At 42.3% G+C, this 144,179-nt stretch overlaps 2 protein-coding genes across 2 annotated transcripts; both read right to left on the bottom strand.

Moving 5' to 3' along the window:
* Nucleotides 1-41,435: 41,435 nt before the first annotated feature.
* Nucleotides 41,436-70,225, bottom strand: EDEM1 (ER degradation enhancing alpha-mannosidase like protein 1). The gene is given in 12 exon segments (NM_001265750.1): nt 41,436-41,994; nt 44,288-44,491; nt 46,619-46,715; nt 47,579-47,652; nt 49,500-49,670; nt 50,493-50,613; nt 52,542-52,716; nt 54,631-54,814; nt 55,854-56,025; nt 58,117-58,220; nt 62,704-62,776; nt 69,686-70,225. Coding segments are annotated over 12 exon segments (1,974 nt in total). The 5' UTR covers nt 70,195-70,225; the 3' UTR covers nt 41,436-41,904.
* Nucleotides 70,226-77,124: 6,899 nt separating this feature from the next.
* Nucleotides 77,125-131,742, bottom strand: ARL8B (ADP ribosylation factor like GTPase 8B). The gene is given in 8 exon segments (XM_002808319.4): nt 77,125-79,390; nt 83,536-83,606; nt 84,163-84,230; nt 85,493-85,586; nt 86,012-86,085; nt 87,645-87,725; nt 131,446-131,622; nt 131,624-131,742. Coding segments are annotated over 8 exon segments (732 nt in total). The 5' UTR covers nt 131,741-131,742; the 3' UTR covers nt 77,125-79,340.
* Between the last annotated feature and the right edge of the window lie 12,437 nt (nt 131,743-144,179).

Raw genomic sequence — 144,179 nt, 5'->3', positions numbered from 1 at the left:
CCACATACAGATAGTTATGCCATGTTTGAAAATTCCAGGGGTGGAAAATTCATTTTTGTCTGACTGTAGCCTTCTCTATCAGAGTGAAGACAATAACGATTCATTCAGTAAATACATATTGCAGGTGTGCTATGTGCTAGGCCCTATGTATACTGCAGAAAGCAGCACCACGTCACTGCAATCATGCATCTTAAGAGTCTGATGGGAAAGACAGAATAAACATGTACATAGCACAAATAAGTAATTACAGTCAAAATGGTCATAAGAGTAACAGGAAGTAACAGATGGAGGGGTCAAAGAAGTCCTCCTTAAGAAGGCAACATTTGAACTGAGATCCGAGGAACGAGAATAAACAAAGAAAGCAAAGAATGGGAGGGACCTAGATGGGAAGGTGATAGTCTTTCTGGCCATGTATTGAGCTGCTCCATGCCAGCTCCTTTACAGGCTATGTCCTTTAATCCCACTACTCTGCAAGGAAGGCATGATTTTCCCAGAAGGCAGCCAGGGAACAGAGAACTGAAGGAAATCACCCAAGCAAGTGGCAATGCTAACTAACACTGAGCCACATCAGCACTTGCCTTGTTTTGATAACTCAAGGTCAGAGCAAGGGAATAAACCAGAACCATGAAGAATCAAAAAGACAAGCCCTCCAGGCCAGGGAATAGGCCAGCAGCCTCGAGGATTGACTTCCAATGACACTTTTAAAGGGAATTCTAATACCAGTCACCATGCTCTGAATGATGGTCTTGTGCCAGGCACTGGGCCAAGGCCTTTACAAGCATTGTTCATGTCTTCCTCACGATACCCCAGAAGGTAGATACTACACTCCCTGCTTTGTAGATGAAGGAAAGGCTGTAGACCCATACTTTCCCACACCCCCATAACCCCTCCTCCGCGTCACACACAGACCCAAGCAGAAGCCAACATTTCAATCTGGTGTATGGATTCCAAAGGAAAGTTATGAGGGTGATGGTAAGACTTTAAACCATGACAGGGGAGCTCTGGTAAAACCAAATTTGAGGTTGAGTGCAGTGGCTCAAGCCTGTAATCCCAGCACTTTGGGAGGCCGAGGTGGGCAGGTTACTTGAGGCTGGGAGTTGGAGACCAGCCTGGCCGACACGGAAAAACCTTGTCTCTATTAAAAATATAAAAATTAGCTGGGCATGGTGGTAGGCACCTGTAGTCCCAGCTACTGGGGAGGCTGAGGCATGAGAATTGCTTGAACTCAGGAGGTAGAGGTTGCAGTGAGCTGAGATCACACCACTTCACTCCAGCCTGGGCAACAGAGCGAGATTCTGTCTCAAAAAAAAAAAATTTTTTTTTTTTTTTTTAACCTAAAGAAGAGATGAATGCAGCCAAGAACGGAGATAAGACACTGTCTTCAAGCATTTGGAAGCTGGGCTAGCTTTGTTTTGTGTGAACTGAGAAAACAGAACTTGAGTCAGTGGGTATCAGAGGGAGTCAGGGGCAGTCAGTGCCTCACCCAGATCTCGCCTTACCAGGTCTTTTCAATCCCAAGTTGCTGTAAGGACTGCTGCCAACTTCTCACAGCTGCACCCTTTTCTGGAGAATCTACAACTAGGGATGTACTACTAGGAAAGCAATGAAATGTTTGCCGTCTCCCAGCCACTTTATTCAGCCTGAATCTTGGCACGTACAATGACTGTCCGAAAATACCAGCCCCTCCATATACAGCTTTCTTCAATAATAACCAAAGGACCAAAGAATACAGCTTGAAGACAAAATGAATTCCATGGTATTCTGCTTGTCCCCAGGCAGGCAGGCACAAAACAAACTGAAACAGGACACACCTCCTCCAGCACCAGAAAACAGTTGTGGAGCTTCTCACTGCTGATATTCATACATTTGCTGGGGCTTTCTCTTTACTTGGATAAAGTCCAGGTCACTTATTTCTATTCTCTTTGCACACCTCATATTTGCCTCCTCTATTTAATCAAGGAAAGTTGGAGGCAAAGTACAGCTGTAGCAAAAAGCAGTCGTCAAAAACGTTACTCCAAGATCAAATATGCCGCAGCAAGCAAGCTAACTGATTGTGATATCAAAGGATAATAAATCATTTGAAAAAAGAAAGAAAAAGCGATCAATGTGAATAGTATAATTAGCCTTTCATCAGGTGCTGTTGAGATCTTGATTTTTTTTTTGTTCATCTAACAATGATCGTTTCTGATTTTCTTTTCTTTCATTTAAAAATACATTTTTTCCCTCCCCAAGCCACTCAGATGTGCAGTGCTATTTGATGAGTTTTTGTGGAGGAGGCTCACATTCCATATTCTGCACCCTGTGAAAAAGAACATGTGTAGTTTTCTGTAGCCCGTGTCTGGTTTTCAACGACTCATGCTGTTACTACACGATTAAGAAATTGATTGAGTCGGGGGGTGGGTTAAAGAAAAAAAAGAACGAAATTGATTGAACTCAGAGAGACTGGAACATTTCAAAGAACAGCCATGTTCAAATTACAGATTTCGATAAATGAGACTTATGAAAAATTAACCGCAGCCAACTGGCCGATATTTTTCATCCCCAGACACCCCTACCTCTTCTCCCAAGCTCAAATGGGCAGCAAGTAATACATTAAATGTAGATAACAAAAGAAAAATGATAATGAACAATGTGACATCGCTTTACCATTCATGTTCACTGAAAGGTAGATTTTAAAAACATGAATGGTAAAGCGATGTCACATTGTTCATTGTCATTTTTAAACAGTACTGTCCATCTTGTCGTGTTTTTAAATTTTTTATTATGTGCTTCTATTATGAGATCTTCCTGATTTTTACAGAAAGCTCAGCACATATGGAATTCGGTATTCTCATTTTTAAAATGTACTTAATGCAGTTATTGGAATATAATTCACATTCCATACAATGCACCTATTTATTTTTCTGCTTTTTTTTTTTTTTTTTTCTTTTTTGAGACAGAGTCTTGCTCTGTTGCCCAGACTGGAGTACAGGGGTGTGATCTCAGCTCCCTACAACCTCTACCTCCCAAGTTTAAGCAATTTCTCGTGCCACGGCCTCCCGAGTAGCTGGAATTACAGGCATGCATCACCACACCTAGCTAATTTTTGTGTTTTTAGTAGAAACGGGGTATCACCATGTTGACCAGATTGGTCTTGAACAAGTGCTGGGATTACAGGAGTGAGCCACTGTTCCTGGCCTTTTGTTCTTGTTGTTAATAATTGCAACTTTTATTTTGGATTCAGTGGGTATATGTGCAGTTCTGTCACATGGGAACACTGCATGATGCTGAGGTTTAGGGTACAGATGATTCTGTCACCCAGGCAGTGGGCACAGCACCCAATAGGCAATCCCTCAGCCCCTTCCCTCACTCTTGCCTCCAGCACTCCCCACTGGCTATTGCTCCCATGTTTATGTCTATTTGTAGTCAATGTTTAGCTCCCACCTATAAGCGAGAACATGTGATATTTGGTGTTCTGTTCCTGTGTTAATTTGCTTAATATGATGGCCTCCAGGTGCATCCATGTTGCTGCAAAGGACAAGGTTTCTTTTTATGGCTACAAAGTATTCCATGAATCCACCCATTTAAACTGTATAAATCAATGGTTTTTAGCATATTCAGAATTGATTCTTTTGTAACCAGTTCTATTACTTTGAACTGGTCTTCTGTGGAGGAAAGTCTTAGAGAAAAATAAAAAAGAACTTTTAACTTCATGAACATTGAACTCAAGAAATCAACTCTACTTTTTTTCCACCCCATGGCTTCTTTCTTTGTAAAATTTTATCTTTGCTTTTAGAAGAATCCATTCCACCAACTGAAGTGTTCTATGCCTAAAGTCAGCGCAGAAGTAATTGCATTAGGTTAAAGCTACGCTCTCACTCCAGGAAGCATAGTTGGAGCTTTGCTGCTAGAATATAAAAGCTTTATTTCCCTTGTTTTTTCCTTACAGACATTTTTGGGCCACAGCTCATTGAAGACTGATCTTTATGACTTCACATTTGCTCAAGGCAAGTGATTTATTAGGAGCAGCACCGACATAAATTCATAGAGGAAAAATCTTTATAAAATATCAGTGAACCAAGGTTCACTTTTCACACCTCATGCTGCCTGTGTGTGTTTGCGTATGTTCACATGCAATGTGATGCATGCACAACACACACACACACACACACACACACACACACACGTTCAGTCATTCATAGCATGGCTTACAGGTCTGATTCTGTTAAATTTTCTACTTTTAGGAGGGGAGATCATTAAAAATGAGCACTTTTGTCTATTCAATTCCTCTACATCATTCCCTTTCACCCAAGGAGTTCTGAACCTCTTGGAGGGTTGAGGCCCAGGAACCTGCATTTTAAACCAAATCTCCAGGTGTCTCTGATGCCCTGACGTTGAAGAACTCAGACTACTCTGTCGCATCCTGAAGTCTGAGTATTCAGTGAAGCAGGGGATGGCTTCTCTGCTGAGAGTCAGGGAGTCAGACGCACTGGAATGAAATCTCTGCCACTCCAGATGTGTGGCGGCACCCAAATCCTCATGTGAGATGCAAATCTGCTGCGTGCCACATGCGGGGAATACAACACAGGCAAGACTCAGCTCTTCACTTTCTCTGTCTAGTGGGAATCTGGAAATGTAAACCAATAAATGACAATAAAGTGTTATAAGTACAAAAACAAGAAACCTGTATGTTAAAACACCAATTTGAAGAAAGTGTTTTAAACAATTCAAGTTTCCTATATCTCCTTTTTCCTTCTTCTGACAAACCCTCTTATCTACCCACCCAAACATATACCTCACACAAGTACACACAGCCCACACACCATACACACACACACAATGTCCATCACACATATACCCCATACGCACACGATACCCGGGGCCCACACATCACCCTACATGTTCCCCACGTACAGATCGCAAAAAGTTGCCAGATTAACAAATAAAATACAGGACACTAAGTGAAATTAGAATTTCAAATGAACATATTTTGGACAGACACTAAAAATAAATGCATTATTTATGTAAAATTACAACTTAACTAGTGGGGCTACATTGTACTTGACAAACGTAAAATATCTCACACATATCTTTCTCTATCACACACACACATACACACACCCATTTCTCTACTTGACTTTCACCATTGCTGAAAATCTGACAAAGAGAGTTGTAAGTTACTATCTTTTTACCTTTCTATGTTGTTTTGTTTAAATTTTATAACACACATGGATTACATCTAAAATTAGAAAATCATTCAGAATTTTTTTTTTTTTTTTTTTTTTTGAGACAGAGTCTCACTCTGCTGCCCAGGCTGGAGTACAATGGCTCAATCTTGGCTCACTGCAACCTCTGCCTCCTGAGTTCAAGCAATTCTCTTGCCTCAGCCTCCTGAGTAGCTAGGATTACAGGCGCACGTCCCCATGCTCAGCTAATTTTTGTGTTATTAGTAGAGACAAGGTTTTACCATGTTGCCCACCTCAGCCTCCAAAAATGCTGGGATTAAAGGCGTGAGCCACTGCACCACTGGGAAATATTTTACATGAAGACTTAGTCCCATTAAACCACTAGCATTCCTGGGAGTGTGCCCCCTCCTTGCCAGTTTGTGAACTGCCATGGAGAGTGCCATGTATCTGGTGAAATGTGGTAGATGGAAGGAAAACAGGCAAGGACCAAGGCCCAGTGAAAAGAACAGCTGGAAATGGACACAGGAGAAGGCCACCAGGAGGTCCCTGGGCTTGGGGACTGCTAAATGCCTTAACTGTTTATTTTTAATGGTGAAACCAATTACAACAATAATAGTTGTCAGGACTGCCATGTTTGGTTGTGCTGTGTGTGCACTGCATAAGGGTCTCATGAAAGAGTGGCTGGTGTACTCTGCTTCCCCCTTCTCCAATGTCCACAGAGCAATTTTTCTAATTTCTGTAGACTCCCAACAGAGGCTAACAACTGCCTCAATTAGTTAGCATTTAGGAATAGTTGTACATGCCTGCGAGTATGCTAAGTGACTTACGATCCAACACTCCCTATGGGGGTCTCCCTGTTACAGAACACCACCACTTCAGCAAATTAGGAGCACCATCAGGTAGCTTGTCTATCACACACAATGGAAGCTCTCCCAACTTGTTCAACCTGGACTCCCTCACGAGAGAGAGGTGGAGGATATAACTGCAATCTACTCTTCTACCACGTGACACCTCATTAATAGGAAGAGTCTAACTTCTCAACCTTGAATCCAGGCAGGGTTGCAACTGCCTCAACCAGTGGGGTAGAACAGAGTTGCTGCAGATGGCTTTGGAGGCTGGGTCATAACAGGTGGAACAGCTTCCGCCTTGTTTACTGGACCTCAAAGTTATTGCACCGAGCCATCACACAGGAAGTCCAGCCACCCTGAAATCACCATGCTGTGAGGAAGTCAAGCCACATGGAGAGGCCAGGTGTCAACACTCTTGAGCCACCCAGGTCCAGGCACACAATATGTGCAGGAATTAACCCTGAGGGGATTCCAGCCCCCTGAGGTTGTGTTACCAACTTTTGAGTCTTCCCAAAGGAGGACCTCCAACCACCCAGAGCACAAACAAGCCATCCCCAAATGCGTATACCCTATCTGATCTCCTGACCCACAGAATCCATAGGCACAAGTCACCAAGTGTTGGAGTAACTTAGTACCCAGCCATTATGCCTGGAACAAGAGGACAGAAAACCACCTGACCTAGGAACACAGTGAAGGCCAACAAATTCTATCGAATTCTATCAAATTCTATCAAAGTCCAGAGAACTAAGTGATATAAGCAAGACCCACTGTCTTGTCCTAAAATCTACCAGATTTGGGCTGTCTCTCTCTCTCTGGCCTGTACAGTACTTTGAGCGCATTTGATCCTATCCAAACAGAAATTTCAGAACAGAAAGAATCAGCAACCAGCAAAGATGGCCTTTCTCTTATTATTGCCTATCAGAGGTGATGCTAAGCTATATCAGACACTACTACTACCCTCTAGAAAAGTTGGGATTCCTCAATGGTCTGAACATTCCTGGGCCTCAGGGCTTGCATAGTGTACTTAGCAGTGGGGACAGGAGAGAACTTCCTGCAGTACATCCCCCAAAGAGAGGGGTAATCTGATAACTCTTAATGCTTTTCCCTGGGCAGAAATCCTGAGGCCATGGTGCTAGCCCAGCACAGCTTTCTTTCTTTTTTTTTTAATTATACTTTAAGTTCTGAGATACATGTGCAGAATGTACAGGTTTGTTACATGGGTACACATGTGTCATGGTGGTTTGCTGCACCCATCAACTTGTCATCTACATTAGGTATTTCTCCTAATACTATCCTTCCCCTATCCCCTAACCTCCCAACAGACCCCGGTGTGTGATATTTCCCTCCCTGTGTCCAAGTGTTCTCATTGTTCAACTCCCACTCATGAGTGAGAACATGCAGTGTTTTGTTTTCTGTTCCTGTGTAAGTTTGCTGAGAATGATGGTTTGCAGTTGCATCCATGTCCCTGCAAAGGACATGAACTCATCCTTTTTATGGCTGCATAGTATTCCATGGTGTATATGTGCCACATTTTCTTTATCCAGTCTACCACTGATGGGCATTTGGGATGGTTCCAAGTCTTTGCTATTGTGAACAGTGCTGCAATAAACATATGTGTGCATGTGTCTTTATAGTAGAACGATTTATAACTCTTTGGGTATATACCCAGTAATGTGATTGCTGGGTCAAATGGTATTTCTGGTTCTAGATCCTTGAGGAACCGCCACACTGTCTTCCACAATGGTTGACCTAATTTATACTCCCACCAACAGTGTAAAAGCATTCCTATTTCCCCACGTCCTCTCCGGCATCTGTTATTTCCTGACTTTTTAATGATTGCCATTCTAACTGGCATGAGATGGTATCTCATTGTGGTTTTGATTTGCATTTCTCTAATGACCAGTGATGATGAGTTTTTTTTCATGTTTCTTGGCCACATAAATGTCTTCTTTTGAGAAGTGTCTGTTCATATCCTTCACCTACTTTTTAATGGGGTTGTTTTTTTCTTGTGAATTTAAGTTCCTTGCAGATTCTGGATATTAGCCCTTTGTCAGATGGGTAGATTTCAAAAATTTTCTCCCATTCTGTAGGTTGTCTGTTCACTCTAATGATAGTTTCTTTTGCTGTGCAGAAGTTCTTTAGTTTAATTAGATTCAATTTGTCAATTTTGGCTTTTGTTGCCATTGCTTTTGGTGTTTTAGTCATAAAGTCTTTGCCCATGCCTACTTCCTGAATGGTATTGCCTAGGTTTTCTTCTAGGGTTTTTATGGTTTTTAGGTGTTATGTTTAAGTCTTTAATCCATTTTGAGTTAATTTTTGTATAAGGTGTAAGGAAGTGGTCCAGTTTCAGTTTTCTACACACGGCTAACCAGTTTTCCCAACACCATTGATTAAATTGGGAATCCTTTCCCCATTTCTTATTTTTGTCAGGTTTGTCAAAGATCAGATGGTTGTAGATGTATGGCATTATTTCTTAGGTTCCTGTTCTGTCCCATGCATCCATATATCTGTTTTGGTACCAGTACCTTGCTGTTTTGGTTACTGTAACCTTGTAGTATAGTTTGAAGGCAGGTAACATGATGCTTTCAGCTTTGTTCTTTTTGCTTGGGATTGTCTTGGCTATACATTGGCCAGTACAACTTTCTTAAGCCTTATTTGGGATAACAAAAGATAAGCTCTCGCTACTATGTAGGAGAACATGTATAAGGAGCAAATTTGATTTTTAAATCAAGAAGTGTTCAGTAGAGGGTTTGCAAACATTATGTATACTCTTCCTTTGTACAGATAGATATGCAGCCCATCTCTGGGAAAGGACACAGAAACCTCTGGGAGACCCCATGAAAAGACAGTTGGAAAATGACCATAGTCCATTAATTCCATCAATTGCCCATGAAATGAAAAAGTAATTACAGTCAGCCAGGTATGGTGGCTCATACCTGTAGTCCTAATTACTTGGAGGCTGAGAGGATAGTATTGCTTGAGTCCAGCAGTTCAAATTCAGCGTGGGCAACATAGCAAGACCCCATCTCTAAAAGTAATTTTTTTACTCTTATATAATTCCATAATGTTGTCAGGGTTTCCAGGTCTAGGTAAGGGGTTTTTCTGAGGGGAATCCCATGAAATTTGCAGATAGTTTATATAAGCCCTTGATAGGATCCAAGAGGATGCCCGAAATCACCCCTATATCTTCATGGGACTCACAATTCAAGTCACCCATTGTACTCAAAACTAGAATAGCCAGGATCAGTGAAAACATTCTGGATCAATGGAAGAGGTTGTGCACTACTATTCAGAAACAATGATAATGGCACCACTCTCATAGTGACATCAGTAAGGACAACAAAGACTTTTTACTTAGAGCCTTTGCTGGCAACAAAACATGAACTGGAAGGATCTGCTACAATAGTCATGAGACTTCACATCAGCCAGTCCTACTTATATTATCTGCCTGGAAGGGATGGTATTAATCCAGGATCTCTTGTAAAAAGGAATGACATTCAAGGTACTTCCAAGTCTCCAATCAATAATAAATGATACAATCTGCTGGCTCAAGCACTTGCCTCAGACAGCTTTGAATCCCAGCATAACACCATCCTACAAGACCCTAAGAAAGTCATGTTGACCTTTTTGAAACTCATTTTAATAATCTGTAAAATGAGGATTTTGGACAAGCATAAAATGTATTTCTTAGAATACTAGAATTCCCTGAGAGTTAATTCTAGCACATACCTAGTTTCTTATAAGATGCTTCATAGATCAGATCAGAAAAAGGGAAAAATCCTGTGATCAAATAAATTTGGAACATGCTACATATTGAATCACCCTTTAGAAGAATCACAAGATGTACTGACATATACAGGTTCTGATAAGTCCTGCATTAAAGAAGTTTGTTTCAGTTTGTTTAACTCAGCATTTCCAAAACACGATTGATCACAAAATTCATTAGTACTCCAGGAATGGTTCCATAAAACCCATTTGGGGAAATGCTGAGTTTCGTTCATTTATTCATTCACTAACACTTATTCTCTTAGTCTTCCCAAATTCCAGAATTCTTTCATTCAACCTTAGATAGTTTGCTTGTTTGTATGGAACATCTGCCAAAGGATTTGCAAGGGAAAAAACTGAGTCAGAACCAGATCAGAGACACAATGTGCTTTCTGCTAAATTTGACTGCGAGGCAGCCCCAGGTCTTAACGATAGGACTGTGGTTGCAAAAATATTAGCAAATGAGTTCTCCAGGGGAAAAAAAAAAAAAAAAAGCCTGGGCCAGGTACGGTGGTTCATGCTTGTAATCCCAGCACTTTGGGAGACTGAGGTGGGCAAATCACCTGAGGTCAGGAGTTTGAGACCAGCCTAGCCAACATGGTGAAACCCTGTCTCTACTGAAAATACAAAAATTAGCCAGGCACGGTTGTGCCCACCTGTAATCCCAGCCACTCGGGAGGCTGAGGCAGGAGAATCACTTGAACCTGGGAGGTGGAGGTTGCAGTGAGTCAAGATCGCACCATTGCACTCCAGCCTGGGCAGCAGAGCAAGACTCTGTCTCAAAAAAAAAAGAAAAAAAGAAAGAAAAGAAAAAGAAAGGCTAACGGAAGCACTGAGAAATAGTTTTATCATCATGCTGATGTTCCTATTTTTCCTGTTATAATGTACTACCATGATTCAGTCACTGCCTGGTTCACCAGGGTAAACCATTCTTCCTTAATAGCCCCCCCAAAATAGCCAGAATGTTCTTCTCTTTCCCAAAAGTAGACAACTCTAAACAATTTTCTATTGCTTTCCTGTGAACTGAATATTTACCTTGCTGCACTCCCAATAAAATGACTAATCCAAAGACAGCAAGTAGGTTCCAGACCTATTCTCTCAGTTTCTTGGACTTCAGGGGAGAGAAGGATGCTGAGGCTACATCCAGAGTCATCAGCCAAGAGCACTGTGATTGATTAATGATGTCTGCCAAGGATCAGGGGGCAAAGACAAAAGCCTCTGATTTGTGGCCCTGGCTCTGAATTAAGGTAAGGTGAAAGCCACCATCTGGAAACAGAAACAACAGGATGATTACAAAAATCACCACAAAACTCAGTCATATATTAGCAGGGGAAGTCTAAACAGATGCTGTGTGTGTGTGTGTGTGTGTGTGTGTGTGTGTGTGTGTGTGTTTACTATTGCTCTCTTTACACCACTAGCACTCAAGAAAAAAAATTGTGAAAAACGAGTTCGTTTTATTACACTCCCAAATTCTGCTACTGATTCTAGTGGGACTGGAGTTAATAAATCTCTGAGATGGAAGATTGAGTTGTAGTTGCTGCAATCCCCATTTTATTTCGTTACAGAAAATATGTACTCGCCAAAAGTAACTTTATTATTCTTCTGACATCTTTTATCTAATTCAGAAATGGACAATTTCAGCCATGAAATGAGCATGCCACACGCCAACATTTTCAGAAGTTGGGCAAAGCCCTGAGTGCTGGTGTATGTGGAGGAGCCATACTTGGCCCCGCTGGATGGAAATATACTACTGGTGGCTGTGGGCTCAAGTTCACAGGAGCGTGTTAGTGACAGCTGCTTCCAGTGTTCAATGACTACCTCATGGTGAAGGGGGCAGGAATAACCGAGCTGCTCTGGTCCCTGCTTGATTTTGTAGGGTTTGGGGAGCATCTTGAGATCAAGCAGTGTAGAGTTACTGACTTCTGTCCCTCGATGCTCAGAATCTCCAAACTGAGTCTTAGAATCAGGGAATATGTCCATATATAAGGCAAGGAATTTCAGGAGACCTAGGTTCTAGACCAGCGCTGTCCAAGAGCAGTTTCTGCCACAGTGGAAATTATTCCCTAAACTGCAGTGTCCAGTATGGTAATCACATGTGTCTACTAAACACTCCTAATGTGGCTGATGCCACTGAGAAGAGGGAATTTCTAACTTTACGTAATCTTATTTAATTTAAATAGCCACTATGTCACTTTGGTCAATTTACTTAATTTCTCCAGCCTTCAGTTTTACTTTCTACAGACCTCCCAAATCCATCTACTTCTTTCCATGCGTCTGCTGGCACCCTCGTTCTCTAATCTCAGCAACGCAGGCTTTCTGTACCCTGGACAGCCAAAGCGATCTCCTAATTCTTTTTCCTGATTGTGAAGGGTGAGCAATTGATAAAATTAAAATTGGATTTTAAAAGTCTGTCATCGGCTTCCCAGTGCTCTCCAGAAAAAGGCCACAATTGTTTACATGGCCCATTGATGAGGCTCCATGTGAGTGGTCTCGTCCCTCCTCTCTCCCCAGCCTGAACTCTCACTGTGATGCCCTCACTCTCCAGCCACTCTGGCCTTTCCCTGTTCCATGAAGCCCACGTTCCTTTCTACCCCAGGATCTTTGTACATTCTTCCTTTCCCATTGTTTCTCCTCCCTTATCCTCCTCTCTCCCTTTGCCATATTAACTCTTTTACAACCTTTAGAACTCAACTTGGCCAGGTGTGGTGGCTCATGCCTGTAATCCCAGCACTTTGGGAGACCGAGGCAGGTAGATCACCTGAGTTCAGGAGTTCAAGACCAGCCTGGCCAACATGGTGAAACCCTGTCTCTACTAAAAATACAAAAATCAGCCAGGTGTGGTGGCACGCGCCTGTAATCCCAGCTACTCGGGAGGCTGAGGCAGGAGAATTTCTTGAACCTGGGAGGCAGAGGTTGCAGTGAGCCGAGATCATGCCACTGTTCTCCAGCCTGGGTGACGGAGAGAGACTCCATCTCTACATACATACAACATACATACATACATACATACATACATACATACATACATACATAGAACTCAGCTCAGGCATTCTTCTTCTCCAGGGAAACTTCCAGTTTTGGCCTCTACTCTCTGTTATACGATTTCCTAGAATTGTAGTCCACTCCTTCACAGTACCGTCATCTGCCAACTTTAAGTTCATTGCTCCAGTGATAAGAAGAAGCACAACCTTGTCGGAATCTTAGTAGCATCTCAGAGTGGAAGGGCAAAGTTGGAATATTTAGGAGATTCAGGGGCACTGGTTTAAGGCATTTCTTTCAACGCATGGTCGATTGGGTTTGGGCAAAGTTCGTGACATAATTATTTCAAATTTGTGGACACAGCAAGGCAAGGCTCTTGAAGCTGTCTCAAAAAGTCATTTGATAAGCCTAGTTAAGGGACCTGTTGCTTTGAGAAAGGGTTATTTATCCTAATGAGAGCTAGTTGAGAAGTCTCCAATATGGATACATGGATTTCCTATATATCTATTTGCAACTTCAGCTTCCAGGACAAGAGTTTCTTGGAATGGCAAGTCATGTTAGTATGGACAGTCAACAGGAAAGTTTTGTTAAAGAAGAGACGAGCTGGGTGCTTGTAGATGGCACTAGTTCTCAGTACCTATGAGAATTTGTAATTTTACAGTTTGGTGGTTATTTGATTTCTCTCTCTCTCTCTCTCTCTCTCTCTCTCTCTCTCAGCTACAAACTCATGAGAGCAGGGACTCTATCTGCTTTCGAGTCACCATTGTATCCCAACACTTAATCCCAGCATGATATCTGGCAATAAATATTTGTTTAACAACTAAATAAATAAACAAACATAAGGAAGGAGGGGACCAGTGAGATTTTCCATAGGGTAAGAAAGTTAATTATGAAAAAAAAAGCTGGGAGGAGGAAGAGGTGATTATTTAAGGGGTAGAGGGAGGTGGCACAAAACAGAGACCATCCTGCTTGACTATCAAGTGTGTTTCTGGTTACAGAGACTCTCAAAACCCAGAGTTGCTTGGCCTTCTGTCTTCAGCATCCACAGCTGCCCGTCTCCATCCCTCGCTCTCTCTTCCTGGGTATCTACGCCCCCACAGTATCCCCCTCCCACCTCACCGCTTCCTCTATCCAAACTTTAGATTGATCACATCCCATCCATCCCCAGAAACCAATGTCACGATAGCCTTTCTCCCAGAGGCTTCTTCATCTGCAGCTTCATTTCCTTTTGGAGAAGCAGAGGCTTTTCCCCTAATAAAGGGACCTCAGGCTGCCTCTTTCCCCAGCCTCAGGTAAGCAGAGGATCATTCCATAGACCTGCACTAAACCTCTTCTGTGTGTGCAAGTACTCCTTGAGCAAGCCTGAGGCAGAGAACTGGGCTGATGACACTTCTGGCCGTCTGCAGAGATCTCTGCTGACAGGCATCCAAGTGGTGAAAGGCCTTACAAGCAATATTGCGGTCCTTCCTGTGCTAGAGGGTTCGCTTGTTGGTCCCAGCACCTGCGCCAGCAGATTATAGTTCGAATCCCCACGAGTTTAAAGAGAGACATCTATGTGCGCATTGTTGCTAATGTCCACATTCGCATCCTCCAGGTCACAGGAATCCTGATCAGGCCTCTTCCTTTTGTAAAAGACAGAAACCCAACTCAAACAAGCTTAAGCAAAAGACGAGAGTCTTGGTGCCCATTTCTAGGAAGTCCATGAATGACTAGATCTGGGGCTGAAACTCGTCCGGAGGACACTGTTTCTCCATTTCCCTGGCTTTGTTAACTTCGTTCTCAGCCAGTCTCCGGGTTTATTGATCGGGTCTATTCTCAAGCTCCAAAGGGAAATTTTCTTTATCATTCTGTATCTACCTTAATCCCTCCAAATACACTCTGAATGTCCCTACCCAAGTTATATGCTGACCTGTGCACCACTCTCCGGTTATCTGACCAACCTGAGATCCATTTCCACACCTGTGCAGCAGTGTTTGGGCGCCCTTGGTGGGCAGCCCCACCCAGACCACAGAGGGCGAGGAGGAGGCGGTGCTCCAAGAGAATAAAGAAGAAAAGACCAAAGAGTGGCAGATGTCCACTGCTCTGGTACTTCTGCAAGTGTGGTCTAAAGACCAGCAGCAATGGCACCCTTAGGGTGCTCGTTAGAAATGCAGACTTCCAGGCCCCACCCCAGACCCGCTGATTCTGAATGCCTGGGAATGCAGTCCAGAATCTGCATTTGAACAAGGCTCCCTCCCAGGTGATTCCGACGCATGCTGAAGTCTGAGTGCACATTTCTACTCACTGTTCAGATGTCACAAGCTGAAGAGGAGTAGTTGTCCAATGGGCAGTTGCTCCTGGAAGAAAACATAAGAAGTCTTGAAACAAGGCTTATCCAGCATTTCCACAGACTTTTCCATCATCTAGTAATCACTAAATGGGCCCTACTATGTGTCAGACCCTGAGCTAGAGTCTGCAGATCCAGAGACAGATATGAACCCATCTTAGTGATCTAGAACCAAAGGTTTTCAGTCTAGAATGAGCTTTTTTTTTGAGATGGAGTCTCCCTCTGTCACCCGGGCTGGAGTGCAGTAGTGCAATCTCAGCTCACTGCAACATCTGCCTCCTAGACTCAAGTGAGTCTCCTGCCTCAGCCTCCTGAGTAGCTGGGATTACAGGCATGTACCACCATGCCTGGCTAATTTTTGTATTTTTAGTAGAGACATGGTTTCACCATGTCTCTACATGATCTCTTTGAGATCAGCCAGGCTGATCTCAAACACCTGACCTCAAGTGATTCACCTGCTTCGGTCACCCAAAGTGCTGGGATTACAGGCATGAGCCACCGTGCCTGGCCTAGAATGAACTTCCTTTATTAATTAATTAATTTTTTTTTTTTTTTTTTTGAGACGGAGTCTAGCTCTGTCACCCAGGCTGATGTGCAGTGGCACGATCTCAGCTCACTGCAAGCTCCACCTCCTGGGTTCATGCCATTCTCCTGCTTCAGCCTCCCAAGTAGCTGGGACTACAGGCGCCTGCCACCACGCCCGGCTAATTTTTTTGTATTTTTAGTAGAGATGGGGTTTCACTGTGTTAGCCAGGATGGTCTCGATCTCCTGACCTTGTGATCCGCCAGCCTTGGCCTCCCAAAGTGCTGGGATTACAGGCGTGAGCCACCTTGCCTGGCCAATTAATTTTTTTTTTTTTTTTTGAGACAGAGTCTCCCTCTGTCACCCAGGCTGGAGTGCAGTGGCATGATCACTGCTCACTGCAGGCTCCGCCTCCCGGGTTCACGGCATTCTCCTGCCTCAGCTTCCTGAGTAGCTGGAACTACAGGTGCTCATCACCATGCCTGGCTGATTTTTTATATTTTTAGTACAGGCGGGATTTCACCATGTTAGCCAGGATAGTCTCAATCTCCTGACCTCGTGATCTGCCCGCCTCGGCCTCTCAAAGTGCTAGGATTATAGGTGTGAGCCACCGTGCCTGGCCTGGATCAGTTTATATACAAATCTTGGTAGCATTATTCATCACAGAAAATAATGATGGCAATCAGGATAGCCAATCATAGGAGAATGGCTAAATAAATTATGATTCATTCATGAAAAATCATATTTATGACTAGTTTTTAATGGCCTGGGAAAATGATTTCCATATAATAGTAAGTTTTACAGAAGCACAATACAGGGTTTATCTGTTTCCACTCCCAAAACTCTTTGTGCTAGTTATCCACTGCAGTGCAGCAAATTTCCCACGAACTTCGCAGCTTAGAACAGCACCACAGATTATGTCACAGTTACTGTGTGTTAGGAATTCAGGAGCAACTTGTTTGGATCCCCTGGCTGCAGTTCTCTGACAAGGTTGCAATCATCTTAAGAATCAACTAGGCTGAGGTGGGTGGATTATTTCAGGTCAGGAGTTTGAGAACAGCCTGGCCAACCTGGTGAAATCCCATCTTTACTAAAAATACAAAAATTAGGCAGGCATAGTGATGCGCGCCTGTAGTCCCAGCTATTCAGGAGGCTGAGGCAGGAGAATCACTTGAGCCCAGAAGGCAGAGGTTGCAGTGAGCCAAGATCACACCACTGCACCCCAGCTCCTTCTCAAAAGAATAAAAAATAAAAAGAATGAACTACGGCAGTATCCGCTTCCAGGCTCACGCTGGTGGCTGTTGGCAGGATACAACTACTCACCAGAAGCCTCCTTCCATTCCTGTTCACACCATGACAGCTTGCATCATCACAGCAAGCAAGCAAGAGGGCAAGAAAGAGGGTCAGCAAGACAGAAGTCACAGTCTTGGATCCTAAACTTGGAAGGGACATGCCATCACTCCTGCCAAATTCTGTTCATTAGAAGCATCTGCTCACAAGGGTTCACCCTGTGAAAGTCCTTGCAGGCAACGTCGTGGTTCCTTCCTGTGCTTCTGGGTTAGCCCACTGACCTCAGGAGTCATGCTAGCAGTTTTATACTTAGGGTCCACATGAGCTTACAGAAAGCCCCTCTGAGATCCAGCCCACACACAAGAAGAGGGGATCCTACAAGGCCGTGAATACTAGTAAAAGGAATCGCTGGAGCCATTGCAAAAACAGCCTGCTTCACCTTCAACCATCAGCCAGAGGCCGCCACCAGCAGGAAGCTCTCCTAGTCTTTCCCATGACCTTCAGTAACGCTTAGAGAACAAAGCAAGTTTTAAGCACCTGATGGTCTTCACCGAGCCAGAGGCCTCAGCACATGGAAGCAGCAGATGCAAACAGTGAGAAAAGAATTAAACATTTAGAAAGCTTGCCTCATGTAAACACAGGCTGAAGCTCACCAATATTAGAGAAGCACAGGTTAAGCAGCCAGAGGAAATTCTGGTCCCTAACTTGAGATTAAACATCCCCAGAACCAGGGGCTCAGCCGGGACCGAAAGTGACTTTTTCACAGATCGCCAAAAAGAAACAAAACAGATACTCAGAAAGGTGACGCTGGGAGGTTCTGAGCCCCACCCAGATCTCCTTTCCTGGGAGGGCACCCACGCTTCCCCATCCCCACACTGCCCACCAGGAGTGTTGGCCACTAATGGTGTACAGTGGCCCCTTGTCCTCAAATGTCAGGAGCTCACTCTCCTAGAAAGTTGCATGCACACCCCCACCGGGGTGACACCCTGCGTGGCAAGGGGATGGTGCTGTATGTAGTTCAAGCTGAGATCACCCACATCCCCATCATTGCATAGCTCCTTGCCCTTAACTATCCTGCTCCCTCACTCTTTCACAGGCTTTTTTCTGCTCCAGAAATCACATACATCCAAGTCCCTGTCTCCAGCTCTGTTTCTAGGAAACTGAACTAAGGTAGTGATAAAAGATAGAAGATGCCAGGCAGTATTGAAAGAGCTGGTCCTCCAGGATGTATGCCAAGAGCTAGAATATTTGATTAGTCATAGTTGCTAAAGGCCAACTGTAACAGAGGTCAGCGTAGGGAAGTGCAAAGAGCGGTTCTGTAAGGAGTATTTGTCATTGTTAAGTGAACTGGCATTACAAACTCAAGGAGAGAAACAATGGAAGAGCTGCTCAAGAATGGTGCTGCTATTCTTCTTATGAGTCTCAAGGTGGTAGACTGATCCCAGGCCATCCCTGAATGGTTACAGCTAGTGGCTGCCAAGAGGATCGTGTCAACAAGGATTCTGACCCTCATCTTCAGATCAGTTAAAAAAGAAAAAGAAAAAGCAGGATCAGGCCAGGCATGGTGGCTCACGCCTGTAATCCCAGCACTTTGGGAGGCTGAGGCAGGTGGATCACCTGAGGTCAGGAGTTTAAGACCAGACTGGCCAATATGGTGAAACCCCATCTCTACTAAAAATACAAAAATTAGCCAGGCATGGTAGTGGGTGCCTGTAATCTCTGCTACTTGGGAGGCTGAGGCAGGAGAATCGCTTGAACCTGGGAGGCAGAGGTTGCGGTGAGGCAAGATTGTACCGTTGCACTCCAGACTGGGCAACAAAGTGAAATTCCGTCTCAAGGAAAAAAAAAAAAAAAAAAAGCAGGATCAATTAGCAATAGTTAACCTCAATGCAGGAGTGAAGTGCCAAGCCTGGAGGCTTTGAACAAGCCATTTCTGGACTGGAGATGGGAGAACTAGCCTTTGAAGTCTGGGAGGTCTATGTTAAAATTCTAGAACAACTACTCCCTAGCCCTAGGGACGCAGGCAAATATTCAACTTCTCTGTGTCTCCTGTATTCATTTCCTATGGCAGCTGTAATAAATTACTAGAATTTTATTTTTGAGACAGGGTCTTGCTCTGTTGCCCAGGCTGGAGCGCAGTGGCACAATCTTGGCTCACTGCAACCTCCACTTCCTGGGCTCAAGTGATCCTCCCACCTCAGCCTCTTGACTAGCTGGGACTCTAGGTGTGCATCACCGCACCAAACTAATTTTTGTATTTTTTATAGAGACGGAGTCTTGCCATGTTGCCCAGGCTGTTCTCAAATTCCTGGACTCAAGCAATCCACCTGCCTCAGCCTCCCAAAGTGCTGTATCAAATTACCATAAATTTGGTAGCTTAAAACAACACACATGTATTCTCTTACAGTTCTGAAGGCCAGAAGTCCAGAAACAGGTAGATCAGGTTAAAATCAAGGTGTCAGCAGGACTGGTTCCTTCAGAAGACTTGGAGTGAAGAATTATTTGTTTCAGGTGAGGTGCAGCCACACCAGATCTTAGGGTGGGAGTGGCTATACCTGATATTCATGGAGTGGGGACTGGCCACACCAGAAAGGACCAACCCTGTGATTAGGGTGGGGTCTTTGGCCAAGCTGTGTCAGTTGACCTGAAGTCTGAGTTCAGTCACGTAGGCCAGGAGTCCCCAACCCCTGCACCACAGACCAGTACCAGTTTGTGGCCTGTGAGAGCTGGGCCGCACAGCAGGAGGTGAGCCTTGGGTGAGCGAGCATTACCACCTGAGCTCCACCTGCTGTCAGATCAGCAGTGGCATTTGATTCTCACAGGAGAGCAAACCCTATGGTAAACTGCATGTGAGGGATCTAGGTTGCGTGCTCCTTATGAAAACCTAATGCCTGATGATCTGAGGTCAAACAGTTTCATCCTGAAACCATCCCCCCAACCCTGTCTGTGAAAAAATTGTCTTCCATGAAACTGATTCCTGGTGCCAGAAAGGTTGGGGACTGTTAATGTAGGCAATCAATCAATCAATCAATTGTGCTTACATAATCATGCCCTGTTAAAAACTCTAGACAGCAAAGCTTAGGTGAGGATTCCTTGGTTGGCAATCACACATCAGTGGCAGGAAGGCAAAATAGAAGAAAATATGATTTTTGCATTTGCAACTCTTCCAGACTCTGTTCCATGCTTCTCTTCCCTTGCCTAATTAATTTTTATCCGTTTCTCGGTATAAGCTGTAATCATGAGCACACTAGCTTTCAATGAGTTCCATGAGTCCCTCTAGCAAGTTATCAAACCTGAGGGTGATTTGGGGAGAGGATTTCTCCCTCTAACTTTGTAGTTGGCTGAAATTCCTTGTATTTTGTGTCAGAAGTGAGGGAGGTCTCATGTAGAAACTGTTCCCTCTATCTTTGCATTTTGGTTAACTCCAGGCAACTACTTACTAGTTCTGTCTGTGACTTTGGACAAGTCATTTCTCTGTGTGTCAATGCCCCAACTTTGGAATGGGGAAATCTGATGGGGTCATGGTGAGTATTAAATGAGTTGTTATAAGTAAGGACTCAGAGGACTGCCTGTTGCATGCGGAGTAAGCACTGAATCATGTATCCTTAATGGGGTGATATCACCAAAGGGACAAAAATGGTTCTTGGAGACAAACAAAAAAGAAATAATTATTTTTCTGTATTAAACACAGATATACACACAGTACATAAACAAGTATATAGTATATCTGTTATATTAACATTTGCCCGGTGCAGTGGTGCACATGAGTAGTCCCAGCTACTTGAGAGGCTGATACAAGAGGATCACTTGAGCCTGGGAGTCCAAGGCCAACCTGAGCAGTATAGTGAGACTCAGTCTCTCAGAAAATTATTTTTTAATTCGGTGAGAGATCAGAAGGGATTAGGGAAAAAAACTATAAAAAAGGCTCCCAGAGGGTGGTCGATAATTAAAAATAAAAGATTAAAAAGCATGGTGCAAGACGGATGTTAACAGTAAAGATGGTGGTGAGACAGATAGAGAGCAACTGCTCCAAGTGGCTAAAGTGCAGAAATGGGCTATTGCTGTTACTTGGGCAGATTCCCAATCTAAGGACTGGTCAGTCCCGATTGCTTCTCCAGAGCCCTCACCCCGTGGCACCCCCATCCCAGGCTGCTGAGGTTGCAATCTGGTTGGGCTGTTCTCAGCTGGAGGAAATGCTGCCTGCCTTCCTCCTCCATCTGAAGCTCATTTATGCACAGCCAAGCCTGGCAACTCTGCTCCCTCATCTCCACCCCTGTTTGGCATATTATTAAAAGCAAATCATTTGGATGTCTGCACTGAGAGAATTTTACTTCTGTCATCAGATAAATCTGTTCTGAAATTGATGGATGTGAAAACAAAAAAGCAACAAGCAATGTAAATTGGCCTCAGAATGACTGACTTTGCTATAATTCTGAGACGAGAGAAAGTGCTGCCCTAAGAAGGTATCATCTATCTGCATATAATTTAGGTTAGAAAGAGAAAATCCTTATCAGTACCTTATTATACATCTCTCAAGCCAGCCGTAGAAAACACAGTGATTTGAGACAATGAATATCATCAATGCTGTGAATTCGATGTAATTGTATTTCATTGAGAAAAAGAAAAATGTCTCTACTCGGCACACTTGTGCACTGTACCATCTGGAGTATCAGAATAGACAGAAAAAATAGACCAGCCACTCATTCTGTCATTGGGAACTCAGTCACGTGTTTCCTAAACACAAAACATGAACACCATGAGGCTAAGGTAACAGAAATCAGCTTGGCAGCTTATTATTTTCTGGAATCCAGCCACTGCTTACTGAACACCCACTGCTGGTCACGGGCTGAGAGCCTCACAGGTTCTCTCGCTTTCCTGCATCCTCTCAATCAGCCCTTCTTGCAGAGGAGGCAACTGACTCCCTGAAAGTGGAAGACACAGGTGTTGAATGCAAGTTCCCTGGGTTTAGTATTATGACCCTTTGAGTTTCAAAAGACTGAAACATGTTCTGCTGAAAATGTAATGTATGGGCTCACGAAACTATAAAGTCTAGGAGTAAGTGCTTCAGGCATGCCTGGATCTAGTGCAGCAGTCCCCAGCCTTTTTGGCACCAGGGCCAGTTCCGTGGAAGACAATGTTTCCACGGACACAGAGGTTGGGGGCAGGTGGGTGTGGTTTTGAGATGATTCGAGCACATTATATCTATGTGCACTTTATTTCTATTATTATTACATTGTAATAGATAATGAAATAACTATACAACTTGCCATAATGTAGAATCAGTGGGAGCCGGGAGCTTGTTTTCCTGCAACTAGACAGTCCCGGCTAGGGGTGATGGGAGACAGTGACAGATCATCAGTCATTAGATTCTCATAAGGAGCACACAATGTAGATCCCTTACGTGCACAGTTCACAATAGGGTTCGTGCTCCTATGAGAATCGAATGCCACCACTGTTCTGACAGGAGGCGGAGCTCGGGTGGTAATGTGAACAAAGGGGAGTGGCTGTAAATACAGACGAAGTTTCACTTGCTCACCTGCTGCTCATCTCCTGCTGTGCAGTCCAGTTCCTAACAGGCCAGGGACCATGACTTACCAGTCTGTGGCCCAGGAGTTGGGGACCCCTGATCTCATGGGGTCTGTAATGAGGACTCTCTCTTCCTCTCAGTCTCACTTTCTCTAGGTAGGCTTTGTTTCTCAGGAAGCCTCTTCCCTCTCAGTAGGCCCCAGAAACCCCAAGCCCCAAGCCTCGCAGCCCAGTGACATCAGCAGTTGTTAAGAAAGGTTTTTCATTTCTCTCTTTCCAGTAGTGTCTAGGAAAAGTCCCGGGATTGAATCTCCTTTAGGCAACTTGTGCCCAATGCAGAAGCATTCACTCCTAGAGGCAGAGAGATGAATACTTTGATTGGCCAGAAATGGGCGATGTGCCTATCCCTAAAACTGTAGGGATAAGGAGGGTGGAAACTTTTGAATTGACGGGGTGGGAAGAAAATCAAGGTGCTTTTCTCAGAGCAAGGATGAAAGGGCAAATAGAGATTCTCCTTTATATCATCCAAGATAAAGCAAGTGGCCCCCTCTTCTCTTTCCACATTCCCCTCTCCCACACTCAACATTCTATCCTCTGATTCTGCTTTGCCCTCAAAGCTATTGCCACTCTGGCATTGTAGCAGGTATTTATTTTTTCATTCATTTCTTCATGTATTTGTTCATTCATTTCTGCATGTATTCATTTATTTATTTCTGCATGTATTTATTTATTTCTGTGAAGGCATAATCTCATCACTATATGCCCAGTACCCAGAATACCTGGCACATAATACTGTTTAATATTAGTTGAATAAAAGAATGAATGAATCAGAAACCCTGAATTAGGTCATTCTGGGACTGCTATAAATAAATAGCTGAGGCTGAGTAATTTGTAAATAAATGAATTGCCTCACGGTCCCACAGGCTGTACAGGAAGCACGGTGGCCTCTGCTCAGCTTCTGGGGAGGCCTCAGGAAACTTACAGTCATGGCGGAAGGCGAAGGGGAAGCCAGCACGTCACATGACCTGAGCAGGAAGAAGGGAGAGAGGGGGTAGGTGCCACACACTTTTAAACAACCAGATCTCACTAGAACTCACTCATTATCGCAATGACAGCACCAACAAGGATGGTGTTAAACCATGAGAAACCACCCATTATCCTTTCACCTCCCACCAGGCCCTTCCTCCAACACGAGGGATTACGATTCTACATGAGATGTGGGCAGGAACACAGATCCAAACCATATCAAATACCAGTCTACCTCTCAACTATAAATATATGGCTTAGTTGACAGGGCAAGATAGAGGGGAAAATGAGTGATCAGCGGTCAGCACATCTAGTAGGTGCTTAATAAACGTTCACCACCTGCACACTCAGAAGAGTGGAGCACAACGCCCCCCAACCCTTACCCCTACCAGCCTAAGGTTGGAAGAGACTAGATTCCCATGTCTGTCAGGGTTAGGAGGGCATCTGCCGCTGGCCTGCGGAGTCACCTGGAGTGCTTCTTACAGCACAGGTTGCTGGGTCCCATCTCGGAGTTTCCCATTCAGTGTTGGGTGGGGCCCAAGGGTTGCCACCACTGCTGCTGTAGCTCCAGGAACCATAGTTTGAGAACTAAGCCTTCCTGCTGTTAAAGACAGCATTTCCTAATAGTTATTCCCAAGGTGATAAAGCAGCTACTGAATGGCAGAGAGTCCTTAGGAAGGTGCAGCAGAGGAGCCAGATTTGCAAATTAAATTAAATTAAATTAAATTGTGATTAAATCTGTCCCTGAAGGTAAGCTTTCGGTGCAGTTTCCCCAGCAAACTCCCAAGGCTGTGGTTCTCAAACTGTGATCCTTTGACCACTCGCTTCAGAACCTCCACCCCTCACCCCCAGGAGAGAGTTCAATGTAGATTCTGTCCAAGCCATCCACCAACTGTTTAGCAATCATGCCAACCACTGCCCCCAAGGACCATAGGGTTGTGCCAGAACCCTATAGGTCAGAAACAAGTATTCTGTGAAGTGCTGTCAGAACCAGGAACAATGACCACAGAGGCAGCTGATCAGACGGCGAAGGAGGAGGAAAGGGAAAAAGGATTTGCTCAGCAGATCTGTCCACCACACGCCAGGCCCTTGATATACATAGTTGCTTGAATCTCCCACAAAACCCTGTGAAACAGCTAGAATTAGCTCCATTTACAGAGGAGGAAACTGAGACTCAGAGAGGTTTACTAATTCACCCAGCTAATGAGCACAGTTCAGATTCAAATCTAAAACATTGACTCCAAATTCTGCCTTCTGTCTGCCAAATGGGTTAATGGAAACTGTAGGAAGGGCAGGAACTAGTAGGAGGCTCTAGGAGATGAGGCTCCATGGGACCGGAAGCTGCCAACATCCAGAGTAGAAGCTAGTGATGAGAGGCTGCAGGGAGGAGAGGCTGCAGGAGCTTTCGTCTCGGGGAACTCCCAACTGTGCAACGTTCCGTGAGTGCTGAGAGACGCTGGGCATCTTCCCAAGCTTTATCTTCAACCTGATTTCGTATCAAGCTGAAAGCAACTTCATGGGATGAAAATGAAACCACTCAATGCTGAGGAAGGTGCTCTTCCCAAATAATAGGTCTCCGTTTCTCCCTCTTCTTGCTTATCCTTGGTGCTGAAATATCACCACCCAACTATGCAATTTGTGGCATTTCCCTGAAGCTCAGTTTTATTCTCTAGAAAATGAGAACACTGAGACATCACAGTATTGTGAGTCTTTTTTGTTTGCTTGTATTGTTTTGTTTTGTTTTAGAGACAGGGGCTCACTCTGTCTCCCAGGCTGGAGTGCAGTGGCATGATCACAGCTCACTGCAGCCTCAAACTCCTGGGCTCTAATAATCCTCCTGCCTCAGCCTCCCAAAATGCTGGGATTACAGGTGTGAGCCACCATGACTGGCCAATTGTGTTAACTGTGTAATACATACGAAAGAGCTATGATCTTGGGACTAAGACCCTATAGAGATACACAATGTCATCATTGTGATCATCACTATTACTCATGTTTCAATTAGCAGCACAAGCCAAGATTTAGAAACAAGATCCTGAGAACCACAAAATTATGTTTGTGCACACTGTCTTTAAAACATACAACATGGCCGGGCACGGTGGCTCATGCCTATAATCCCAGCACTTTGGGAGGTCGAGGTAGGCGGACTGCCTGAAGTCAGGAGTTCGAGACCATCCTGGCCAACATGGTGAAACCCCATCTCTACTAAAAATACAAAAATTAGCTGGGCATGGTGGTGGGCGCCTGTTATCCCAGCTACTCGGGAAGCTGAGGCAGGAGAATCACTTGAACCCAGGAGGCAGAAGTTGCAAGTGAGCCGAGCTCGCCGTTGCACTCCAGCCTGGGCGACAAGAGTGAAACTCCATCTCAAAACCAAACAAAACATACAACGCTATTTTCTTTTTCTGTACCACTGGGTTTTTCAAACTGTTTTTTTTTTTTTTAAAGGCACCTTTGGAAATAGTGAAGCAATAGTGGTCTCTTGTGGAAGTGAACAGTATTTGCAACCAGTTTTTGTAAGCTAAGTGGCATAGGACTTTTAAAATTGACAATAATTGTACATATTCATGGGGTATATGGGGATGTTTTGATGCATATAATGTATAGTAATCAGATCAGGGTAATCGGCATATCCATCTTCTCAAACATTTACCATTGCTTCGTGTTGGGAAAGCTCAATAGCTTCCATCCAGCTATGTGATGCTATGTATTATTGTTAACTGCAGTCATCCCATGGGATATTTTTGATGCCCACTGGTGGAAAACGGCCCATTTTCAGAGTGGATGGCTTATGAAAATGCATGCATAAAATCTTAGCCTATATTTAGCAGCCTTTCCTTGGGAGCAGGAAAAGTTTTATTTTTCCTGTTGGCCAGCTGTGCTCTCCAAGCCACCCAGGTGAGCCTGAGCAGGTGTTCAGGACATAGCCTTTGAGATTCAGGGGTCCAGCAAGTGTCGCTGGCATTATGTGGTGCACATCATTGTATTTTCATTAAACACTACTGTTGGGGCTCCAAAAACAATACCCCAAAAATGAAGGTCTCAGAAGCAAAAGTTTTTCTCTGACCTTCTCTTGCCCTCCCTTCTCTCAGTTCCACTGCCCTTGCCAAGACTAGCCATAGAAACCAGAACCCCTCTTCTCCAAGGCAGGTCATAGAAACCAGAACCCCCTTGCCCCAAAGCCAACCATAAAACTTAAAAATATTACTCTAACTTTCCCTCCACCTTTCTGTGTAAAAATTGGCCATAAAGAAATTATCTGGGCCAGGCACGGTGGCTCATGCCTGTAATCCCAGCACTTTGGGAGGCTGAGGCAGGAGGATTGGGTTCTCTGAAGGTTCACTGAAAAATAAACCCACAAAAGGCAGATTAATTGGAGAAAAGGCATACAGATTTATTTATTTATTTATTTATTTATAGTTTTTTGAGACGCAGTCTCAATCTATCAACCAGGTTGGAGTGTAGTAGTGCAATCTCTACTCACTGCAGCCTCTGCCTCCCAGGTTCAAGCGATTCTCCTGCCTCAGCCTCCCAAGTAGCTAGGATTACAGGTGTGCACCACCACACCCAGCTAATTTTTGTAATTTTAGTAGAGACAGGGTTTCATCATGTTGGCTAGGAAGGTCTCGAATGTCCTGACCTCAAGTGGTCCACCCACCTTGGCCTCCCAAAGTGCTGGGATTACAGGTGTGAGTCACTGCACCCAGCCACACACAGATTTATTTAATGTGTATACACCAGAACCTTCAGAAGGGAGACCCAAAGATACAGAGAAAATTGTCCACTTTTATGCTTAGGTTCTACAATGTATGGACAGCCATGCAGAAATATGATTGGACGTAAAAGGTCTGATCTAATCCTAATAGACTGAGTGGAGGAGCCCAGCAAGACCTGTCTGTCTAGATTCTTCTTGGCTTCTCCATACATCATTGCTTTCCTACTGGGTATGGGACAGGACCCTCTCCGGAATGGGGGGTCTTAAGACCTACAGTCAAAGAATGTAGGTCAGGTAACTTTTAAAAATATATTTATCATTATTATTTTTGTAGAGACAGGGTCTCACTATGTTATCCAGACTAATCTCAAACTCCTGGCCTCAAGCAATCCTCCCATGTTGTCCTCCCAAAACTCTGGGATTATAGGGTTAGCCACTTCCCACACTACTTTCAAAATAGGGCCATGATATTTAAAGACTTTGCATTGGAACTCCCATTCAAAAATAGACTACTAACCCATTGGCAACCCCTCATCTAAGTTTGCATCCCTATAAGGCAAAGAAAGAATAAGGCCAGCCTAGGTCTAACAGGACTAAATGGGTTGGAGGGGCCCAAGATACTTGGTGGACTCTTCCACTGGATGATGCCCATTGTTGTATTTTTCCCTGTTTTGATGGATATTTTGCCATTTTTTTTTACAGTGAACCAAAACAAACTGAACTCTGACCTCTATTTCATAATTTGGAAAGCTAATGTCACATGCAATGTTAAAATTCATTTATTATAAAATTCAACATACACACTGTCTTAGTTTGGTCAGCTACCACAAATTACCATAGATTGAGTGGTTTAAACAACAGCAATTTCTTTCTCATGGTTCTGGAGGCTGGAAGTTTGGGATCAAGGTGCTAGAATGGCTGGGTTCTGATGAGGGCCCTCTTGTGGATTTCAGACTGATAACTTTCCCTTTATTATCAAGGATAGGCAGAAACACAGTGAGATAGCTCTCCTCTGGCCTCTTCTTAGAAGGGCACTAATCCCATTCAGGAGGGCTCCACTGTCATGATCTCATCACACCCCAAAGGCCCCACCTCCTATGGCCATCATATTGGGGGTTACATTTTAACATCTGGATTTTTGGGTGGGGGAAAACATTTGGTCCACAACACATACTGACAAGCATCTAAAACACGTGCACCATGTAAAGAATAAAAATAGGCCAAGTGCAGTGGCTCACACCTGTAATCGCAACACTTTGGAAGTCCAGGGTAGATACATCACTTAAGCCTAGGAGTTCAAGACCAGCCTGGGTAACATGGCCAGACCCTGTCTCCACAGAAAATAAAAATAGAAAATTAGCTGGACGTGGTGACGCACACCTGTCATCCCAGCTACTTGGGAGGCTGAGACAGGAGGATCACTTCTGCTCAGGAGGCCGAGGCTGCAGTGAGCCATAATCGTACTACTGCACTCCAGTCTGGGCAACAGAGTGAAATGCTATCTCAAAAATAAATAAATAAATAGTAAGTACCCATGCAACTACCACGCAGGCTAAGAGAAAACACTGTCCGTGCCTTCCTTAAAAGACCCCTGTGTGACTCTCCACAATCACATCTGACCCAGGGATAACCCCTATGCCAACTTTTATGATCATCGTTTCCTTGGTTTTTCTTTATAGATTCCCACCCATGTTTATACCTCTAAGCAATAAATTTAATTTGGGTCGCTTTTAATTTTTATATAAATGAACTTATTGTGACTCATTTCTCTGCTCTAAAATATTCTGTCATATGAATTAATAGCTTTTGATAAACATTACGGTAGTTTTAGTTTTCCAACTTTTTTTTTTTTTTTCCAGAAAAAATGCTGTAGTGAGCACCCTTAAATGTGTCACCTGGTTCCCACATGCAAGGGATCCTCTAGACCAAAGGTAAGCAAATTTTTTCTACAAGGAGCCAGATAGTAACTATTTTGGGATCTATGCACCAGTCATTCTCCCAACTGTTCAACTCTACCATTGGAGCCCAAAAGCAACCATAGACTATAGTAAACAAATGAGCAGGACTACGTTTCGCTGAAACTTTACTTAACAAAACAAAACAAAAACAATTGGTGGGCTACATCTGGGCTGCAGTCCACAGTGTGCCAACTCCTGCTCCAGATGACTTGCTTAGGAGTGGAACTTCCAGGGCCACCCCACTGCACAAGCCCATGGCAGGCCCAAGTGGGGTCGTGCACGTGAACGTTCAACTTCGCTGGGCAATGCCAAGCTCTTCCCTGGAACGGTTTCAAAAGTTTGCATTCCCGCCAGCAGTGTAGATGTGTCCCCATCACTCACCTCCTTAGCAGTACTTGGTGTCATGCATTTTTGCCAAACACAAAGATGTGCAAAAGTTTTGCTTTGCGTGCATAGTTGTCTTGAGTTCCTATGTTTCTGACAGCTGTACTACTGCTCTGTAAATTGAAGATGAGTCATTTCCCTTCGGGAACTTAAGTAGTGACAGAACCACGTGTTTCTGTATCCCCTCTTACCCCTTTTCCCAAAAATCATGCTAAACATCATTGAGGCAGTTATTCTGGTAAGTCAAACCATGCCTTAAGTTTTCAAAATACCCTCCAATGAATGAAAGATGGGTAACCAAGACTGGTGGTTAAGGCTGAGGCCATTTTTTTAAAAATAGAGACCACTGACCATATAAAAATTCTGAAAAAAATGAAAGTCACCCTAGTAGTGATGAAAGCAAAGTGAGTGGTTATCTCACTGGTTTCTAGGGAATCCCTGGGTCTCTGTAAAACAGGCCTGGTGATGAGGAGGCAGGAAGTTAGGGGCAGGATGTGCCAAATACAGAGGAATCCTGGTTTCCACTCCTACCTCAACCACAGCTACTGGTGTGTGTGTAGAGGGGGCAATCTGTTTATAAATGTGGCCACTATTTCATATTTTATTTGAAGACCTTTACAAACTCTTCTAAATTCTAAACTGCACTGTTTAATATTAATCCATTTACTGAGGGCCAATACAAGAAAAGAAACTGGCTGGGCGTGGTGACTCACGCCTGCAATCCCAGCCATTCTGGAGGCTGAAGTGAGAGGATTGCTTGAGCCCAGGGGTTGAGGCTGCAGCAAGCTATGACAGTGCCACTGCATGCCAGCCTGGGTGACAGAGCGAGACCATGTGTCCTTAACAAAAAAAAAAAGAAAAAAGGAAGAAAGAAAGAAAACAAAATGTCCTCCACGGAGGATATGCAAGTACAGCTAGTGGGTAAGAGCTGGGTGCCGGAGTCAGACAGCCTGGGTTCGAATCCTGGCTCTATCATCTGCTAGCTGGGGGAACTTGAGCTAATGCTGAACTTTGAACCTCAGCTACGTTGTGTGCAAAATGAGAGTAATGATTGAACCTCCTTCACTAGCTTAGTCTAAATGTTAACTGAGATAAACCATGGAAAAAGCTTGCTACATTTCAGGCATATAAGTATCCAATAAATGCTGGCTATTGCTATCTTAGCAGCTTTTAAAAAATGCACTGAGGAATAAAGTGGAGTGTCTCTAATAAAAATCTACAATAAACTCTTGTGGCTCAGAAATACTTAAAGTGGTAGACTTGGCTCAGCCAAGAACTTTCTCTCTTTGCTCTAGCTGTCAGGAGGCTGGAGTTCTGTAGCCAGAGGGTTGAGTGTACGTATCAGGGAAGGGGAATACAAATGCAAGCCAGAAAATCTGCACATATTACATACAATCATCAAAACAGATGCAGCCAAAAACTATAGGAACAGAAGAGGTACATCAGGTAATTTTAATAAGGACATTGTTATTTTTATCGATTTTGTGTTATTGTGGTATTTATCAGCTTTTTAATATTTGTGTTTGCTGTGGTTTCTTTCTCATTCCAAATATGTTTTCACTTTTGCATTTCTAATTTTGCACCCGTAATTCCATATTATTTTCCCTTTTCATTTTTTTGAGACAGAGTCTCACCCTGTTACCCAGGCTATAGTGCAGTGGCACCATTTCGGCTCACTGCAACCCCCGCCTCCTGGGTTCAAGCAATTCTCCTGCCTCAGCCTCCCGAGTAGTTGGGATTACAGGCATGCACCACCACGCCTGGCTAATGTTTTGTGTTTTAGTAGAGATAGGGTTTCACCATGTTCCCCGGGCTGGTCTCAAACTGCTGAGCTCAGGCAATCCACCTGCCTCGGCCTTGCAAAGTGCTGGGATTACAGGTGTGTGTCACTGCGCCCAGCCCATATTATTTTTCTTAAAGAGGCCCCTCTTGGGTCTACCCCTGCAAGAGATGGAAAAGTGAGGATGGTGGCCTTAGTACTCCAAAACTTGCCCAGGGATCCATCAGCAGGGAAAGGTTTAAGCAGAGTCACAGAGGGTGGTGCCCAGATCAGCAGCATCAGTCCCACCTGGGAACTTGTTAGAAATGCAGATTGTCAGGCCCTACCCCAGGAACTCAGAGCTCGCAAGTCAAAAACTCTGGGCTGGAGCCCAGCAATCTGTGCTTTTACAAACATTCCAAGTGAACTGAGGCACTCTAAAGTCAGGGAACCACAGGATTTAAGGGAACCAATTTCTAGATCCTCGATACCCTTAAAATAGACTGACGTGAGTCCTGACCTGGGACCAAACTGCCCTGTCAATTCTCACTCCCAATCCCCTCTTCCGCTTTAACAAAGAGGGCATCCCTCTCACAAACCCAGGACCTCACCACTCTGGGCGCACACCCCTAAGTGTGTAAAAATCTCTGGGGCACCAAAGGGTTGACATGAAATATTTTCCATGTGACAATCTTTCCTCTTCCCTTCTCTATCTTTGGCAAACAGGGCATGGCTCTGAAGGGTGAGTTCCCACGGGGACACAGGAGACCAAGGCTGTAGTACCTCGTCCCATTCACGTGGAAAACTATGAAAGCTTCCTGCTGCTTCTCCCCATCTTGGAGTTCAGAAATGAGACGGATAGCACAGGACACATAGTTACAACACACGTATTAAGAGTGAGAAATGAAGCTAGACTTTTCTCTTCAACAAATAGTGCTGATAGGGTTGATTGGAAAATAAGGACTGGCTTAGCCAAGTAAGTTGGACGATGGATACATTCTCTAAATTGAATGAGCTAGAGCTACAGCTCTAAGGTTTTGATGCCAATATAGTTAAAGGAGTGACAAGATAAAGGCACTTTAAAAAACTGTATTTTCAGAGATGTGCTGAAGTTAATACTACAGTAGACCCTTGTGCGGCATGGGTTTCAACTGTGTGGGCCCACTTAATACACAGATTTTTTCAATAACTACATTGGAAAATTTGGCAGAGATTTTTGACAATTTGAAAAAGACAAATCACTTTGGCTAGAAATATTGAAAACATTTAAGAAGAAGATATGTCATAAATGCAGAAAATACATGTAGCTACTAGTCTATTTTATCATTTATTACCATAAAACACATGTGAATTTATTATAAAAAGTTATAATGTATTAAAACTTACATGAACATGCTGTAATTAAATGTAAAGATGCAGTATTAGACCATAACTGCATAAATTAACTGTAGTACACGCTGAACTACTGTAATAATTTTATAGCCACCTCCTGTTGCTAATATGGTGAGTTCAAGTGTTGCATATATCTGCTTAAAATACTGGTAGGCCAGGCCTGGTGGCTCACACCTGTAATTCCAGCAATTTTGGAAGCCAAGGCAGGAGGATCACTTAAGCCCAGGAGGCAGAGGTTACCATGAATCAAGATGGCACCACTGTACTCTAGCCTTGGGGACAGTGGGAGACCATGGCTAAACACACACATGCACACACACACACACACACACACACGCACACACTGTGTGATCCCTTCCACCTCTGCCACCTCTGAGACAGCAAGACCAACCCCTCCTCTTCCTCCCCGTTCCTCCCCATCCTCCACGTGAAGATGAGGATGAAGACCTTTATGATGATCCATTTCCACTTATGAATAGTACATATTCTTTCTCTTCCTTATGATTTTTAAAGTAACACTTTCTTTTCCCTAGCTTACTTTATCATATAAATACAATATATAATATATATGGCATACAAAATATGTACTAGCTGACTGTTTTATTATTGGTAAGGCTTCCGGTCAACAATAGGCTATTAGTGATTAAGTTGAGTCAAAAGTTAACACGAATTTTCCACTGAGCAGGGGTTGGCATCCCTAACTGTTGCTCAAGGGTCAACTGTATTTTTAAACTTCCCAGCACTTTCTGAGTGTTTCAGGTTACGTGAGTCCCTCTAAATAAAACAATAGGTACAATGAATAATCATTTGATATGTTTTGGAGGGCCTTTCTGGAGTATGTTCCAGAAACTGCAAAAATGAATGACTCTAATAGCTGAATAACTACCTTTTTGCAAGTCAGTGTTTTCCAAGTCTGCTTACAACAAAATTGAAAGACAGCCTAATTTATCAGCAAATAATTCTTAAAAATAAGTTCTTATGATAAAGTATTATGTAAATTTTGACATTATTCAGACATACAATTAAGATATTTATGTCTATAGATAGATATCCATATGTAATATGTATAATAAAAACTCTATTTCTGTGCACTTACTTGTGTGAATACATTACATCCATAAAATAAAAAATAAGGGCCAGGCGCAGTGGCTTATGCCGGTAATCCCAGTAGTTTGGAGGGCTGAGGCAGGAGGATCACTTGAGCCCAGGAGTTTGAGACCAGCCTGGGCAACATGGCAAGCCCCTACAAAAAAAATACAAATACAAAAAATAGCCCCTATCCCTACAAAAAAATACAAAAATTAGCCGGGCATGGTGGTGCGCACCTGTAGTCCCAGCTACTTGGGAGGCTAACGCAGAAGGATTGCTTGAGCCCAGGAGTTCAAGGCTGCGGTGAGCTATGATTGCTCCACTGCACTCTAGCCTGGGCAACAAAGGAAGACCCTGTCTCAAAAAAAAAAAAAAAATCATGCTGAAACCTATCTCATTCCGACAGTAAGCAGTATTCATTACAGCCATACAATTCAATTAAAGAGGTGGAACAAAAAAAAAAACCTGTCATTTAACAAAAGGAAACTTTTCTAATAAATTTTCATTTTGTTAATAACTATCAAAATATATGTGTTGTTTATATAACTAATTGTAATGTTAGCTCAATTCTAAAGACTTTTTTAATACTTAGAAACAACACAGAAAATTGTTAAGGATTTTATAGAATTGAAGTATATTAAATCAGTACAAAATTCTGTGGGGAGAAAGAAATGTAAATACTAATTCAAGCAGAAAAAGAAACAATGTAAAATTCCCAATAAATAAATTGGAATATATTCTTTAATAGATGATGGTGGGTAACAAATTACAATGGTTTACAGATTTCAATGGATATATTTAAAAGGTTTAAAGTTTTATTTTAAAATGTCAGTATTAACCCCCCAAAATCAGTTTAGGGTGGTCCAGATGGGTTTTCTAACAATGGCAACTGGCTCTCTTTCCTTTCTGGTGCCTTATTAAGCAGGTGTTAAGTTTTTCAAATGATCAGGTCATTTTCTTCGAGAATTTGACCAGCCCATCATTGAAGGGCACCCAGCCGTGGAGCAGAGCGTCTTCAAAGCACCCCACGATGAGAGACTCTACCTTGGAAAGGTGGATGTTTGAGAACCAAGCTCTTTAAAGAGGAACTCTCTGGGGTATGGGGCAGTGTAGGTCCCCAAAAGTAGCCTTCTTTCCACTCCCCGACACAGGCAGAGAGAATATCCTGAATTGTGGAGAAAGGGCATTCACAGTGTGCCTTCTGAGGTCTTCATTGCTTGCAGCTGCGGAGAGCCCGGTGCTGGGCTCTTGGGAAGCCAGAAGCAGGTGGGCAGCCCAGTCCCAGCCTCTTCCCTCCAGCCCTGGGGAGGGGCTACTTGGGTCTCTGACCAAAGGTTGAGCTACTCCCTCTGGGGACAGACAGCGATATCCCTTCTCTTCATATGAAGGCTAGAACCAAACCATTCACAATGGCACCATGAAAATAAGTAATTCAAAATTCAAGCTGTTGGAACTTTTAAATATTTCAAGCCTTAAGGAAATATGATTATGGGACCCGAGTTCAGGCAGCCGTAACCTTTATTTTTCTGACTATAGATTAGCCTTCTTCCTTACCTCCATTGTTTTGTGAAAAGTGACTAAAGGGCACCAGGGAAGACCCCTTCCCTCTTCACTATTGATCTTCACTATAGATTAACTTCCCTCTTACCTTTCTCAAACAAAGCCTTCATGACTATCACACTGCCTTAATGTTAGGAATGGAAGGAATGTTAAATGGACTCTTAAATTGGAAAGGAAATGAAAACAAGCTGTACAGAAAAGAAACCAAACTGTAACAAATTAAACTGTTGTAACTCATAAACCATCCTTGTGTGGAATATGTTTTAATCCTACCAGATAACTTTGTCTTCTACCTATGTAAGCAAGACCTTAACTTCTAACTTGGGAGCACTGACCCCATTTTTCTAGAGTCTGTGTTCCCTGGATGGTTATTCCCAGCTTTGGGCTCTAATAGACTCTTAATCATATATCTAATATACTTAATCATATTTTCTGAATTTTGTTATTTAAGGTAGCCAGCACCTAAAAGAGAGCCTGAGGCTGTTGCTTCCAGTTGGTTCAGCTGTGACGGGAAGCAAGATTGTTTACTTTCCAGTGTCCTCAGCTGGAGAAATGGAATAACAGAATTTACTGCTCAGGACTTGGGTGAGGTTTGAATGTAACAGGCTTTTAAACCATACACACATGCACATGAGTGCACATAAACACACACACACACACACACACACACAGAGCCAGAGTGGGGAGGGACTATTCATTCTATAGGCCAGTGACTAGCAGACTGTGCCAGCCACTTAAGCACAAAGACCGGGTGTACTGGGGCACAGGTACCACCACACCCAACCACTCTGCACCACCTGGTCTGGGTTTCTGAGTTAGGGAGACATTAGCATACTTCCTTGATTAAACTTTAAGAAGGAAAAAAAAAAACGTTAAGGGACAAAGAGATATAACCTGTAAACATTTTAGCAGCTGCCACCTCACACGCTGACAAATGTAGCTTCCAATTCCCTTTACCATCACGGGAACCCTAGGAGTTTATGTGCTATCATCTCTGATTTTAAAAGCGAGGAAACCGTGTGAAGGTGAGTGCCTTGACCCAAGCCACACATCCAGGACAAAGCCAGACCAGCCCAGCCTCCCCATAGCCAGTCCATGTTCTTACTCTTCCTCCGTCATTCCTGTTTAAGTCCTAGGTCTGATCCTGGATGTCAAATCCAACTGGACCATAATTATAGGAAACACGTTAAATGCCTTACACATATTAATCCACCCAGTCCTCACAACTATCCTATGAGTATGGGCTATTATTATCAAACCATTTACTAGATAGGAAAACTGAGGCCAGCAAGTCTGTAATTTGCCCAAGGCACACAACTAAGTTAGGGGTAGAGGTGGGATTGTACCCAGCACAGTGTGGCCCAGAGTCCCCATACTCCACCTGACACTGACTGCACCGTTCACACAGGACTTCTTGCTCCACAGATGGCAAGGGCCTGGTGCTTGCACTACTGAGGCAGCCTGGAGCGGGAAGGCAGGAAGGCAAGAGCCCTGTGGCTCTTGATCTGGTCCTTTGGCCCACTGGGCTTGCTTGGTCTTGTCAAGATCACAAACCCACGAGACTTCACAAACACAACCCCACCACCCCTCACAATAGTAGAGCTCAATATAAGCAAGGTGCTTCCAGCCTTGAGAGTCTCTCCTTTGCCCTGACATGCTTCGTGGCCTTTAAAAAGGCCCATCAGGCCTGGTGGCTCACGCCTATAACCCCAGCACTTTGGGAGGCCAAGACAGGAGGATCACCTGAGGTGAGGAGTTTGAGACCAGCCTGGCCAACATGGTGAAACCCCGTCTCTACTAAAAATACAAAAATAAGCCTGGCGTCATGACATGTGCCTGTAGTCCCAGCTACTCAGGGAGGCTGAGGCAGGAGAATCAGTTGAACCCCAGGAGGCAGAGGTTGCCGTGAGCCAAGATCGCGCCACTGCACTCCAGCCTGGGTGACAGAGTGAAACTCCATCTCAAAAAAAAAAGCCCATCAGAATTGACTGTGACCAAAGCTGGAAGACAGATGTCACAGAGCAGGAGCAGGTCTCTTCCTCAAGATCCCACCATGGTCTCTGGTGGCAACACAGGGAGGGAGGCCAGCCCTCCAGAACCCTCAACCCACATGCTTCCTACACAGGCCGTGAAGTGCCACTCTACCCACACAGGCCATGACGTGCCACTGCTCTCAGAGGTGAGGAGAAATGAAGCACCTTGCTTACGATAACACAGAGAACTGGTTTTAGATCCCAGATATACTCAGCTAATTGGCAGTAAGAATAGACAATGACTCAGTGGCTAAGAGAAAGGAGGCTAATGCAGAGGGGAAGGCCAGGGCTGGGACAAAGGTCATGAAAAGCAGTTGTGACCCGCATGGGAAGGGCATTTAATGGAAGAGTGTGACATACAAAAATGTAGTGGAATTCCATCGGGGGAGGTATTACTTAGGGCTTAGCTATAAAAAGCAAGGTTTTATTCATCTAGATGGGCAGTTCCTTTAGAGATTTTTCTCCCCTGTTTGTCTTGCATGTAATGTGTCTACATGAGAATGTAAAAGAGAAACAAGATGACAGCTCAAAAAAAGAAATCTTTTAATAAAAATTACTCATAAAAATCCTAATAAATTTTAAAGAGCAAGATATTCCTTATTACATTTATAAAAGAACATTTGGTCCTTTTACAAAAAGATCCCTTTTAATTTAAATACATTTCTTATTTACAGATTAAACATAAAATATCATCTAAGTTGCAAAGCATATTGCACATTACAGAGAGAGAAGCATTTGTGTATTTCAGTAAGTTTTCCCCGAGCTTCCAACTCTATACTTTTTTTGTAAGAAGATTTACCTTTCTTATGCAAAATAAATAAAAATGCAGCTTGTGTTCTGCTATTTAAAACTAAAACAAAATAACCTTTAAAAATACTATTCCTCTGCCTTGAAGAAAGAAGGAAGAGGGTATAGAATCAGGGATTTCCACAGGTACTTGACATTTTTACCAGATTCACGTCCGGATTCAAGCGGGAGCATAACTCCGACCCCTGCGAAACCTGGGACACACGGCCCAACCCGCCCCACCTCCTCGCTTTCCCAAGGTGTCCCTGCCCTGCAGGGAAGAGGCACTAGAATAGGAGCTGGATGCTGGGAATGGACAGGAAAGCTCAGAAGTTTCTTCTAAAGTTCCTGCTCAGCCACCCTGTGGCTAAGGTAATCACTCAGCCCTACCTTTACACCAGCACTAAATGTGAAAAAAGATTTTTGTTTTTGTCAACAGACAAAAAAGAAATTTTTCAAAGAGAAAGGCCTCTGGTGCCCTCCAAAAGCAGAAAGGAATGTCTCATGTTGAGTCTACACAATCCAAAGAGGAATTACAGGTGGCAATCATTCAGTAAACTGAACTAAGAAATCATTAAGAGGGATATCTTCCTTTGGTGGGGAGAAGAGGGAAGAGGAGGAGGAACAAGGCCCTCAGATTGCACAACTGCGCTGACCAAACCAGATACTTCCTACAGACGCTGCTCTAATAGTCATGTGCACAGATATCATCCTGGTGCATTTTTCTTTAAATACGTAGAAAATTATTTAAGTGTCACGTACACAGTCCATGATCTAAAACAAGAAAAGCCCTGAGGATTCAGTTACAATGAATAAGTTCTGGCACAAGCGCTGCAGAAAAAAAATTTTTAAAAATGAACGGAAGATTTGAATACAGAAGCTGGTTTTTCACAATGGCCAGGGCAAATGGAGAGCTAGCAAACCCTTCCTTGCCACCTATTCTTCCAGAAGGGATTCCTCGGTCACATCAACTAAAGTAGCTAAGCCTCCCCTATAATGATTTGAAAGTTTGTTGTGAGAGAATTACGCTTCATCAAGCCAACTATAAGGCAGCTTTCTACAACAGTTCTGCAAAATGCTTCCACCACACTGAGCAAAGCTGACACGAGACACTAGCTACACGTGGGAACAGGAAGATGGGCCAGGCTCAGAGCTGCCACAAAGGATGAAGTCCACTCAGATTTGAGGCATTCCTGGGGCAAAGCACTAAGCAAAGCAACTTCTCTGGTAATCTCCTCCTCATCCATTCTCTACCCAGTATTTCAGAACATAGAACAGAAGAAACTGCAAAAGCCCAGCAGGATATATCACAGTTGTTAACATTCTGACTTTCAAAAAGAAAACAAGTAACCTTTGAAACTGGCTCAAAGAACCTTCTGGCATCCAGCCGCACAAACCACTGACTACATAGCATCAAACTTCGGACTGGGTAGTCTGGAAGCTCAACAACCAGGATGAATATGTACTAACTCACTCACCCTCAGTCTCACCTACTGGTATTAATTCCAGTACCCAGAAGTCAAGAGGGTTTGGGACTTAACATAAAACACGTTTCCTGACAGCCTGTGGCCCCTGAGAAGCACCTGCAGCACTCTGTACTCTGAAAGCATGAGATCCCCATTCCCTATTCCAGGAGCATGAGGAGGAAGGAACACCCGGGCTTGCTCGAGTGACAGGTAAAATGCCTCATTAAGAGAACACTGGAGTGCTTACCCACCACTGCCACCACAGAAGCCAGAGCGGGAGAGGAGGGGAGCGCCAAGAGAAATCACAGGCACGAAAAACTCACCTCCTTCTCTGAGATGCTCTATATTCCCAAATGGGTCACTAACAGTCCTACCTCTGTTTGCCCAGAGACACAGGTACAAGTATGCTCGTGTATGTGCATGCATGCGTGCGTGTGTTTATTTAACATTTTTAATGAGTCAGTGAAAACATTTAAAATATATATACTATTCTCAAAGTTTTCCATTCAGTAGATGGGACATTGTTGATAAACAGAATAATGCTTCTGAAATGAAAAAAGGTAAAATAGAAGCATTTTATTTTTTCTATTTTAAAACAATTGATGTAATAAATGTTTAAAAGATAGAGATGGCACGTTTATTACTGAAAATCCTCTTTTCAAAAATCTCAAAGAACTGAACTATATATTTTTAAAACCGTAACACTTAAAAATTTTAAGAAGGAATAAGATTTCTCCCTTTTGACTAAAAATGCAACATAGACAGTGTTTATTTCTAGCTTTGAAAAGATGCACACGAAATCCTTAGAGGTGGGCAAACAGTGACAGGTGAGAATCGTGGTATGTGAGGCTGGAAGTTTTAGGGATTTCCTACCCTTTTTAATAGAATGTGTTTCCACCCATGATGCTTCATGGAAGCCAGACTAAGAGTCAACCCTGCCGCACTGTGTAAGAGTAGCAGGTGTGTATCAGTGTGGGATCAAAGAGAGATGTTCTGGCTAAGAAAATAAAACAAAAAAAGAAGGCATTTTAGCACAACTTCCTCCGTCTACATGCTTACTTTTACAGGTTGAAAGGCAAAGACTGGCCAAGCAATTTCCATCCCCCTTTCACCATGGTCTCACATTTGGCTAAACAGGCCTCCAGAAACCGTATCAGTAGCTGTGACATCCAGTGGCCCAAACCAAAACCAATATAAGGCACTAATCTAAAGCCTGTATTACACAGAGAAATGGCTCAAGGATGCTAAAAAGTCATGTGATCATTTCTTTCTCCCTGATTTAGCTAATTGGCACTAGACATAGGAAACAAAAAAAAAAAACAGAACTTTAACCCAAATATGGTCAGAACTGAGAATCCTTGCTTAGGAAATATGAGAAAGATGGAAGCTCAGACAACCTTAGGTATTGTTCTCTTCCTAAAAAGCACCTGATTCTGGAACTATGGGATTTCCTCAGGTAAGTTCATATTCAAAATGCAAAATACCATCCAAAAGATCTGTCAGTTAACCTCTTAGACCATAACATAATAACTTAAGAGACTCTGTTAAGAATTCTGGTTAAGACCATTATTCTTAAGCAAATAATTTGTAACACTGTAAAGATTACTTGAGGCATACATGAAAAACTGGATGATTTTTTCTCCCATGTGATCCAAAATCATGGTTGGATATCAGGGGAAGAGCCCAATTATCTAATAACAGAAAGGATGACATTTTCAATGCAATTAAGTAGGGATACCAAATGAACCACAGACCCTTTTGCAGAAATTTCATTCTCAATCCTCTAATAAAGAAGTAGCTAGCCAGGTACAGTGGTGCTCACCTGTAATCCCAGCTACTCGGGAGGTTGAGGCAGAAGGATCACTTGAGCCCAGGTAACCCTGTCTCAAAAAAATATCAAGACCCTGTCTCAAAAAAATAAAAGTAATAAAAAAAATTTTTTTAAGACATAGCAATACTCCAGTATAGCAGGTGCCAGCAAAGTAAAGAGACTGAGGTTCTAAAGTATAAAGCTATGAACATCAATCCAAAGAATGCCCAATCTATTGTGCTCATAACATCAACATGTCATAAGAGGCCAATTTCCATGTACCTTCTCACTTCAAATTATATCCTTAATAGGGCATTTTATTGAACAAGAGAGAAACACTGAAGTGTGCAAGGATTAACCAGATGTGGTGAGGTGCTGCACAGAAATTCCTACACTATCACGGACAGCGAGACTTCTGTCCCCTTCCATTTCAGACTGGACTTTGGCATGGTCTGGGTTCGGTTGTTAAGGTCTGGTTCAAGATGAGGCCTCACAGAGAGCAGATCAAATCAAGCCAACCATCTGGTCAATCTGTCGCATGTAGATGCTCTTTAAGGGCAGGGAGTACCTCCTCTCATCAGGTACACGATTGCACTAGAAAGACAAAAACGAGGGAAAATTAAAAACTCATACGTTGATCTCTCAGAAGATGTGACTGGATGACTTAATCCAGGGTTTCTCAGTCTGGGAACTACTGACGTTTGGAAGTAGGTAACTGTTGTGGAAGCCGCCTGTACACTGTAGGACGGTCAGCAGCACCCCTTGCCTCTCCCAGTAGGTGCCAGTGGCAACTCCTATGCCTCAGTTGTGAAAATCAAAAACGTCTCCAGACACTGATCCAATGTCCCTTGAGCAGCAAAATCACCCTCAGGTGAAGACCACTGACATAATTTAATATCCTCACTCACTTTATAGATAAAGAAATGGCAGATCCGGGGAGGCTAAAAGGCATCACAGCAACTACTTAGTGGCCAGGACTGAAAGCCACATCCCTGGGGTCCTTAGTACACCCAGAATTTCAGAAAACATTTCTGCTATTTGAAAACAATGTGTTTTTCTGAGCTATGTTTTTCTCATTCACAACTAAACTCTAAATGCTTAAGACTACTATTTTTTTTTTTAATTAAAGACCTCCGCACCACTTTTTTTCCTCAAAGGAGATGCACATCTTGAGAACTAACCAACTGTAATATCCCTGGAAGCAGTTGTCTAAATACATCCATTATCCGCTTCATCTCCAAAGAAACATTTTCCCCATGCCCTGTAGTTGAACTAACTACGCCCTGCTCCTCATCCCCGGCAAGATTAAGACTGGCAGATCCTTCCATTGGTCCCGACTGCCCCCCAAGCCCACATCTCTGTGCTTTTGCAGGTGCTACAGCTTCTGCCTGAACATCCTTTCTGGGATACCCCTTCTCATCCTTCAAGGATCTCCAGCAAGTGACCTCCTCAGGGAATCCCGCCTTGATTTTCTCTGGAGATTAGTCCTTGCCCTCTGTGTTTCAACGGCACTACGGACAAACGCCTAGGATGGAACTGGATTCCCCACTAGGCCATGCCCCTATCCAGAACTGGGAGCCCTCCTGAGGGCCTGAATCCCTGGAATCATGGGATCAGATCTATTAGCGAGTGTGGCAGGTCAGAGATGTTTCCTTCCTAAAAGAGAAGACACTGCCTGGGTCCAAATCCTGGCTCCACTGTGGGACCTGAACCTCTCTGTGCCTCCCTTTCTTCATCTGTAAAATGGAGACGTTAAAAGTACCCGCCCCTCACAGGGCTGTTGGAGAAGTAAACAGGTTAACATAGGTCAGCGTTTAGAGTGGTGCAAAGGTTAACCCTGGTACGTATTTGCAAGTGCTGGCTGTTATTAACTTTCCCCTCACTCTCCTTCCCCCTCCTCCCGATTATGCTTTGTCCACTCAATCAGCGCTCCATGACTGATAGAAATGGGGGCGGAGGTGGTTATCTACACTCTGGCCTATCGATTTACTTCACAGACTGATGGTGAAGACCTTTACTGGGGCATTAATGGAAAAGCACTGAAGCACAGTCTGCAATGAGAGGGCGCCCCAATGCCAAGGCAACCCATCTGTGGGGAGGCTGCTGAACTCCTGACCACCGAGGCCCTGGGGGATAACGAGATTTGAAATTTCGACTGATCTACATTTCCCTATCCTCACTTCCAAACCATCCTATTTTATTCAAATCAATACAACTACCTGATACTTTCACTAGGGATGCAAGGACTTCCATTTTCAAATTTTTTCTGCTGCTTCTCAGGACAATCTAGGCATGTGGAGTAAAGCCCTACTTCAAATGAATGTGGGTGTTTGCTGCACTTCGAAGAGCATCTTCATTAGGACCATCGTGACTATCACCGCTTTTTTCTCTTCTGCTGCTGGTAGATGATTTTGCTGAATGTCTTCCATTTGCCCCTCCAGGTCCACTGATGGATCATATCAATAGGCTCCCTCGGCCTCCAGCTTTTGCCCCAGGCAGCCAAGAAGATGCTCCAGCAGGCAACTGGGGGAGCAGGGAGGGGTCACATGTTGACTCTGCCGGCTCCCTCCAAGCAAGGCCACAAAAGTCAGATCTGAGCGGTGGCTCCTGCTGAGTGGCTGCTCCTCCCACAAGACTCCCCTCTTCCAGGAACCTGTGGCCACTCTCTCCACTGGCACCTGCAGCCAGCAGTGATGATGCCACTGCTGCTCCTGTGGTTTCCCTACACTCTGACAACATCTATGTAAATGGTGTCTTTAGGAGGTGTTTTCAAATCTCCCAATCTGCGGACACCATCAATTTTCCATCAGGAAGTCTGAACAACTAAGGAATTCATAGTATTTTCTCTTCCTATATATGCAAATCACCCCTGGAAAAAGCAACTCACGTTGGAGCTGGAGTTGATGACTTTTAACTCGTGAGGTTTCGGCCTGTGCACAGACTTTCCCCCTTGGTCCTGCCCTCCCTCTTCAGAGAAGAATTCCTTCCATGGCAATTCCCGAAGATGCTCATCCACAGACACAATGTGTCCCTCTGTTGTGAACATGTATCTGGTTCCAGACTTGTGTACTGGATTGTCTTCATCAAACAGCTAGAGGGAAGGGAAAAAAAGATACAACCAATAATTGTAGCACACTTGGAACTGAATCATGGGGGAGTGTCCCAGCTACTCAGGGAGTAGAATTTGCTTGGACCTCATGCTTCTCAGTGACAACTGGGTGAAAAAGAATTGACTGACAACTGTGGTGCCCAACCCAGGCTGCAAGGCAGAATCACATGCTTCATCTAAACTCAGATACCTAGACCTGCCTCTTCCCTACACATATCCCGCCCCGACACAGAGACTCAGAAATTCCAAGGCTAAGGCCCAAGCACAGGTAGTCTATAAAAGTTTGCAGGATGATTGCCATGTGCTACCTAAGAGTTCTCCTGCTGGAATTCTAGAACTACACCCAGCCTCACAGACACCTAGTCCCTGAACTGTAAATGCTGGCAGGGAGGAACCAAGTTTTATCCATCACCATATCGCCTGGGCCTAGCACAGAGCCCAACACATCTACCAACATTCAGTTCATTTCTTGCACAACAAGGGTTGGGCTCTGAAGACGCAATGGCCACAAGGTACAGTCCTTTCCCTCAATGGTGCATGTGACATGGAACAAAAGAGCATCTAGAAAGAACATCTAACCCAATATGGGATGCAACAGTGCAGGAGAAGGCAAGTGTTCTGTGAATGTTGAATGAATGAATACCTAGAAATTCTTTGAAACTGTATTGGTCACCTAAACTATTTCAAGATGAGGAAAAATGAGATTCAGTGCAGCTTGTCAATGTTTACACAGTAACAAGAGAAGAACAGGGCAGACCACAGGTTTTCCTCTCCCTAGACTCTAGGTTCTTTCACCTAGCACACCCTACAGGGTCACCTTCCTTTTACTCTAAAACTTGCCCTGTTAGCGTCCTTCTGACACCACTGGCTGCTGGATGGAAATACGCAGCTAGGCTCTGACCAGCCTGATTTAGCAGACCTGAGCCACCTGCATGGACAGCAAGAACCACTGCACACACAGGAATCGACAGCAGGACAGCTGTCTTCCCACTGGACAGACCACATGCGCTGCTGGTGGACATACCTCTGCAGTCGTCTGTGAAAAGACACCAGACACAGAAGAGTATCATCTTAATGGATTAGACCAGCAGCTCCAAAACCTGGCTCACGTGAAACCACTGAAGGCACTTGTCAAAATGACAGATTTCTGAGAACGCTTGTTCTAAAGATTCTGACTCAATATGGCTGTAATCTTAGCAAAGGCCCCAGGGTGATCTGGACCCAGCTAGCCCCAGGCCTAGGAACCACAGAACTAGATAAATGCAATTTATCGCAGCTGCTTCTATCTCTGACCCTCTGCCCAAGTTCTCAGTTGCCATCCTATCTTCTAACCTGGAAATCCTGCCCTCGTTTCTATGTGGCCATACTGAGGAAAGTGGCAGGAGGAAGAGGGGTGAGGTGGAAAGACCACCAGACAGGGAGTCAGGACCACAGTTCACATTTCAGCTCTGCCACAGCCACCCCCATACTACGGACAAGTCGCCTGACCTCTGTGTAGGCTGTAGTTCTTGTGAGGGAAATAATGAACATATGAACATTAGGTGATACCAAAGGTTTCATCCAGGTCCAGAAATTCTCTCTCTACACACACACACACACACACACACACACACACACACACACACACACACAATCACGTGCCTGAGGATGTGTATATGGACAGAGACAAGGCTGAGCTGCAGGTCTTGGCCAAGATCACACACATCAAGAAAAGTGAGAAGCCATTATGAACACAGCTCTCTTCCTCAGAGGCATCTTCCCCCTACCACCACACTAACGCTGGTTCTGTATCAATCATTACCAGCATTTCCCACCTAGCACACCCTACAGGGTCACGTTCCTTTTACTCTAAAACTCCCCCTGTTAACGTCATAAGTTTGTAATCATAAGTTCAATTCTTGGTTTACTTGACAAATGACTTTTCAACAAGGTTGGAAACCATGAAAGAAGATAGTAATATCCTTTGGTTCTGACAGCATTTGCATCGTGGGAATGCACAATGTCCAGCATGTAGCTGTGCCCAGTAAGCATCTGTCAGATAGAAGACTATGCGAATGCTCGCTCTAAGCAATACTAAATATTCCTGGGTTCATCTTGCAACACACATACCAGATACAAGTATTTACAGGTCTCACTGAGAAAGAAGCTCTCCATCCGGTCTTCTGTGGACTTGTCAATGACGTGATGCAGCGTGGCGTACCCACACCTACAAAACAATTGTCAGGTCAGTCCTGCCTCTCTTCCTTCCCACCTGCTGATTCACTTAAGAAGCAGAAACATTCTCTTATCAGAATAATCAACCAGTCATCCAGCACCATATGAAACTATGTTTACACTGTAGGGCTCTCCTTTTTTATAGCCTGGATTGTTCGCAAATTTACTTAGCAAGTGCTTTTGGCTGCTAAATTATCAGGTGAGTTACAGGGTGTGGGGGTGGTGGCAGGGGGCTGGCCAGAAGCATAACAGGGCACCAAGAAAATGGCAACAAATTTAAAAGGACTAATTTAAATGTCTAGTCCTAATACTTGTAGAATTGACTTATTATTGAGAATTGACTTATTATTTGAGTATTGACTTATTATTTAAGATAGCACTTTAAAAAAAATGATATAGTGGGTTAAAAAAAAAGCATGTCACAAAATTGAAACACAGTATGTTTCTTATATATACATATATACACACATCATATATAAAAATATATTTAAAAGATTATAAGTACATACATTTCAATACTGACTACAGTTTTCTCTGTATGTGGAGATTACAGTGATAATATTCTACTGCTTTATATTTTCTGTACTCCCTAAACATTTTAGTGTATGTGTTATTGTATAACTAGGGGAAAGAAGTTAGAATGAACACCCATAATCTGCTAGAACCTCACGGGAAAAAAAGGGCAGGTCTCACTACAATGGAAAGGTTCTACTACACCAAAAGGTAAGCAATTTCCCTGTAAATGTAACATTAATGACCTGGTTCTATAAATTAAAATGCAAACTAGGATATTTCCCCAAAACAATTTGAAATAAAAGTGGCTGACAGAAAAAGGAAGGAACTTAGAAAACTGACTTGACTTTTGTGTACTTTTCCAGACTCTGCAGAATATCCATTCCTACATGGAGGTAGAAGGGATTCTTGGTTGCCTAGAGAGAACACGAGAGAATGTGATCCAGCATGGGCTTGGAAGACATGCCATCAACAAACATCATGGTGACTGCGGAGTGACTGCAGGGTTTCCCCATGGAGACGAGTCGCCAGCCAAAGGAAGAAACAGGGCCCAGGTCATTCACCTTGCAGGGTCACAACGGTTAGAGGACTAAGGTATTCCATCAGTTCACATCAAAGTGTACCTGTGACTTGTTTAACTTTAGCCAGGGTTAAGACCACCTGTTCCAGGGTAGAACAATACTCTACTTTGGTTCCCATCATGATTAGAAATAAAACAATGCCCACCCTGACAGCACCATATCTGAGAACAAATCCAATTTCTATCTTGCCTCGGAACTCTCCAGAAACTTAAGACACAGGCACAGGAAACAGGACCTTGCCACCATTCCAGTTATGGCACCATGAGGAAAGGCTGATGGGAACAAGACTTTCCAAAGTGTAAAAGGAGGCTGCCACCCTCTCCTCTCTAGTCACCCTGAGAAATCAGTCCTCAGTTGCCTACTCTTCTCACACATGCTCTTAGATGGTTTTACTAGAGAAAAAAACTTCTCTGGGAAGATAAGCCTTTATCCAACAAACAGTTTAAAAATTGGGGATCTTTAATTCATGCCTAGCACCAGATTGAAGCAACAAAGAAAACAACAAGGTTAGCAGTCTCCAGATTAAAAGTGCACAGGGTGTGGCTACAGAGGGTAAAGCTGTAGAGTGCAAGACATCTCTGGCAACGTGAAGGAGAAGCTGAAAACATGAAAGAAGCAGTGAAAGAAACAAAGAGGAGTAAGCTCACAGGCTACAGGACTAAGCTTAAGAGGAGAAATCAGCCAGTAATCGGCACACCATCCCCCGTGTACAGCCTTGCTCTACTGGGCTCAGAAAGGCCAAACAGGTGTCTTTTTCCTTTTTTGAGAGGTTATCTAAAACTCAGGAGGTCCCTTTTTAGGCATGAGGACTACTACCAGTTTCATAGGATTTCTTTCCCCTTTTTTCATCTGAAGCAAATGGCAAGGATTCGGTATAAAAAAAATTGTTGAATAAATAAATTCAAACCTTAGTGTTAGCCCCACTACCAGAGTTTCTAAAACTCAGGCTCTGCTTGCTAGGGCTGGTCCATGGTGGGCATCTGTTACAGGCCTACTGAATTTCACCAAGGCCAGTTTCTTGGTGAGTTAACCACTCGTGCTGCTGTGCATGTGAATGAAGGAGGACTCTCTGCGTGTACATACGTATGGCATGCACAGAAGTATAAATATCTGGCTTCAACTGTCAGGAAGAAGACATTTCACAGTTAAAGTCACATTCCCTCTGCCACTGCAGTAATTTCACAAAGGATGAACACTAGTTTATATACATATATAAACAAAAACAGGCATCCAGATGAATCCCAGATGATTTCCTTTACAACCAAGAAAATGAATTTTCTTTTTATCTGAATAGTTATTACACAGACCAGGGCTCCACAGTACACTGGTGCAGAATTGTATCCTAAAAACAGGTCTTCTGGTCAAATACATTTGGAAAACACCTTAGTACAAAATCTTCCTCATGAATATTTAAGGATGTGAGATATAAGTCCTATGGTAAAAACACGATTCAGCTTTGTGGAATATGAGGTTAAAAACATATTTCACTGCAAATGCCTTCTCTGTCCTGTGAAGTCACGAATAACACTGAACACTAACAAGACTACAGATAGGGGGTAACTCGATCAGAGTCACTATGAAACAACATAACCCTAAATCATTCAGCAAATGTTCATTAACGACGAACTGCTGGGGTCAGGGGAGGCAGTGAAAGAGAGAAAAAAAAAACAAAACTCTAGTACCTGGTAGAGGAGATATGTGGATTCCACTAACTCTGGTCTCAGTGGGTAGAAGAGAACATCAGGGGCCTGCAGCTGCCAGTTATATCTCTCAGGAAGGGCACCATATCGTTTCCATATGGCATAGTAGAAGGCATGAAGGCAGATAGCATCTTCCACATCTCCTATCAGCACCTAAGGAGAGGACACAGGTCATCAGGCTGAGATACCATTCCTAGAGTGACAAGACATGCCACAAAGGGCCTGCCTGGGCTCTCCTCTACCCCCGAGTTCTTACTTGACCTACACATACGGTTAAAGACAAAACCAACCCAAAAGTGACAACCCAGACAAATAAATGCCCTCCCTATCTGGTCACTAATGCCAAATTGATGTGAACTGCAAACAGAAAAACAGATTACATGTACTAATGAACAAGGAATAAACAACTGAGCGATAATTATCCAAAACTCACACACAGCCCAGCGCAGTGCCTCATGCCAGTAATCCCAGCAATTTGGGAGGCTAAAGCGGGTAGATCACCTAAGGCCTGGAGTTCGAGACCAGCCTGGACAACATGGTAAAACCCCATCTCTACTAAAAGTACAAAAAACTAGTCGGGTGTGGTGGCGGGCGCCTGTAATCCCAGCTACTCTGGAGGCTGAGGCAGGAGAATCTCTTGAACCCGGGAGGCGGAGGTTGCAGTGAGCCGAGATTGTGCCACTGCACTCCAGCCTGGGCAACAGAGCAAGACTTCATCTCAAAACAAAAACAAACAAACAAAAACAAAAATCATACACAGTCACTTCTCAAGCATGGTTTTGCAATTGTGTGGAATGGCTCTGTTCAATATTCTGGAGACTAATTTCACAAACAGAGAGATGAAGACATATAGTGTTAGTGACCTCCCAAATCCAAAGGAGACAGAGAATGCTCAGGGTATTAGAAAAGAAAGAAAGGAAGGGAGAAGCCCTTTCTGGTGAATGGTTATTCTTAGGAAATCTGATTGCAAAATACCTGCAGTCCAGGGAAAAAGGCCTGCAGAGAGTCAATCCAGGTGTTCATCAGCTGCCCACTGAACATGTTCACGTTGACATAGAGTGGGGGGTCTCCTTCTCCTTCATTGCAGGCTTCCCGCCTACAAACCCAAGCAGCACATTCACTGGTGAAAAGAAAGCTCACTGACAGATCTCTACCTCTCCAGCAGCCGCTGGTAGTTTCATTTAAATGGAATTAACATTAATTTTTTCTCCTAACTCATTCCTTAAACCTTTGGAGACTGCCTTTAACTATCTACATTAGACTCTAGCAGAAGATAATATTTACCACAGGATCAAAGTTCCTAATGCAGCCATTATAATGTCAGGATTTCACAGTATTCTGCAGAAAGCACTTTGAGCTTTGCGTTTAAGAGCCCTGCCACATAAGAGAATTCAGTATATAGCATGGGCCTATGCTGGATTTCACCTGAGCAGAAAAACTTGGTTCTTTTGGTACAAAGAGTCTCTTCTCTAGTGATGCCCTATAGCATGGGCCTGGAGAAATGCATCAAAGCAAGACCCTTGGGGATTACTGCTCAATTTAGTTTGTGGCTTTGAGAAGCAAAAATAAATAAATTCCACCCAAAAGGCCCCTTACTTAAACACAGCACATACAAGTGGTTCCTACAACAGCAATGTAGAAATGGACCCAAGAAAATCCTACCAAGCTGGAAGCTCAGTAGCTATCACTTGCACTAAAACTGGACACTTAACATAGAAATACATACAAAGAAAGATCTGGGGGCCAGGTGTGGTGGTTCACACCTGTAATCCCAGCACTTTGGGAGGCTGAGGCAGGCAGATCACGAGGTCAGGAGTTTGAGACCAGCCTGACCAACATGGTGAAATCCCATCTCTACTAAAAATACAAAAATCAGCAAGGCATGGTGACACGTGCCTATAGTCCCAGCTACCCAGGAGGCTGAGGCAGAAGAATCGCTTGAACCTAGGAGGCAAAGGTTGCAGTAAGCCAAGATCGTACCACTGCACTCCAGCCTGGGTGAGAGCAAGACTCTGACTCAAAAAAAAAAAAAAAGACAGACCGACCTGGGATAAGAGAGTGACACTAGGTAGAAGCCATTGTAGCTTCAAATGGCTCTCTCTCTCCTGTCATCCTGGATGCATAACAAAAAATAGTGAATAACATTGTTTTAAACAAACTCGGAGAGAAAAAAAAATGTGGTAATTGTCCTTTCTATTACCAAGTATAAAGACCAATCCTCACAATTCTTTGGAAAGTAATAGAACCAAAACATTGTCCTGCAAATAATTGTCCTGCATTGCAGATCTATCTGCAATTAAAGCCACAGTTAAACACTGGGATGTGTCAGCCCCTGTAGTAGCAACAAGTCTCTAAGACAGCCCCCGAGAACCTCTATTCCTGTGAGTCACACCCTTGCACAGCCCCCTCCCACACTGTATGTATCAGGGTTGATCTGGGTGACTAACGGTCTGGCAGAAGTATTGGTATATCATTCCCAGATTAGTCATGAAAGCACTGTGGCTGCCATTTTGGCTTCTTTCTCTCTTTTTCTCTCAATCACTCATTCTGGGGGAAGCCAGTGGCCATGAGCTACCTACAAAGAGGCCCCTTGGCAAAGAACTGAGCCCTCCAGCCAACAGTCAATGAGGAACTGAAGCCTGCCAGCAACGAAAGTGAGCCTGGAAGGGATCTCACAGCACCATCAGGTCTTGGCATGGCTGTGGCCCTGGCCACCAGCTTGACAACCTCAGGAGAGATCCTGGGCCAGAGTGACCAGCTCAGCTGCTCCTGGATTACTATCCCTAAGAAACTTCATGAGATGATGCTTGTTGTTTTAAGCCACTAGGTTCTGGGGTACTATGCTATGCAGCGACAGAAAGCTAACACAGCTCTTTGCCCCCAGATGACTGACAAACCAGGAGAGGTGGTAAGGTGAGGGCAGAGATAAAAGACCCTGCGATTGTATGTTAAAAAAATACAAACACTTCAGAATGCATTCTATTTGCTTTACAAGGCAACAGAGGAGATGTTAGGGAGACATACCCTCTTCTTAAGTAGTTCTGAATACTCTGATATGCAGCATTAAACATTTCTAGGTCTTCTTTTTCACCAAAGAGAATGTAAGATTTCAAGAGGTATTCATAGAAGGAGTCCAGCCCGGCACCCAGGCCACTCTGCTTTCCAACCCAATGGCCAGTCTGAATGTTCACGACATTGCCTGCAAAAATAAACAAGGCACTTGAGGTCCCAACTGTCTCATCAGGGAGGACATGGATGCGGACACGCCTCCTACTCCAACCACACTGCTCCTCAGCACCTTTATCCTTGGCATACAGGAGGAGTGGCTGCTTGGACCTAACATTTTTGTCAGTCTTATCACTAAGTTAGCCCAGACATCTTTCTAAATATATAGCGTTTACTGACACAAACATGGGGATAAACATTTAATGCAAAATAAAAATAGGTTTGTCATTTTGCTTTTCCAGACTGATGATGCATTTCAAAACTCAAGAGTTTTTCACAGACTTTTTAACCCAGTACTGCCATTCCTGGGAATTTATCCAAAAAAAGATGATTTTAAAAAGAAAAAGTAGCCAGGCATGATGGCTTACACTTATAATCCCAGCACTCTGGGAGGTCGAGGCAGGTGGATCGCTTGAGTTCAGGAGTTCGAGACCAGTCTGGGCAACATGGTGAAACTCTGTCTCTACCAAAAATACAAAAAATTAGCTGGGTGCGATGGGGGGTGCCTGTAGTGGCAGCTACTCAGGAGGCTGAGATGGGGGGTTCACTTGAGCCCATGGATCACTTGAGCCTGAGAGGCAGAGGTTGCAGTGAGCAGAGATGGTGCCACTGCCATCCAGCCTGGGTGACAGAGGGAGACCCTGTCTCAAAAGACAAAAAAACAAGAAAAGAAAAGGGAAAGGATAAATTTTTTTTAATAATAAAAACAACAACAAAAGTGGTAATTATGAAAGCAAGGCACCAACTTGGAAACAAATGATCTGCCATATTCAGGCAGAATCAAAATATTTGTTTATATTATAATGAAAAATATACAAAAGTTACACATGCCAGGCTGAAAGGGTCTATGGAAACCTAAAAAGTTGACAATCTGAAGTGACACTGGTCAACTATTGGTGATAGGTTGACAATTTGAGTGACTTCTTTATTTCTATTGCTGTTGTTAAATACAACAAATGTATACATAAATTTCAGAACTTAAGACAGTTACATGAGTTAAAATAACACCCAGGCCGGGCACAGTGGCTTACACCTGTAATTCCAGTACTTTGTGAAGCCAAGGTGGGAGAATCGCTTGAGCTCAGGAGTTTGAGACTACTCAGGCAACATAGTGAGACCCTATCTCTACATAAAACAAAATTAGCTGGGCATGGTGACACACACCAGTCATCTCAGCTACTTGGGAGGCTGAGGCACGAGGATCACTGAGCCCGGCAGGTGGAGGCTGCAGTGAGCCAAGATCGCACCAGTGAACTCCAGCCTGGGCGACACAGTGAGACCCTATCTCAAAATAAATAAATAAATAAAATAACACCTTGAGTTAGTAAAATACTGATAATTAGTGAAGATAAATGATGCATACATAGGGGTTATTATTCATCATACTTTCTCTCTACTATACTCTGAAATTTTCCATAATAATTTTTAAGTAACATCTTGATCAAACATTCTCAAGGGAAAAAAACCCACCTCATACAGGTTTAATCTGGAGTTTCAATCTACTACCACAGGCCCAGATTTTTTAAAAGGAAAAAGCTGCTCCATCAGTAACTCTAAATTCCTATATTTAGAACCTTATATTGAAGCAATAAAATCTGCCTCAGAGGCAGTTCTTTTTATGGCATTTCCATTAACAATAATTTTCAAGTGGAATATGCCAGGGGATCCAAATCAGAAGGAAGCCCTCAAACACAAAAACTTTATTCTTTTCCATCAGACCATGTAGCCTCTCTGCAAACGGTCACATAAAGAAATTAGATACAGCTGACACAATTCTTTCTGCGTTGTCAGATGAGTTAAAGAGTGAAAAGGGGGCAGAGCCCAGAGAATGTGAAAAGCAAGGGGACCAAGCAGTGTGCAGTCCCAATGGCGAGTAAAGGTGCCACACCTAGTAATCCCGTATCATTGCTCCGGAGGTTCCAAAGGGCTTTCACTGCTCGCCTGGCCACCCACTCAAATGTGGAGTCCCCGAGCAGTCGACTCAGAATCCCGAATTCCACCAGGAGGGAACCGGCTCCCGCTGTGCATGTCTCATTATTGGTGTCAGGAGGAACTCCTGTCTTTAGATTCACCTGGGGATGGGAAGAGACAAAGACTGTGACAAAACTCAAGGAATCCGCAGGGCTGAAAAGCCAGGTCTCAGAGACTACACTCAGCTAATAAAGCAAGCTTACCATGGTGAGTCAGCCCTCTGCCTTCCAAGATACATCTGAGGTGAATATGGGAATTAAATGTAAAAGACACAAACAAGAAAATAAGAACAGCAGAGCCTTGCTTTATTAATAAGGGCCAGTCTTCAGGGAATGGCTGTAACACTTCACTAAACCTTCTCTTTCCAGCAGGTTTTCTTCATGGTAACACAAGCACCAGGCTTTAGAGTTAGAGATAAAAGCAAACTATAGAGTTTCTTCTAAATTTTAAATAAGCCACTATGAACTCACTCTTGCTCAGCACCTAAACAAACCTCAAACCGGGAGAGAAAGGAGGCACTACCAGAATATGACAGCCAGTTTCATCATGAAGGCTCTGTCCTCTGGCAGTTCTCAGCCAGTTACCTAAAAGGCTAACTCAATTACCAGAGGAGTTCTGGGCTTGGCAAATCAGATGTCACAAATATATAATCTAATTCCAGATCCTGGCATTTAAATCAGCAGCTAACTTGCTGGTCTGTGCAGCCCTTATTTGACAGATCCACGTGAAGCAATGAAAAGCTCACTCACTGAGCTCCCACAATACCCACGTGAGGATCTCTGGGAAAACAGACCCAAATCAGAGATGAAGACAAACGCCCTACACTGCTTTGTAGCAGAGAATACAAACCACACATGTAAATGAACTTAAGAATACTGAACTTCACAGAACATCAACTTTTTAAGGGGAAGGACTAAGTCAGATACATCACTGTCTGCCTTTCATACAGTGGATGCTCAGTAAATGCTGAATGAATTTTAAAATATTTACATCATATTTAAGGCAAAATTCTTCTAAGGACATTGCTTTTCTCATCTACCTCCATCCCATTCCTTCTCCCAAATAAATTAATAAACAAAAAATTTTAATTCAGGAAGATAGTGAATTGTCAAACACAAAGGGTCAAACCAGTCTACCCACCCGAGGATACGGGATCCCTGTCTTGGTGTTTTCAAAAGCAGGGAGGAGCCGCACCGCCAGGTCATGGGCCATGTATAACAACTCATTATCATAGTCCTTAATTGTCATGTCACCAAAGGGCTGCTTGGAGTCAGTTATTATTCTGTGAGCAGAAAGGAGGCTTCCCAGGACCCTAATGACAGGAAGAACAAAAAGATAATACAATCATGTTGCTTGTAAATGCACATAATCCAATTCAGAAAGATAGAAGTATGTTCATATCCACAGACTCAGAACTGCCTGCATCAGAGAGACCTGACTTAATGGCCTCTTGAATTCCTTTCTAGCTCTAATAATACACGATTGATTTTTGTTAACCATATTACTAAAAGAGAGAAAGGGAATCATTTATCCGAGACTACCAAAAACAATACTATTTAAAATATTAACAATTTTGGTAATCTAAATCTTAGGGCATTAAGAAAAGGGAGTTGGCTAGGTGTGGTGGCTCACGCCTGTAGTCCCGGCACTTTGCCAAGGGAGATGCATCTCTTGAGGCCAGGAGTTCAAGACTAGCCTGGGCAACAAAGCAAGACCCTGTTTCTATTAAAAATAAAAAAAACTTAGCCAGGTGTAGTGGCACACACCAGTAGTCCCAGCTACTTGGGAGGCTGAGGCAGAACGATCTCTTGAACCTAGAAGTTGAAGGCTGCTATGATCATGCCACTACACTTTAGCCTGGTAACAAAGCAGGACCCTGTTTCTTTAAAAAAAAAAAAAAAAGAGTATACTAATTGTTCTCAGAATAAATATTACTTATTAGTATTATTACTCTTGATTTATTTCACTTGGGGAAAACACTCATAAAAAAACAGAAGCTGGGCATGGTGACATTTGCCTGTAGTCCCAGCTACTTGGGAGGCTGAGGTTGGAGGATCGCTTGAGCCCAGGAGTTCAAAGCTGCAGTGAGTCGTGATAGCACCACTGCACTCCAGCCTGGGCAACAGGGCAAGACCCTGCTCTAAAATGAAAAAAAAAAAAAAAATGTAATTTAATTCAAATTAAAAAAACCCAGAAAGGTAAGACAACAAATACTAAGTAATTTTTGTTGTTGTGGCTGCCAAGCAGCTTCCCTAACACCCTAACATCTGGTAAAGAGGCAAGGTGAAGAGGAGGAGGAAAAAATGACCTACTAAGAGGCAGCAGGCTACCAGCTTATACCTAAGTCCTTGTAGACCCATAAAGTCCCATTCTAAAGATCTGAAGTAGACTGTGACATATGTCAGAACAAAGGTTTTCACAAATTTAATTTTAAATAAGTATTACATCTGCGAACTGGAATGTTATGCAGTTAATACAATTTTCAAAAAATGTAAACAGGAAAATAAGCACAATATATCAAAGAAAGCAATATACAATATACTAGGTATAGAGCATGATCCCAATCCATTAAACAGAGAGAGAGAGAAAAAGAGAGAGAAATAGAAGTGAGAAATATACCTAACAAGGAAATATACTAAAATGCTAAGCAGTGATTTTCTGTGGGTGGTAAGATGGGAAACTCTCATTTCCTTCAGAAATATGTAGGGGTTGTCCTAGGACACGGTGAAAGAAGGAAATGAAATCAGACTATAAAGGGAAACCATGAAATTCTGTACTAGACAGACACCTATTTTACACCCCCGTTAAAACGTAAATGTGTCCAGACATGGTGGCTCACACCTGTTATCCCAGCACTTTGGGAGGCCAAGGCAGACGGATCACTTGAGGTCAGGAGTTTGAGACCGGCCTGCTCAACATGGTGAAATCTAGTCTTTACTAAAAATACAAAACTTAGGTGTGGTGTGTGCCTATAATCTCAGCTACCTGGGCGGCTAAGACACGAGAATACCTTGAACCTGGGAGGTGGAGATTGCAGTGAGCCAAGATTGCACCACTGCCCTCCAGCCTAGGCAGCAGACTCCATTTCAAAAAAAAAAAAAAAAAAAAAAGAGTTTAATCTATAAAAACAAAACAAAACAAAATATAACAAAACAAAACAAAATATAACATAACAAAACAAAATATAAATGTGTCTTTCCCTTCAGTCCGGAATTATTACTTTGAAATAATTGTTCCAGTTTTGATAAATATGATATGAACATGAAAAATGCACACTGCACCCATAAAGCCCATATGGACTCCCCGCCTGGATCTTGGGGTGAAAAGAGCCTCACAGGTATTTTTCTCTTGAAACACATAAAAAGAAGTCTCCAATTCATTTTATGAATATTCATTATTTTACCTTATTGTGGCCTCAAAGACTTGGACGGTGGAATCTTTGTCAAATGAAACTGTGTTGATCACTAACTTGACTGCTTTCTGGAACTCGGATGAATTTCCCATTACCTTTAAAAACAGGAACACAGGTTATTACAGCAACTTGAAATGAAACTGAGGCTGTATCATCACAGCAGCCTAGTCATGTCACCTAAACGTTTGTATGCGGTTTTGCTACCATAGAAGTAGAAACACAAGAGATAGAAAAGCAGTTATTTCTTAGAATATATTACCAGCACATGGCAGGCCCATTTCCTCCAACTCAAGAGCCCTATCTCCAAAGGACAAAACTGAAAATAATTCCTTGTAAAATCATTGGCACTCCTCATCTTCCCAACTCCACTCTCCAGCAAACTTCACTATGATCTTATTGAACATGCCAGGCACTGTGGTTTCTAAAACTTCTGGCAGGTACACAAACAAATCAGAAAACTGAAGAAACAAAAATATGTCTTTGTCTCTGCTCCTCAAATAAATCAGCGGCTTGGGTGCTTGGCTCCCAGGAGACCAAAACATCTGGAAAATTGAACGAACTTGTTTGTTATCCAGATATCTAAACACTTTGAGAAAGGGTAATATCTTTTGGAGCACAGGATAAAACCAGTGACTGATTTAAAGGAAACAAAATATATGAATACTCAGCTCTATGTCCTTTTTAAAAAGTGATTTAGAATTATGATTCTTATTTTGGGTGTGTAGACACGATGTCACACTAAGCTACTCTCTCCTATATGAAGCACAGTTGGGCATCAAACTTTCTAGATTAACCTGAATCAAAATTATTTCATTCCATTCAAAATTTTATGAAATCCTGACACTATAATGACATCATAAAGACATACTGTGAAAGAAAAATAAATTGCTAGGACCCCAAAATCACTAAGCCAAAGGGAAAAGTCAAGCTGGGAACTGCATCAGGCAAACCTGACTCCCATTTTATTCCTAAATAAGATAGCTACATAGATTAAAAAAAAAAAAAGCTATATATATATCCCTTACAATTTATCTAGAAGGAAATTCCTTGTGGGCCTCAAGATCTTCACTCTAAAACAATTCTGCTGAATTTCACCCTGGCAATGTAAATTGACAGTTTATCTTCACAGGTAAGAACAAAGGACAGAACTCAGTCATCCCTCTGCTCACCTGAAAAAAATGCATATCTGATTGCTTCCTCTGCCCTACTGTTTATGTAAAACTGCAGATTCACTAAGCCAGGCAAAGGCATAAGTGACTATTCCTCTACCTTTGTCACAGGTAAATTCTGTATTCAGTGAAAGGCTAATCAGAGAATCAAAAGAAATGCAACCAGCTGGACACCATGGCTCAGGTCTGTAAGCCCAGTACTCAGGGAGGCCAAGGCAAGTGGATCACTTGAGGTCAAGAGTTCAAAACCAGCCTGGCCAACATGGCAAAACCTCATCTCTACTAAAAATACAAAAAATTAGCCAGGTGTGGTGGCACACACTTGTAATCCCAGCTACTCAGGTGGCTGAGGCACAAGAACTGCTTGAACCCCTGGGAAGGCAGAGGGTGCAGTGAGCGAGATCTCACCACTGCACTCCAGCCTGGGCAACAGAGCAAGCCTCTGTCTCAAAAAAAAAGAAAAATTTATGAAAATGTAACCATTTGTCTTTTATCTGCCCATGACTTAGCAGTGCCCACTCACCCCACCTCGAGCACTTCAAGTTGTCCCACTTTTCTGGACTGAACCAACGTATATCTTACACATATTGATTGATGTCTCATGTCTCCCTAAAATGTATAAAACCAAGCTGTGCTCAACTACCATGGGTGATGTCATCAGGACCTCCTGAGGTTGTGTCATGGGTGTGTCCTTAACCTTGGCAAAATAAACTTTCTAAATTAACTGAGACACTACTTCTTTCTTCATCAGACATTACTACTTTCAAGTATGTATTACTGTATATTATTATATATTATATAATAACAAATACTATTTCCTAATATTTATTGGTCTGCTACATTTTTTCCACCTCATCGTTATTTTGCTGTAACCTACAGAGTAAGTACAGACATTTCTAGCTTTCAGTTCTTTCTTTTTAGAAGATGATGCAATAATGCTGCAAGTTGCATCCAATGGTCAGGGGACTGCTATCTTCACAATGTTTCCCTAGCACATCTGTTAAAGTCTGTTTAAATGTTAGCAAAAGAAAAGGAAAACCTCAACAGAAGTAACACCTGAAAAATAAGCCTGAAGCACTAAAGGCCGGATATTCTACAATGAAAACCACAGAGATGGGTCTGTTTTCTTACAGACGTTTACCAGCAACAATATCTGGTGAAGCTGCAGGTGCTGACATGAGCTCAAATCAAGTGAGGATGGTGAAGGAAGTCAACAACTCTTATTGTAGTTTACCATTATGGTCAGATAGCTACAGAACCCTGAGTAACTACGTTCTGAACTCACTCACTCATGTTTGAAAAGGCTGAATGGGACAGAGGAGCTAAATGGGTTTGTTTATTTGACTGTAGGACTTCTCAGAGTCTTTAAAATGCTGATGGGCACTGTGGCTCTCTAACAGTGGGACCAGACATACAGAATATCTCAAGTCCATTTGGAAACAGAACTCTTCTTTCAGGGAGTAAATATCTTTAGAATCTGTGTTGGGAAATGCTTCATTAGTTAGAATTCATTTTTTGAACAAACATTTGCACTGCTACTATGCACCAGACACCATTAAGTGTGGGGGAGACTATGGTGAACAACAGAATAGTAGGCACGGTAGGGGGATAAAAAAACAAAATGGGGCAAAAAAAAAAGAAAGCCAGCAACTCAGGAGGCTGAGGCAGGCAAATCACTTGAACCCAGGAGGTGAAGGCTGCAGTGAGCCAGGATCACACCACTGCACTCCAGCCTGGCAACACAGCAAGACTGTCGCAAAAAAAAAAAAAAAAAGAAGAAGACAAAGCTCTCAGGGAGGAGGAGTAAGCTTTCATGAGTCTTAGGACGTTTCCTTTAAGCAACACTTGTAGGCTGAGTCAGCCTCTGGTATCATCAACAAACTAGCTCTAAGGTCGAACATACTTGTCTGGGCACATTTTGATCAGTGATGGTAAATGACTGAAACAGAGCAGCAATAACTTCAGAAGGAGATATTGGGAAACTAAGTTGCTTTGCAAGTTAAATTATACTAAATCAGTATCCCCAGATTTCCTATTAGACCAAGGGCCTAGTCCTATTTCTACTACTTAATTATAAAATGAGGATGTAGAATGATCTCTCAAGCTCTTTCCAAGTTCTGGTAATTCTACTACTAGCAAGATACTAGAAAATCATAATGCAAACTTGGCTAGCACATTACTCAATTCGTGTGTGTGTGTGTGTGTGTGTGTGTGTGTATGTGTGTCTCCAGAGATGCAGTCTCACTCTGTTGCCCAGGCTGGAGTGCAGTGGCACAATCTCAGCTCACTGCAACCTCTGCCTCCTGGGTTCAAGCATTTCTCCTGCCTCAGCCTCTTGAAGAGCTGGGATTACAGGCACCCGCCACCACGCGCAGCTGATTTTTGTACTTTTAGTAGAGAAGGGGTTTCACCATGTTGGTCAGGCTGGTCTCAAACTCCTGACCTGAGGTGATCCTCCCACCTCAACCGCCCTAAGTGCTGGGATTACAGGCATGAGCCACTGTGCTGGGCCCCAATTCTAACTCCTAACAGACAGCTTTAGACTCTTCTATGGAATGTTAAAAGAAACAAGAATAAATTATTAAGTACAAGATTTGGGCTAGACTGCAATAAGAAATTTCTCATGGTAAAGACTTGCTGGACAATGAAGGAAAGCAAAGAGGTTATAAAATCACCTTTACTAAGAAGGTTTTAAAACAACACTATGCTGGAATACAGTCCCCTGGAAACTGCTTTAATGGCAAAAGGTGAAGCGATGAAGCACACAGACATGGCACCACACACCAAGTGCCACACTGCTTTCAAGTTGCTTCTTCATATCTGCTCAGAGGTCTCCAGTTCTCCAGAGTCAATGAGCAAAACCACAGGATGAGGAGGTAATGTCAGCACCCACGTTGGCAGCTCAGGCATGGAGTGTCCACAAAACAGGAAGTAGCAAATAAAAGAGAAGGGTTTCTAGGGAGCCCCACATAAGGACTGGCACTATGACTCCAACTTGCTCTTGGGGGAGCCAGTAGCTAGATGATATTTCAGGGTACCTGCCGACCCTGAGATCTTCTCTCTTTTACTCCTGGAATAGCAACTACTGTAATTATCAATATTAATGAGCTTCTCTATGGGTTCTTTTAGGGAATAAGATAGAAACTGGTTTAAAAAAAATAGGTTCCCTAAAATCAATCATACATTTCTTCTCCTTTTTTTAATGGAATCACATTTCCCCTCATTTAACCTTCAACACATTTCTTGCCCTCCCCATTAAGGTCATTAAAATAAATAACAGTTATCAAAGCTAATGATACATTTTGACTTATCAGGCTCCCTGGAATTCCCATTGCTGGAGGGAACTAGGGATAATCCACTCCAAAACATCTTATCTTAATTAACTTTTTTTAAAAAGGTGAACACTTACTGCAAGTGTATCCAATGCATCAACAAGAGTCAATGAGTAGTTCCCTAGTACATCATTGATGTTCAGATTTGAACTGAAAAAGAAAATTAAAATTAAACAAAAAGACGTTATTTCGAAAGAGAAGACAATAAAACCAAACACCCATCAGAAACTATAATTGCCAGCGACTCTTATTTATTCAGGAACTAATTATGGGTGAATTAATACGGCAAAGGTCTTTCTACTCCAAAAGCAACACTTTCTATAGTGTCCATAAGTAGAATCGAGTTACAGAACTGAGGAGACACACTCGTACCAGAGTGGAAAGAATGTTCATGGGAAGTCAGGAGGTGAGTTATCTCCTCTCTCAGATTCAGGCTTATCACCATATACAATCTCTTTGGTCCTGTCCAACTTTAAAAAGCTCTCTTTTCATAATCATTAGGAACTAAAGGAGAGCCCTTGTCATACGACTCACCTGTAACACTTTAATAAAGAAATTCGACACCACAGTCTATTACACACAAAGTAAATACGTTCATTGACAGTGTCAATATTACTCATCTGCCCTATGGTTGGGGTTATAAATTAACTTCTTTACACCATTTCTTCATTAATAACTTATCCAAAGGGTCTCCATTATTTCCATTAATTCTGAGATATTATTTAACATGAACCAAAGCAGGAATTGAGGCCTTTCTCCCTTCTTAACTGGAGCTACAGAAACGTTTCTGCCACACAACTCTCACCCCCATAATCTACAGCAATTTTCCATTCTGAAACAACCTTAAGAAACCAACTTCAGGATGACAACGAGGGTGCAGCTCCTCAGGCGCTGTATTTCTTTATAACATTTAAAAAAAAAAAAGTCAGGCCGGGCGCGGTGGCTCAAGCCTGTAATCCCAGCACTTTGGGAGGCCGAGACGGGCGGATCACGAGGTCAGGAGATCCAGACCATTCTGGCTGACACAGTGAAACCCCGTCTCTACTAAAAAATACAAAAAAAAAAAAAACTAGCCGGGCCAGGTGGCGGGCGCCTGTAGTCCCAGCTACTCGGGAGGCTGAGGCAGGAGAATGGCGTGAACCCGGGAGGCGGAGCTTGCAGTGAGCCAAGATCACGCCACTGCACTCCAGCCTGGGCGGCAGAGCGAGACTCTGTCTCAAAAAAATAAATAAATAAAATAAAAAAAATAAATAAAAAAAAAAGTCAACAACAACAAAAAAACTAATACATCTGGGAGAATAGGGATGAAGAACTAGTAAAATAAAGGACAGTTTGAGAAATTCTGGGGACTTCATTTATTTATTTGTCCCATTCCCAAAAACCCAGAAAATAAGTGCAGAAGTTTGGAAAAAATGATAGTAAGAGAAGACGTAAGACAACCGTTTAAAGATTTTATTAGCAACCAAAGCAAAAAAGCTCCAGTTTTCTTTCCAGCAAGATTCATTGATATCTGCAGTCTTCCATCATATCCCAGAGTACTTTATCTGCTCCTTGGATCACCCTAATGGGTCCTTATCTCACTTTCCAGTGAGAGAAGCTTCTGGGGTACAGCACCTCTGTGTTGTGATGGCTTACTGTGCTCTCTGAAAGGCCTATACCTCAGCTGCGGGGAAATGGGGCTTATGTGAAAGAGGCATAACAGCTCCAACGTCTGATTTTATTTGAACCCTCCAGTTGCCTTGTTTTATGCTGTTATGCCACCTAATCCAAAGCAAAGAATTTAGAGTAAAATTTTAGATACTTTTTTTTGAAACAAGATATATATGGGGGCTATAGTCTAGGAACTAGGGTTATCTCATTTCCTACAAGCTGGAAAGTCAGAAAACTGCTTGGCTGGAAAATTGCACCTGTTTCTTCTATTTGTTGATTCTCTGGAAATAAACTTATGCAATAGCAAAAGGTCCCCTCAAAGCGAGAGCTGTGGATTCAAATACGCCTCTCAAGGGCAAGTGACAGCCAAAAAAGATACAAAAAGTGCAAGGGTTGCAGGAGGGGCTCAAAGGAGACAGGGAGATCCTCATGCCCAATTCTGCCAACTCAAGAATGTTCTGCTGCGTGTAAATATTTCACTATGTTGCTCTGCTGCTTAGAAACAAAGTGGACTTTAATAGCCCACCTCATCAGAAAGTAGCTCCCTCATCATGCAGCATCCAAGCTAGATGGTAATCAGGAGAACCACATGTAACTCCCCTCTCCTGACTCACACCCAGATCTGTGGCATGTGTCACTCTCTCCACTTGCACAGGCCCATGGAAGGAAGGTACTCACTGGGAGCACTGAACTCCTTTCCATGTTTTATCGTGCTTTGCCTTCTAATCTGTAACTAAAATAGACCCTGTTTTAAAATATTTCTTTTACAATGCCCAGTCACTAAAAATTGAGTTGCCACAGTAAAAAAAAAAAAAAAAAAAAAAAAAAAAAATTATTTGCAGTAACTGTGGGGTTCCTTCTCTCCACTGAGTAGTCAGACAAATCTTCTCCAAGATCTGGGGTATTCATTAGAACACTTTTAATTCTTTCTTACCAAATAATTGCTACATCCTCTTTCAAAATGTGCCAAAATAAGAGGGAAGTGGGAGTGAGGATGAAAGAAAAAAAAAATAAACACCATAAAACTCTCCTAGCCTAACAGCATGAAATTATTATGACTCCATTTATGCCAGCCCACTATGCAGGTAAGACTCTGGATTTGTTCTTCGTAGATATTCTTGTCAATGTCCAACCTAAGTTGGTATCTTTAAGTGCATCAAGCCAAGAACTCAATACCTTTCCCTGTAACCAGCTGGCTGAACCGCACAACTAAATGCTCCACTTACTTCACCAGGTACAAATGTTCATGGCATTCACCCCACTGTACATTTTTAAAGTTCACCTCAAAACAGAAAAGATGGAGAAAACCATGGCCTTTGACAGAAAATTTCTGATTATGTCAGCTAACAAAATCAAACATATGTGTTTTTAAAAATTCCCACATATACTTAGCCTGTAACAGCTGTTCAGAAATCTACCTGGTGTGGTGTAGGCACAGAAATAACATAAGAAAGAGTCCCTGCGTTCAAGGGATTGATAATCTGGAGAGACAAGACAAAGGGAAATGAAGGTGAACGCACAACAGTACTCAATTCTCAAACAAGATTAAAATGTGGAATCGCAGCTCAAAGGAAAGGAATCAAAAGGAGAACTGAGTAAATAAAGGAGAATCATCTTCAGTTAGACGGCGTCACGGAAACAAGACGAGCCTGACTCTGAAAGAGGGCAGGATTTTCCAAAGAAAGAGGAATGCAGAGGAGGCCATCTTGAGCTAGGAGTACCTAAGCATTTGAGGGGCCAATATTTGTTTGGCTTAATTTGAGATTTGCTTTGTTGTTTTAATAGCAATACAGTTGAGAAGAAATTGAGAATGGTCACATGCCCAAAAGCCAGAACTATAGTTTACCATTCACAGGATTACAAAAATATAATGTCCACATTTACTCAAAGAAACTTTAAGTTTGGATCCTCCAACCCAAACTGAGGATGTGAGAAGAACTGACTTTGTATAGCTTTCTGTAGACAGAAAGATTTGCTCTTTTTAGAGTGTTCAGGTTTTATTTACTTCATGTTAACCCCTTACCTGACACCTCCCCAAGAATAAGTCACATGTACTTGGGGCAAGAAAGCTTGGAGCACACATGACTACAGAGAAAAGGTAAGAGTGTTTAGCACCGATATTTTCTATGTGTACTTTTTACATAATACTCTAATGGCAAATTCACTCTTGTTAAATGAATCGTTAGAATACATTTGATTTTTTTTTAATCTGGAAGATTTTTGGCTGGGCTTGGTGGCTCACACCTATAATCTCAGCACTTTGGGAGGCCAAGGTGGGAAGACTGCTTGAGGCCAGGCGTTCGAGACCATCCTGGGCAACAAAGTGGGACCCCATTTCTACAGAAAAATTTTTTTTAAAAATTAGCCAAGCATGGTGGGGCACAGCTGTAGTCCCAGCTACTCAGGAGGCTGAGGCAGAAGGACTGCTTGAGCCCAGGAGTTCAAGGGTGCAGTGAGCTATGATTGTGCCACTGCACTTCAGCTTGGGTGACAGAACAAGACCCTGTCAATTAAACAAACAAACAAAAAATATGAAAGATTTTTATCACAGATTATTTAGTTTGGGGATGTGAAGTACCCTCCTGTTTTAGCGAGCATGACAATATTCTGGTTCTAAACTTTCCTCGAGGCCTAGTATTCGATAGCATAACAGGAGGACTACAGTCAATAATCGTACATTTTAAAATAACTAAAAGAGTATAATTGGATTGTTTCTAACACAAAGGAAAAATGCTTGAGGGGTTGGATACCCAATTTTCCACGATGTGATTATTATGAATTGCATGCCTGTGCCAAAATCTCTCATGTACCCTATAAATATATACACCTAACTATGTATCCACAAAAATTAAAAATAAAATTATTTTAAATATTAAAACAAAAATAGCAAAGCCTGAGAGGAGTTAAATTAAAGGAAGGAGAGTACAAAAAATTAACTTTTCCATTCTCTGTAAGAGGCAAGTGTGAGGAGTCTGCGCAAGGTTTCTATGGCCTCCTCAAAGACAACAAAGGTTTACCAACCAACAGGTCTACCCAGCTCAGGGCACAACCCTTCCCTAATGCCATCCCCACCTCCTCAATACTTCTAACACCCTCTTTCCAATAACACATCTGTCTCAAAGCAACCTGACCTTAACTTACACATAACCAAACCAATGCATAACCAAACCAAAACACTCATCAGCAGCCTTTCATTCTGAAATAAAAGCCAACGGCACACATGATACCATGAAGACCAGCAAGTTAAATCAACCACCACCTCACTTGCTGGGAAGGGACTCTTAAGGTTCTCCAGAAGCACTCTTAAGGTTAAGAAAAACATTAAAATGTCATCAACTCACTCTCCAAACCATCATATTCTCAAATGAAAGTGTTATCACAATTCCCCGTTAAACTGTTTTCAACTTGAGTCCACCCGATAAAAGGTAATCTGAGAAACAGTCTGTGAGCAAGAATAAAGGTACTTATTGAAAGTGCTCTCTCCCTTCTTGTAATACCAAAAGCACTAGTGGAAAAGCACAAATTAAGATCCAAAATATGTACACATACTATGATTGCCTATGTACAACATGGGTAGACATATGGGCAGGAACTAGTGGCAAAGATAAATTTAAAATAACTGGTGGAATTTTATGATGTTATTCAAAATTTAATGATGTTGATTTAAAAAGAAAAAACATTAAAGCATGATGTAGGCTGACAAAAAAAAAAAAAAAACACCACAATTTAGTGAAGTTTATTCCCCACCCCCAAAAAAACTGAGACAGAAAGAAAATACATTTATAGGTATAAAGTCCCCTCTAGTTATGTGAGCCAAATCATTCATTGCTTAAAATCTGGAAAGGTCATGGCCAGGCACGGTGGCTCAGGCTTGTAAGTCCCGCAATTTGGGAGACCCAGGCGGGTGCATCACGAGGTCAGAAGGTCGAGACCATCCTGGCTAATACGGCGAAATCCCGTCTCTACTAAAAATACAAAAAATTAGCCGGGGCATGGTGGCATGAGCCTGTAGTCCCAGCTACTCGGGAGGCTGAGGTAGGAGAATCACTTTAACCCGGGAGGCGGAGGTTGCAGTGAGCAGAGATCACGCTACTGCACTCCTGCCTGGGCGACAGAGCGAGACTCCGTCTCAAAAAACAAAAAATCTGGAAAGGCCAAAAACTTTTTTTCAAAATTTAATATTTTTTCTCAAAAAAAATTGAGATAGAATATACACTTATACATATAAACGCTATGGTTAAGCAAGAAAAACTCATCAGTTCCCTAGAATTATGAAAAGGCTCAGTCCTTTGCCTGGGATGTCCCCTTGCTTCGGTAGAAATCATGCTCTCAAACTGCAATTTAAAACATAAATGTGTAGATAACCACATCATTTAAAAAACCCAAGTCCGTTTAGTCTATAGGCTTCCTTATCAGAACCTAAGGACTGGATTCCACTGCTTTCCTCCAGATGAAGGAAAACGCTTGCCCCAGACGGTGCCAAGACACTGAGCAAACCAACTCCTCCACTCCCATCTAGGGGAGGGGAGTCACCTATTTGGACTAACAGGGTCTATGGCAATGCACACTCCTTCCCTACAGGTAAGAGGTCCTTAGCTGGGTGTACTGCTCTCTTGGACTTGGACGTCAACAGCGGTGAACCTTGGAGCTCAGCCTTTGCAAACAAGGCTGGTGGACAGGGAGGGCTGGCTGACCTTCCCTGACAACCACGCCACCAGAGGGGGGGATTTATAGGACAGATCGCACAGGGTAATGACGTTGACAGTCAATTCAGCATCCAATAAATTTCACCTCAAGTATCTGGACCCCAAATGTGGGCCACATAGCTTCCCTCCCCACCACCTATCCTCAGCGTAAGAAGCAGCCCCTGTGAAGGAGAGGCTGTAACCCCGTTCTGCCTCAAACTCAATGGACGGCTTTGGAGAAGTCAACTCTTGGCTTTTTACACAGAAAGGACGTGGGTGTGGCAATCTGATGGAGGTGGGGGTACGGGGAAAAGACTTGTTCTGAAGCTGCGTTTACACGGGAAGCATGGAGATTTCATCTAGAGTTTATGTTCATCCGGAGGAGGGGCTCAAGATGGAAGTGGAAAGCCCTCCAAGCCAGCCCTTGGCACTGCCACTGTCCCTTCTGGTCCTGGACCTCAGTTTCCTCATGTGTAAGACACTGAGCTGGACAGCAGTTCTGAAGTTTGGAGATTGCGGGAGAATCAGGAGAGGAAGGCCACCGGCCCACCCCGCACCCTCAAGCTCGGGTGTCTTCACAGGGACTCAGGCGGGACACGGTGCGGGGACGCTGCCCGGGACCCTAACGGCCCTGGCGCCCTCGGAGGACAGACGGCTGCACCCCGGAGCGGAGGGCGGAAGGAAGCGCTTGGGCGCGCGGCCCCGGGCGGCGGGGGCTACTCACGGGTCCCCGCGGTCGGGCCCACGGCCGCGGCAGTGGATGGGGTTGAGCTCGTCCTGAGGGAAGGCGTGCGCCATGTAGTTGTCGTAGCCAAAAACGAACATCCCCCGTGCCAGGTCGCGCATCTGGGCACGCAGCTGCGGAGGGAAGGCGCCGCTGTAGCGCTTCTCGTACTCGTCCGGGCCGCGGTCCCGGCCGCCCAGCACGTAGCCCCAGTGGGCTGGGCCGCACACCCCCGGCTCAGGACGCCGCGGAACCTTGCGCGGGCTCTGCGTCGCCGCGGTCCCCGGCGGCTGCAGCCACGACGGTCCAGATAGCCCCCCAGGCCGGCCCACGGGCCCCGAGGCGGGCGACGCGGGGCCGTCGGGGCTCCTCAGACGCTGGAAGCCGAAGCTGAGCGGAAAGCGCTGGTAGAAGCCCATGCTGGGCCCCAGCCCGAAGACGAGCCACAATACTCCATGGAGGCCAAGCCGGAGGAGCACCAGCCCCAGGACAAGCGCTCGCCATTGCATGGTCGCGCGGGCGCGGCGGGCATTATTTTAAAGCGCGGGGGCCTCCCCGCCGACCACCGCACCCCGCGCTCGCCCCGTAGCCCGGCTCACTTCCCCTTTAAGGAACTCCCCCGTGACGCACCAGGAACTAGCCCATTGTCCCCAACCCCCAGGCTCTCGGGCGGGCCCGCCAGGCCCAGCATTCGCTCGCCCGGTGGCCCGGGATTGGCCCGGCCAGGGCCCGGCCTCGCGGGGCGCGGCCCAGGACTCCCTCCCACGCCGTAGGCCGCCGGGACGTCCGCGACGCCCCGAGGCCCCGCCCCTCACCCGGGCCCCGCCCCGTCCCTCCAAGCTCCGCCCCCCTGGGCGGTCGGTAGCCCGACGGGCTGGCGTGGCGAGCAGGAGCCGCGCCGGCCCAGGCGAGGGAACTTCCAGCCAATGGGAGAGCGGCACGGCAGCGCCCGCCGGACGCTAGACACAGACGTGGCCCTAGGCCGCCTGGCCTTGGGTAGATCGGGTCTCTCTCTGGGCAGAGCGTGTGTCCGGCAGAGCTGGGACCGGAACAAAACCACTCTAGGTCTAGGTTAGGAGTGATGACAGTTAAAAGATACATACTGAAAAGAAGGAAAGGATCATTTCTGTATAAAAGGAACTATTTTTGCATATCTAGGGCAGAAGTTTTATAACTTAGGTGTCTGTTTATGGAGGGGGTGGGATACTACCTTTTAGCTCAAGGAGTGCACAAAACAGTTAACTGCAGGCCACATAAAGATCATAAATCTTTTGATTTAAACACCCAATTTTTAAGAATCGCTCTTGATGCTTGTAAAACGCATATCCCCAGATCCCTCCCTAGACCTATCCAACTCCAGTGTCTCGGGAATGTGCGTATAGGTACTCTTGGGCAGTTCCTAGAAACCGGCAGTTTCAGGAAATACTAAATTATGTTATATTGCTTTTGTCTCGGCAATAGGATTTTTTTAAAAGGGGGGTGCGGGTTGGGGGTGGGAATCAAGGCTCCCACCACCACCAAATTATTAACCAGATGTATCTAAATATGTCTTCTCTTGTCCCTCCCATCCCACCATCTCTCCTGTGCACCCGCAATTAACGACCTAACTTTTGAGGTGTGGGGTAGATTCCCAGTTAAATCACTTTACTCCTCTATATCTACTTCCTATAATTAAGAATGTTGCAAATGTTAGCTCTAAAGGGCTATGGCTTTCACATAAAGATTCAACGGTTTAGACGTTTTATTTATTTTGCTTGCTGCACTTGGAGTTGGCTGTAAGGTTTGCTCTAAGTTTAGACCCTATGCCTGTTTCATCAAGGTTTCTGAAAAGCTTGGGAAGCAAGACCTGACTAGACCCCCAAATCAGATATTGGCTGAATGGCCGACCAAGGGAGTGCATAAGAAGGTAAGTTGTCATGTGGCACTCTCAGCACATTTTCAGGGTAGAGGACTTTTTGAAATACAGAGCAGGTGTAAGGGGGAACTAAGAAAACACTTGATTACAGCACATGGTAGCTGGCACATAGGAAGGTCCTTACTATTGGCTGAGCCTTGTTCTTTCCCAACATTGAGACATCGAGAGCAGCCCAAGCAGCAAAAAGATTATGAAGACAACTTGCGTCAGGATCTTTAGACTACATAACTTCTGCTTTTTCCCCTCAGTGAAGGATGCCTGGGGACTGTGCTGGCAGCCGAGCTCCAGCCCTTGATCCTGAACTTCTGCCTTCCCGGAACTTGCAAACTGAATGTGAATATTCAGTTGCATGTTGTATGTTTCCTTCCAGGGCTACTTTATTGCAGATTTTAACTTAAACTTAATCTGGTTAACTGCAGGCCACACTGAGGACAGCTCCTGTCTTGATGTTAGAGAAAAACTCTTATAAAAATAAATATTTTAATAACCAGAGAAAACCATCCAACTCCTGAAAGATGCTTTTCATGGTAAACCTGATGGTTTTCAAAACACTTTGACATGTGTGCTCATTTAATCTTCATAGAAAACATTCTAAGGCTTATTCCACAAGCCATAACGGAAGAAATCAGGTTGGGGGCTCAATTCTCAGAGCCTGTTGACTCTAGGCAGAAAGAGAGTTACTACACTTTAGGGCAATTTGCACTTCAAATAGCTGGCCCTTGAGCAGACAGGTCCCTCGGCTCTTTCCAAGCCATCCAAAGGCAACAGTTTTGACATCAGTGCCCTGCAAGGCATAGCCTAGGCATTAGGATCTAGGTTCAGAAAGTGTTTCCTTCTGGAATGAAACTGAAATGAAAGAAATGGGTTATTTTGTGCTAGTCCTTTCGATTAGGACTCCCCTTAAGGTAAATACAACTGATATTGGGACAACACCCATACCTAATCAGAAAACTCCACCTTAAAAATCAACTCTTTAAGATACAGTTTGATTTGTGACAGGTTTTCCAGCAATCTCACAAGAGCATCAGGGACTGATAAGGAGGCACTTTTTCCTTTACTCTGGGGAATGCCAAAGAGATGACGACTAAGAACTCACATTCAGAAGTCAGGTGTTCAAATAGTAGCTCTGCCCTAAGAGTGACCTTGGGAAGTTACTTTTCTGGACTTGTTTCCTCATCCATAAAATGGGTGAGTGATGAGGACAATGTTTATCACAGTTGTGAATTACATCATACACGTGTGTGTGTGTGTGTGTATAGTACTTACACCGTGTTATACAGTGAGCCCTATTGTTAATACTTTTCAACTCTGAACCTTTTAAAACTAGCACCTGGCTGGGCACGGTGGCTCACGCCTGTAATCACAGAACTTTGGGAGACCAAGTTAGATCACTTAAGGTCAGGAGTTTGAGACCAGCCTTGCTACAATGATGAAACCCCATCTCTACTAAAAATAAAACAATTAGCCAGGTGTAGTGGTAGGCGCCTGTAATCCCAGATACTCAGGAGGCTGAGGCACGAGAATCACTTGAACCCAGGAGGCAGAGGCTGCAGTGAGCTCAGATAGCACCACCACACTCCATCCTGGGCAACAGAGTAAGACTGCATCTCAAAAAAAAAAAAAAAAAAAAAAGATATTTCAAAAGCAGGGGTTTTGCAAAGCTGATGGCCTTAAAAAAAAAAAAAAGTGTATAATTATAGTTCAAACTTATTTGATGGGCAGAAATCCAAGTTTGTCAACATGCTCTGTGAACAAAATACAGGGTACTCCAGAGGCTGAGGCAGGAAGATCCCTTGAGCCAGTAGCTTGAAGTTGCGTTTGCTATGATCATGGCTGTAAATAGGCAATGCAATTAATTACCTGGGTAAACAGTGAGACTTCATCTCTTTTTTAAAAAGGCACAGGGGACAGGGATTGGTAAAAACAAAAACTAGTACTTCCCCTGTGAAGGGCTATTTGGCAATTCCTAGTGTCAGAAAAAATTACAACAAATTTACTTACAGATCTAACTGGCGTTTATTCATAACTTATGAATGGGCCAGCCTCCATTCTACAAAATAGAATGAAAGCTCCCAATGACAAACAGCAGAATAGTGGGTTTTGTGAGAGTAAGGAAACAAAACAATGAAAAATAACTGATTGGTTAACATCGGGTTACTTTTCTTTAAGGGTTAAAGCAGAAGGGACTTCCTTATTATTCCGATTCAGACAGAGTGGGATTTTCTGTTTTCAGGAAAAACTGATTACTGTAAAGTTTCCATTTTACTGTGTGGCATTTAATATATGTAACTACTTTGGTCTGCTAGAACCTAGTGCAGAAACTTAATCCACAAAAAATGACCCCCCATAATTTTTGTTTAACATTAGCACAAGTCGCCGGGCGCAGTGGCTCACACCTGTAATCCCAGCACTTTGGGAGGCCGAGCCGGGTGGATCACTTGAGGTCAGAGTTCAAGACCAGCCTGGCCAACATGGTGAAACCCCATCTCTCCTAAAAATACAAAAATCAGCTTGGCATGGTGGCTCGTGCCTGTAGTCCCAGCTACTTGGGAGGCTGAGGCAGGAGAATTGCTTGAACCCAGGAGGCAGAGGTTGCAGTGAGTCGAGATCGTGCCACTGAACTCCAGTCTGATGACACAGCGAGACTATCTCAAAAAAGAAAAAAAATATACTGAGATTCCCTTCCAGCAGTTCTAATACCAAACCACTGAAACAAATATATAAACTATACATCAAAAATATTCATCATGCACATGCCCATACCATGCTCTAGCCTTTAGGTTACTGATGCTTCCAGAGAATGTAGGAATTCTATAAATCCTTAACCCTTCTTTGAATGAGAGGGCTAGCGCTTTCATAAATTAGCTAATAATGTGACAAATAACAGCAATTTGAATTTTTCTTACAGAATAAAATATACAAATGGAAGAGTTATCTAATTCATGTATTAGGTAGCAGTAGGTAGAAATGGTGAATTCTCTTAAGCCACAGAAACAAGATAGCACATTGTGTGACACACATTGTACAACACTGAGGGTAGGCCACAGTTGTAGATAAGAATTGCTTAAGGGAGATGCTATAATTAGCAAGTGGTTAATGTTCTACTTCCCATGTCCAAAAAGGGACACAATGGTTTTGTTGGTTCTCCAGCCCCTTTCCTTTGAAGAGTAGTAGTTTCTAACCATTCCAAGTTTCTCCAAAGCTCTAGATAAATTCTAGCAGAACTTAGCTGGCCGGGCATGGTGGCTCATGCCTGTAATCCCAGCACTCTGGGAGGCTGAGGCAGGTGGATCACAAGGTCAGGAGATCAAGACCATCCTGGCTAACATGGTGAAACCCCGTCTCTACTAAAAATACAGAAAATTAGCCTGGCATGGTGACAGGCACCTGTAGTCCCAGCTACTCGGGAGGCTGAGGCAGGAGAATGGCATGAACCCAGGAGGCAGAGGTTGCAGTGAGCCGAGATTGTGCCACTGCACTCCAGCCTGGGCAACAGAGCGAGACTTCGTCTCAAAAAAAAAAAAAAAAACAAAAAAAAAACACCTAGCAACACAGCAGTTATAAAGGGTTAAACTTTAGCTCTAAACCACTTACCCTCCAATCGGTAGTAAGTACATACTTTTCCAGAATGCATACCAAATATTTTCTGCAGTCTGGGGAAAATGTTCTGAAATTTGTAAATGCCCTTCAAAATATAAGCTATATATTTACAGAATTTCCTTTAAACAAAATAAATTTACTGTATCATTCTGTAAAATGTCTGCAATCTCCAGCTCTTGTGCTAAAATTTAAAGTTATAACATGTAAATATTTCTGTATTTTTGGATTAACTTCCATTGAAGGAACATGTAATATTAACATATTCACTAGGACAAATGGGTGTTTTTGTATCTCTTCTCTTTCTAGCCACCAAGCAAATCTCTAGGCTGCTAGAATCAGCCCGTCAGTGGCAGAAGTTATGGTTAGAAATCCTCTCCTCTTCATTTTATAAATGGGAAAACTTAAGGAGCCACTAGGGAGTTCTGCAACTCACCAGTCACACGTTAATGGCCAAGAACCCATTCTCCCAAATGCCAACCCAGTACTCTCCACAGAATTAAGCTATATTAGCATCGTAAGCTAAAAACTCTTTCCCTACATCCCTACTGTAAGCCTCAGTAAAATGAGGCTAAATTATCCACCCACCTCCCCAGGCCCCGATTCCTATTGGGAAATCTGCATTACCTAAATGCCAGATGTCTTGGGATTTCAAAATAGAATTATCTTATTGAAAAGAGGCTGGTTAACAGAATGGAATAATAAATGACTACTGCTGTGGCTTAGATTTTTGATGACAATGACCTGCTTTGGTTTCCCTAAGAACACCCAAGAGGAGCAATGACAAAAGTACACATTTTTATTAATAGCTGAATTTTAAACAGCAAATGTGTGGAGGTTATTTACTAACCAACAGGAAACACCTGCAGCAGGCTGCATACTTGTAGAGCAGCAAACTTAAGGGAAGTCTGTAAGGCTTTACTGTCTTCCTTTTCAAGTCTCTTCACTGCTATGCACATAGTTGAGGGCATAACCTTAAAAGTTTGTAACATAACGAAAACATTTTAAACATCAAACATTGTGCTTTCCCTACTATGGCACATTTTTAGAGTAAAGCATTTGGCCAACTGGATGTTACAGCACAATGCCTGCTACATTATGTTTAAGCTTCCACTCCAGTTCTGAACCCACCTGACCCCTGGAACAGCTGGAATTACCAAATCAACAGGATATCAGTGTAACTCAATCTTACGTGGAGAGAACAGACAAAGCAATTAGTTCCTCAAACACCCAATTTACTTGACCAACTTTAAGAATCAAAGACCAACTTTAGAAGTTTAGAAGTTTTTTAAAGCAGACACACATTTAGAATTAAGCTAAATGTGTACCCTCAGTGTTCCCCCATCCTCATCCCCAATTCTCACACACTCCTCCTTTGGTAGGAGAATGGTAAGAAGTGGATGAAACTTGATGCTTGACTACATGGCTCCACTAATTTAGTTAAAAAAAAAAAAAAAAAAAAAAAACCATAAACGTGGGTAGGGAAAGAAATGCTAAATCATACATCCAATTAGCCACTAAGGGTTGGCTATACAGAATTATAGTATGGATATGGAGAAAATGCTAATTGAACTTTTCTAAACAAATAAACATATACAAAATTATTTCTCCAATAGCTTTGATAAGTATTGACTTATTTTATGGGCAGATGATACCAAACTAGCAAAAAGCTTTATGCTAAAAATGTGCCTTTGTGGGAAAACCAGCATGTTTGGTACTTAAAATATTTTCATTCTGAACTGAAGTCAGTAAATAGGCATGTCTTGCAACTTCATTTGCTTAGCAGGGTCTTGGTTTGATTTTTTAAAACTGGATCATAAAATGTTTTACTAGCGCTTGCCACTTAAAGTCCTAAATTTGGTGTATTGTAACCGTTGACAAGTAGTAGCATTTCCCTCGCCCCCAAAAAATCACAATATCAATTCTGTGGATATTTTAAAAGTTTATTTCTATTTTAACTAGCCCACAGACCCAGTTCTTTGAGGGCTGAGCTGATTTCTGACAAATGGTCTATAGACCCTCCTCTTGGAAACTTACTATCACCTTCCAAAAAAGTCTGCACCTTCCATCATGATGCACATTTTAAGTTAAAATTGCCAATACAACCCTTAAAATGCAAGTTTATTGAATAAAGCTGAGAAGAGCAGTAAACAGACAAAAAATGCATCCACCTAAATAAAAAAAATTCACATATTTACATAGTTCAGTAACTGTTAAAAGTTTTCACATGCAGAAGTTAATGCACAGGAAAATGTTGGTAATAGCGTCTGGATGTCTTGAAATGCTTAAAGCAATGTATAGACACACAAACACATTAAGGTTTAGCTATAGGTCAATTAATAAACCTATGCAGTCCCCACAAAGTCACACATTCTAGTTCCAATTCCTCCTTTTAGGCACAAGCAAGTTGCCACATTCTTTGTAATGGCTCAGACTGACCATGAATGGTGTTGAACAACAGTAGCAAGTTTAAATATCCCTTCATTTACAGAACCATCCATCTCACCAGGGAAGTATGCAACATGCTTCAAAGAATAAGAAGAGAAATTTAAAAGCCCAGATTCTACTCATAAAAATATGAATGGAGAAAAGCAAGTAGTGTCTGTGCAACACAGTGCAGTATATTGTACAGAATATATTTAAGGCCATGGCAGTCTATAAATTAAAACTGGTATTCATTAAAAGAACGTACTGTTGACTACACTCTGAGTGCTCAACACATTTGGAAATGCAGTCTACGTAAGTGCTGCTTAACAAAAGAAACAAAATCACACACAGTGTGAGGCAACACATAAGCAGGTGTACCATAGAGTTATATCTACTACAGTGGTCTATATGAATAATAATTTACAAATGAACCAGTATTAATATGTCCCTTTATGTATACGGAAGTTGCTAAACTACAAAACATGTCCATTTGAAGTTTTTAGACATCTCTGTATCATAGAAGCAAACAAACAGCATCAGTTCCTCAGTTCTCTGTGTGACTGATTATTAAACAACCTGCAGACGCCGAGCATGATTACATTAGATAGAGCAGGCAGGTCTAGAGTTGTCACAATAATCAAGATGTCTAATGGCACCAGTCAAAAGAGTGCCAAACCTTACATCAATAAGAGAGAAAAATAAAAAGTTTTTATTTGTTTATAAGTATCTGTTGTGCTGAAAGTCAACTTTATGACTGGATATAAAAAGTCAGGAGTTAGAGTGTCATGCAGCAGCACTGATTTAATGACTGGAGATAGAACAAACAGATGTTTGAACAAAGTCTGACATTCTTAACAGGTTTTATTATATTGGGTGGAATGCTCTAAATTCATGAAAGCTTTTGGAAAATCTTCAATTCTCAATCCCTTAAAAAAGTATCCTGAACCGGGAAGAAAAAACAAGCGACAGAAATAATGATCTGGACAGATACAAAACAGGATGCTTTAGTTCCTCCCATATCCCAACTGCCATCTGGTGATAAAGAGTTCTCAGAAAGTAGAATATCTTTAATATTCATCAGGTAGAATCTCACCAGTGTAAAGAACCAACATTGATCTGGTGCCTCCGCTCACTCTCTGCAGACCATTTTGGATTCCTAGGATGTAATTATACATTTCACATGCATTTGTGAGATAAAATAAACATTATGTTTATATATATCCCACATAAGTCATTCACGCTTAAAGGTTTTCTAAATACTGTGTGTGGCACTAGAAACTTCATGCTGTATCAAGTCAGTGTCAGTACTAAGCTACTGGACTCTATAATGAAATATTATAGATAGACATTTACTGAAAACCAATACAAAAATCTGGCCCAGAAAGACCAGAATGGAAATATGCAATTTTCTTGATTTAAGATGGTCAAAAGTGTATGGGGGTTTGTTTTGTTTTGTTTTAAAAAGCTCTACACATGGTTTAAGACAGGTATGTGTAAGGAGCCTTTTTGTGTGTGCTGACTTTATCATGACAACTCTAGCTGATTCTTTATGAAGGATTAGGGATACTCATCTTCAGCAGTGCACATGAGAAATAAACTCTGAAAAAGGCAATTTCTTGGGTTTAGGAAGGACCGTATTCTGGGAATTACTTCAGAGGAACGGACAATAATTCTAGGATTATAGCCAAGAAAGACTGGAAGACTTCAGGAGATGCTTCAGCTTCTTCTAGATTTTGAATGCTGAATAAGCCACTGAAGTGTGATATCTAAAGATAGAGGGGAAAAGCGAAGACATTAAAGTTAAAAAACTAAACATCAAACAAGACAATATTTAAAATGCTGCTAATTCAAGGCACATACTATGCCTGACCTCTTCTGCTTTTCTGCCATCTGTATTCCCATAGTCTATTACCTGAACTTAAAGAGAATATGAGGAATTATCAGAGACTGAAGGGTTTTCTGATTTAAAAATTAAGTTGTGTATAGGATGGCTGGTGCCATCTTTTATGCGTTGCCCATACGATTGCAAATTGCCAGGAAGGCAAAAAAAAAAAAAAAGGAAGAACCCCTGTCTGGCCTCAAGGAGCTTTTAAGTATAATACACAGAAAAGATGCAGTAATTATTGGGGCTTGGGGGCCACCCCACAAAATTCCAGGTTAAAAAAAAATGGCAAAGAATTTTAAAAGGCATGAAACATTGGGGAGCTCTGGATGGTATCTGAGTGATACAACGTGACTAAAGCAGAGGGATGGGAGAGAAGGCTGTCACTGCCAAGGCTAGTGCAGGATTCACATCATGCCCTTTCAACATCTGGGGCTGGATAATTCTTGTCCTCACTTCTTCAAAAGGGTACATGAGAGTCTATTAGAAGCACCACTCAATTCTCCAAGCCTGAAAGATGAGGGTAAATTCACTACCAGTTTCCCAGCTAATATGCATTAACGAAACAACACAGGGCTGAGCTATGAACAAACGTGGCCTGTTCACCACTGTGGAAACAGTGATTTCACTCAACTACTGAAGAAGCACCTCTGCACCTTAAAATGGGGACAACAGTACACAATAAAAGCAAAGCCACACTCATTTGAACTGAATGGGAGAAAGGTAAATCTGAAGTGAAATAACCAAATTTAAATATTTAAGAAATTCACGGCTGGGCGCGGTGGCTCACACCTGTAATCCCAGCACTTTGGGAGGCCAAGGTGGGTGGATCACCTGAGGTCAGCAGTTCAAGACCAGCCTGGCCAACATGGTGAAACCCGGTCTCTACTAAAAATACAAAAATTAGCCGAGCATGGTGGCGGGTGCCTGTAATCCAAGCTACTCGGGAGGCTGAGGCAGGAGAATCACTTGAACCCAGGAGGCGGAGGCTGCAGTGAGCCAAGATCGCGCCACTGCACTCCAGCTGGGTCACAAGAGTGAAACTCCATCTCAAAAATAAAAAAGAAATTCACTAAAGAACTATACGAAGCCTCTATGGATACTGATAGAAGTTCATATCCTAAAGACAAATGGATCTTTATGAATAGGGAAAAAGACAAAAGAAATAAGATAATCAGATGAACCGATTTATAAAATACTTATTTCGAATCTTACTAGACTAGATCTTATTAGACTGGATCGGTTTCCTTGGGCTTGATAACATTTTAAGTGAGTCAGGAGTTCTAAAATTACTACTGAGCTATTTAGCAAACTACTAAGATCAGCCTCAAATAGCAAAAGAAGTCCTCACAGCTCTACTGCACTTCCATACATGAGCCCATATTTTTTTTTTCAGGAAAGCATCCAACTAGTTTGTAACAATGGAAAAACAGAAAACATATAGGGAGTAATGGATTTACAAAACAGCACAATGGACTAAAAATTACGGTTAGTGTGACAGGATTTCTCAACCTTGCCACTACTGACATTTTATGTTGGATAATTCTTTGCTGTGGACGCTATAGTATGTTTACCTACATCTCTGGTCTCTACCCACTAGATGCCAGCATCACCCTCCTAGTTGTGACAACCAAAAATGTCTCCAGACATTGTCAAAAGTATCCTGGGGAAAATGCTCCCCATTGAGAACCACTGACATAGAAATAAATGCTCTCATGGAGCATATCTTAAATTTTAAAAAGGGTTTTCCCGCCACTTAGAGAAAAAACTTTTAAAAGTAACCACAAGTGCTTACAAGTCTGTTCTCAAATAAACGCTCCCAATGTAACAAGTGAATTATTCTATCCATTTATAAAGGAAAATTTGTGTATATCAGCTGTTACTAGGGCTGAGACCACCCTGGATGGTCTTTAAAGGAAGCCCAAAATCAGTCAGAACAACTATCCACACTTTAAGCTGAATAAAGCATGTTTGTGGCTGGGCATGGTGGCTCATGCCTGTAATCCAGGCACTCTGGGAGGCCAAGGCAGGTGCATCATGTGAGGTCAGGAGTTCAAGACCAGCCTGGTCAACATGGTGAAACCCTGTGTCTACTAAAAATACAAAAATTAGCCAGGCGTGGTAGTGGGCACCTGTAATCCCAGCTACTCAGGAGGCTGAGGCACAAGAATCACTTGAACCCAGGAAGTGGAGGTTGCTGTCAGCTAAAATCTTGCCACTGCACTCCAGCCATAGCAACAGAGTAAGACTACATCTTAAAAAAAATAAAAAATAAATAAAGCCATGTTTGCAGGAGGGGTGGAAGGTGAGTTAGGGAAGGACAGACTGGAATACAAAAGCTAAAGAAAAAATATCAGCATAAACTTTGTAAATATACTATTTTGGTACTATTTATTACATTTTATTCCAATACATTCATGTATCAAATCATCTCACACCAAATTAGTTAAGAAACTGAAGTTGAGCCATACATACCTATTCTGTAAGGATACTATGCTAGAATGTTTAGTGTCCCCCTAAAAAGTCATGTCCATCCAGAACCTCGGAATGTGACTTTTACTAGAAATAGGGTCTCTGCAAGTTATTAGTTAAGATAATGTCATACTGAATTAAGGTAAGCCGTAATCCAGTGACTTCTGTCCTTAGGAAAAGATAATACACTGACAGAGACAACTACAGGGGAGAAGCATGAATGTGAGGCAGAGGCTGGAGTGGTACATCTACAAGTGAAGGAATGCCAAGGATTGCTGGCAACCACCACAAGTTAGAGAGAGGCAAGGGGGGATCTTCTACAGCTTTCAGAGAGAACACGACCCTGCTGACAACTTGATTTTGGACTTCCAGCCTCCAGAATTTTGAATGACTTAAGTTTCTGCTGTTCCAAGCCATCTCGTTTGTGGTACTTTGTTATGGCAGTTCTAAGAAATTAATATGGGCACTGAGTAAATGAAAGGTATTTTGGGCTTATAATTCCAATAGAGTGCTAACATACTGCAATAATATACCGGTTCAATAACTGAAAAATTGTTGTAGAGGCTGTAAACTGATTTTTGTAAAGTCTTATTCCATAAATGCCATTTTGTTATAAAGCACAGCTGGATACTAGCTCTGCAAAAATTAATACAATAAATTGGTATCACATAATCTTAGTCAAGACTTTATTGCATTTTCTTCTTTAAATAGCACAAAGAAGATTCAGGATGTTATACATTAAGTCCTCACTTAACATCATTGACAGGTTCTTGGAAACTGCCACTTTAAGTGAAACGGTGTATAACAAAACTATTTTTTTTCTCATTAACATTGTAACACTGAACAAAATGAGGGCCTACTGTATGTCATTTCACTTAAAAGTACAATTTCCTCTTTTTAAAAAATGTTTTGCTGTTCAACAGTTTGACAACATATAGGCCGGGCTCACACCTGTAATCCCAACACTTTGGGAGGCTAAGGCAGGTGGATCATTTGAGGTCAGGAGTTCAAGACCAGCCTGGGCAACATGGTGAAACCCTGTTGCTATTGAAAATACAAAAATTAGCTGGGCGTGGTGGTGCACCTCTGTACTCCCAGCTACTCAGGAGGCTGAGGCACAAGAATCACTTGAACCCGGGAGGCAGAGGTTGCAGTAAGCCGAGATCACGCCACTGTACTCCAGCCAGGGTGAAGGAGTGAGACTGTCTCAAAAAATATATATATATATAATATATGTTATATATAGTATATTTTATATATAAATATATATAACATATTACATATATTATATATTAGATATATTTTATATATATTTATATGAGAGAGAGAGACAGAGAGATAAAACTGCAATTTCCAAGAAGCCATCAACAATGTAAAGTGAAGATTCACTATATTTGTTGTCAAAAGGTATAACATCTATTCTTTTTTCTCAAGCAAAAGCAACAGTATTCTGTAAAGGAAGTCACTTAATGAGAAATCGAGATAATAAGCTGTAAGAAGCACAGACATTCCTTCCAATGATATCCATTTCTTCCAAAATTACCAGTCATTTCTTACCTATATTATCCTTTTCTTTGCAAGAAATTGAATAGCAGCAAATTTCTCTATCCTGAATAGCAGACAGGTTCCTATGAGAAGAAGAGGATAAGTTTGTGCTTAGAACAACTGTCATACTTATCACTTTGTTCAATTTTACTCATTACTTTTATTACTATACTGAAGAAATCATTGTAGCAATCCTAAAATGTTAGGATTCACTTCTCTGATAGGCTAAAATTTATCTATCTAAAAAATATGGCTATGATCGGCCGGGCGCGGTGGCTCAAGCCTGTAATCCCAGCACTTTGGGAGGCCGAGGCGGGCGGATCACAAGGTCAGGAGATCGAGACCACAGTGAAACCCCGTCTCTACTAAAAATACAAAAAATTAGCCGGGCGCGGTGGCGGGCGCCTGTAGTCCCAGCTACTCAGGAGGCTGAGGCAGGAGAATGGCGGGAACCTGGGAGGCGGAGCTTGCAGTGAGCCGAGATCGCGCCACTGCACTCCAGCCTGGACAACAGCGTGAGACTCCGTCTCAAAAAAAAAAAAAAAAAAATATGGCTATGATCATTAGGAATAACATAACAAGTGGGCAAAATATGGTAATTTAGAAGCAAATTATTAAAATAGCATATTCAAGACATACATTTTTTCAATTAGCTGTTTCTCATCCAAGGCATTAGGAAGATCTCTCTTGTTTCCAAGCACTAGCACCTTTAAAAAGAAAAGATATTAAGAGCACACTTTTATGTAAGAAAAAGTCACAGAAGTTTATCATCTTGATATGTGAAGACATAAAATTAAGATGTTAACACATTCCACAATATTAAGGCATTTTGTGGTGGCCTATCTCATTCATTTCATTGCTCATACTGGTATTCGCTTAACTCCTACAATGGAAGTGCCCTTAATTCAGTGTGTGGTTGCCAACTTCTATTTAAAATATTCTGAGTCTATGCTATGCATTCTGCTATTCTTTTTTTTATTATTATTATTTTGAGACGGAGTCTCGCTCTGTCATCCAAGCCAGAGTGCAGTGGCGTGATCTCGGCTCACTACAAGCTCCACCTCCCAGGTTCATGTCATTCTCCTGCCTCAGCCTCCCGAGTAGCTGAGACTACAGGCACCTGCCACCACGCCTGGCTAATTTTTTGTGGTAGAGACGGGGTTTCACCGTGTTAGCCAGGATGGTCTCGATCTCCTGACCTCATGACCCGCCCATCTCGGCCTCCCAAAGTGCTGGAATTACAAGCGTGAGCCACCGCACCCAGCCACATTCTGCTATTCTTAATACAGGTTTAGTATGCCTTATCCAAAATACCTGGGACCAGAAGTGTTTCGAATTTTGGAATTTTTTTTGGATTTGCATTATATACTTACTGGTTGAGCATTCCTAATCCAAATGCAAATTCCTAAATGTATTCTAGAGACTGGCCTCTTCTCAGTTTCCCACTTCCTCCCACCCAAAGGCCTTTACCTGGAACTCTCTTCTCCTCCAGCTGTCATATACCTCACATTCGTATGTATCCCTCAGATCTCAGCTCAAGCATTACTTCCTCGTGAATCCCTCCTTCCTCCTGCAAACTAGATCAAATCTCCCCTCTAAATTACAACTCTCATAGCCCCTTGCACCTTTCTTCCTAGCACTTAAAGCTGCATTATTCAGAGTATCTACCTTTCCCACTAAACCATAAGGTCCATGACGGCAAGGAGTATGTTTCTACTGATTTCTGTTTATCACTCTATCTCTGGGCCTAAGCACTGCTCCTGATGCACAGTAGTTTAGTAGATATCTGGTTACGAGATTCATATTTACCACAATGCCCAGTATATGGCAGATACACGGTAAACAAGTCTTCCAGATTTTAAAAAAGAAGATGTTACTGATTTCAAACATAATTAATATCATTGTATAATTACCATAATGAATATCATTATATAATTACAATGTAAAATAACAAGTATTCCGTACTTACTGGAATTCCTTGTAACTGTGGTTTATCTAGAAGATTATGTAGCTCATTTCGGGAAGCTTCTATCTTTTCACGATCTGCAGCATCTATCATGTAACTTAAAAAAATGAAGTGATCTCAACATACCTTCTCCATATGACTTGATGACGACAACTGGTATTAATGATTTTTAATTTTCGTAAGATTTACATTATTGAAATTGTTAACCAAAATAAACTATGTCCTAAAGAAAGGCTCAGCACTCTTTAATACTTTTTAACTAGACTGTTTTTAGAGACTAATACATGATAGTAAAACATGTATACCCCTTAGCTCTTGGCTCCATAAACAAAAAACATAAAGATCTTATTCTATGATTAATTTTTTTAAATCCCATGTTAATGGACTTGCACTAGGATATTAGCTAAGAAAGACTTTCATTTTCAAGATAAAAATTGAGCCTCCAGAAATACTAAAATAAACTTTCTTCTTTGATGCCTAAATTGATTTAAAAGCAAACAAACAAACAAAAAAACCACTTACACAATAGCATTGACTCCTCTGCAATACCGCTCCCACATGCTTCGAAATCGGGGTTGTCCTCCTATGTCCCATATCTTTAAACCAAAACAAGGCAATTCTTAATAAAGATATTTTAAATAAATGATTGAAAGAGGAAGTAACAGAAAATGAAAAAGATCAGGAAGATATACTTATTTCTACAACGTTAAGAGGCAAAGTGCTCCTGAAAAACTTGACTTCAAACAAGCTCTTAATATGGGAATTCTTGGGGCCACTTCTAAACTCGAAGTCCATATTTAATACATTTACAATACATCTAAAAGTTTGCTTCAGCAAAGATTTGGTTTATGTGCAACAGTTTGCCTGTTAACTAATATACTTCTATTACTGAAAACATGTCTTTATAACAATTTAAAAGTTACAGGACCATGCACCATCCAGATTTGAATGCCAAGACAGAAAACAGCAATTCAGAATCTATTAAAGCTTAATTGTCTGATTTGTTCTACATTAATGCCTAACCTTTTTAAATTATCCTGTAAATAAGTAGCCAACATTTCCACATAGGTGTTTTTCTTATATAAAATTATTTTGGTTGGGCGTGGTGGCTCACGCCTGTAATTCTAGCACTTTGGGAGGCCGAGGCAGGTGGATCACTTGAGGTCAGGGTTCGAGACCAGCCCAGCCAACATGGTGAAACCTCATCTCTACTAAAAATACAAAAAATTAGCCAGGTGTGGTGGCAGGTGCCTGTAATCCCAGCTACTCGGGGGCTGAGGCAAGAGAACCACTTGAACCCAGGAAGTGGAGATTGCAGTGAGCTGAGATCACACCATTGCACTCCAGCCTGGGCAACAAGAGTGAAACTCCATCTCAAAAAAATAAAAATTATTTTATCCATATGAAAGCCACCATCCATAATCATTTTATTATTGTGTCTACTCCACAGGGCATCACACTAGACAGTGGGCTACATCAAAGTCTCAAATCATGGCATTTATCTTCAAGAGGTTTCCAATTTAACTACAGAACTGGTAATAAGCATAAAGAAACATGCACATGACTGAATCTGGAACTTCATTAGATGAGCCACAGAGAAAGTGAACAGCTTCTGTGAACCACAATAATTGGGCAAAATGGACATTAAGCCTCAGGCCATAGATTTTATTTTTGAAAAACAAAATAGATTAAAAATCTATTCTTGGCCAGGCGTGGTGGCTCACGACTGTAATCCCAGCACTTTGGAGAGGCTGTGGCAGGCAGACCATTTGAGGTTAGGAGTTGAGACGAGCCTAATAGACATGGTGAAAACCTGTCTCTACTAAAAATACAAAAAATTAGCTGGCCGTGGTGGCACAAGTCTGTAATCTTAGCTATTCTGGAGGCTGAGCCAGGAGAATCACTTGAACCCGGGAGGCGGAGGTTGCAGTGAGTGAAGATTGTACTACTGCACTCCAGCCTGGGTGAAAGAGCAAAACTCTGCTTCAAAAAAAAAAAAAAACAACAACAACAACAACAAAAACTATTCTTTTGAAACATGCACATTCATTACTGAAAAACTGCAAATTTTCAGTAAAAACACAGAAATTAAACAGAATAATTTCTAGGTGTTTATGCTAACAATTTAAATTGCATATGGCAAGAAATAACATACCTTTATTGTGACGTTACCTTTAGTTACCTTCCTCATGTTGAAGCCCACTGTGGGTATCATATCTTCACTGAATTGACCTGACTGAACAAAATAAAACATTTGAAGTTAGACTAATCAACATTTATAATGACACTGCATAAACTTCTAATATCAACATTGCATTTGTACCCATTTTAGTAAATATTTTTTTACCATTGGTAACCATCCACTTTAAGAATATGTTCCTTATGGCCATAATTCTTGAAGAGATGCATTATTTTTGTCCCAACAAAGATAAATCCTCCCATCTAAAAAAGATATTTTTGAAACTAATGTAATTTTTCACATATTTCCTTATGTTAAAAAATTTTTTATATTACAAATACGTATGAAAATTTATAAATGTGTTCACCTGATGTACATTTTCACACACAAAGTAGATGAAATCAGATATCAAACTTTCAGCATTTAAATTATTCTGACAATAACTATTAAAATTCACTGCTAAATAGCATTTCCAAGTCTGTCTTTTAATAAGGCTTATAAAATATTTTGCCATACAGAAGTTTTTCCTTTTATGTAATCAATTTTGTTCTCTTTTTGGTTTCTAATCTCAATGTCATGAAATCAAAATTAAATTCTTCTAATACTATGTGACTTTTTCAAATTTAAAACATGTATCCAACTGGAGTATGACGATACACAGTACTAAAGGAAAGTCTCTTTTTCCAAATAGATAACCAACAATCATCCCACCACTAATTAAAAAATCTGTCTTTGGCTGGGCGTGGCTCATGCCTGTACCCCCAGCACTTTGGGAGGCCAAGCTGGGTGGATCACCTGAGGTCAGGAGTTCAAGACTGGCCTGGCCAACATGATGAAACCCGTCTCTACTAAAATACAAAAATCAGCCAGGGATGATGGCAGGTGCATGTAATCCCAGCTACTCGGGAGGCTGAGGCAGGAGAATCGCCTGAACCCAGGAGGCAGAGGTTGTAGTAAGCTGAGATCACACCAGTGCACTCCAGCCTGGGTGACAGTGTGACATTCCAGCTTAAAAAAAAAAAAAAAAAGGTCTGTCCTTTACCAATTAATTAAAAATTATACATCAGGCCGGGTGTGATGGTGCACATCTGTAATCCCAGTACTTTGGGGGGTCAAGGCGGGTGGATCACTTGAGGTCAGGAGTTCAAGGCCAGCCTGGCCAACATGCTGAAACCTTGCCTCTACCAAAAATGCAAAAAAAATTAGCCAGGTGTGGTGGCATGCACCTGTAATCCCAGCTACTTGGGAGGCTGTGGCAGGAGAATCACTTGAACCTGAGAGGTAGATGTTGCAGTGAGCCGAGATTGTGCCACTGCCAGCCTGGGCAACAGAGTGAGAGACTCCATCTCCAAATAAATAAATAATAAGTGATATGTCAAACACCATAGACAGACAGTTCTGTATCTGGGTCCTCAATTCTTTTCCATTACTCTGTTTATTCCTGAATAAACACTAGATTTATTACTATAATTTATACTAGGTATTATTCTATACAGCTGATTAAAAATTTGAGATTTTTTGGTATTATCTTTATTCATCACCCACATTCCAAATAAACTTCAGAGATTAATAATTTTGTTAAAATACTGACTGGAATTACACTAAATATATTAATTTGAGAAAAATCACACTTAACTCAATATGTAACTACTATCAGGTCTTTTCATTCAGGCACATATTTGACCAGTTAGTCATCCCAATCTTTTATATTCTTCAGTAAAGTATCACGATTCTCTTATGCCTTACCATATTCTTGCCATATTCTCTATTTTGACTGCTCTTGTGAAGTACATCTTAATGAGTCACAATTAATACTGATTTTATGCATTTATATTTTAGTTACGTTAGCAAATTTCTCAGTTTCTTTCTCAGTTGAGTTTACTATTAAATTTTAGGCTAACAACCCAGGATTAACAAACACCTCAACAAGGGACTGGTTAAACAAACAGGACTATTTTCATGGCCTTAACACCGGGCAATTGTTTGCTATGGCCTCATGCTAGCCACATACACATGTATTCCAAAATTGTCTTAAGTCTTGAGCACAATGAATTCCAACTGTACAAACAACCTCCTCTACAGAACTCGAATTCTGCCTCTTTTAACCGTTCTGTGCAGTTTTATTAATATGAGAAAAAAATGTTAACACAACTGTAATCACTAATTTCACTTATATAAGACATTATAATTATAATTCTCTGGACTTTCATGTATGTGATTATACGTGAAAATCTAGTCCTTATATCAAAACTCGTTGTATCAAAACTAAGCCATGATAAAAGATAAATGGCCAATAAAGTCATGAAAAGATGTTCAACTCATTAATCATTAGGGAAATGCAAATCAAACCCACAAAGAGATACCACCTAACATCCAGTAGGATGGCTACTATTAAGAAAAAAAAAAAAACACAGAAAGTCAGCACTGGAAAGAATGCAGAGAAATAGGAACTCTTGTATACTGCTGGCAGGAAGATAAAATGGTACAGCTAATATGAAAAATGGAACAGCAGTTCCTCAAAACCTAAAAATAGAATTATCATATGATCCAGCAATTCAACTTCTGAATATACACTCAAAAGAAATGAAGACATTTTGCTAAGTGAAATGAGCCAGAAGTCTCTCTCTCTCTCTCTCATACACACACACACACACACACACACACACAGTATTTCAATTTATGAGGTACCTAAAGTACTCAAGTTCATAAAGACAGAAGATACTTATTTGCTTAATGGGTATGGAATTTCAGTTTGAAAAGATAAAAAATTTCTAGAAGTGGACAGTGGGATGGTTACACAATGTGAATGTACTTAACACTACTGAATTGCACAATTGAAAATGATTAAGATGATACATTGTGTTCTGCGTATTTTACCAAAATTTTTTAAAAACTAGTCATGATATAGGGAAGGACAATTATCATTACCATTTTATAGAACAGGTAGTAGAGTCCCAAGGTCACATGGCTAAATCATGATTATATTTTTCTTAAATATTTTCATTGTAATTATATTTATTGTGATAGGCTTTAATCTCTAAGGAGAGATCTACGTGAGATAATGCTCATTTATTTCATATCTTTAGGTGTTTTACTTAATGAAAAGGCAGGAAATAGTAGCTAAACTTTTTAGGTACCAAACTTTATAATTAGCTTGCATAGAAAGCTTTCTAAAAGGCAATACACACTTGGCTAACTTCCCACAAACAATCTATAGAACATGATTTAATGTGTTCTCAATGTTTCAGGGTCATTTTATCTATTGCAAAACAAGAAAACTAAATTAGACAACACTCAAGGGCCCTCCCTTTTGGAGGTTAAATTTTATGATTATGAACATCAACTACAGCACCCCTTTGTAATGAAATAATGTAGGGGCTGCCATTATACTGGAGTACCCCTGAGCTTTCTCAGGGGTTCATTTATCTCTTTTCTTTACCTCGGCCGACGCTAACAACTTTCCTGTAATTCAGTTGCTACTGCTAACATGCAAAAACTGAAAATCAGCTAATCAAGTCCTTGAGCTTTTACTCCAAAAAGTCTTGAGTACAGCAAGATATTCAATAACTATTTGTTGAACAAAGAAAGAGTTATTAGGGCCGGGCATAGTGGCTCAAGCTTCTAATTCCAGCACTTTGGGAGGCTGAGACAGGCAGGTTGCTGCGGCCCAGGAGTTCAAGACTAGCCTGGGTGACATGGCAAAACTTTCTCTCTACAAAAAACACAAAAATTAGCTGGGCATGGTTATATGTACCTGTAGTCCCAGCTACTAGGGAAGCTGCGGTGGGAGGATTGCTTGAGCCTGGGAGGTGGAGGTTGAGATCTTAAGAACAATATGACTTTAAGCCAAGATTGTGCCACTGTACTATGGCCTAGACAACAGAGTGAGAGCATGTCTCAAAAAAACAAACAAAAAACCATAGGCCATGAAGGAGGAAAATGATGGAACTCTTCTGCCAATAAAGTGCTTAACTTTGATGCATGAATTTTGTGCAATAATTACTTTATGGACCTGGAAATATTTTCTACTTCTTTCCTAGTGTCCAATCTTAATCATCACTTTTCGAAGCTTGCGTTGAACAACTATAACCACTCAGTCGGCAGTTGGGCAATAGATACCTGAGAATTTATGTCTGAGCTGTCAAGAAGCTGCTTAATTAAGACTACAGGTTTGGGAAACAGATGTTTAGAAAATACTACTTAGTGGTGTATCATTCTACTTATTTTAACAAATTTAACAAACACATAATATTAAGCACTTAATACTCATCAGCATAGTTTAATCCTTATGACAACCCAATGAAATGAGTAGCATTATCTTCATTTCTCAGATGAGAAAAACAAGGCAATGTCAGATTAAGTCACTTGCCTAAAGTCATATTGTTCTTAAGATCTGGATAGTTATGAGTTAATCTGACTTGGGGGGAAAAGTAGAGACATAAAAATACGTAGTCCCTCCTTATCCTTGGGGGATACATTCCAAGAACCCCAGTGGATGCCTGACATCACAGATAGAACCTAACCCTATGTACACTATGTTTTTTCCAATACATACATACCTATGATAAAGCTTAATTTATAAATTAGGCACAGTACTCTTCTGCTTTGGAGTCATTATTTCAGAGGTTGATCATATGTACTGAAACTGGAAAGCAAAACCATGGATAAGAGGGACCAGTGCATGCTTTCATGCCTGCCTTCTTAAATGCCATGATCACACGTGGCACTCGCTGTGATTTTGTGATGGTAGATGGAGCTGTCACTGTCACAATGCTTACCCTCCTATAAGACAAACTTGCAAGGTAGTGTACCTGGAATTTGGTTGAACAAAATGAATCTGAAGCAAAATAAGATGGTGAAAAGAAGACTATTCTCAAAGTCAGGGCATCTTATTACCAATTATGCTACTTACTAACCAGATGCAAGTCATGTGACGTTGGGATTCAGCTTCCTTATCTAGAAAAAGGACATTGGAAGAGTATCTCCAAAGTCACTTCCAGACCTAACATTTATGGTTTTATGTTCTATTCATAGGCTGTTCATTTAAAATACAGGTAAGCAAGGAGATGAATGCTACAACAGCAGAAAAATGTGGCTCTTCCCAAATTCATTAGCATACCAAAGGCTAAAGCAGACCTTGTCCCAGAAAGTTCTATCAGTGCCAACTCCACTTTGCAGCACTCACCTAAATTTTCTACTAGAGATCTCAGAAATGAGACAAATGGAAAATGGTGAAAACCGTACAGAGAGCAATCAAAATTAACAGCAGGAAGACTGAAGACATGAGGTGGTGAACCTCTAATAGTGAAGGACACTTTACTAAAGATACCTTAAGACAGCCAGGCGTAGTGTCTCACGCCTGTAATCCCAGCACTTTGGGAGGCCAAGGCAGGTGGACTGCCTGAGCTCAGGAGTTCAAGACCAGCCTGGGCAACGTGGTGAAACCTCACCTGTACTAAAATATAAAAAGTTAGCTGGGCATGGTGGAGCATGCCTGTAGTCCCAGCTACTCTGGAAGCTGAGGCAATCGCTTGAACCCAGGAGGCGGAGGTTGCAGTGAGCTGAGATCGCACCACTGCACTCCAGCCTGGGCCACAGAGCATTACCAAAAAAAAAAACAAAAGATACCAGCCAGGCGTGGTAGCTCACACCTGTAATCCCAGCACTTTGGGAGGCCAAGGCGGGTGGTTCATGAGGTCAAGAGATCGAGACCATTTGGGCCAACATGGTGAAACCCTGTCTGTACAAAAAAATACAGAAATTAGCTGGGCGTGGTGGCGCGTGCCTGTAGTCCCAGCTACTCGGGAGGCTGAGGCAGGAGAATTGCTTGAATCCAGGAAGTGGAGGTTGCAGTGAGCCGAGATCACGCCACTGCACTCCAGCTTGGTGACAGAGCGAGACTCCGTCTCAAAAAAAAAAAAAAAAAAAAAAGGATACCTTAAGACAATAGAAATGGGTGAGGGGTGGATGCAACTATTCTTTGTAAACAGGTTAATATACCAGAGATGTACTGTGCACTGACTGCTTGTAAACAGTGATATCTGACACTGGAAAGAGCACAGTGAAATCCTCTTCATATGTTTTAATGCTTTCAAAGTAGAGTAGTACTAAATGGATTAGGTTAGATTTTACAATTGCTCTTTTAAATGAAGACATGCAGAAAGCAAGCTATTAACAACAACATGGGAAATGAAGTTTCTCTTTGCTTGACCTGTCCATCTATAGCAGCGGTTCAATCCAATACAATAAACTTAAAAAGACAAATAGAAAAACACCTACTTTAACAAACGTCTCACAGTTTTTTTCTCTAAGAATCATTTTTTAAGGGTGTGGTTATCAAGCCACTTTATGAAGACAGAATGACATATGGAACATGACAAAGCCTCATACTAATTTTTTTCTTTTGGTACAGTATAGAAGAAGCTACTTTTCACATGCTAAGCAGAGTGGTCTTTTCTTTTTAAAACAAAACACACCAGGACTCAATTGTTTAATTCCAAAATTCACACACTGGGCAAGTGAGAGGATATGACCAACTAAATACCCAAATTAGTCATTTTTCCTTCTAAGAACTTTTAATTCATACATGAAGTCACTATAATTACCAATACTCATTTTTCAAATTATTATGCTTTCTATATTTCTGTAGTAAGTAGAATTTTGTATTTCAATTTAGTAAGAAAAAGAATTACAACCAATTTTTCTTTCTTTTTTTTTTTTTTTTGCTGGGAAAACACTTAAAAGGAAGGTAATAAGATACTCATCTAGGGGGAAATTTTGATGAAGAGCAAGAAGTTTCACAGTCTGAAAGTATATCTCCCACAAACTGATCATTAGTTGCAAGATGGGAAAAACTAGTAATTATACAATGGAAAAATCAGGCAACACTTTGTGTGATCACAATTAGTATCTCAATGCTCAGATTAACATCATGTGCCTATAGACACAATACCATTAGAAGGACACAATATCCCCTATGTAGTATTTCAGCTGAGTATATATAACAGAATCTAATCATCAGACAAACCCAAAATGAGGAACACTCTATTTAAAAGAAGGGTCATGTGTGAATTTTTCAAAAATGTCAATGCCAGAAAAAGAAAAGCTGTAGAAATGTTTCAGATTAACGGAGGCTAAAGAAACATGACAATTAAAAGCGGTACATGATCCTAGTTGGATCCTGTACTGAAGGACAAAAATGGCTACAAATGATATTATTATTGGGTCAACTGACAAAAATGGAATAGATAAAATCTATAATGTATCAACTTTTAAATGTACTAAAGTTGGTAACTTAACTATACTCATGTAAAAGAATATCCCTAATCTTACAAACTACATACTTAGAAAACAAGGGCCTCACCCTCCAATGTTTCAAAAAATTGAAGGCTGTAAGGTGATAATCAGAAAGCAAATGAGGTAAAATGTTAACCACAGTTTGATCCTGGAAAGGGGTATGAGTGCTGTTTGCAATGCATTTATTTCTGCAACTTTTCTATAAATTTTAAATGGTTTCCAAATAAAATAAATTTTAAATAGAAATAATCAAATACTACCTTATTCTTTATTGTATCAAGTGCATCTGGAAATAGAAGATAAATTAGTCATGCCACTACCACTTATTACCTACTACAATAATAAGTAATAGTAAAATTCATGAACAGAATCAATCATAAAGAATTCTCACAATTAGTTCAGGAAAAAGTAGAAGAGTTATAACTAAAGTTAACCCTTGAACTACATAGGTTTGAAGTGCATATAGGTCCACTTACACATGGATTTTTTCCAACCACATGCAGATCAAAAATACAGTATTCATGGATTCAAACACCTAATATATGGGGGGTGTGGAGCAACTTTTCATATGTGCAGGGCCGACTGCAGGACTTGAATACATACAGATTTTGGTAAACAGAGGGGGTCCTAGAACCAATCCCTCTCATGTACTGAGGGACAAAGTATAATCATATTCTGTTCTTTATCTTTCTCTTCTTTACAGTAGTTATTGCAAACACATACATCATATTCAAACATGAGATTCCCTTTACAGTACTCTCTTTTTTTTTCTCCCAAGACGGAGTTTTGCTCCTGTCACCCAGGCCGGAGTGCAATGGCATAATCTCAGCTCACTGCAACCTCTGCCTCCTGGGTTCAAGCAATTCTCCTGCCTCAGCCTCCCAAGTTGCTGGGATTACACGCGTGTGCCACCATGCCCAACTAATTTTTGTATTTTTAGTACAGACGGGGTTTTGCCCTGTTGGCCAGGCTGGTCTCGAACTCCTGACCTCAGGTAATCCACCCACCTCGGCCTCCCAAAATGCTGGGGTTACAGGCATGAGCCATGGCACCCAGCAGCACTGTCTTTTTAAGGTGCTAGAAAACATGTTTATAATCATTCACTACAGTAACATTTCAAGAATCATATATACAATGTTCATTTTCTCCCAATTTCAGAACACTGTGGACAATCTTTCCTTAAATAATTTCCCAAAGATCAATAATTTGATTTGTTTTATATGCAAATTTGGGTTTACTTCCAACCACAGACATAACTCCTTCTCAAAGGATTTTAGTTAGAAAGTACAGGTTAAAAGACTCAGCGATACTAATACAGAAGCAGAAAACCAAAAACTGCATGTTCTTAACTTGTAACTGGGAGCTGGTCAGGTGTGGTGGCTCAAACCTGTAATCACAGCACTTTCTGAGGCTGAGGTGGGTGGATCACCTGAGGTCAGGAGTTTGAGACCAGTCTGGCCAACATGGCGAAACCTTGTCTCTACTAAAAATCAAAAATTAGCTAGGTGTGGTGGCACACACCTGTAGTCCCAGCTACTTCGGAGGCTGAGGCAGGAGAATCACTTCAACCAGGGAGACGGAGGTTGCAGGTGAGCTGCTATCATGCCACTGCACTCCACCCTGGGCAACACAGCATGACTCCATCTCAAAAAAAAAAAAAAAAGGAAGAAAGTGGGAGCTAAACACTGAGTACACACAGACATAACGATAGGCCCAACATGGGAGACTCCGAAAAGTGGGGAGAGGGCAAGGACTGAAAAACTATCTATTGGGTACTATGCTTACTATTTGGGTGACAAGATCAGTAGAAGCCCAAACCTCAGCATCACACAATATACCCATGGAACAGACCTGCCCCTGTTCCTCTGAATCTACAATACAAATAAAAGATTCATTTGAGCAGTTAAGTCTTATTACTAAAGAATAAAGTTTCTCAAAACTTCAATGGGTTTACTTTTGTTTGTTTCTAAAGAAAGTGCTCTTCTGTAATTATCACAGTGAATTAAGAAGTAGCATGCAAAAATTTTAAACTCATACTTCAAAATTCCTTAGGGATATAATTAATTAAGGCTCCCTTTACCTGATGGCCCAAATTCTCCCCATGGGCCAACATCCCAGATAAACCAAACTCAGAAATTATTTCTCTGAAGCAAATCAAACAAAACCTTCTGCAAAGTCATAACATTCCAAGATTATCATTTCAAAACTGACAATGTACAACAATAAAGACTCAAACAAATCTTCTAACTCTTCCAAAAACACTAGCCAGAAAGATAAAGGCAACCTTAGATTCCTGCTAAGAACAGGCACCCCTGTGTAGACTGTGGCCTGGATGCCAACGTTTCATCTAGTTTACTAATCCAAATGGACTGACTGTGGCTCCAACCTGAGTTCACTGAGTGACATTCTTTTTAATCTGTGGCATCTGTACAGATGAAGAAGTGGCTATAGCTCTCATACTATGCATTTATGAACTCTGGCTCTCCTCGTTCTAAGGCAGGCAGGCCAACTGTAAAAGACTGCTACACAAATGATCCAGTCCAATAGCAGCCTATTCACACAGCTGAGTTTTGTGTACCTTGACAGATAACAAATCTATGCTATACTGATTTATAAATACCTATTGCTGTTCACTTTTTCCTGTGGTCTTATAAAAACTCTTAAAGCTACTTTGTCTCTGCCTCTATGTCCTCACTTAGTCATCAGTCAGTAATTCAACAATAAAAAGAAGAGAAACTAGGAAACAAATATACAAATATCACCTAATAAATATATGCCATGCAAAACAGAGGAAACTGTATGAGGTGATTGAGTATCCAAGAAGGCCTTTCTTGAAGTAGTGACATTTAAGCCCCTAAATGTCTAAGGGCTTAAAAGGACTAACTTAAATTAACACTTAACAATAGGAATGTTTCTGTAGAGTGCCTACCCACTGTGCTACTTGAAAACGAGTCAAGAAATCTAAATTTCAGTCCTATCTATGTCACTTTTGATTATATTAGATACAGAGAACTCTAAACCCTCTTAATCAGAATGCAAAGGTATTGTCTCCTTTCTCCCTACTGCCACTTCTCCTAAGTGCCTATATTAGCTCAAACCTCAAGTGTTTACTGCTGGCTTTGCTTCTTTGCTTCTTTCCTGCTCCCGAACAGCTGGCCTTTAGATGAGGCCTTTGCCTCACCTATGAGGCAAACAGACACACTCAAACCCTTAAGATGAAATATTTAACTCTTAACTGCTGTACTGTTTTTTGCAAACCACTCAAACATTGCCTCTCTGATGTCAGTGGGGCTCTTGATACACTTTGGACTGAGGACCACACCTGAAGGCAAGACTCCCAAGTTTCAGTGTTAATATTGCTGGGTTTTTGTTTTGTCTTTTTTTGATATTGCTGAGTTTATGGTAATTTGGCAAGCAATCAGATTTGCCTTAGGGGACAGGGGCTGAATTATTTTTTCAAGATAACTAGTGGTAAAGGCCAGTGCAGTGCCTCAAGCCTGTAATCCCAGCACTTTGGGAGGCCGAAGTGGGTGGATCGCTTGAAACTAGTCCGGGCAACAAAGCAAGACCCTGTCTCTACAAAAAATACAAAACTTTGCCAGGTGTGGTGGGGTGTGCCTGCAGTCCCAGCTACTTGGAAGGCTGAGGTGGGAGGATGGTTTGAGCCTGGAAGGCAGAGGTTGGAGTGAGCTGAGATGGTGCCACTGCACTCTACAGATACCGGTGACAAAGCCAGATCCTGTTCCCAAAAAAAAAAAACAAAAAACAAAAAACTAATGGCAAGTTTTATTTATCCTGTCAGGATACATAACATCCCAAATAGTAGCAACACGGATTTTTTTTTTTTTTTTTTTTTTTGGTTACCTCTGTGCCATAGAATGATTTTATGTAACAATTAAAATTATTAACATACACTAAAGTCATATCAGAATTACAGCAGTTTCCCATAATTTTGGAACATATACCAATAACACATTTATACAAATACACCTAAGCAACATGGATTTTTAAATAGTTCTTTTTGAATGGGAACAACGAAACTTGGTGAAAAACTCATTACATTTTCTTCAGCATTATGCTATGAAAATCGAATATAGCGGATAAAAATTCTCTAGAAAATGTTTTAATTGTTTTTATTACAGGGGATCAACTGGTCATATCACATCTAGATAACTTTCTATAAAGCGTAATGGCATAGGAACTCTCCAACCACTAACTACATGCTGTCGTTCCAATTCTAACTCACTTGAAACAACTAACTCTACTGCCTGCTAATAGAAAGGGAGCTACTTCGCAGCAATTTCCTTTACAAAAACAACTCTTGAGGATTAAAATGTTCTCCAAACCACAATTTTATTTAGGAGCCTGAAAACTCATTCTTGCTAACCTCTATTCCCGAAAAATAGTCATTTTAAAAGGTCTCTAAAGATTATTTCATATGATCACTATACCTTTAACAGCATTCTAATAATGGTGCCACTAAATCTATATCCAAAAAACTGCTGAATAGAAATTCAACTTGCTTGTCTGTGATTAGTTTGCTAGTGAGTATCCATTGTCAACCACCCAGCAGTTTCACTCAAATATTCAGAAACATTGATGAGCCAACAGCAATATAAAAATAGACACTAAAAGAAATCTTAGTGCTAGAGAGCTCAAGCAAATAACATTATTTTTCAACTTGTGAAGTCACTAAAGTTATCTGGATATATTTCCCGTGAAAATCAAAGGTCCACCATAATCCTTAATAAACACCTGCATCTTTTTATAAAAAGATTACTGTTTGCATGCAGGTTGCGTAGGGTTCTAAAGTAGGAAGCACGAGTGTTGAGGTTATTAGTATACCAGTCACATTTTCAGGCCTTGATACTATTGTACTGGTTGGTCTCTAAACATTTGCACTACTTTTTGAATGTTTGCATTTCTAACATAAAAACTTTTTAAAATTTAGAAAATAACTTTATTTAGAAGTTCCTTTTCTTCTTTCTGGGGAAAACTGCGTATTTGGGGAACTAAAACGAGAAAAAGACTTGTCACTATATGCCCTTCTATGGGTACAAATGCTGCTTGTTCAAAAAAAAAATTGTAAAACAGTTTATATTTCTAGGTTTCTTAATGGAGATTTCTAGATTTCTAACTTAGTAAGAAATGCATGTAACAAAAGTCCTTCAGTGTTTTCTCCTTTTCTCTCTTTTTTTTTTGAGACAGAGTTTTGCTCTTCTTGCCCAGGCTGGAGTACAATGGCATGATCTCAGCTCACCCCAAACTCCGCCTCCCAGGTTCAAGCGATTCTCCTGCCTCAATCTCCCAAGTAGCTGGGATTACAGGCATGCACCACCACACCGGGCTAATTTTTTATTTTTAGTAGAGATGGGGTTTCTCCATATTGGTCAGGCTTGTCTCGAACTTCCGACCTCAGGCGATCCACCCGCCTCAGCCTCCCAAAGTGCTGGGATTACAGGCATGATCCCAGCCTGTAATCCCACCGCACCTAGCATTTTTTTTTTTTTTTTTTTTTGGAGACAGAGTCACTCTGTCACCCAGGCTGGAGTACACTAATGTGATCATGGCTCACTGTATCCTCAACCGCCTGTGTTCGGGTGATCCTCCCTCCTCAGTCTCCCATGTAACTGGGACTACAGGCACACACCACCACGCCTGGCTCAAATTTTGTATTTTTGGTACAAAATACAAAATTCAAAAATGAGCCAGGCGTGGTGGTGCGTGCCTCCAGGCAGGGTTTCGCCATGTTGCCCAAGCTGGTCTCGAACTTCTGCGTTCAAATGATCTTCTAGCCTTGGCCTCCCAAAGTGCTGGGCTTACAGGCATAAGCCACCATGCCTTGCTGTCCTTCAGTTTTAGAAAAACAAAACTCCCTTACGGAGGAAGACTTCAGCATATACTACAAATTTATAAGCCATAAACAACAGAATGAATTTCATATTCATTAAAATTTTTAAAGCCTAATCTTTATCAAGACCTATTAAAGTAAGACAGAACCCAAGGACTAATAAAATTTTAAATGTCATTTATAAAGCCTGCTAAAATAGTAGTCACATAGCTGACAAATAACTATTTCAGTATAACATAAAGAGTTTCAGTGGCTCTAGAATTACCCTAAGAGACCTTGTTCATTTTTTCAGGTAATAAATGTTAAAACACAATGATACACAGGCAGTGTTATTCTGGTGGTTATAATTGGGACTCTGGAAACAGTCACACTAGGTAACAACTCTGACATTACCTTTTGCCTATCGATGTGCCCTTCTTACACATTCCTTAACTTTGTAATGCCTTTCTTTGCCCAAATATAAAATGGAGACAACCATAGTCTCTACCTCACAGAGCTATTTACAAGTAAAATGAATTAAAACACATACAGCATTTTGAACAATGCTTGGTACAGGAAAAGCATTCAATGTTTGCTACCATCATGCAGGGTCCATGAGATGTGACATTACCTGTTCCTTCCACTGAAAACCATTACCTGCTCCTTCCACTGAATACAACTAAAACCCTGGACAGAATGCATACCCCAGGCTGGGCGTGGTGGCTCACACCTGTAATCCCAGCACTTTGGGAGGCCGAGGTGGGAAGATTACCTGAGGTCGTAAGTTTGAGACCAGCTCTGGCCAACATAGTGAAACCCCATCTCTACTAAAAATATAGAAATGAGCCAGGGGTGGTGGCGAAGTGGTAAGCACCTGTGATCCTAGCTATTTAGGAGGCTGAGGCAGGAGAATCATTTGAACCCGGGAGGCAGAGGTTGCAGTGAGCTGAGATCGCTCTACTGCACTCCAGCCTGGGCGACGGAGCAAGATTCCATCTCAAAATACATTTTAAAAAAAAAGCTATCTGAGGACTCTGAAAAGTAAATGGTAGCAGACAGATTTGAGAATGGAACTAGAACTTGAAGCACAATCAATCTGGTGCTCTTTCCTACTTTTGTCTGTTTTCTCCCAATCTTCCAGTCTGGATACAAAGGCAGCCCAATTGCTAGAAATGTGTACCAGTCATGAAGAGATAAAAGCTCCAAGAGGAGACTTCTCTTTCTGGTGTAAGGTGTGTGTGTGTATATGGGGGGCAAGAAGGTTGGGAGTGTGAGAAATACAGTAGAGTGGGAGAAATTTATTATTTCCACCCTCTCTCTTGCCATCGCACCCAGACAAAACCAAGCCTGGAAGCTATGGCACACCTAAAGCAGCTATGGACCAGCTGTACCTACGAAGAAGAAAATCCTCTCTGACCAGAAAACTGTGGTCTAAATAAAGTGCTTTGGGGAGGGGAGGGAGTAGAGTGCTATGGAGAAAGAACTTGTGTTGCTTTGGGTTTTTTGTTTTGTTTTGTTTTGTTTTGTGATTCCTTCTCCTACCTTGTAGCCCCTGAGACAAATTCAACTGAGGGAAAGGCATGGGCCTCAAGCTTTCCAGGCAGAGGACCAGGAAGTGGGAGATGGGAGAGAAAGACAGTATCAAGGACACTCAGAAGGGAAGGAACTAGAGTAACACATCTGACAAAAGTTGTGTATGAACTCCTGGGCTCATCCCCAAGCTGTGACATATGGATCTCATCCCAAACAGTACATCGAAGGCTTTGAGAACTAAACTATAAGGTAGACCATCACCCAAGTTCCTGGTTGACCCCTGGGTAGCACATAGACAGAAATGACCCAAATAGCACCAGCAAGGCTTTGAAAACTAACATCATATTAGAACCAAAGCCCATAGAAGGTGGGTTGGATCTTGTGGCCTAAACTGAGTTAACTGCCTGCTGTAACAAAACAAAATAACAAATCAATACTCTCCACAGGATTTAAACAAAATCTAGAGTCTCGCAATACTCAAAGTATACAAAACAACTGAAAAATGAAGAAGAATAAAAGAAGAATACAAAAGTATCCAAAGTAACTGAACATATGAAGAATCATGGCTGGGCACAGTAGCTGGTTCATGCCTGTAATCCTAGCATTTTGGGAGGCTGGGGGCGGGGAGGGGGGACAGGGATCACTTGAGGTCAGGATTTCAAGACCAGCTGGCCAAATTGGTGAAACCCCATCTCCATTAAAAACACAAAAATTAGCTGGGCATGGTGGCGAATGCTTGAATTCCTATTTGAGGCCAGGCATGGTGGCTCAGGCCTATAATACCAGCACTTTGGGAGGCCAAGGCGGGTGGATCACTTGAGGTCAGGAGTTGGAGACCAGCATGGCCAACACGGCAAAACCCCATCTCTACTGAAAATACAAAAATTCACTGGGCATGGTGGCGTGTGCCTGTAATCCCACCTACTTGGAAGCTGAGGCAAGAGAATCGCTTGAACTTGGGAGGCAGAGGTTGCAGTGAGACGAGATCGTGCCACTGCACTCCAACCTGGGTGACAGAGTGAGATGCCATCTCAATAAAAACCAAACAAACGAACAATGAAAAAAAAAAAGGCAGTAAACTCTGGGGAAGGGGGAGAGTCTGATTTCCAGGGTTACCACATTATTAGATTCAAATTTCCAGTTTTCAACAAAACAAATCAAATCAACAAAACAAATCACAAAGCATAAAAGAGACAGGGAAGTATAAAAGAGACAGGTCCATTCAAAGGAAAAAATATTAACCAACAGAAACTGACCCTGAAGAAGACCAGTAAACAATTATCTTAGGCCAAGTGCGGTGGCTGACACCTATAATCCCAGCACTTTGGGAGGCCGAGGCAGGCAGATCACTTGAGGTCAGAAGTTTGAGACCAGCCTGGCTAACATAGTGAAACCCCATCTCTAACAAAAATACAAAAATTAGATGGGCATGGTGGTGTGCACCTGTAGTCTCAGCTACTCGGGGTGCTGAGGCTCAAGAATCTCTTGAACCTAGGAGGCAGAGGTTGCAGTGAGCTGACATCGCGCCACTGCACTCCAGCCTAGGTGACAGAGCAAGACCCTGTCTCAAAAACAAGAACAAAACACACACAAAGAAAACAATTATCTTAAAGGTACTCAACAACAACAAAAACAGAGAAAAATGCAAGAAAACTATGTACAAACAAAATAGAAATACCAATAAAGGAGTAGAAAACTGAAAAAGAAGCCAAAGAGAAAGTGTTTAAAGAGTACAATAACTCAAATGAAAAATTCACTAGAGGAACACAAAGGCTGATTTGACCAGGTGGGGGTGGGGGGCATGGGAAATCAACAGATGTGAGGATAGGACAAATGGAATTATTCAGTCTGAGTCAGAGAAAGGGAAAAAAAAATGAAGAAAAGTGAAGAAAGCCCAAGGGACCTATGGGATACCATCAAGAAAGCCAACATGCATACTGTGGAAATCCTAAAAGAAGACAGATAATAGGAGGCAGAGACATAATTTGAAGAAATAATGATCCAAAACTTCCCAAATTTGGTGAAAGACATGAACATAAACATCCAAGAAGCTCATCAAACTCCAAGTAGGATGAACTTGAAGAGATCTACACCAAGACAAATTATAAACAAGCTATTAAAAGATAAAGACAGATATAATCTTGAAAGCAGCAAGACAGAGGCAACTCATCAAATATAAATAATCAAGAATAGTAGCAGATTTCTTATCAGAAACTTCAGAATTCAGAAGGCAATGGGCTAATATATTCAAAGTGCTAAATGAAAAAACCAAAACTGTTAACCAAGAATCCTACTTTCAGCTAAAATGTCCTTCAAAAGTTGGAGAAAAATTAAGATATTCCCAGATAAAAGCTGAGGAAATTACTACCAGACCTAATCTGTAAGATACGATAAAGGGAATTCTGCAAGTTGAAATGCAAGGATAGTAACTTGGGCTAAGCGCAGTAGCCCATGCCTGTAATCCCAGCACTTTGGGAGGCTGAAGTGGGTGGATCACTTGAGGTCGGGAGTTTGAGACCAGCCTGGCCAACATGGTGAAAACACGTGTCTACTTAAATACACACACACAGACACACACACAGACACACACACACACACACACACACACACAAATCCACTGGGCATGGTGGCATGTCCCTGTAATCCCAGCTACTCAGAAGGCTGGGACAGGAGAATCGCATGAACCCGGGAGGCAGAGAGCCAAGACTGCGCCACTGCACTCCAGCCTGGGCAAAACAGCAAGACTAATCACAGACAGAATGTAGAACAGTGGTTGCTAGGGTGGCGTTGGGGTGAGTGAGGAGTTACTGTTTAATGGGTACAGAGTTTCAGTTCTACAAGATAAAAAGAGTTCCTGGAAACGGATAGCAGTAATAGTTGCATTCAATATGAAGGTACTTAACATCACTGAACACTTAAAAATGTTGAAGACACAACCTGGCCAACATAGTGAAACCCCATCTCTACCAAAAAAACACAAAAATTAGCTGGGCATGGTAGCAGCTGCCTATAGTCCCAGCTACTCGGGAGGCTGAGGCACAAGAATCACTTGAACCTGGAAGGCAGAGGTTGCATTGAGCCAAGATCGCACCACTGCACTCCAGCCCGGGCAATACAGTGAGACCGTGTCTCACAAAAAAAAAAAAAAAAAAAGGTATTTTACCACAATAAAATTAAAAAAAAAAAAATGAACAAAACTGTGAAATGAACAGGATCTGTGGGACAATATAAAAAGGACTAACAATCATGTCAAAGTCCTGGAATAAGAGATAGAGTAACTCAGGAATAAATACTTGAAAAAAATGACTGAAATTTTCCAAAATTTCCAAAGACAAAATTACAGTCAAGAAGAACAACAAACACTAAGCAGAGTAAGCAGAAAGAAATCCATATCCAGATATATCACAATTAAACTGCTGTAACCAAAGACAAGAAAATATCTTGAAAGCAGCCAAAGAAAAATGATGCATGACATTAGAGAATAACAATTTAAATGACTACAACTTTCCCATCAGAAACAATCAAAGCCTATTCTGAAGTGCTGGAGGAAAAAAAAAAGACTACCAGTCTGAAATTCTATATTCAGCAAAAATATTATTTAGGAATTAAGGTCATAAAGACATTCTCAGATGAAGGAAAACTAGAAGAATCTGTAGCCAGCAGATGTGCTCCAAAAGAAATGTTAAAGGAAGTTCTCCAGGCAAAAGAGAAACTACCAGAGGGAAAGCTGGGACTTTAAAAATGAAGAGAAATCAAAAGAAATGGTAAATACCTGGGTAAATATAATAAACTCTTCTCCCCTTAAATACTTCAAAATGTTTGATGGCTGAAAGGAAAAAAATTTTTTTTCAAAGAAAAGGTAAAATTCCACATTAGTGTGGTTTTCAATTTATGTAGGTATGCGTATTAGTACATTTTCGCACTGCTGATAAAAACATATCCAAGACTGGGTAATTTACAAAAGAAAGAGGTTTAATGGACTTAACAGTTCCACGTGGCTGGGGAAGCCTCACAATCATGGTGGAAGGCAAGCAGGAGCAAGTCACATCATACATGGATGGGAGCAGGCAAAGAGAGAGCTTGTGTAGAGAAACTCCCATTTTTAAAACCATCAGATACTATCAGGAGAACAGCGTGGGAAAGATCCGCCCCATAATTTAATCACCTCCCACTGGGTTCCTCCCATGACACATGGGTCAAAAAATTAGCCCCCATGTTCCCCCTCAAAGAAGAAGAAAAAGAACCTAATAAAAAGCCCTCACCCAGTGAAAGGCCCTGGGACCCCCTATCATGCACACCCCCTCCATACATCTCACAAAATAGTGGACAGCAAGATCAAGGGACAGCAGGAGGGTTAGAGGAAGACAGACCTGGAGACCACAGGAGAGCCAAACCAACTCCTCCTTTAAATCCTTATCCAAATTTAAGAAAATAATTAGAACAGTGTCAGAGGGATACTGAGAACTTCTCTATCCCTTCCACACAGCAGGAATCTAGCAATGTTCCCTCTTAGGGAAGTTCCCATGGGACTGGGAGAGATTGGCTTTGTAAATGCTCCTCTTACAAGTACTGAAGTTAAGAATTTCAAGAAGGAAATGAAATCACTCCAACAAGATCCCCTCAGTTTAGTAGACCAGCTGGACCAATTCGTAGGACCCAGCTTTTATACCTGGGCTGAAATGATGTCTATCATGAATAGCCTATTCACAGGAGAAGAAAGGGGAATGATTAGGAGAGCGGCCATGACCATCTGGGAGAGGCAACATCCTCCTGGGCAAAAAGTCTTGCCAGCTGAACAAAAATTTCCAAATGTGGATCCCAAATGGGATAATAATAATCCCAGGGACCAAGCCCAAATGCAGGACCTCAGAGAATAATTAAAGGGATCAGAGAGTCCACTCCTAGGACACAAAATGTCTCAAAGGCACTCGAGATTCAACAAGAAAAAGAGAAAACTCCCTCTGCATTCCTGCAGAGGCTCAAAAATCACGTGAGAAAATTAGATCTGGAGAACCCGGTAGGGCAAGGCCTTTTGAAGGTTAACTTTGTAACACAGAGCTGGCCTGACATTACAAAAAAATTAGACAAGATTGATGGATAGAATAAAAAACCAATTAAGGAATTATTCAGGGAAGCTCAGAAGGTCTCTGTAAGGAGAGAGGAAAAGAAGCAGAAACAAAAAGCAAAAATCATGGTTTCCACTGTGGAAGAGGTAGTCAGAAAAACGTTATAAATCAAAATCTCCCTCGAAGGAGAGAAGGGAATGATACGTTCTGACACAGAGAAAGAAGGGAAATGCAGGAAAAAATTCCTAAGACTATGAGTGGATGTTACAAATGTGGAAAGCCAGGGCATTTTAAGAGAAAATGTCCTGAATAGAAAAAAAAAACCACAACAGCAAAGACTTGGCACCAATCCAAATGTCCATCAATGATAGACTGGATTAAGGAAATGTGGCATATATACACCATGGAATACTATGCACATAAAAAAGGATGAGTTCATGTCCTTTGTAGGGACGTGGATGAAGCTGGAAACCATCATTTTGAGCAAACCATCGCAAGGACAGAAAACTACCACGTGTTCCCACTCATAGGTGGGAACTGAACAATGAGAGCACCTGGACACAGGGTGGGGAACATCGGGGCCTGTCGTGGGGTTGGGGGAGGCACAGCATTAGGAGATATACCTAATGTAAATGACGAGTTAATGCTGACACCAACATGGCACATATATACCTATGTAACAAACCTGCATGTTGTGCACATGTACCCTAGAACTTAAAGTATAAATTGAAAAAAAAAAAAATTCCCCCTCATGACCATTAATGAAGACTAGTGGGGTCAGGGGTTCCTTCTGAGTAGGTCCCACTAGGAACCCTTGATAAATTTGAAGGTGGGACCTGAGGAAAAAGAAGGCACATTTTTGGTTGATACTAGGGCGGCCTACTCCTCCATAATTCACCAACCAAGGGGTACAGAACTAAGGAAAAATTGACAGTATCAGGGATTAAAGGGGAGAGATCTCAGGTTCCAGCATTCAAGAAAATGTTAATTAGATTGGGACCAGAACAAATTGAGGGGTCACTCTTATATGTTCCCAAAGCAGGAACTAATCTCCTGGGTGGAGACCTGATTGTGAGATTGGGTTTAGAATTAGGAATACAGGCAGGACAAATAAAAGTAATAATGGGCCTCCTAACAGAGGAGGAAGAAAGACAAAATAATCCCCATGTGTCAGTTAGAAAAAGGCAACAGGGGAGGGTTAAAAATCACACCCTTACAGATTGAACTAAAACAACCAGGAGAAGTAGTTTGCAGAAAACAATATCCCATTTCTACTGAAGAGAGAAAAAGGCTCCAACCAGTAATAGAGGGATTAATTAAAGATGGACTATTAGAATCCTGCATGTCACCATACAATACTCCAATTCTCCCAATCAAAAAGCCTCATGGGTCATACAGATTGGTGCAAAATCTAAGGACTATAAATCAAATTGTCCAGACCTGCCACCCTGTGGTAACTACACCCTCCTTCGTAAGACGCCCTATGAACATAAGTGGTTCAGTGTGGTGGATGTAAAAGATGCATTCTGGGCATGTCCCCTAGACCTTAGGAGTAGGGACCTCTTTGCCTTTGAACAGGAAAACCCTGTAACTGGGAGAAAACAACAATACCACTGCACTGTGCTGCAAGAAGGCTTCAAGGAAGCCCCAAACTTATTTGGTCAAGTCTTAGAAAAAGTCCTGGAGGAATTCCAACCTTTCAGGGGAACCCAGTTGTTACAATATGTTCATGATCTTTTAATTTCTGGGGAGAGGAGGGCCAAGGTATCAGAAATCACTATAATAATTTCCTAGGAGACAGGGGATTACAAGTCTCTAAAAACAAATTGCATTCTGTAGAAAAAGAAATTAAATATTTAGGATACCTGATTAGTGAAGGAAGGAGCAGAATAAACCCAGAGAGAATATCAGGAATAGAGGGTCTACCTTTTCCTAAGACAGAGAGAACTCTGAAAATTTTTAGGTTTAACTGGCTACTGTAGGTTATGGATTAACTCATAGGCTCAAAAGACAAAGATTCTGTATCTGAAACTACTAGAGGAGGAACCTGATTCCTTGCAATGGTCCCCAGAAGAAATTCAGGCAGTGAAAGAGCTAAAGCAGGCCCTCACTACAGCCCTGGCCCTAGTCCTCCCATCTTTAGAGAAATCACTTCATCTGTTTGTAACAGTAGACCAGGGCATGCCCCTAGCGGTGCTCACTCAAACCTGGGGAGGGAAGAGGCAACATGTTGCTTTTGTCTCCAAGCTTCTTGATCCTGTCTCTCTTGTGGGTAGCCCAAATGTATGCAAGCAGTAGCTGCCACAGCCCTGCTGGTTGAGGAGAGTCGAAAGCTATCCTTTGGTGGGGCCCGAATAGTAAGCCAGGTCAGGAATATATTAAATCAAAAAGATGGCTACTGGATTCTCAGATTCTAAAATATGAAGTCATACTACTAGAAAAAAAAGATTTGGTCATAACAACAAATACTTGCCTGAATCCAGCCAGTTTCTTGTACAAAGGAGAGGAGAACAAAGAGTCATCAGATCATAACTGCTTAGGTATCACTGAATATCAAACCAAAGCTAAACCTGCCCTTAGCGAAGCTCCACAACATGATGGGATAAGGCTGTTTGTGCATGGGTCTTCCCGAGTGATAGATGGCAAGAGACATAATAGTTATGCTGTCACTGATAGATATAAACACTCCTTATCTGAGAAAGGTAGATTACCTAATGGTTGGTTGGCCCAAACCTGTGAATTATATGCTTTTAACCAGGCTCTAAAGCTCCTTGAAGGCCAAGAAAGTACTATATTTATTAATTCTAAATATGCCTATGAGGTGGTACACACTTTTGGAAAAATCTGGACAGCGCAGGGCCTAACAAATAGTAGGGGGAAAGAACTGGCACATGGGGAACTGGTCAAACAGGTTTTAGAAAGCCTCCGGCTTCCAGCAGAGGTTGCCACAGTTCACATAAATGGTCATCAGAAAGGTAACACCATAGAAGCCGTAGGAAACAGGCTTGCAGATAAAGCTGCTATGCAAGCCTCCCTGGAGGAAGAAATTAGACTATTTAGCCTGATCCCAGACATCCCTAAGGTAGTATTAAGGCCCCAGTTTACCAGAGAGGAGAAGGAAGAATTAGGATAGGGGTCACACAAACTGAAAATGGGAAATGGGTACTTCCTGATGGGAGAGAAATAAGTAAACCCCTGATGAGAGAACTAATGTCTATATTACACAAAGGGAGTCATTGGGGACCCCAGGCTCTGTTTAATACAATACATAAGAATGATGAGTGTATAGGGAGTTATACTTTCGATAAACAAGTACATGGAAGCTGTGTAACTTGTCAAAGGATACACAAAAAGGTGATTAGTAAACAGGCCACAGGAGGAAGACCTCCCAGACTAAGACCATTTAAAAGCATTCAAGTAAATTTCACAGAAATGCCCAAAGTAGGAAAACTAAAAGTATTTACTGGTGATCATAGATCACCTTTCTGGCTAGGTCCTGGAAGTCTTTCCACTCCCAACAGCCACTGCCGGGAATGTAGTCACAATAAAATTAGAACAGAATGTACCTAGATTTGGCCTAGTGGAAAATATTAATTCAGACAATGGGAGCCACTTTACCTCAAGGGTGTTAAGGGGAATTATGGAAGGTTTACAAATTAGATGGGATTATCACACTCCTTGGTATCCCCCTTCCTCTGGAAAGGTAGAAAGAATGAATCAAACTCTCAAAAAGCATTATCACCAAACTAATATTAGAAACCAAAATGCCTTAAACGAAATGTCTCCCAACAGCACTCCTCAGAATTAGGACAGCCCCAAGAAAAGACTTGGGCTTGTCCCCCTACAAGTTATTATATGGGCTCCCATATTTGGGCAGAGCTACAGATCTTCCTACTTTGGAAACCAAGGATCAATTCTTAAGAAATTACATACTGGTCATATCCTCTACCCTGTCATCCCTTAGGTTAAAAGGACTCAAACTCTGCCTCTTGAGTTCACAGTTCACCACTTCCACCCTGGTGACATGGTGCTGATTAAGACTTGGAAAGAAGACAAGTTCCACCCAAGCTGAGAAGGTCCCTATGAAGAAGTGCTCCTAACCACTGAGATGGCTGTGCGAACAGCTGAACAGGGGTGGACCCACTGTACTCAAGTCAAAGGACTGGTAAAAGAGACCTCGGAAGGGAGGGAAAAAAACCAGTGGAAAGTGCACAGGTCACCGGAGGAACCCTTAAAGTTAACTCTGAGAAAAATCTAAAAAGAAAACATGAGCTGGCCCCATTTCTGGAAATTAATATAGCTGAGATGGTCTACCACACAAAGAGCAGAAGGTCAAAATGGAAACTGGCAGGGGATTCCTCCCTACCCAATCAGGTTTGTAATCTATGTAACCAAGATGGTAGCACCCCAGATTATAAGATTTGATGGCTGCCAGGTCTCACCTTGTGGGAATTTTGAAAATCAGAGATCTCTCTCGCAGGTGAATAAATATCTTTGCCCTGAACCAGATACAGATTACAGTAGGGCATTACCACGCCCCAGCTGGGATGATGTATGGTGAACCACACAATTCAGGGTTGGACAGTAAACACGGGGTGGGTAACTCCAAGCTGAAGACACTTAAAGAATAAACTACATTTGTCCAACGGCTCCTTGCCAAATGACTGCCAAAATTTAGAATGCAATCCTATACTCATCACCATTAGCAATCCAGCCGTTCTAGGCCAAGAACCAAAAGTAGCGTCTCAGGTATATACGTTAGGGGCAGACATCACAGCGAAAGACCCCGTAGGATGATTTGTTCTCAAACTAATCAAAAACTCAATGTCCCATTTGCCTGGAACTACCCCAACTCCAGACCCTAATAAACACTTTAGTCTGCCAAATAATAACCCTAAAAGGGTAAAAATAAATTGAAGTAAAGGATTTAAGGCAAACTTTAGAAATTGAGACAGGGTACAGGGATGTAAATGCCTGGGTCAGACGTATCAAATTTTCGGTACAAGCCCTCAACAAGAGTGACTGCTGTGCGTGTGCTGCGGGAGGACCTCAAGCACGGGTGGTTCCATTTCCCCTAGGATGAGATACCGATCCTGAAGAAATGGATTATATGCTGGCTCTATACCAGGACAAAGATGCATGGGAAAATAAGGTTTGTAAGAGTCTGTCACTGCTCTGTCCCACATTGCAGAGGTCAGATCCCAAAGCAATCCCCTCATTCTCTCCAGGGAATATGAACCACTCCTCTTGCCTCTCTAGATAGGGGGCAGAGTTCAATAAGCCCATGGGAAAACTCTCAATTTGTACCCACATCCTAAATATCACTGGTAAGTCAGGCAATGGCAATCACTCAGCTCTCCATATACCCCAGGCTAACCTCTGGTGGTACTGTGGGAAAAGGAACCTCCGCAACTTGTTACCATCCAACTGGACTGGGACTTGTGCTGTAGTCCAAGTGGCCATTCCCTTCTCTCTGGCATTCCATAAGATACCCGAAAACACACGTGGCCACTGACAGCAGAGAGATATGACAAACTCTTTTAATCCCAATATATGTGTTGACTCAATAGGAGTCACTAGGGGGGTGCTGAATAAATTTAAGGCCCAAAACCAAATAGTTGCTGGGTTTCAGTTAGCACTCTTCTGTGGTCAGCTATTAATAACAATGTGAACTGAATTAACTACATCTATTATAATCAATAGAGATTCATCAATTATACTCAGGATGCCCTCAAAGGGGTGGCTAGCCAGTTAGACGCCACCAGCCGAATGGCCTGGATAAACAGGCTTGCCCTGGACATAATACCAGAAAAAGGGGGTGTATGTGTTATGCTGGGTGGGAAACGTTATACTTTCATTCCCAACAATACTGCCCCAGATGGGACCATCACAAAAGCTTTACAAGGACTGACAACTCTAGCCAACGAACAGGCAGAAAATGCTGGAATGAATAACCCATTTACGGGTTGGCTAAAAGGTTGGTTTGGAAAACGGAAAGGCATGGTGGCTTCAGTCCTTACATCTCGCATAATTGTAGCAGGAGTCTTAGCAGTGGGATGTAGTATTATCTTGTGTGTGAGGGGACTAGCACAAAGATTAATTAAAACAGCTATTAATAAACAAATGCCAATAAGTTACCAGCAAAATAACCTGCTACTATTAGAAACCAAAATAAACTCACTCTCATATAAGGAAGAAAGTAAACGACTTCTAAAGCAATTTGAGGACCAAAACGGTTTAAATGAAAATGAGACCAAAGGAAGTAAATAGAAAAGGAAGGAAAAGAAGGAAATGTGTGAGAAAACATTTTAAGTGGTCCATTTTCAAGGCATAATAAATCTAAGTACTGTAAGTCAGCCTGTAGATGTAACAAACCGCACAGCTCATGCACCTAGAAGGTTATGATAAGCGAACAGAATGTAGGGGAGGGGTCAGCCCCTAAAACGGGAAAAAGTTTCATTATTGGGAAATCGAAACTGAAGTGGGGAAAGGGACCAGGGTATAACCTTATAAGGGGGATAATAAAACTTTAGGTAATGTCCAGGAAGACTGTAACCCCACAGTACTCAACCAGTGAGGAACAGGGGGATGGACTTGCATGCTAGGAAATAAATTAAATGTTGTAACTGTCCCCGGTGTGACCGCCTATCAAACACCAGATCTTGCAAGACCGTCATTAAAAGTCTCGCTTCCGCTGTTCTTCATGTCTCCGAGTCCAGTCTTTGGGTTTGGATGGGTAAATGTGTGTTTCTCACAGGCATGAACCAACATCCCACCAGAATGTTATTGGTGGTAACCTGTCATGGTTTCTTTGAGCCCCAGGAACCATTATTATAGCCTAGAATTTTCAGATCACAACAAATCACAGCTCCACACATACGGCTGCACACATACGGTCCCTCAGGGCATATTTTCCCTATGGACCGTACCCCTAGTTCAGTTTTAAGCAATCTGGAAACCTGCTCCAACATTCACTAGAGAATTAAAGACTAATGTGTTGAAATTTTTCAAAAAAAAAAAAAAACACCAAGAAGGTGTATTAGTCTATTCTCATGCTGCTAATAAAGACATACCCGAGACTGGTAATTTATAAAGGAAAGAGGTTTAATTGACTCACAGTTCCACAGGGCTGGGGAGGCCTCACAATCATGGCACAAGATGAAGAAAGAGTAAAGGGGCTTCTTAATGGTGACGGGTCAGAGAGAAATGAGAGCCAAGCGAAAGGGGTTTCCCCTTACCACGAAACCATCAGATCTTCTGAGACTTATTCACTACCTCAAAAACAGTATGGGGAAAATCATCCCCATGATTCAGCTCTCTCCCACCGGGCCCCTCCCACAACGTGGGAATTATGGGAGCTATAATTCAAGATGAGATTTGGGTGAGGACACAGCCAAACCATATCACAAGGCTTTGTTCCCTATGAACCAACAGGAGAGCATTATTTTTAAACACTGCCACACATGCTCCCCAAAGTGAGGAACAAAAACGAATCACATCCTGTGTAGTGAGAAGCTATCCTGACCATTGCTAGCTCTGAAAGAATATAACAGAAAGACCTAGGAGCCCTGCAAGCCTTGCACTGCATACCACCCTAATTTCTTTCAGACAGGACACCCTGCAGGAATTGAACTGAATCATTTAGAATTCCCAGATCCAATATCATCCATTAACTGCTTCTGCTTCCCGTTCAGCTCCATTTCTCTAAGGGAAATTACACAGGAGTTCTTCTGGGCCATGAAGAAATACAGCTGATGACAACCACTCTACAATATTCTGGGTCTGCATCATTCTACTTCCAGGGAAATAAACTTCACTGCTTACTGAAACTGCAGCGTCCATCAGTGGCCATTTAGGTCTGCAACTAAACAAATGTCAAAGATGTTACTGAGAAGTTACCCAGAAACACTTGTCTGCAAGGCTCCTAATGACAATCAGATCCTTTGTATTAAGAGTAAAAAAACTTATAAATGTGACCAAGGATTATAGCGTATAATGCCAGGTGACAACATCTCCATAACCCCTTATCAGCTCTTTTCTACCTGGAAGATAAATGAAGCCCCTAAAATTCTATTCCACAGGTATATCATAAGATAAATAGGTAATCCTCCCTTTAAAGACTATCTTTAAAGACTGCTAGCCAAAGCATAGCAGAGGCAAGAAAATGTTTACAAACACTGTTTTGCCTGTTAGACTCTAGAGGAAGCAAACCATGGCACCTGTCATTGGATACATTAAAGCCAAGATTTTACCTTCTTAGTCCTTTAGTGCCTACTTCTAACATTCTGCCTCACAATTTTGCAACTTCACTTCCCCAACTAATAGTATCCTATGGATTGTCTTGTGTTCCCCTCCACTGTAAAAAATTCAATAACACTTTACTTTTTAAAATATTATTAATAATACCCTAAAATCATTTTAAACCACAGAGTATGGAATCTTTTAGCTGTTTGCTTATCTATCAGTAGAGACATCTCTGCTTCCACCCTGCTCAGGTGATCCTGGCAGTACAGTGGTGTGGCTGCCGAGAATGCCATGGGCTGAATACATTCCTTCAATGGCTCTTCCACACTGCAGCTCTCTCTGGGTATTACTGAAGAAACAGTAAGCACTGTAAAGCCATTCCATTAGCCCAGTCAGTGCTTTTGACATTGTTTCACAGTGAAACTCAACTCTTAAAATGATGGACAGTCATAAAATACTGAGTCACTGCGCACTTCTCAGGTTCCAAACTGCGTGCCTTCTAGATAGTAAAATCATTATTTATTCAGCAGCTGCCTAAAATTCCACTTACTATCATCAGGGTGGGGAGTTTGGCAGGTGCAGTAAGCGCAGTAAGAAGCTGGAGTGACAAGAATGTTTTTCAATCACATGTGATGACTGCATCAACAATACATCCTTATTATTAGTTAGGCTATATGTAATTGGCTTACACTATTTAAAAATAATAATGATAACGGCTCAACATTACTCATTTTACTCTGCCCTCGTATTACAGAAAAGAAAACTTGACGTCAAGGTCACAAGGTCACATACACACAGCTAAATAGTGGCAAAACTGGAATTTGAACCTAAGTTTAAACTTAAAAGCCCTAAAAGTGATTTTCCACTTTAGTGTAATGCCTCAGGCATTTGACAGTTATTTGCTGGCAAACGAATGAGAGTCATTAAGCTTGAAGCCAATGTTAGACTGCTGAACAACAAAATACAAACTCCATGATAAATTGAGAGATTGTAAATAGATGCTCTGCTAGTCTTCTACTCCAGTAAAAAAAAAAAAAAAAAAAAAAAAAAAAAAAAAAAACTTAGAGCAATCACTATCTCTTCCACCAAGCCAAAACTATTAACTACAACCAAACTTATCAGCAGAAGAAAAACCCAAATAAACCAGCAAATTTTTCACCAAGTGCCCCTAACATCCTAGCACATCTAGGATGGGTTATGGCAAAAAAAAACAACAACAACAACAAACTGTCATTTTAGTTTCTCTCTCAGAATGACACAAAACCTTCAAGAATCAGAAACCATTAAAAAATCACAATAATAAGCAAAGAAAGGAGATTTAAAGTGAAGAAGAATCAGAATCAGAAACCAGGCTAGGCACAGCGGTTCATGCCTGTAATCCCAGCACTTTGAGAGGTTGAGGTGGGAGGATCACTTGAGGCCAGGAGTTTGAACCAGCCTGGGCAACATAGTGACATCCTGTCACCACAAAAAATAAAAAGTTTTTAAAAATTAAAAAAAGGGCTGGGCATGGTGGCTCACGCCTGTAATTCCAGCACTTTGTGAGAGGCCAAGGCGGGTGGATCATTTGAGATCAGGAGTTGGAGACCAGCCTGACCGACATGGTGAAACCCTGTCTCTACTAAAAATATAAAAATTACCCAGGTATGGTGGTGCATGCCTGTAGTCCCAGCTAGTTGGGAAGTTGAGGCAGGAGAATTGCTTGAACCCAAGAAGTAGAGGTTGCAGTGCGCCAAGATCGCACCACTGCACTCCAGCCTGGGTGACAGAGTGAGAGTCTATCTCAAAAAAAAAAAAAAAAAAGAGAGAGAATTAAAAACTGGTCCCTTGTGCCCAGTACACTTCTACTCCGAAACTCAGGAACCTTTCATTACCTTCTGAAATTGAATTCCTACTCAGTGCTCACCTGAAAGGTGAGGGGGTTCCACTTCATCTGGCATCCAGTAGAGCACGATCCTGCCCTAACCCCCGAACATCACATCAACCTACCACCTAAGGAGTACTCATTCTATGCCAGTCACTGTGCTGACTGTCTTACCTCATCATGAGCTCATGGGGCAACTATTCTCATGCCCAAATCACCAATGAGGAAACTGAAGCTTTGAGGAGGTCACAGAATTCTGGCATATCCAGAATTTAAATTTAGGCCTGCCTGATCCCACATACTTAAACATTACCCTATACTGCTTTACTCTATTTAAGTCAACAATGACAGAGTAGTAGGCACACTGCTTCATTTAAAGGCCATAAATACTGAAAGGGAGGCTGTAGTCTGAAGGTAGAGACCAATGAACAGATAATTTGCACAAATAAATATAATTGCGATCAAGTGCTGTGAGAAGAGTTAGGGCAAAGTTATACGGACCTGGGACCTGAACGATGAGTAAGACAGTGCCATCTAGGGGGAAAGGAGTAGCAACGGACAGGTTATCACAGGCAAAGAAAATCAATTGGTATCTTGGGCATCTCGTTCTCCATCATTACCACAGTCTAATATTTACTTCAAAGGCCTACTTCCTCTATCCTTCTGCCCACAGCCATTCTGCTGTAATTTTCACTAGCTAATTTAAATCCTCTTTCCAAACCCTGCCAGAATAAATACTACACTTTATTAATGTTCCTAGGAAAGAAAACATAGGGTAGTACTAAACAGCCAGTACAGCAGACTTAAAACATCTGGCACAAAGAGCCAAAGAAAGCAAAAAAAAAAAATGCACATGGAACACCACAAGGTCATGCCCAATTTCCAAACTAATTTCAGTTACAGGAGGCGGAAGAATTAGATTTATCAGGAGTCAAAGCAAGATCCTAAAGGATTTGTAAAAATGGAACCCAGATTCCTCATAACTCATCTATTTTATGCAATAGGACACTTCAGGCTGAAATGGAAATGAATTTCAGACCCAAATGACAATTAACTGTGTCACTTAATCTTTATCTTATATAAATCAATAAATGTCTACTTAAAACAAGGGGGTCAAAAGAATAATATAATGCCTTAAGTGAAAACATTGTATAAAATAATCAAGTTCACTTGAACCCAGGAGGCAGAGGTCGCAGTGAGCCAAGATCATGCCACTGCACTCCAGTCTGTGCAACAGAACAAGACCCCATCTCAAAAATATATATATAATAATAATAATAGGCCAGATGTGATGGCTCATGCCTGTAATCCCAGCACTTTGGAAGGCCAAGGCGGGTGAATTGCCTGAGCTCAGGAGTTCAAGACAAGCCTGGGCAACACGGTGAAACCCTGTCTCTACTAAACTACAAAAAAATTAGCCATGCAGGGCAGGATGTGCCTGTAATCCCAGCTAATCCAGAGGCTGAGACAGGAGAATCGCCTGAACCTGGGAGGCAGAGGATGCAGTGAGCCAAGATCGCGCCACTGCACTCCAGCCTGGGTGACAAAGCAAGACCCCCTCTCAAAAAAATAATAATAATAGGCCGGGCGCAGTGGCTCACGCCTGTAATCCTAGCACTTTGGGAGGCCAAGGTGGGCGGATCACAAGGTCAGGAGTTTGAGACCAGCCTGGACAATATGGTGAAACTCCATCTCTACTAAAAATACAAAAATTAGCTGAGCTTGGTGGCGTGCACCTGTTATTTCAGCTACTTGGGAGGCTGAGGCAGGAGAATCGTTTGAACCTGGGAGGTGGAGGCTGCAGTGAGCTGAGACTGCACCACTGCACTCCGGCCTGGGTGATACAGTGAAACCTCGTCTCGAAAAAATAATAATAATAGTAATAATTAAGTGAGCCAGGCACAGTGGCTCATGCCTGCAATCTCAGCACTTAGGGAGGCTGAGGCAAAGAATTACTTGAACCCAGAAGGCAGAGGCTGCAGTGAGCCAAGACTAGCACTGCACTCCAGTCTGGGCAACAGAGTGAGACTGTCTCAAAAAAAAAAAAAAAAAAAAAGATCAGGTGTGTTTCATTAATTAAATAATTTTTACTGAATGCTCTTTGTATTGGAAATGGGAGGAAACGATGATTACATAAAATAGGATGTCCAGGAACTAACTCTATGTTAACTAGCCTAAAGAACAACATAGTAGGCCAGGCGCGGTGGCTCATGGCTGTAATCCCAACACTTTGGGAGGCTGAGGTGGGCAGATCACCTGAGGTCAAGAGTTCGAGACCAGCTGGCCAACATAGCAAAACCCCGTCTCTACCAAAAATACAAAGGTTAGTCAGGCGTGGTGGTGCGTGCCAGCAGTCCCAGCTACTCTGGGAGGTGAAGGCACGAGATCACATGAACCTGGGAGGCAGAAGCGGAGGCTGCAGTGAGCTGAGATCGCGCCACTGCACTCTTGCCTGGGAGACAGAGCGAGACTCCATCTCAACAGAAAGAATGACATAGTGAAGGTGGAACAGCCATTTCCTAACTTGTTTTATGGTAATGTTCCAAATGAACTGCTATCTGTGAGTGCTATAAATCCATTATTAGACTGCTCTGAGTCTCTAAGCAGGTATCAAAGAACCTAACTGGGCTATGAGGGCCAAGGATCACACTTTGTCTTTTCAACCACACAGTAAAACAATCAGTAATGTAATCTGAGTAGAAGAAAAATGATACTCTAACACTATCTACATGTTTACCTGGCACCAAAGAAAAATCCCAACTTAAATCTCAAGAAATCAAATATCCTTTGGGTTTAAAGCACACAAATTACACCTAGAAAATTTTCTCTTCAGTGGAAAGTCACTTTACAAACCTAAGCCAGGCACTTTCCAGAAATAGAAAAATTACTCTTTGAATTAGATAGCAAAGGTTTCCCAGCCTGCAAATGAATCTGAGCCACTCTGAATATACAGCCTTCATCCCAGCTATTAAAGACCTCTTCTGGGCAGCCTGCATTCTGGCCACAGATTAATGTACATAAGTACCACAAATAAATCAAGATAGCCCAACAGCAATTCTGAGGAGTGGAGAACATTCTGCCTAGTCCTTGTGTCCAAAACATTGGCAAAATGAGTAATCAGCAGGGTACGGGTAAGTGACAGCAATCAGTAGAAATGAAAGATCCCACAACTCACTTTTTTGAAGAGAAACTAGGAATGGATCTCAACTACTTCCTATATCTCTTACTACTCCTCAAGACAAAATTAGGAGTAGGATGAAATATTAATTCTCAGTTTTTGTACCACTGAACTTAAATATAGCATTCATAACCTGTCATTTCCAACCAGCAATCCCTTTATATCATAATTATGTAATACTTTTTTTTCCAGGGGGGTGGGGGGTGGTATGCAGCTCAGGGGAGACCTGGTCTCACTCTGTCACCCAGGCTGGAATGCAGTGGCACTATCATGGCTCACTGCAGCCTCCTGGACTCAAGCCATCCCCTTACTATCTCAGCCTCCCCAGTAGCTAGGACCACAGGCACGCAGCAGCACATCCAGCTAATTTTTTTTATTTTTTTATTTTTTGTAGAGACCAGAGTTTCACTATGTTGCCCAAGCGGGCCCTGAATTCCTGGGCTCAAAAGATCCACACCCTTCTTAGCCTCCCAAAGTGCTGGGGTTACTGACATGAGCCACCATGCCCAGCCTATAATACAATTTATACTCAAATAATCCCTTTTTCTTCTAAACCCATTCTTTCTTCTCCACCCTATAAGTGCTATTTGCTGATGGCACAACCATATTCCCCACCATTCAATCAAATCCTTAAAAGGGTCTTTGCAAATTCCCCTTTGTCCTGTACATCTGACTTAATTGCTAATTTGTACTCATCCTACTTCCATAATAATGTGTGCCTTTCCCCTCCTCCCCAGCTGCCTCCCTCAATGTCTCTCAACCAGACCTCTGTAATAACCTTGTAACCAATTTCCTTGTGGATGGTATCTATTGCTGCTAAATTAATCCTTTGGAAACACAGGTCTTATCTCATTCCTCTGAATAAAAACTTTCAGTGGCTCTCCATGCCTAATGTCATACTCAGTCAAGGCCTGAATGGGAGTATGACTGAATCTACTTTTCCAGTCTTTGTTTCTTTTTCCTTCACTAAGGTTATGCCTAATCCAACAAAAAAAATTTACTTCCCTCAGCTGTGCCTTTGCTTTTCCCACTGTTGCTGCTTGAATGTCTTTTTTTCCCCACATGATACCGGAAATTCCAAAAGGGCAAGAACACTGTCTGCTTTGCTCCCCATTATATTCATGCTGCCCAAAACACTGCTTGACATATCTGTTGAATAAATGAAATTCCTCTACTCTTACAACCCAGCTCAAAAGCCACTCCTGCCACTGTCCAATCAAAACTTAGCAAACAGCCTTACTAAAGAAAACTCCTCCAATGTCTTAATGGGGTGGGGTCAGGGGAGAATTCCAAAAGCATTTTGTATCAATCTCAAGGCACTTAATATTCCTATCCTATACATGGCACAAACCCTACCATAAATGACCTTGTCTAGTACATTCATAAGTTATCTATCACAATGCCTTGCACACAGTTTAAGCATGCATAGAACAGATACACTTCGCTATTATTATTCATTCATTCATTTATTCAGTATTTAAAGAGCTTGTCATGTGGCAGGGACTGTTCTTAGCACTGGCGTACAGCATTGTAAAATATGATAAAGCCTTGCCTCTGTGAAAAGGGGCAAAGAATATTAGAAACAAGAGAACAAGATAATTTCTGATGGTTAAAAATAATGAGAGGGGCCGGGTGCAGCGGCTCATGCCTGTAATCCCTGCACTTTGGGAGGCCGAGGTGGGTGGATCACCTGAGGTCAGGAGTTTAAGACCAGTGTCGCCAACATGGTGAAACCCCCCGCATCTGTACTAAAAATACAAAAATTATCTAGGCATGGTGGCACGTGCCTGTAGTCCCAGCTACTCAGGAGGCTGAGGCAGAAGAATGGCTTGAACTTGGGAGGCAGAGGTTGCAGTGAGCCGAGTTCGCGCCATTGCACTCCAGCCTGGGTGACAGAGTGAGACTCTGTCTCAAAAAAAAAAAAAAAAAAAAAAAAAAAAAAAATTAAAAAAAAATTTTTTTTTTTGAAATAAGATAGAAATAAGAAAGCCCAAAGCTAGAAACAAAATACCTAAATTATGAAGGTGAGAAATGTAGGTTTCCTTTCTTTTCCTAGATTTTCCTCTGATAAGAACTATTTACAAATGATGAAGCCCATGTATTGGCATTAAAACATTCTCTGGACAAAATGAGCTTTCAAGAAAACAGTGGCCAGGCACGGAGGCTCACACCTGTAATCCCAGCACTTTGGGAGGCTGAGGCGGGCGGATCACAGGAGTTTGAGACCAGCCTGGCCCACATGGTGAAACCTCGTCTCTACTAAAAATACAAAAATTAGCTGGGTGTAGGGGCGGGTACCTGTAGTCCTAGCTACTCGGGAGGCTGAGGCAGGAGAATCACTTGAACCCCCGTGCCACTGCATTCCCAGTGTGGATGACAGAGTGAGAGACTCTGTCTCAAAAAAAAAAAAAAAAAAAAAAAGAGTGAAGAAAAGGCAGGCAACGTATCTAATCTAGATTTTAAGCAACCTCATTCTTAACATTATGCTACATTTTGCATACTGAAGTAAGAATATAGGTTCATAGGCTGGGTATGGTGGCTCATGCCTGGGCTGAGGCAGGCAGATCACTTGAGGTCAGAAGTTTGAGACTCGCCTGGCCAACATAGCGAAACCCCATCTCTACTAAAAATACAAAAAATTAGCCAGGCGTGGTGACGCACGCCTGTAATCCCAGCTACTGGGGAGAGGCTGAGGCAGGAGAATCACCTGAACCCAGAAGGCCGAAGTTACAGTCAGCTGAGATCACACCACTGCCCTTCAGCCTGGGCAACAGAGCAAGATTCCATCCCCTCACCTGCCCCCCCACAAAAAAAAAAAACACAAGCAAGCAGCATCCCACTATAATAGGTCTAAGATTAGGTAAGGATTATATTGAAACATATCAGGGTTATGGAATATGCAATCTACCAATACTTTTAAAACAAAACAGTAGCATGATAACTAAAGGGGATAAGCTATATTTATATTTACATGGCTTCCCTGGGAAGGTCAACAAAAAAGAACTATGGTCTCAGGGGCAAGCATGGTGGCTCCTGCTTGTAATCTCAGCACTTTGGGAGGCTGAGGCAGGAGAATCTCTTGAGCTCAGGAGTTCCGGGACCAGCCTGGGCAACATAGTAAGATCCAGTCTCTACTAAAAAAAAAAAAAAAATAGGGCCAGGTGCGGTGGCTCACGCCTGTAATCCCAGCACTTTGCGAGGCCAAGGCAGGTGGCTCACGAGGTCAGGAGATCGAGACCATCCTAGCTAACACGGTGAAACCCCGTCTCCACTAAAAATACAAAAAATTAGCCGGGCGTGTTGGCAGGCACCTGTAGTCCCAGCTACTCGGGAGGCTGAGGCAGGAGAACTGCTTGAACCTGGGAGGTGGAGGCTGCAGTGAGCCAAGATCGCACCACTGCACTCCAGCCTGGGTGACAGAGCAAGACTCTGTCTCAAAAAATAATAATAATAATAATAATAATAATAATAATAATACTTTGGGAGGCTGAGGCAGGCAGATCACCTGAGGTCAGGAGTTCAAGGCCAGCCTTGCCAACATGGTGAAACCCTGTCTCTACTAAAAATACAAAAACTAGCTGGGTGTGGTGGCATGTGCCTGTAGTCCCAGCTACTTGGGAGGCTGAGGCAGGAGAATCACTTGAACCCAGGAGGCAGAGGTCACAGTGAGCCAAGATCATGCCACTATACTACAGCCTGGGCGACAGAGCAAGACTCCGTCTGAAAAAAAAAAAAAAAGAGAGAGAGAGAGAGACAATGTGGAAAATGTGGCCTCACTATGTTGCCCAGGCTGGTCTTAAACTCCTGGCCTCAAGTAATCCTCCTGTCTCTAACTCCCTAAATGCTGAGATTACAGGCGTGAGCCACCACACCCAGCAGCAAAAATCTTTTTTAAAAAAATTAGCCAGGCATAGTGACATACGCCTGTGGTCCTTACTACTTGGGAGGCTAAGGTGGGAGGATCTCTTGAGCCAGAGCCCAGCGGGTGGAGGCTGCAATAAGCCATGATCATGCCACTACACTCCAGCATGGGCAACAGAGTAAGAACTTGTCTCAGAAAGAATTATGTTCTCTATAGTTATCAGTCTTGGCAGTTGCTGAAATATAAAAAGGAACTTCTTAAAATGCATTAAACACAAACAGAGCAGTATCTAATAGGATAATTTTAAAATACTGCTTTACTTCATCAACAAAACTATGTATGTCCTAAAAAATACCAGAGGACAAAGTGCTTAACCAAAGTCCAACTTTATACATGAAATCTGTTCAGAATTAGCTGGGTGAGGTGGCAAAAGCCTGTAATCCCACCTACTCGGGAAGCTGAGGCAGGAGAATCGCTTGAACCCAGGAGGTGGAGGTTGCAGCGTGCCAAGACCGTGTCACTGCACTCCAGCCTGGGCAACAAGAGTGAGACTCTGTCTTAAAAAACAAAAAAAACAAACAAAAAAAAAAACTGTTTAGACCTTCTCAGTGGGAGTACACGCTTTCTGGAAAGCAATTTGGCCATATGACATAATATGCATTTTTGACCCAAAAACACCAACTCTGGAATGCATCCTCAGGAAATGCAGATCAAATTGAGTACAACAGGAAAACATAGGAAATCGCTCAAATGTCCAATGAGGGAATTACCAAATAGGGTATATCCACAAGACATACCACAATGGAATAAACTATGAAGACATGAAAAATGTTTTAGATAGAAAAATGCATACACTGTAACAATTAAACCAGAATATAAAGCATTATAAGTAATATTATCTCAGAACTTTTTAAAAGACATCTGGATAGACATATTAAAAAGATAAAAACGAAATGCTTTTAATGTTTATAGTAGTTAATCTTGGATGGTAGAAATAAGTGGCTTCTTCTACTTTATACTATTCTTTTCTTATCTCCACTAATGAGCCTGTATTGTTTTGGTAACACAAAATTTTCAGAAAAAAAATTTTTAAATAATATTTGAGTAACTTTTTTATAGGTTCATTGTATTTTGTATCCATGTTCAGTAACCATCTACTTACTATATCTTTGAAAAACTTAAAAAATCCATTAACTTATGAAATATCTAAGACAGTCATTTAGAATGCATTATTGCACTCTAACAGCTTCTTAATGAGAACATTTGGCTTTCAAGATTCTTGGTCTGCAAGGAAAAACAAGTAACTGGAGAGGGGATGAAGGGTAGAGTACTTTATGGAAGGTAGAGATGTTCCTTTGTAACATGCCTCATCTTCCACAATTTGGAATCTATACTTGAAAACCACCTTATTGGAAGACTAGCTTCTCCAGTAAGTTTCAGATGTGTAAAACACCTAGACTTGAACCACAGCCCATTTTCTTTAAAAATGGTTTTTGCCATTCTTACCTCCCAAGAAATTAAATAATAAGCAATACAATCAAATACAAAATTATTTCTGCTTTTGGTTTTTCTTTTTTTGAGACAGATTTTCACTCTGTGGCCCAGGCTGGAGTGCAGTCGCCCAAATTCGGCTCAACGCAATCTCCGCCTCCCAGGTTCAAGCGATTCTCTTGCCTCAGTCTCCTGAGTAATGCCAAGCTAATTTTTGCATTTTTAGTAGAGACAGGGTTTCACCATGTTGGTCGGGCGGGTCTCAAACTCCTGACCTCATGATCCGCCCGTCTCGGCCTCCTAAAGTGCTGGGATTACAGGCATGAGTCACTGCGCCCGGCCCTCTGCTTTTTAAAGATATTAAAGGTACTTCAACAACTCAACAATGTCTGCGAGCCAGTTATTTAAATATCCAAACATAATATTCCACTCTTACTTTCCACAGATTATCATTCCTTCTCCTAATTCATGTTCACAGATAAATATACAGTCCTCAAATGTTAGTCAATATGCTTAAGATGCCTGGATTTAAAACTCTCTCTACTTTCTAGAGTGACACAGAGTGCTCATTACGTCTGTATTTCTGATTCTATAAAGCAAACATTTTATATACAATACAAAAAGTGCAGCTGATTTAAATTAAATACAAAAAAGATGTTTAATGGATTAAGATCTCCCAATTCACAGTTCTATGGTTCTAACCTCAGCTGGATCTAAAGAGGTGGGAAAAGTAGAAAGTACACTGGTCCCGGATTCTAATTCTATCTCTGCTACTAATTAGCTTTGTTGCCTTAGGAATTCCACTTAACCTCACTGGATCTGCTAGCCACATCTAAAAACTGAAGGTTAAATTAGACTACTTAATTAAGGTTTCTACAAACTCTTTTAAAAATGATTCTAGGTTCATATTTCCACAGTCTTCCCAAATATCTTCTTTTCCTAATTCTCAGCAGTAATAAACTTTTCCTTGGATTAACCTCAGATATCAACAACGCGCAAACGTGTAAACAAATTTTTATACTTCCATTTAAAAAATACGTAATGTCCATAAGATTTATCCCGTATTATTTTGGTAAATCCTATTTTTTAAATAACTATAACATGTCTAAGAGCCCCAGTTAAAAATAACGATTACTCAACATACATTACACATGTAGGCACATGACTTATTGTGCAATAACTGCCAGAACAGTTAGCAATGGAAAATACTTCATTCCCTGACACTAATCAGAAAATTAAAAACTAGGGTGTTACTTTTTTATAACGTCCAAAACAAAAGAGAATACTACATATATCAAGTGTCTCTACATAAAATTGGATTAAATGAGGTATCATTTCAGTTTTAAAATCCTACGGAAAAGCATTTTAAGTCTGAGCATTCTGTAACTAAACAGCATTGTCTTTTAGACTTAAACCAAACCCTACATATAATAGTAATTCAGCTTCATGAACCTTTTGAGTAAGTTAAATGACATCTATTAAATCTTCCTTAATGTTTAAGGCACATGTAGTGACCTTTTAATTTGTTTACAAAATGTTGATTTTTACAAAAAGAAAACTGGCTTCAGCTGAAGCTTTTCATACCTGAGAAGTTGCTTCTTAAATTTGAATGAATAAATGGTCAACTTTCTAGAGTGACATGTAGTACTCAATACATCTGTATTTCTGATTCTATAAAGCAAACATTTTATATACAGTACAAAAAATGCAGCTGATTTCTTAAAAGGCTAAGCTTACTATTTTGGACACATTGTTTCTACCTAAAAATCTGTAAAATCATCTTTAATCACTAACTTGGATTTTAATCACTACATCCTCAATATATTCTATAAGAATCAGGGGTTAGGTTAGAGCCTTGAGGTTAAAAAGTATGAAATTTACTGAGGTCCTCTTTTCAGCATCTTAAAAGCATCAGTGAATTACAGCTCAGATTTTTTTTTCTTTTTTAAATTAGTATTACTTTTAATTGACAAATCATAACTGTATACATTTATGGAATACAAGATGTTCTGATACATGTTTACCATGTGGAATGACTAAATCAAGCTAATTACCACATCCATCACCTTATCTTTGTGACTTTCTTTTTCTTAACTGAAGCTACCCACACCATTACAGTTTTTAAAAGGATAGTCTAATGATAACAGTGGGCCAGGCACAGTGGCTCACACCTGTAATCCCAGCACTTTGGGAGACCAAGGCAGGCACATTACTTGAGACCAAGAGTTCAAGAACAGCCTGCCCAACATAGTGAAACCCCATCTCTACTAAAAATACAAAAATTAGCTGGGTGTGGTGGCAGTCACCTGTAGTCCCAGCTACTCGGTAGGCTGAGGCACAAGAATAGCCTGAACCCAGGAGGCAGAGGCTGCAGTCAGCCAAGATCACGCCACTGCACTCCAGCCTGGGCAACAGAGCAGGACTCCATATTAAAAGAGGTAATAGTGGAGCCACTGGTTCACTTTGACTTCAACAGCTTTGCATTAGTTTTGTTGTTGTTAAGCATAATAATCTAATGGGGGGGGTGGGGGGAACACATGATGTGATCACTTTCCACAATCCATAAATCCACTACTGCAGCCCACATCTGGATAGACAGTGATTCAAAGTAGAAAATGATACTACCTGAGTCCCTTCTCAGTATTTTTCAAGCCATTGTTCCTGCATTCAATGGGTACACCCAATTACAAATAATAACAACAGTTACCATTTACCTATCCCCTTCTGTGGGCCAATATGAGTGCTAGCTACTTAACATTTTTCATGTCATTTAATCCCTAGAGTAACTCTGTAAGAAATATATCATTACCTCCATTTAGTAGATGGGAAAGTAAGGACTCAAAGAGGATATAAGGCTGCTAAGTGGCAGAGCCAGATTTCAAATCCAGGGTTGTCTGACTTCAAAGGTCATGCTCATTAAGCTACACTGTCTACTGAAAACAGAAGCATGAAAATCAGCAAGAAGTTCCTCAAAGATTTGCTCAACTTTTCAGACTTCCCATGCATAACGACCTAACTGCAACAAATACAACTGGCTGTATTAATACACCTATCTACATGATACATTAATTCAATGTTGTCAAAAGAACAAGATTTACAAGATGACTCCAATTCTCAGCTCAAGGGGACATGAGAAAATTTAGTTAACTGAGCTCAACTTCACTCAAGCTTACGCCTCATCTTTTCCACATTATATAAAAGTTCTAGCAGGATGTGATGCTTCAAGCCTATAATCCCAGTACGCTGGAAGGCCAAGGCAGGAAGACTGCTTGAGGCCAGCAGTTCAAGACCAGCCCTGGCAACATAGCAAGAGCCCATCTCTATAAAAAAAAATTAAAAAATAAATAAATAAATAAATAGCCAGCCACGGTAGTGGCACGTGCCTGTAGTCCCAGCTACTTGGGAGGCTGAGGCAGGGAGGATCACATGAGCCCAGGAGTTGGAGGCTGCAGTGAGCTACGACTGCACCACTGCACTCCAGTCTGGGCGAAGATCCTGTCTTCAAAAAAAAAAAAAAGAAAAGAAAAAAATTCTAATATAAAATATGTAAATTCTAATATAAATATGTAAGTTCATTTTTCCTCATTAATTTTAGTGGTATTAGGCCAGGAACAGTGGCTCATGCCTGTAATCCCAGCACTTTAGGAGGCCAAGGCAGGAGGCTCGATTGAGCCCAGGAGCTCAAGGCTGGCCTGGGCAACATAGGAAGATCTTGTCTCTACCAGAAAAAAAAAAAAAAAAAAAAAAAAAAATTAGTGGTTTTAGATACACATTCCACCCTTCTATTCCTGTGGAAGCTCAAAAAATCATAATATTACAATAGGCGGCCAGGCACGGTGGCTCACGCCTGTAATCCCAGCAATTTAAGAGTCCAAGTCGGGTGGATCACATGAGGTCAGGAGTTTGAGACCAGTCTGAGCAACACAGCAAAACCCGTCTCTACTAAAAGTAATTAGCCGGCCGTGGTGGAGGACGTCTGTAATCCCAGCTACTCAGGAGGTGGAGGCAGGAAAATCGCTTGAACGTGGGAGGTGGAGGTTGCAGTGAGCTGAGATCTCGCCACTGCACTCCAGCCTGGGGGACAATGCGAAACTCCGTCTCAAAAAAAAAAAAAAGTAATAATAATAATATTAGAAAAGGATCCGAACAACAAGCAGGTCAAGCTTCCTTATACACACCATTCTTCAAAGGACGTTGGGGTTTCTGCTAATCTCTTTTTCTCCAAGACTTACTCCTGTTGCTTTATTACTGCAAGGACTAAGAATCACAAGTTACCTATTTTCTCAAACATGAAAGCTGTGTTTGAATTATTCTTGTGTAACCTAACCAGTCGGACAGCTAGTCTTCAGGATTTCAACAGTCATTGAAAAGGTGGAAGAACTGCTGCCATCTCTCTTCAGAACAGTTCTAAAACTCCCCTGGCGTGTACAAGCCACTACCAGCTAAAACTGAGTCACAGCAACTCCTGGGCTCTAAATAAAGATCAAGGAGAAATTTTTCGCTCCTATTTCTTTCCCAACCAACCAAACAAGCAAAACGAAATAATCATCTTTTTACTCAATCATTGATGAACAAACACCACATTCTATGTAAGTCCTCCCTGCAATTTTCCTTCCACCCATTCCCTGCGCCTGCTAAGCTGTGTACCTGCCCAGTACCTTCTTTTCTCTTCAAGTGAAAAACACCATTGAAAGACCAACCCCTTTTTCGCAGGGTAGTTAACTTTATGCTGACTGCAGATCCATCTTATCTACTCTCTTAAAACAATTAACTTTTAGCTTCATAAATACTATGTATTGTGGGCTAGCTGGAGCTCAGCAATCAGCTTGGCCTCCGCGCCTGGGTGACGGGTGAAAACAAGTAACTAAATTAGATGGGGCGAGCTGCCCACAAAATTCAGGAAGGCGCCCACACTGGTCTCCTGCTTTCACAATGGGGCTATTGGTCCAAAGTGGCAACTTAAGAGAGGATCTTAATGCTTACGCTTTCTCATAGGGCTGACGGATTTGCCAAATCCCACCCTTTGGGAAAGTGACAAACTGGACTTAACTCTTTGGCTGCCCCTACTGGGCAAACCCAATGGAAACCCCAATCCCCAAGTGCTTTAAAAAATGTGACAAGCCCAATTTAACTCTTTCCGAGCCCCCGCGGCGTTGAGGACACAGCCCTTGGAAAATGTCTACATAGACTTAACCCTTCCGCTGCCGATCTCAGTGCTACTCCCCGCGCCGCCAACACGCGGGAAATTCCAAATTCTGGCCCTCGGGAGGCGACAGGCCCAGCTTCGCACGCCCCCCCCCCCCCCGCCATCAGTCCCATCGCGCCGAGGGCCTTCTAGACTCAGGCCTTCTAGAGGCGCCGGGCCGGACTCCGGGCTGCGGAGCCCCGGGCGAGAGAGTGGGCGGGCACTCACCGCGATGACATTGACGAAGGTGGTCTTGCCCGAGTACTGCAGCCCCACGAGCGTCAGCTCCATCTCCTCCTTCCAGAAGAGCGAACGGAACCAGTCCAGCAGGCGGGAGATGAGCGCCAGCATGATGGCGGCCGGGATCGAGGACGGACGGGAGGACGGACGAGCAGCGACGTCGACGACTTCCACACGAGCGGGCCTCCGCCCAGACCCCCCAACGGCTCCTCGGTGCCCCGGCGCGACACGGGCGCACACCGGCGGGCAGCAGCGGCCAGAGCCAGGAAGCTAAGCGGGTCATATGACTCGCCCTACCCCCCCACGCCCTTCCCGGCGCCGCCGTCTGCACCCACGGCAAGAGCGGCGCGGCCCGTCTGACCAGGCCCCCCCGCCGCTTGCAGCGCCACCTGGTGGGCATGCCCCGCAGCACAGCGTACCCGCGGGCCCCCTTGAGGCTTTCTCTCCATTCATTCACTGTTGGTTCTTTCGTCATTCATCCACTTATTCATTCGTTAATTCATTCATTCATTTTTTTTCTATAATCGTTCATCAGCAATCTACTCTGCAGGAAGACTTGAAGACTCTGGAAGAGTTAGCGTGGAATAAAACTTCCTGTCCTACATTTTTGGTAGTAGCAAAAATAGTGTTAACTTAAAAATCACACAGTTTATAAATTTAGAAAGGAGAGCTTTATTTCTTAAGAAGAGGATTATAACCTGTAGGCAGGAAGTGCAGCCTCAGGCTAAAAAAAAAAAAAAGTAAGCACTTTGAGAGAGGGAACGGTGCAACAAGAATTTATATTGAAGGGTTGGCCAAGTAAACATATTTCACTTATGAAAGGAGCTATTAATATGTATGAAGGTGGTGGTCTTGACACTTACATAGTGAACAAATCTGTATGGTTCATATGACCTTGTTCATTTAAGGGTGGCGACTTAATATTTAAATGTATTATAATCAGGCAGGGTGTGGTGGCTCATGCCTGTAATCCCAGCACTTTGGGAGGCCAAGGCGGGCAGATCACCTGAGGTCAGGAGTTTGAGACCAGCCTGACCAACATGGTGAAGCCCCATCTCTACTAAAAATACAAAATTAGCCGAACGTGGTGGTATGCACCTGTAGTCTCAGCTGCTTGGGAAGCTGAGGTGGGAGAATTGTGTGAACCCAGAAGGCGAAGGTTGCAGTGAGCCGAGATCATGCCACTGCACTTCAGCCTGGGTGACAGAGTGAGACCCTGTCTCAAAAAAAAAAATTAATAAATAAATAAAGTAAATGTATTATAATCAGGCCCTCCAAACAGAAAGTGAATCAGGGACCAGAAAGGCATTCAACTGCTTGGCCTCTGTAAAACCAGCCAGAACTGAGCTGGGCGTGGTGGCTCACAGCCTGTAATCCCAACACTTTGGGAGGCTGAGGCAGGTGGATCACGAGGTCAGGAATTTGAGACCAGCCTGGCCAACATGGTGAAACCCTGTCTCTACTAAAGATACAAAAAATTAGCCCAGGCCAGGTGCAGTGGCTCATGCCTGTAATCCCAACACATTGGGAGGCCAAGGCGGGCAGGTCACCTCAGGTCAGGAGTTCAAGACCAGCCTGACCAACATGGTGAAACCCCGTCTCTACTAAAAATACAAAAATTAGCCAGACATGGTGGCATGCGCCTGTAATCCCAGCTATGCCGGAGACTGAGGCAGGAGAATCGCTTGAATCCGGGAGGCGGAGGTTGCAGTGACCGAGATCATGCCCCAGCCATCCTGGGTGACAGGGCAAGACTCCATCTCAAAAAAAAACAAAAAAAAAAAACAAAACAAAAAGCCAGCCAGAACCAATGCATGGATGCATAGTAAGCTGTCTCTTAACAGGAGAAAGTTACAGAAGTCAGTCGCTTGTCTAATCAAAGCCACAGTTAGGCTTGAGGAACAGATCAATTAGCCTGCATCTGGAAGAGAGTTGTAACTGTTTTAATTGTGTTTATTTCCAGGCCAGTGCTGGTTTAGCTGGTAGAGAAAAAGAAAAACCTTGCAGTTAGTCATTTAACCCTTGCCTAGTATGGCCTTAGGTCCTGTTTATAATTTGCTATCTAATTGTCACAGAGTCCATTCTGTCAGTCTTATGATCTCTATTTTAACGTTAATGTTGGTCATTTGTTGTTTCTAAACCACATAAAGGAGGAGGTATAACCAGGTGTGACTGACTTCCCATCTTGTCGAGGGAAGGAACTCAGTTTCTAAGATTTTCCTAGGATCTCTTTGTCCAGGAAGGGTCTGTGTAGTCACTTGAGGGAGCTCAGTTTTCTTGTTTATTTGATTTCGAGACAGAGTTAAGCACAGTTGCCCAGGTTGGAGTGCAATGGCAGATCATAGCTCATTGCAGCCTTGAATTCTTAGGCTCAAGTGATCCTCCTGCTTCAGTCTCTCAAAGTGTTGGGATTACAGGCTTGAGCCACCATGCCCACACCCAGCCCAGGAATTTTTTTTTTTTTTTTCTTTTGAGATGAGTCTCCCTCTGTTGCCAGGCTGGAGTGCAGTGGCGCAATCTCAGCTCACTGCAACCTCAGGCTCCTGGGTTCAAGCAATTCTCCTCCCTCAGCCTCCCGAGTAGCTGGGACTACAGGCGCGCCACCAAGCCAGGCTAATTTTTGTATTTTTAGTAGAGATGGGGTTTCACCATGTTGGCCAGGATGGTCTCAATCTCTCGACCTCATGATCCACCCACCTTAGCCTCCCAAAGTACTGGGATTACAGGCGTGACCCACCAGGCCCAGCCTAGGATTTTATTTTTAGTTTACAATGGGAAGCAATGAGTGTCTATCAATAGGGAATTGATTAACCAGGATGTGTCCCCAGAAAGGAATACTATGCAGCTGTAAAAATATATATATATATATATAAGAAGAAGAAGAAAGTTATCTGTAAACTGATAAGGAATGATGATCAGGAAATATTTTCAAGAGACAAAAAAATCAAGGTTCATGGCTGGGCACAGTGGCTCACACCTGTAGTCCCAGCACTTTGGGAGGGCAGATCACTTGAGGCTGGGAATTTGAGGCCAGCCTGGCCAACATGGCAAAACCCCATCTCTACTAAAATTACAAAAATTAGCCAAGCGTGGTGGTGCATGCCTATAATCCTAGCTATTCATGAGGCTGAGGCAGGAGAATCCCTTGAACCCAGGAGGCAGAGGTTGCAACGGGCTGAGATTGCACCACTGCATTCCAGCCAGTCCAGATTAAGACTGTCTCAAGGCCTGGCGCAGTGGCTCATGCCTGTAATCCTAGCACTTTGGGAGGCCAAGGCGGGTGGATCACAAGGTCAGGAGATCGAGACCATCCTGGCTAACACGGTGAAAACCTGTCTCTACTAAACATACAAAAAATTAGCTGGGCGTGGTGTCGGAAGCCTGTAGTCCCAGCTACTGGGGAGGCTGAAGCAGGAGAATATTGTGAACCTGAGAGGCGGAGCTTGTAGCGAGCTGAGATTGCGCCACTGCACTCCAGCCTGGGCAACAGAGCGACACTCCCTCTCCAAAAAAAAAAAAATAGACTGTTTAAAAAAAAACAAAAAAAGTCAGGGTTCAGACTATGTACATAATGATATTTGGAATGTAAGATGAGAAAATAATAACGCATATGATTACATGCTGGGATTACAGGCATGAGCCACCATGCCTGGCCACAATATAATTTACTTTAACATATATTTAAGACTTTAAAATGAAAAAAAAATTCCTTCCCTCATGGAGCCTACAATCCAGCGGGGGAGACATAGACTATAATAAACAAATTAAGAAATGAGGCCTGGCGGCTCACTCCTATAATCCCAGCCCTTTGGGAGGCTGAGGCAGGGAGATCACCTGAACCCAGGAGTTCAAGACCAGCTTGGACAAGATAATGAGACCCTGTCTCTACAAAAAAAACTGAAAAACTTAGCCAGGTGTGGTGCGCATGCCTGTAGTCCCAGCTTCTTGGGAAGCTGAGGCAGGAGGATCACCTGAGCTGAGGAATCAGAGGCTTCAGTGAGCCATGACTGTGCTCCAGCCTGGGTAACAAGGTAAGGCCCTGTCTCAAAAAAATAAAATAAACAAATAAATCTGAGACATAATAGCATGTAGTAAAGGAAGCCGAACAAGCGAAGGAACAGGAGAGGACTGTTCTACTTCGGATCAGGTGGCCCTGGGTGGAAAGACTTAGAGGAAGTGAGAAACATATCCGGGCAGACATCTGGTAGAAGCACATTCCAGGCAGAAGGAACAGCAAAGATCCAGTCTGGGAAGAGTGCAGAATGCTCTGGGCAGAGAAAGACAGTCGGCGTGGCTGGCACAGATGAGTGAAGCGGGGTGTTGGAACAGATGTGGATGGAGAAGGAGGAAGGGAGCAGATTGAAAGTTGGCATGGTAGGCCTACCTTGGATTTTACTCTCAGTGTGATGGGAAGCCAGGAGAGTGATCCAACTGATATTTTTAGTTCGTTTCTCTGTGTCTATTGATTATTTAGAAAGAAAAAAGAAGCAACAGCAGCTCACGATGGCACAACTGTGGCAAACTGACTGTAAGGGGGTTTTAGGGGTTGAATTGTGTCCCCTCCCTCCTTAAAAAAAGACATATTGAAGGCTGGATGTGGTGGCCCATGCCTGTAATCCTCGCAGGATTTGGGAGACCGAGGTGGGAGATTGCTTGCACTCAAGACTTCAAGACCAGCCAGAGCAGCAAAGTGAGACCTTGTCTCTAATTAAAAAATAGAAAGGGAAGGGAAGGGGAAAGGGAAGAGGAAAGGGAGGGTGAGGAGGAGGGGGAGGGAGAAGGGAAAGACGGGCACGTGGTGGCTCATGCCTATGATCCCAGCACTTTGGGAGGCCAAGACAAGCGGATCACCAGAGGTCAGGAGAGAGAGGGCGAGGGCAAGGGCGGGTGGGAGGGAGGGAGGGAGGGAGGAAGGAAGGAAGGAAGGAAGGAAGGAAGGAAGGAAGGAAGGAAGGAAGGAAGGAAGGAAGGAAGGAAGGAAAAGAGAGAAAGGTAGGAGGGGAGGGGAGGGGTGGGAAGAGGAGGGGAGATATTGAAATCCTAACTCCCAGTATTTCAGCATGTGACCTTGTTTGAAACAGGGTCACTATAATTGTAATTAATTAAGATGAGATCATCTTATACTGAAATAGGGTGCTTCCTCCATCCACTATGATTGGCATCCTTTTAAGAAGAGGAGAAGAAATACCGACACATGAGAGAGAATATCATGGACGACCAAGGCAGAGATTGAGTTGTCACAGCTGCAAGTCAGAGAACACTGAGGATTGCCAGCAAACCACCAGAAGCCAGAAGAGGAGAGGAAGGATTTTCCCCCAGAGCTTCAGAAAGAAAATGGCTCTGGGGCACTGTGATTTTAGACTGCTAACCCGCAGAACTGTGAGACAATAAGTTTCTGTGGTTTTAAGGCACCCAATTAGTGGTACTTCATTACAGCAGCCCTAGCAAACAAATACAAAAGAGTAAAGAGGTTTTTGGTTTTTTTTTTTCTTCTTTTTTTTTTGTGACAGGGTCTTGCTTTCTCACCCTGTGCTGGAGTTCAGAGGCATCATCATGGCTCACTGCAGCCTTGACCTCCTGGGCCCGTGTCATCCTCCCCTCTCAGCCTCCTGAGTAGCTGGGACCACAGGTGTGCACCACCATACCCAGCTAATTTCTTAATTTTGTGTAAGGAGAGGGTCTTGCTATGTTGCCCAGGCTTCTATTTCTTTATGGTTTTTTTTTTTTTTTTTAGACAAAGTCTCACTCTGTCACCCAGGCTGGAGTGCAGTGACATGATCTCAGCTCACTGTAACTCCTGCCTCCAGGGTTCAAGCAATTCTTATGCCTCAGCCTCCTGAGTACCTGGGATTATAGGCACCCACCACCACGCCCAGCTAATTTTTGTATTTTTAGTAGAGACGGAGTTTCACCATGTTGGCCAGGCTCGTCTTGAACTCCTGACCTCCTGACCCGCCCACCTTGGCCTCCCAAAGTGCTGGGATTATAGGCGTGAGCCACCGCGCCTGGCCCTTATTTATTTATGATTCTTTTTAAAGACGGGATCCATATTAGGCTATATTGCCTAAACTGCACTAAAACTCCTGAACTCAAGGGATTATCCTACCTAAGCCTCCCAAGTTACTGGGACCTACCACTGTGCCCAGGGAGAGTTTCTCTTATTTACAAAAATGAGAACATGTAAGCATTACTCAATAGCTCCCTTTACTCACTCAACATACAGTTAAATACATTTTATTAAAAATAAAGGCAAGCCAGGCACGGTGGCTCACACCTGTATTCCCAGCACTTTGGAAGGTGGAGGCGGGCGGATCACCTGAGGTCAGGAGTTCAAGATTAGCCTGGACAACATGGTGAAACCCCATCTCTACTAAAAGTACAAAAATTAGCTGGGCGTGGGGGCCAGTGCATGTAATTCCAGCTACTCAGGAGGCTGAGGCAGGAGAATCACTTGAACCCGGGAGGTGGCGATTGCAGTGAGCCAAGACCACTGCCATTGCACTCCAGCTTGGGCGACAAGAACAAAACTCTGTCTCAAAAAATAATAATAATAATAATAAATAAAAATAGGCTGGGCACACTGGCTCTCACTTGTAATCCCAGCACTTTGGGAGGCCGAGGCGGGCAGATCACCTGAGGTCAAGAGTTGGAGACCAGTCTGACCAACATGGTGAAACCCCGTCTCTACTAAAAACACAAAAATTGGCAGGGTGTGGTGGTGGGCGCCTGTAATCTCAGCTTCTCAGGAGGCTGAGGCAGGAGAATTGCTTGACCCCGGGAAGCGAAGGTTGCAGTGGGCTGAGATTGTGCCACTGCATTCCAGCCTGAGTGACAGAGTGAGACTTTGTCTCAAAAAAATAATAAATAAATAAATAAATAAATAAATAAATAAAATAAAAAATAAAAATAAAGGCAGCCAGGAGCAGTGGCTCACACCTGTAATCTCAGCACTTTGGGAGGCCAAGGTGGGAGGATTGCTTGAGCCAGGGGTTCAAGACCAGCCTGGGCAACATAGGGAGACCAGTCTCTAAAATAAATAAGTTTATACAGGCAATAAATACTAAAAACTCGTCATTTCCTAGTTATTTTGCTGTAGCTTGCTATTATCTATGTTCCTGTAGCAGTTATGGGTAGTGCATCTGTATAATGGAAACGTCATGTAATGGAGAGCTACTGAACATCTCAACTTTGTGTTCATTGATGTCACACTGGTAGCTTGAAATTGGCCATAGTGGAAATATTTACACCACAGAAACTGGCAAACACTTCAAATCAGTATTTCCTGTCCCCTAGAGAGTTGATTGTTAGACGTTTACCACCCCATCACTGATAATACCTAACATACTGTTAGAATGACAAGTATATAAACTAAAATTGTAATTCCAGCCATGCCAGCAGTTTTTTAAAAATTACATTAAATAAAGCAAAAAAAAGCAGGATGATAGAGTTATCCTGAATATATATGGTCTACATAGTTAAAATGACTGATTTTTATACCAGCTTTTCTTTTCTTTCTTTCTTTCTTCTTTTTTTTTGGAGACAGAGTCTTGCTCTTGTCTCCCAACTATAGTTCAGTAGCATAATCAAAGCTCACTACAACCTCTGCCTCCCTGGTTCAAGCAATTCTCATGCCTCAGCCTCCAAAGTAGCTGGGACTACAGGCACGTGCCACCATATCTGGTTAATTTTTTGTATTTTTAGTAGCGAGCGGGTTTTGCTATGTTGGCCAGGCTGGCCTTGAACTACTGGCCTCAAGTAATCTGCCTGCCTCAGCCTCCCGAAGTGCTGGGATTACAGTCATGAGCCACCACGCCCAGCTTTATACCAGTTTTTCTACCTAGCAGCTGTATGAACTGTGCAAGTTGCTTAACCTCTCTGTGCCTCCATTTACTATAAAGGAGAAAACATTGTTATCTGCCTCATAGGATTATTGTGAAGAGTAAACAAATGAGTTCACATCAAGCTCTTAGAACGTAGCCTAGCACGGGCTGGGCTTGGTGACTCATGCCTGTAATCTCAGCACTTTTGGAGGCCCAGGTGGGTGGATCACTTTAGGTCAGGAGTTCAAGACCAGCCTGGCCAACATGGTGAAACCTCATCTCTACTAAAAATACAAAAATTAGTAGCCGGGCATGGTGGCACATGCCTGTAGTCCTAGCTACCTTGGGAGATTAAGGCAGGAGAATCACTTGAACCTGGGAGGTTGAGGTTGCAGTGAGCCAACATTGCAACACTGCACTACAGCCTGCATGACCAAGTGAGACGCCATCTTTTTTTTTTTTTTTTTTTTTTTTTTTTGAGGGTGAATCTCACTCTATTGTCTAGGCTGGAGTGCAGTGGTGCAATGTTGGCTCATTGCAACCCCAACCTCCCGGGTTCAAGCGATTCTCCTGCCTCAGCCTCCCGAGTAGCTGGGATTACTGGTACTCATCCCCATGTCCGGCTAATTTTTATGTTTTTAGTAGAGACAGGGTTTCGCCATGTTGACCAGGCTGGTCTCGAACTCCTGACCTCAAATAATCCACCCTCCTCAGCCTCCCAAAGTGCTGGGATTACAGGCGTGAGCCACCGCGCCCAGCCAAGACTCCATCTAAAAAAACAAACAAACAAACAAACAAAAAACCAGCCTAGCACAGTATTAACATTCTCTAAATACTAGTCATTATTTCTGGAACATAGTGAGTTAGGATATATGATCAACAATTCAGGGGCTTAGTTTCTCATCTGTAAAATACGGGTAAGGTTACCACCCTTATCAGATGTTTTAACTGAGGAAGTATTTTCTGCTGAAGTCACTGGAGTAGTGTACAAAGTCATGTGGGTGGCTATTCCCTTTGAACTTTGCCTAGATTTCAGTTACAGGAATGGGAACTGAGGATCACGTGCTGAGACACATGGACCCATTCATGCATCCTTTATAAGGTCAGGAATCCCAGAGCCCTGGGAATGTGGATGAGGAAGGACAAGGGCGAGAGATAAGATTGACTCATGTATTTGCTTTGTGGCTGTTGTGTAAGAAAGGTAGAATTTTATGGCATCACACCTAAATGAATCCCTCAAGACCATTCTAGTTTTATTTATCGAAGAGCTGAGGACAGAGAAGGGATATATTACAGTTAGAGATGTGAGTTTAAGTCATAATCTTCATTTATTTATTGATTGATTTTGAGACAGAGACTCACTCTGTTGCCCAGGCTGGAGTGCAGTGGCATGATCTTGGCTCGCTGCAACCTCCACCTCCCACGTTCAAGCAATTCTCCTGCCTCAGCATCCCAAGTAGCTGGGATTGTAGGCGTGCACCACCATGCCTGGCTAATTGTTGTGTTTTTTGTAGAGACAGGGTTTCACCATGTTGCCCAAGCTGATCTTGAACTCCTGACCTCCAGGTGATCCACACACCTCAGCCTCCCAAAGTGCTAGTATTATAGGCATGAACCACCATGCCTGATCTATAAAGGCTATTTATCTTTTATTTTTATTTTTTGAGACAGAGTCTTTTTCTGTCACCCAGGCTGAAGTACAGTGGCGCAATCTCGGCTCACTGCAGCCTCTACCTTCTGGGTTCAAGCGATTCTCCTGCTTTAGCCCCTGAATAGCTGGGATTATATGTATATGCCACAACACCAAGCTAATTTTTGTATTTTTGGTAGAAATGGAGTTTCAACATGTAGGCCAGGCTGATCTCGAACTCCTGACCTCAGGTAATCCACCTACCTAAGCCTCCCAAAGTGCTAGAATTACAGGCATGAGCCACCATGCACAGCCTGTAAAGGTTATAATAAAGAGAGAATTCTCATCTCTATCATGCAGGAATCCCTTCCTCTTATCTCATTTCAGTCAGGTTGCTATGCAATTGGAAAGTTTTAGGGATAAAAGGTTCTTAAATTTTATCTTATCCAAACCCTTCAGTTCATAAATAAACTGAAGCCCAGAGAAAGGAAGTGACTTGCTGAAAGTCACACAGCCATTTAGTTTTCAAAGCCAAGAATTTTTTTGAGACAAAGTCTTGCCCTGTCGCCCAGGCTGGAGTGCAGGGGTGCGATCTTGGCTCACTGCAAATTCTGCATCGTGAGCTCAAATGATTCTCCTGCCTCAGCCTCTTGAATAGCTGAGATTACAAGCACGTGCTACCATGCCTGGCCAAGTTTTGTTTTTTTAGTAGAGACAGGGTTTCACCATGTTGGCCAGGCTGGTCTTGAATTCCTGACTTCAGGTGATCCGCCCACCTCAGTCTCCGAAAATGCTGAGATTACAGGCGTGAATCATTGCACCCAACCTAAGAACTCTTTAATTCAAGACATGGCTTTTCTTCCAGCAGCATGGTTTTTTTCTTTCCTGCACAGTACTCTTCGCACCACCCTACTTTGCACTAAGTATCTGTTTTCCACCTAGGGAATTCTCATATGATTGGTTATTCTTAAAATGGGGGTGACTAGCTCAATTTTTAAATAATGAAGAGGCGGAGGCTGGTGGCTCATGCCTGTAATCCCAGCACTTTGGGAGGCCAAGGCATGAGAATCACTTGAACCCAGGAGGTGGAGGTTGCAGTGAGCTGAGATCGCACCACTGCACTCCAGCCTGGGTGACTGAGTGAGACTCTGTCTCAAAATAGAAAGAAAAGAAAAGAAAAGAAAAGAAAAGAGAGGAGAGGAGAGGAGAGGAAAGGAAAAGAAAGAAGGAAAGAGAGAGAAAGATGTTCCTTCTAAAGAGGAAAGGAAAAGAAAAGAAAGAAGGAAAGAAAGAAAGAGAGAAAGATGTTCCTTCTAAAGAGAATGTCCTAATTGAGTCTTGCTTCTCTTTTCCTGAAGGCCAAAACTCTTCCTTTAAAAAGATGGAACTGACATTCTGCAAATTTTGGGGAGCACCTGTAGTGACATCCATGGCTAATGAAAAACTCTGGCTCTTTAATTGACTTGGCCCAATGCAGAAATGTCCTGTGGATAAGGCGCAGGTGCTGCCACTTTCAGATGCTACTAGTTGATAATCAGGTCCGTGGGATCTATGCAATGTGTCACACTCATTTCATTCTTTGGAGTCAAAACAATGATCACCTTAGACAAATGCAAAGGTAATCAAACAAATGCCTGAGAGATGAGATTTCAGGTTCCCCATGCTGGCTCACTCATTTAAAATGATTTTAGTAATTTAAGTAGAAATGGTTACTGTCCTTAAGAAGATTATGACTTAGCTGGGTGCGGTGGCTCACGCCTATAATCCCAGCACTTTGGGAGGCCAAGGTGGGCGGATCACGAGGTCAGGAGATTGAGACCATCTTGGCTAACACGGTGAAACCCTGTCTCTACTAAAAACACAAAAAATTAGCGAGGCGTGGTGGCACGTGCCCGTAATCCCAGCTACTCGGGAGGCTGAGGCAGGAGAATCCCTTGAATCTGGGAGGCGGAAGTTGCGGTGAGCCAAGATTGTGCCACTGGACTCCAGCCTGGGCAACAGAGTAAGACTCTGTCTCAAAAAAATAAAATGAAATAAAATAGCCTTTATATTTTTTAGAGAAGTTTCAGATTTACAGAAAATTGAGCAGATAGTACAGATGGTTCCAATGTACTCTTCCTCTCACCCCCACAGCTTCCCAACTTACATTTGTCTTAACTGAGGAACCAATATTTCTACCTTATTATTAACTAAAGTCTATAGTTTACAATGGGGTTCAGCCTCAGCATTGTATATTCTATGGGTTCGGACAAATGTATAACGTTATGTATCAACAATTACAGTGTCATGAAGAACCATTTCATCTAAAAATTCCCTGTGTTCCACCTACTCATCTCTGTTATTTTTAATTTAATTTAATTTTTTTAATGACGAGGTGAGTGAATCGCTTGAGGGCAGGAGTTCAAAATCAGACAGGGTCTTGCTGTGTCACCCAGGCTGGAGTGCAGTGGCACGACCACAGCTCACTGCAGCCTTGACTTCCCAGGCTCAAGCATTCCTCCCACCTCAGCTTCCTGAGTAGCTGGGACTGCAGGCGTGTGCCATGACACCCGGCTCCTTTTTTGTAGAGATAAGATCTCACTATGTTGCCCAGGCTGGTCTTAAACTCCTGGGCTCAAATGATCCTCCTGCCTCAGTTTCTCAAAGTACTGGGATTATAGGGTGAACCACTGTGCCTGGCTGCACCCACACATCTCTGAGATAATGCCCTTTCAATTTTGATAGTCTATGGTTTTGAATATTTATAGGAAACAAAGGAACATCAAGTGGCATAAACACTAAGACAAGGGTCATCATTGTAACTAGAAACACCTACGTGACTATTTAGCAGAGGAGAAAGGTTTCTGTGTTATTTTGGTGGAGTGCCCTGACTGATGTGGACCTGAAGCTGTTCTAAATTTTTCATTTAAATGACTCCATTGGCTGGGCGCAGTGGCTCACGCCTGTAATCCCAGCACTTTGGGAGGGCAAGGTGGGTGGATCGCTTGAGGACAGGAGTTCAAAATCAGCCTGGCCAACACGGTGAAACCCCGTTTCCATGGAAAACACAAAAATCAGTCGAGCATGTTGGCGCATGCCTATAATCCCAGCTACTCGGGAGGCGGAGCAAGAGAATCGCCTGAACCCTGCGGGGGGCAGAGTTTGCAGTGAGCCGAGATTGGGGAACTGCACTCCAGTCTGGATGACAGAGGGATACTCCATCTCAAAAAAAAAAAAAAAAAAGATACCATCAATCTCTCTCTACTTAGTTGGATCTGCATTCCTGTCAAGTG

Source organism: Macaca mulatta, chromosome 2 (genome assembly GCF_049350105.2).
Source record: "Macaca mulatta isolate MMU2019108-1 chromosome 2, T2T-MMU8v2.0, whole genome shotgun sequence".
Taxonomy (NCBI): domain Eukaryota; kingdom Metazoa; phylum Chordata; class Mammalia; order Primates; family Cercopithecidae; genus Macaca; species Macaca mulatta.
Note: the sequence above shows the minus strand (reverse complement) of the source record. Positions and strands in the feature narration are given on the sequence as shown.